We start from the raw sequence: 142,472 nt of genomic DNA on the forward strand, positions 1-142,472 counted from the left end.
GGCTCTGCTGAGTGTCCTGTGCAGTGTCTGTCACATTTATCTCGGCAGTTCCCGAGCAAGAGGCTGAGGAGACACTTCATGCCCTGTTTCTGTAGGGAGTGCACAGGGTGCTCCCTGTAAAATCACCTGTGAAATCCCCTGGCCAACCTGCAACTCGGTGTCACAGTAAGGTGTAAGTGTGCTGGCACAGCTAAAAAGGACACAAATCCGTGTTCGAACCAAACCCAGAGTACTGCTGGTTTGCTTTTGAACCTCTGCAGTGAAGACACTCTGAACACTCCCAATGGGAATCAGAAAAGCAGAACATGAAAATTATTTCAGCTCTGCTTTACTTACTAAGTTCAGTTTTTTAAAGCCCATTCCCATTTCTGTACAGCTCAGCCCATGGAAGTTGCCAGAGGAATGCTTTCCCTGACTACTTGCCAGCTGAGAAACAAACCCCAATTCTCTGAGTGATGCAAACCACTGCTGGGCTCTTGCTGTACATCGCTTACAACACTGCCTGCAACGTGACTTGTTTTGCTTACAAACTGCCACAGAGTGTTGCAATTCAGCTCTAAAAATAGAAAAGAGTTTTATTTATCCCACTATTTATCCCGAAGCTGTTGTTGTCCCAGCTCTCAGAGTCACAGCCAGCCCTGTTGTCTCCAAGTGCTGCTACTTGTCCCTTTGGCAAAGGATAATTGAACCACAGAGCAGGAGAAACACAGCAGTGGTTATCCACAGAAATAGGAACACATTTCTAGGAACCTGGTTGGAAGTCACAGATGTTTCTTAGCTTCGCATTTTGTTGCTGCAGAGAGTTGGGGGCTTTGGACTCAGGGAAAACCAGGTTTTTAAATGGAAAGTTCCAAATATTTAGGTACTGTTTAAAGGGGGGAAAAAAAACCCAGACCCTCCTTTCTGAAACTAAGACTGTGCTCCAGGGTGGGTTTCTGCTCCCCAGCCCTACAGTTGGATCACCTTGTCATTCCTGTCAGCAGTTCATGGACAGCACTGGGAATGGTTCCCAATCTTCTTCCCAGCCTTTCATGTTTCTTGTGTCAGGAAGACACAAAACCCCAAAAATAGGCCCCATATCTAGAGAATTTGTGGAGTGAGGCTGTTATAAGTATCTTGTACCCAAGTGCATTTATTTTATGTGCATTTATTGTTCATTTTTGATGGAAAGGGGAATTTCCAGTGTGCTGTGAATACTGACAATTGATATTTTCTTAATTATGACACAGCACAATGGGGATTACAGACCTGCTTTATGTCCACATGCTTTAGTCCTCAAATCCCACCTTACAGGGCCTTGGAATGACACTTGCCTTTTCCCGCCATATCACCATTTCCCACATAACTTCAGAGCATGGCATTACTCAGAAAAGCCATTCCTGTAAGAGATACTCTCCAATGTTTGGCCCTGCACTTGCACGGGTACAGATTTCCACGGAACATGGACCTGCTGGAGTGAGCCCAGAGGAGGCCACAGAGGTACTCCGAGGGCTGGAGCCCCTCTGCTCTGGAGATAGACTGGGAGAGCTGGGGGTGTTCACCTGGAGAAGAGAAGGCTCCAGGGAGACCTTAGAGCCCTTTCCCATGCCTAAAGGGGCTCCAAGAGAGCTAGAGAGGGACTTGGGACAAGGGATGGAGGGACAGGACAAGGGTGAGTGGCTTCCCACTGGCAGAGGGCAGGGATAGATGGGATATTGGGAAGAAATTCTTGGCTATGAGGGTGGTGAGGCCCTGGCACAGGTTGCCCAGAGAAGCTGTGGCTGCCCCATCCCTGGAAGTGTGCCAGACCAGGTTGGACAGGGCTTGGAGCAATCTGGGCTAGTGGAAGGTGTCCCTGCCCATGGCAGGGGGTGGAATGAGATAAGGTTTAAGGTCCCTCCATATCCAAACCAGTTTGTGATTCCATGATTTTATAACTTGATCCCATCCCCTTTTCTAGGATGAAGTGCAAAGGCTGGTATCTGTTTTTAAATCCAAATATCCTTCAGTCTCTCCCTACCCCTTTTTAGTAATTCAGCCCTGCTCCAGGAGCAGCTCCGTGCAGATTCCAGCCGTGCTGGATGCAAAGCTTTGGCTGCATAATTAAGCTGGAAATGCCAATCCTTGCGAGCTCATCCCGGTGCGCGGGGCCCTGAGCGGCGGAGGAGCGGGTTTCCCGCAGCATCCTCGGCTGGCTCCGGGAAGGGAGGGCTCTGGAGCCGGGAGCGGTGCTGACGTGCTGCCGGAGCTGCAGTGACTCCGCAATGGCTGAGGCTGCTGGCACGGAGCGCATCCCGCCGGCCCGGAGCGCCCGCACCGCGCAGCCTGCCCGGGAAACCTGCCCTTAGCTCCGCACTGCTCGGATCCGCGGCGGGTGAGCACACCTTACTCTGGGGTTGGTTGTTGTTTATTATTTTTTATTTTCTTTTCCTTCTCTGTCCTCTCAGTGCTTCCCCGGACCGATGGATGCATCACTCCTAATCCGAGCCCACTGTTCAGAGGACGGAGGGGGAAAATAGAGTCATATTCAGCAGGGATAGATTATTTTTTTTAGCCTTTTGCAGAGTGAATTGTAAAAATCCCTTTAAATGCGTCTGCTGAGAGCAACCTACAGGTTTTATCTGAAGTGCACTGCAGGCAGGGGCTGATGCTCCCTCTGTGCAGCAGGATGGAGCGACGTTAGATCCTACCTGTGCTCATTAATTAGCGCCTACCTGTGCTCATTAGTCAGTGCCTACCCGTGCTCATTAATTAATGCCTGTATGTGTTTATATGTGCCTACATGTGTTTATCAGTGCCTGTATGTGTTTATGCATCTATAGATATGGACATAATGTGTGTTATATAGAGAGAGATATATAGATATATAGACATATAGATGTGTTACATATGACCCATCTGCTGCCTAAAGGCTTTGTAGGACCCATTTTCAAATGTGCTGTTTTGCATTCTATATTTGGGGTTATTCCACCCCCTTCCCTTCGGTGTGGTTATAACCACGGCTCTGATTTGCAAAGCTTTGCCCTTGGATGCCAGGAAGGGGATGGCTCTGCCTGGCACTGGGTCTCCGCTGTACCTTCCTGCTCTGTTTATTCCTCAGAATCTCACAGCAGCTCTGTCGTGTGTGATGGAGTTGAAATGCCAGGGCCTGTGATTGCTGATAAATCTCCTCTGCAGCTGTAGATGTTGGTGTTTGGGGTAATACATGTGATGATGAATTGCTGTAACAAATAATCTGTCTCTGTGCTCACCAAGGAACTGATTTGAGTAGTTCCTGTTTGCTGAACTCCATCGACTGCGTGTCTCAGAACTGCTTCCCATTACAATCCTATACCTGTCAGGAAATCACTCTCCATCCCTGGAAGTGTTCCAGGCCAGGTTGGATGGGGCTTGGAGCAACCTGGTCTAGTGGGAGGTGTCCCTGCCCATGGCGGGGGGTGGTACAGGTTGAGCTTTAAGTTCCCTCACAACCAGTTCCCACAAAGAAGTCTGGGATTATGATTCTACTCTGTGCTGTTTAACCTGTTAGGTTAAAAAAAGAAACTTCTTTATTTTTCTTTCCCAGCTGCTCGCTCCCTCAGTGGATTTAGATGTCATTTATCTCATCCACATTCCTTTTCCTTGCAGTTCATGTGATGCCTCTACTGACGCTGTTTAAAATACAGACAGAAATTAGAAAGCACATTGGAGTGGGGTTGGCTTTTGCCTGTTATTTCTCACATTGTGATACTTCTAGAGAGATGCGTGTGGTACAAAATAATAATTTCCTGGCAGGAGACGCTCACAGCTTAAGCCTGTGCTCTCAGCTGACATGCAGCATCCTTGTCCTGCCCCCTTTGGCTCCTCTCTGTGCATGCAAGTGCTTGGTGGATGCTTAAAATATGCTCAGAAATTGAGAGTTTCATAGGGACTGTCTAAATACTTTACCTTTGCAGTGGAATTTCTGTCTGGTTTGTGCTGACTCTTGGCAGCTTTCTGACTTGTAACCAGCAAATATCAGACTTCAGGAATCTTAATGTTTGTAGTGGTGATTAAAGGCCAATGACACCAGTACAACGCCACAAGAATGCCCTGACCAGAGGAAGGTGCATTTGTCACCAGGGCCCTGATGGAGAGAATAAGACCCCATTTTAATAAGGCTTTAAAGAATGTGCTGAAGGCCCATTGGTTGTCTTGACAAATACCAGTCTGGGATATATTTGTGGCACTGTGTGCTTGTAAATCCTTCACTTATTACACGCTCAGTTGTCAACACCTCCCACATGGTGAAGTTTCACCAAGTTTCCCAGAGCACTGTCAGTTTACATGAAGAGTAAAACTTTGCTTCACTTTTTTTTTTCTCTTTTTGCTTCCAAAATGCATCTCTAAAATATTACTTTTTATTGCAGATGACTTGAATTCAAAGTAGCATCAGCAAATGAATGTTACCAAGTGAAGGCCTTTAAATAATAATCTGTGTTAACACTTGCCCTTAAAACATATGTTCTCATCTTGTCACCTTCTGCAGTGCAGCTCTTCATGTATGATCAGCAGCAGAGGTTCAGCTTAAATGGAAAAAATAATTAAAAAAGCAAGTTCTAAAAATTTTATATGTGCCAGTTGACTGTGATGTAGGATTTGAACCCATCCAGCTACTCTGGGAGTGAGCAATTTTAAGACACATAACAGCATTTGTACTAATGTATTCATGGCAAAAGCAGCCAAATATTAGCCAATACATCAGAATTCCAAATTAAATCACTCCTGTGATCCTGTCTTTATTTGCCCACGTGTATCTGCATGCAAAGGGAAAGGGAGCTTGCCCCTAGAGCATCAAGTGTTGGATACTATTAGTGGCAGAATACTCATTAAACCTGGAAAGGTAATTCCTGATTTTCCTTTGGCAATTACAGGCAAGTGTGCTGTAGTCAGATAAACCTCAAAAGATCTCAGGAATTTAATATAGTGCTGTAGAAATGATTCTAATGGAGAATGACATCCTGCTAGAATTTTTAAAATCAGTTCAGTGCAGATCCACAGATGGTTATTTCCAGGCACATGTGATCAGGGACTTGTTATTCACTGGTGGTGCAGAATCGAGAGGAGGGTTCAATACATTTTATTTGTGGAGCTTCCTATAATCCCCCAGAGGGACCCTCTGTAAAAGCAGAGGCAGTGCCTGAGAAAAGAGAGTTAGTGAAGGCTTGGGAGAATGTCTGGAGGACAAAATTAGTTTCTTCAAACACACATGCCAGCAGCAGGGTGTGAAGTGTTGGCTTCCCTTAAATCCCATGGATATCCGGGTTTGAGCTATTGCATTGGTGCTGTGGTCATTCAACCTTGACAAGGTCATGTGCAAATGGGGAAGCTTAAGAAGAGTCAGTTTAAGCTCAGAGAGTGTCTTTTCTATCCTTTGAACTAATGTTTCTGGTTCTAGTTTTCCCCTGTTGCTGGCTCCAGTTCAGCTTTCCCAGCCTGGAGCCCAGCTGGTTGGTGAGGGGCTGCAGGCTGGGATGGGAATGGGATGCAGCTCATTGGGATGGGAACAGAGAACCATAGAATCATGGAATGGTTTGGGTAGGAAGGGACCTTAAAGCCCATCCAATCCCACCCCCTGTCCCTGGGCAGGGACACCTTCCACTATCCCAGGTTGCTTCAAGCCCCATCCAACTTGGCCTTGGACACTTCCAGGGATGGGGCAGCCACAACTTCTCTGGGCAACCTGATGTCTCAGGACTAACTGAGAACTGCAGCTGGTCTGGAAAGCTACTGCCCAAGTGTTGGATGTTGTGCACTGGTTTAGTCATAGTCACAGCCAGAATTTATCCCCTGGGAGCAGCTTGGTGTGGATGTGAGCAGTGCGAGGCTGTGGGGTGGGAAGCTGCTCTGACTGGCCATCACTCTGTGGCCACCCTTGTTTCTCTGGTTGGGCCCTTTGAGAATCAGAACAGGGGTAATTGGTTCAACTCAGGCTTTTAGCACTAAAAACCATCTCCTCTTTTGGCTGACTGCTGTTATGTCTCCCATGACCCCTGGTTGTGTAATCCCTGTGTTCCCTGGCACATCCGGATGGTAGGGACAGAATTAATGGACTCCAGATGGCACAGACGATATTTACTGGATGTAAATCTGCACCAAACTCCTTATTAATGGGGTTTAATTAAACAGAAATTGCACACAAAGCCCTGATTCTGATGCCACTGAGACAGTGTCAGAAATCCTATTGCCCGCAGGGCCTCGGGATGTGCCCAAAGGGACAACTTTGCCAAATACCTGAAGCGGCTGAAGATTTACTGATTCACACCAACTTCTAGCAGGACTCTTACAGGAATATTCCCATGGCCCTCCTGACAAGGGTTTGCTGCATGTTAACTAATTCTTTACTAAAACAATGATTCTATTCACTTGATATTGGATTACTTTTCCAGCTACTTCCATAACAAATTAATTGCAGCCATGGTTTGTAACGAGAACGTGTCTGGTTTGGATGAGGATGGTGCTGTTAAAGCAAATCTCTTGAGGATGCCCATTTGCATTCTGGTTTGAGTGATGGTGTGGCCTCAGCATCCACAATCTGGATTCCTTTTGGATAAAACTGAACCAGAAGGTGTTTTCCAAACAGTAACTGGTGCTCACAGTGCAGGACAACACTAGACTTTGAAGTTCCATCAAAATGTTCCATAATGTTGTCTTTCTGTAGCAACAGGGTTCGTTCTCGGATATGAGATTTTCTTACTTTATCTGTAGAGCAATAATAGCAAAGAAAGGTAATAAGAAGCTTGAAGGCAGAGTAAAATCTAATATCCAGAGCACAGATTTTCTTTACCTCCAAGGCTGTTTCAGATTTTCACACAAATCAGAACAAAACATTCCCTACATATAGTTGATATGGTCGTGTTTGTGTGTTGAAGCAGACAGTCATTTAAAGCCCCAGCCTTGTCAATGTGGGGAACTGCAGAGATCTGTGTGCCACGATGTGATATCTGGATTTTATCCTGGTTCAAGGACAGAGCAGCAAGTCCTGAGGGCTTGGTCCATCACAGTAAATATCCAGTGATTTATGGGACACTTTTATCTTTACATGTTGCTTCTGTTGTTAGGAAAAGAAAATTATGAATCACCTTGCATTATTTCATTATTGCCTAATATCATAATTCCTTCTTGCCTGCTACTCAGGCCAGATTATCCTGACAGTGTTTCTTGGGAAACATTGGATGGGAAGGCCAGTTATGGTTCAGTTCAACAGAAACCATTAGAGTACTCAGTGATGTGTCAGGGAGAGGGAACAGGACACACAGTGCATGGCTGTGGACACACAGGTGACAACTCTCACTGCTCAGCTCTTCCACCCACTGTCCAAAGCCTGTCCCTGCCTGGAAAGTGGTAGGATACACCGAGCACTTTGGAGCTTGCTGACAGGAACATTGTGGGAGAGTGAGTCAGGTCCGGCTGCTGTGACTTGGGTGGTGGTCGCTGGAAGAGTCAGGATCTCTGGTTTGCATTCAGAGTCAGGGGAAACTGCAGGCAAAGGAAATGTTCACATGAAGTCAGTGAAGTGCCCTGGTTTGGGCTGGGACAGAGTTCATTTTGTGCCTGATAGCTGGTACAGGGCTGTGTTTGGATTTAGTGTGGGAATAATATGGATACTACACAGATGTTTTGGTTGTTGCTTAGCAGTGCTTACACTGGTCAAGGACTTCTCTGTATCCCTTGCTCTGCCAGCGAGGAGGGGCTCAAGGAACAGGATGGAGGCAAGGCCAGGACAGCTGATCCAAACTGGCCAGAGGGATATTCCACAGCATAGAACGGCATGTCCAGGTTATAAACTGGGGAGAGTGGGCCGGGAGCCACTGATTGCTGTTGGGGACAGGCTGGGCATGGGTTAGTGGGTGGCACTTGCCATTCTTGAGGTTTACTCCTCTTTCTCAGTTTCCTTCTCATCATCATTATTTTTACTCTTATTACTTTCTACTGTAATTGTTCGTAACCCACAGGTTTTACCTCTTCCTGATTCCCCTCCCCATCCCACAGAGCGAGTGAGCAAGGGCTGCATGGGACTGAGTTCCCAGCTGTAGTTAAACCACAACCAGCCTTTTGGTGCCCAAGGTGGGGTGCAAAGGGTTGAGATTCCTACAGATCTGAGCAGAGTGTGTTACAACAAGTTTGTTACAGCCATTCATTACATCAGTTCAGTAGTCGCTGGTCACAGAGTTGATTTATTTGCTCTCAGTGTTGTTGTGCCTGTTCCCACTGTTGCTGTCCATGTTCCCTGTTGTCACCTCTGAGCACTGGGCTTAGGGTGTCCTTGTGTTGCGGTTTGTAACACTGGTTTATGATATGATGGGATGGTCTTGAAGGGAAATTTATTTTCTTGACCTGTAGTAATAATAACAAATGGAAAACACACTGACTTAACTGTCAAGATCTATCCATTCTATCCCAATAATGCCTGCAGTAGTTAAAAGCCCTTTCTCTCCAATCAAAGCACTTTTGTGATTTCTGGTGTGGCTACTAATGGCTACTTAAAAACTTCCTGTACTGGTGGATCCCAACTTTTCCCTGCTTGAGCTCTATGTTACCAGCTGTCCTTGAGGGAAGCGTTATGGCTTTTGGTTTTGTAACCCAAGCCTTGCTGTTTTCCCAGAGCTGCTGGATGCCATGGCCAAAGCTTGGAGCACTGTTGGGACCCTTGGGAGCCTTCTCCTCGCCCAGCAGTGCCTGCAGGACTGGCCCTGGGGGGCTCAGGCAGCCCTGTGACACCAGGGCAATGATTTATTATTTATGCTGCTTGTGGGAGATTCGTTATACAGTTTGACACTTCCACAGTTTGCTTGTATATCCTTTTTCTCAGTGTTTCATGCAAGGCCCCTCCAGGTGCTGGTCAGGGGGCCCAGAGGTGGTGGAGGGGCCAGGGGTGGCTCATGGCACCTACAGCCTGGAGTCTTCTGCCCCTGTCCTTGCCACCTCCCAGGGAATGAGAGAGCTGGGGGGTCTCAGCCTGGAGAAAAGGAGGCTCAGGGGGGACCTTCTCACTCTCTGCAACTCCCTGATAGGAGGGGGGAGCTGGGGGGGAGGTCGGGCTCTGCTCCCAGGGAACAAGGGACAGGAGGAGAGGAAACAGCCTCAAATTGTGCCACGGGAGGTTCAAGTTGGACATTAGGGAAAAAAAATTTGTGGAAAGGGCTGTCCTACCCTGCACAGCTGCCAGGGGCAGTGGTGGATTCTCCATCCCTGGAAGTGTTCAAAAAAATTGTAGATGTGGCACTTGAGGATGTGGTTGGTGGTATCTGGGTTTGGACATTTGGACTCAGTGATCTCAGAGGTCTTTTCCAACTATAAAAATTCCACCATTCTATGATTTAGCAGCACAGCCAGAGACAAATCAAAACAAGCTTTTTGAACAAGGGGATATGTTTGGGTTTAGTTTTCTCTCCTTTTTCTGAGCTTTCCTGAACACGTGGCTGGTTCCTGGATTTTCACATGCAGAAACTCCAATTCTATATCTTGCCAGTCCCAGTTTACAGGGACAAAACCATCATTGCCAGAACTCTGGACTTTGCTGGTTTGCAGAGGTGCAGTGGAAGGGAATGTCATTATGTTTTACTCCCTTAGGACATGCTCAGGCTTAGCAGGAGTTAAAGGGGCAGAGTGCTGGCAGGTGCTCCTTGTTACCTGTCAGTCACCCAGCAGGCCCAGCAGCCTGACCTGCTTCCAGCCTGAGGGAGCTCTGCCAGGCAGCATTTTCTAAACAAAGGCAATTTTGTGCTTTATTTGGTCTGGGAATTGTTTTTTAATTCCCCTCTTACCAAATATCAGTGTGTCACCTGAGATTGGCTTATGGTTTTGGCCTGATAAGGTTTTATAACCACAAATTAAGCAATAAGCATAGTGGAGAAGCAAGCAACCCAGAAAGTGGGATATATCTCAGATGTGAAAAGGAATGGAAAGAAAAAGCATGCTTGATGCCCTCCTGGAGTTGTCCTGCAGGAGGTGAGAGGTGGGTACAGATGGCTAAGACTGGGAAAGCAGAGAGCACGGGGATGGGGATGGTCACTGAGGTTGGTGTCAGTTACCACAAGAAAAGTCAAATATAACTATGCTCTTTTTCCCTCAAAGTTGCTTTTTAGAGGTTTTTTGTTATTATTTTGTTTGTTCAAAGGGAAAAGCTGAAATGAGAGTGTGTGAAATGAGTTTCTTCAGCAGTGCCCAGTAACCAGCAGGTTCCCACACTGGTGTGGGTTGGAAGGAACCTTAAAGTTCATCCAGTCCCAACCCCTGCCATGGGCAGGGACATCTTCCACTAGACCAGGTCACTCCAAGCTCTGTCCAACCTGGCCTTAGATGGCAGGAGATGGTCAGACTGAATCTGGTATCAACAGAGAGGGCACATCCCAACCCACAGGAGGATGGGAAGGTGAATAAACCCCTTGGAACAACCACAGGGAGCTGCAGAGAGCTCTGCTGCTGTGTGGGTTTTTTCCCTTCCAAAGCTGAGCTGAGGTTTGGATGTGTTCTACTGTAAGAACAGTAACAGTTGTGTGAGGGGGAACAAGTTGTTGGTTAACTTGATGTTATGCACAAACATGTGAAAGTACAGAGAAATAGGTGCTCTGCTAAAAATATCATTGCTGTCACTTCAAAACAAGCCACTCAACAACTGCATTTGGCACTGAAGGTATTGTAGAGGCAGGAATGTTTGTTCTTCTGTTTGTATTTCCGTGTCAATCAGCACACTGGTATCAAGGAGTGTCAGTGAGCTCTGGAGCAGATGTAGCTCCTGGGAAGGGCTGTCTGCACAGACATGGATGTACATGTACATCCCCAAATCGGGAGTGAAAGGCAGGGAGCAAAGATCCAGGGGGTTGTTAGAACAACAGCTGCATCTTTAGGATGGAGTTTGAAGATGTTATTGTTCGCCAACATTAAATGACACCAGGTAACTGCATTACTAATGAACCCTGCCCTGGGAACAGTGGAATTGCTCCAGCCTCCAGCCAGCCCTCGGGCAATGCCTCAGCTTCCCCAGCATCCATTAGCTCTTCAGCACTTCTTGGAATTCCCTGTTTCTAGGAATGCTTGTAGTTACTCTGGGTGGGATTTAAGAGCACTGTGAGCACCTTCTGTCTGTTCAGCATCATTTTAACCCTCGTGTTGCAGCCTCTGTCTGTGCCCCAGCTCCAAGCACAGGGAGTCTCACCGGGACAGAGCAGTTCCAGAGCTTGGGCAGGTGTTGTCAGTGGCACTGTCTTGATTAACTCAGGGTAGGTAAACAAATACCAAAGGGCCAGCTCTTCGTCCACCCAGACCAGTAACTCCAGTGCCCCCAGTGCTGGCCTTTGCCTGTTTCACTGGTGCCACGGACTCCCTCAGTGACTGTGGTGAAGCTGCTGAGCAGCTGTTCAGCATCAGCTTCTTGGTTCTGCTCACCTGGGAAAGGGTCTGGAGCACCAGGAGCAGCTGAGGGAGCTGGGGGGTCTCAGCCTGGAGAAAAGGAGGCTCAGGAGGGACCTTCTTGCTCTCTCCAACTCCCTGACAAGGAGGGTGGAGCCAGGTGGGGGTTGAGCTCTGCTCCCAGGGAACAAGGGACAGGATGAGAGGAAACAGCCTCAAGCTGTGCCAGGGGAAGTTCAGGTTGGATACTGGGGACAGAATCCACTCCTGGGTGTGTAAACAAATGCAGAAGTAGCCTCAAAGCATCATTCCCTGGGGTATCTGGGAGGATTTTGCCCTTTGTGTATCTTGTGGAGATAACCTTTAGTGTTTGGATAGTGCACTGAGGTGGGTAGTACTGCCTGTGACTTGTGTGTGTCAGATTTACTAAGGAATGCTGTACTTGTGGCATTGGGAACATCATTTCATATTAATGAGACTCGGCTATTTAAAGTAACATGCATGCAAGCTCAGGTCCCTCCAGTTTCCCTGGAGTTCTGAATTCCAAGCCTGCTTGATTCACTTGGAATCAAAAATTTTCGTATGTTATTTCATGTTATTTGCAGGACAAATAGGTTTTATTACATCTAAACTTAGGCCATAACCATGCAGTGGGATTGGTAGGAGTCATTTGTTACACCAGTGTTGTTATTTCATTGCTGTTGGGTTTTCCTGGGAATCTCCAAACCCGTTTCTGGCTTTGGGTTGTGTCCTGCCCACTGCTGACTTAGAGATGTATTGAACATTAGAAATGTGAAGGGAAAGCCTGAATGGCACAAACTTTCCCCTGGGGATTAGAATACTGTTTCATTTCCTCTCCAGCTCCTAAGAGTTTTAGTTCACTGTTTCCAAAACGTGCCTTCGTGCAGTGAATCCTGAGCATTTGAGGGGAGCCTGCTCTCAGAAATGTGTCACTGTCTCAGTTGCTATCTCTGTGAGCAGAGGGCTGGGAGGGAGCTCACAGAGAAAAGCTGGTGTGAAATGTCACATTTGGCAGCCCTACAGCACCTCTTCAGAAAGTTTCATTTGGATCCTGAAATATTTGTAATATTCTCACTGGGATATAGGATTTGGGGTTTTTTTAAACATTGCACCACATCGACTTTGAAGATGAAGCATGAAAAATTATTTTTAGCACTTGCTGCTAAGTCATCAGAGATGATAAAGGACAAAGAAGAACAACATTTATAGCTCCCTTCTTTTTGGCAGTAGCAGAAAAACACCACCATGCTTCCTGGCTGAGTAAGGAACTTCCCTCAAAGTTGACCTTAAAACTCATCCAGTCCAAACCCCTGCCATGGGCAGGGACACCTTTCACTAGCCCAGGTTCCTCCAAGCCCTGTCCAACCTGGCCTTGAACACTTCCAGGGATGGGGCAGCCACAGCTTCTCTGGGCAACCTGTGCCAGGGGCCTCACCACCCTCACAGCCAAGAATTTCTTCCCAATATCCCATCTATCCCTGCCCTCTGGCATTGGGAAGCCATTCTCCTTTGTCATGTCACTCCATCCCTTGTCCCAAGTCCCTCTCCAGCTGTCTTGGAGCCCCTTTAGGCACTGGAAGGGGCTCTAAGGTCTCCCAGAGCCTTCTCTTCTCCAGTTGAACACCTCCAGCTCTCCCAGCCTGGCTCCAGAGCAGAGGGGCTCCAGTTTCAAAATAAGGCTTTAAAACTCTTGATTTTAACTAAGTATGAGCACTTCTAAAAATTCAAATGTCATTCTAAAACATTTCCATTTCATTTTTGACATAATCTCATATTTTTTATCTTAATATTTTGACTAAAATGGGGGAGAGAGAAATCCATCACAAAGATCCTTCAGGCAGCCAAGTTCCCTCAGTAGCTGCACGTGTCAGATATTGCCTTGTGCCTGTGGCCTGTGAGAGCTCCCTGTAAATCTGTGCTACTGATCTGCAGCAGTTACTGCCCTTTTTTTAATAGGAAAAAGAGAGGAAGAACAGTGGGCACGGCCTCCATGGCAACGGCAGCGGCTGCCAGTGCTGCCTGGGCTGCGGAGCTGCTGCGTGGAGAAGGTGCTCCTGAGGATATATTTGTTTTCAAAATCTGTCTGGCTACAAGCCCATTTGCCAGTGGAGAAAGTCATCTTCCTTAATCTAATTAGGAGAGGGGTGGTACTGAGCAAGTCCTGCTCGGATCCTGTCGGGGCTGCGGCTCCCAGAGAACCCACCCAGGAGGAGCCTCAGCCTGGGTGTGAAGAGAAGCAGGAAGGGGAGCAGGGTGAGATGAGGCCAACTTTGATCACAGAAAGTGTCTGTTTAGCTCAAACCAGGGTATTTTATTCCCGTTTTCTGAAGTTTATTTCCTGCTCTGGTGGAAGGTGTCCCTGCCCTTGACATGGGGTGGAAGTCTCCGAGGCCAGGTTGGATGGGGCTTGGAGCAACCTGGGATAGTGGAAGGTGTCCCTGCCCATGGCAGGGGGTGGAATGGGATGAGCTTTAAGGTCCCTCCCAACCCAAACCAGCCTGGGATTGTAAGGACGTTATAATTAAAACAAGACCCAGACTGCTTAGAGATGTTGCAGCCTTTCCTCTGGTCCATCTCCCCCTCCAAGAGACGTTGCCATGGCTGTCTGTAATTAGGGGGAATCTGGTGGGATTCTGCCCTTGGAGGGGGATCCAGGCTGGTGCATCCCTTCCCTTTGAAGACAGGTCAGGGTATTGAGCTGCTGTGGGCAGGAGCTCTGGCTGCGGGAGGACAGCCAGCCCTGCTCTCCCAGGGGGTTGGGAGGCTGGTTTAAATTGGGATTCTATAATGCTTCAGGCTAATATTGATTTTTTTTCATTTTTATTACTTTTTATTCAAGTATTCACCTCATGTCTCCTGTGTGCCATGAAAATTTCATTCTTCTGCTTTCTTACTCATTCACTCATTGAATCCATTCTAAAAGTCTCAACTGCACCTTGTATTTCTCATTTTACACAGGTGGCTGTTCACTGGTACCCACCTGGAAACTGCATCTGATGGTCTGTAGTATTTTAGTAGTTTAAACAGGTCTATGGCTGCAGAGAGATGTCAAAATTCTATATGGATCTCTTCTGCCACAATTTATGGCTGCTGCTGGAGCACCCTATATCTCAAAACCTGATGGTCAGGAGCTTTGTAACCCTGAGGACTTTAAAAAAACTCGTGGAAATTTGCAGGATGTGATTGGAATTCCGTTCTGCCAGCACTGGAAGGAAAACAAGACAATCCTTGTATGTAAATGGCATCTGCATTCTTGCTTCTAATTAAAAAATCAAAGGAAAAGGCTTTCTTAATTAAAGGATGTGTTTGCTGATTTGTCACAGGCTGAACTCTGGAGCACTTCTGGTTGGATGCATCTGGAAGTAACTTCCAGCTTTCCTTCTCCGTAGGAACGGGCTGGTCATTCCTCTGAATGGGTTTAAATCCCAAGGGCCAGAGTAGGGGATGGGTAGGGGAAGCAGAGCTGAGGCTGTAGCACCCCTGGCTCCTGGGGCCCTTCCCAGTCTCCCTGTGCTGAGCATCATTCCCAAAACCTGGCAGTGCCCCCTGCCCACTGTGCTCACCAGGCTGGGCCTGGAGCCTCTGCATTCCTGCTGGCTTTTGTGAGTGATTGGCCAATGGAGCTTGTGGTGGCAGTGACAGCATCTTCCTTATCTTTTTAAAGTGGGATAGTAACAAATTCATTAGAAAATAACTCTGGGGCAAAACCAATCAGTTCCCTGTCATCATGGAATCACAGAATCCCAGAATATTTTGCATTTGAAGAGACCTTAAAAATCATCCAGTCCCACCCCCTACCATGGGCAGGGACACTTTCTACTATCCCAGGTTGCTCCAAGCCCCATCCAACCTGGCCTGGGACACTTCCAGGGATGGGGCAGCCACAGCTTCTCTGGGCAACCTGTGCCAGTGGAATGGGGAACTGGGACATCTTGGATAAGGAAAATAACCATGTAGGGATGATACAGTGGTGCTAGGAGCACCCCAGATCCTGCCCAGGAGCTGCTGGGGGTCCATGGGCTCAGGAGAGCCCTGTGCATCCCTCTTGGCAAGGACACAGAGGATAAATAGGAGGTGGGTGGTTGCTGGGTATGTTCTGGACCCACTGAATGCTGGCACTGGGTGGGCCTGGAGCTGTGGGTTCACCTGAACACGTGTGGCCATGGGGTGGTGTAGGAGGTTTCGGTTTATGTTGGAACAGGCTTGGGATCTTATAGTGTGGATCAGCTTTTTGTTCCTCAGCTCCTGGAGTTTGGTTTCCCAACAGCAGGAGCCGCAGGTTGCCCAGCTGGGTTTGTGTCCCTGTACCTGTGGTTCTATCACTCCAGGTGGGCTCAGCCTGACAGAGAGGGATCCCAGCCCCCCACAACTCTCCTGAAATCCCACAGAGATTCCTGTTTCTCCGTGATTTGGGCAGTGCAGAGTGGAGGGAGGCAGTGGGGTCAGGCCTGTGACCCCAGGGGCTGTGGTTGGGGTGAGGAGCTCAACTGTATGTGCAGTTGTCCTGCCATGTGCCACAGGGTACAGGGGGATCCTCCGACCTGTGGAAAGGCCAGAGGGATTCTTCCAGAGACAGCAGGGCAGTTGCCTCCCTCCTGGGGCACTTCCCACTCCTGCCAGCCTGGGGGTCTTGGGGCAGGAGGCTCTCCATGCTAAGCTCCAGCTCATCACAGAGACTCAGATCCCAGGATACCTGACTAGGAGCAGCAGAACTCTCAGGCTAATAAGGAGACGTCACCTTTTCTTTTAAGTCCAGCATAGGTAGAGCTTGGGAATTTTTTCTTCCTCGCCCAGCCCGATTCCCAGGCAGGTTTGCATTTGATATTTTTCCCCCAAAGAAATCGTTTCCTGTTGTCGTACCGTAAGCAGATGGGGAGGGTTCAGTGGAATTACCTCGGGAGAGGCTGGCAGAGCAGCGGCTCCGGAAAGCAGATCCTCCCCGTAATATTGGCACGGTTTGGTAAGTTCCATCGGAAAAATAAAAAGCTGCTCCCTTTGCTGAGTCACAGCCCCCGGAGCTGGAGCCGTGACAAGCCGGGAGACGCCGCCGCCGGAGTTGAAGCAGAGGTGAGGAAAGGCTGGCCAGGATCCTTCTCGGCGCTTTTCTTGCCTGAAATGGTTTTTTAAATCTCCTTAAAGTGCACTGTAAGTTGAATTCAGCCTGGGGGAGGGTGCAGCTGCATCCCCGGCGTGCGGGGCGGGGGGTGCGTGGCTCTGCTGAGGCAAATCCCGGGCACATCCCGGGAGTAGCCCCGTCCGTCTCCGAGGGCAGGGAGCGGTCCTGCGGCGGGATGCGGGCTGCGGGACCTGCTCTGGATGCAGCGCTGCATCTCCCCGTGTCTCTGGCATGGCCAGGAGCCCCACGGGGCAGGGAAGCCGCTGCCACAGGATGGGGAGCGGGGGCAGCACATGGAGTGGGTCTGCTGGGAAGGGGGGGCCGGCGTGTCTGCAGAGCTGGTGCCTGGTGGGAAGGGAAGGGCAGTTCTGTTCCGGGCTCTGGGTCGCGTTTCCAGGTGTGGTGCTCCCTCCCTGCTTCCAGACCTGCAGTACCGCGGCCGATGCTCCGTCGGAGCCTTTCTCCCTGTTCCCAGCTTGTTCCGCTGTCCTTGCCCTTGTAAATCCCTCTGCAGCCATAGCCTGGGGCTGTTCCAGGCTCTCCACTGTGGAGTTAGCACCTTTCTTTGTACCTCTGCACCGTGTTTCAGTGGTTCAGGTTGTTTGCTTTCCAAAGCCTTCTCATCTCCTCAAGTCCACAGAACCGGGTGTCAAATCCAGAGGAGTTTATAGAGGGAGGAGGGATTTGGGATTGCTGAAGGAAAGCCAGGTGGGTTCCCTTACAGCAGGGAGGCTGCAGGTAGAACAGAGACAGGGGAGCATTTGCTGAGCACCATTAAAATGTAGCATCTGACACTTGAATGTAATTCTGGTTCTGTTGAAATGCTGCCAAGATGTGTATTATCTAGGCAGAAAAATGCTCTTGGGCTGCTATTTCAAATGTATCCATGGCCGCTTAAATTGCAGATTTGTTTTTTAAAGCAAATCTGAAGTTGCTATGACTGCATAAATGTTTTCCATGTACTTTTTAATAGGTTTTTAAAGTGTTAGAAAAACCCAGCAGTATCTTTAGGGGCTGTGATGTTGCTGATCTGTGGGTGATCAGCCCAACTCAGCCTGTCTGACCACTGCACAGGGCAATGTGGCCTGAGTTGCCATCCCTGAAGGATGGAGCAGAATCATGGAATCAAAATAACAGAGTTGTTAACGTTGGAAAAGGCCTTTCAAGGTCGCCAAGGCCAATCATCAACCCACATCACCACCATGTTCATCATAATCATGTCCCCAGGTGCCACATCCACATTTTTTGAACACTTCCAACGATGGAGACTCCAGCCTGTGCCAGGGCTGGACAACCCTTTCCATGAAGAAATTTTCTCTAATGTCCAACCTGAACCTCCCCTGATGCAACTTTGGGCTGTCTCCTCTCATCCTGAGGAATTCAGCTGGCACCTCTCCTCCTGACCCCTTGCCCTCATCCCAGGCTGTCTCACTGGGATGTCCCATTCCACTGGCTTTGCACAAAGCGAGGCGAGAGAAGAAACTGCAATTTCAATATAGAAATAAAAGAAGTAAACAAGAAGGGCAAATATTCTCCAGAAATGGAAGGGCCAAGATGCCTCAGTGTTTCAGTCCTAACACCTGCCCTCACCCTACCCATTCATGAAACCATGGAATGGTTTGGGTTGGGAGGGAAGTGCTGTGATGGTGGTATTGGGGCTGGATTGGCCCTGCCTCTGTCACCAGTACCTGGGGACTCACAGCACCAGCCTTTTCCCACCCTCTGTGGTGATTTGACCCTAGGAGCAGCAGAAAAATGGGGAAGTGCCCCCAGGGTTTGTCGTGTGTGATCCAAAGTGGAAGATTCATCTTTCCACTGAAAAATTCATTTCCTGCCAGTGCCCGCAGGGTGGTTTCTTGTTCTTGCATTAGTGTGAAAAGTAACTGAAACATCCTTTTTGCCTACACAATATCAATCATTTTACAACTGCCTGTGCAGTGTCTCTTCCAAAAAAATCACAGATCCTGAATCTTTTATTACCTGGTCACACCTATTATGTTTCTTTTAGATGAATTTGAGTGGATTAATGAGTACCTACCACTTATCTTTCTGCAGCATCATAATGCTTTTCACCCTGTTTCCAGTCTCGTGCCATTATAATACCTTATTTATCTCACTGTGGGCACAACAGATGTCCTCAGTGATGACTTGATCTTTCCTCCTAAATCTCTACGTGCAGGATATGTCAAATTGTATTTTTAAATATAGATTATCTTGTACTTTCCTGGATTGAATTTCGTGTTGCTTAGTTACGTATTTTTTCTAGTTCGAGGTTATTGGGTTTTTTTTCTCCCTTTTGCTTGCTTTGTAGTCCTCTCTCCTCTTGATTGACCTACATAATCCTCTGCTATCAGCAGGTTTTTGTGTCCTGCCCTTTACTCTTTAACAGGTTACCAGAATATCAAACTATGCCAACCCTGGGCCTTGGAGCTCACAGCTGGGAATCTCCTCCCTGTAGTAGTATCTCCTCCTTGTAGTAGTAACTCCTCCTTTGTTTTGATTTCCCATCTGTGACTAGTGTTTTTACACATCATATTATTCAATCTTCACGCAGGCACAGGGTGGGATTGTTGGGATGTCCTGAGCAGGGCCAGGGGTTGGACTCGGTGGTCCCTGTGGGTCCCTTCCAGCTCAGGATATTCTGTGATTCCATGATTCTTGAGCAGTTCACTGTGGACGTGTCCAACTCTAACTGTACCTGTGAAGCTGAGATCCCGATTTCTGGTCTCACATCCTTCACACATTTAAGTGCCAGGATACATTGAGGTCACTCTGCTGCCCCACACACAGCTCACATTTCCAGGCCTCTCTGCCTGATGGGTCACTCTCTGGGCAGGGGGGCACAGGAGCACCAGCAGGGTTTCCTGGGCATGGGCTTCTCTGGTGGCTTTAATGAGCTGTGTGAATTTGCATATTTTTATTGTTAAAACTCACAAACTCTGGTTGCCCCAGAGCAGAGCAGCCACAGCTATTGCTGTTCCTCATCCTGCCCCTCTCCAGACTCCCAGAGCTTCGCAGTCTCACAGTTCCCCCCTTGCTGCCCTGGAGAACATGCCTGGCTGTGATGGCAGTAGCTGGTGGGACGCAGATCCCAGCAGGAAGCATTTCTAGTGCCCTCGGGCATCCTGACTGCAGGCAGAGCCCGGTGTTCCTGCTCCAAGAGCAATGATCAGCCAGAAAGTCAGGAGCCAGATGGACACATCCTCTTAGCTGAGGATCAGCATCCTGCGACCCGTGTGAGAAGCTACTTTCCCTGAAGGAGTGAGTGCAGAAGGCTAAAAGATTGGAAAGTCTGGAACTCAAATCCCAGATTACCCAGCTGCCACACTAACCCAGTAGCTAGGAAAGAGCTCTTCTGGAGCTTCTCCTGCCTGTAATGGGGATGTTGGAGGAAATGTTTCCCCAGTTACTTTAAACAGCATATTTCATGATGAAAAGCAAGGCCAGCACTTTTCCTGATCATCTGCACAGGTCCTTGAGAGGGGGATACCTGCACGGGACGGGTTCTCCAGAGAGGAGACATCAGCCAGGACATGTGATTCAGGAATGAGGGACTTGGCCTCAGAGGTGAACTCCAGCAAGCCAATTTTGGTGAGTCAATAGAGAGCACAAGCAGAGGCAGCTGCTGAGGTTCCCCTTTCCCCCTTTCTTTTTATGTTTTTCCCTTTTTTCCCCTTCAATAGATAAATGAGAGACTTTTCCATACACTTACATATCCTGAGATTGCCCCAGTTTTGTCCCTTAGCAGAACCAGCAAACTGACCCAAAATTCAGCTCTGTGAGCACCAGCTGACCCTGGTATTGTCATTCTTGGCCCTGGTAGCAGGTGGCTCTAGAACATGGTGTAGCTTCTATTAAATTACTCCTCACATACACACACAGTTTGCATGGTCCATCTTCGGGTTGCTCATTGCAATTATTTGTATAGTTAAAAAAATTATTTCCATTATGTTTGTGTTCAAATATGGTGCTTATTGCATTTAGTGTAGCATTGGGAGGGTCAGTTCATGTAAGGTTTGTAAGTGACTGGAATATTCAGGGTATATCTTGAATGTGATGATGTGCACAAACTGAATGTAGTGCTCCATGGAAATCTTCTGGTTATTAGTCTTGCTTAGAAAAAAGTTATGGAACTCTTGTGTTGAAAAATAAAATTTTCTCAGAGGAATGGATCATGGAATCATAGAATCATGAAATGGTTTGGGTTGGAAGGGACCTTAAAGCCCATCCAGTCCCATCCCCTGCCATGGGCAGGGACACCTTCCACTAGACCAGGTTGCTCCAAGCCCTGTCCAGCCTGGCCTTGGAGACTTCCAGGGATGGGGCAGCCACAGCTTCTCTGGGCAACCTGTTGAACCTGGGATTGTTTGATTTCAAATGTTAAAGTGAGGTTGAAACAGCCCTTTCTCTTTTATTTCCCCTAAAGGCCTAAAATGTTCCCCTTGGCTGTGGGTTTGCCTTAAACCCTCTTACTGATCCATTCTGTGAAAGTGCAGGGAAATGGTATCCACATGCCAGGCAGATTGACTCTAAAGGTTGATGCAGCATCTCAAATGAAATCAGCTTATAAAATCAGATTATAGCTCTGAACTCCTGAGCTGTGCACATCTGGTCAGTGCTCACCTCGCCAAGGGCAGCAGCTCTGAGCCACCTTCCTGTGTCCCTGGCACAGCCCTGCCTCAGTCACCCCCTGGACACAGGGCCTGGCTCGTGTCACACCAGTCTTTCTTGCTCCTCAGGGACAGCTTTCCCATGTGCCTTCAGCCTTTTCTTTCCCACCTGTTGCTCTGCCTCTCCTTTGGGAAACACGAGCTTTGGTCAGGGTTTCTGGATCGTCGTCTGGGAAGGCAGTTTGCTTTGGGATTTTATTCAGTCATCTTCCAGGGACTGGGTTTTTTTTTTAAAAAGCATTTTTATAATGGATCTTTTCCTTGTAGTTGGAAATATTTACTTAACCAGTACCTGAAGGGGGCTTGCAAGAAGGCAGGGGAGGGACTTTCCACAAAGGCACAAAAATGGGACAAGGGGGAATGGCTTCCCACTGCCAGAGGGCAGGGTTAGGTGGGATATTGAAGGAAATCTTCTCTGTAAGGGTGAGGAGGCCCTGGCCCAGGTTGCCCAGAGAAACTGTGGCTGCCCCAGCATTTCTGTTCTGAACTCCTTTGCCATCTCTACTTTGGATCTGTCCCTTTACTTTCTCTAACAATGTTCCTGCCAGAAGCTGGACCAGGTGAAAGCAGCACATTGTGTCTCAGTTGTTCTAATGGAAAAGATCTCCCTGTCACCAGGATGTGACTAAAGCTCTCTTGGTCTTCCCCAGGGACCATTTTCCCAGCTGAGACCATGCTGCAGGGCTTAAGCCTGATTCCATGAGATTTTGGCCCTCCAGCCCCCCCCCCCCCCCCCGGACTGCCCTGGTCCAGCAGATGTCGGAGGGAGAGGAATGGTGTTAATCCCCAGCGCTGCCACCTCCGGTGGGTGCTGAGCCCACCCCCCTCACAACTGACCTCCAGCGAGTCTGGTACTCTGAGCATACTCTTGCTTTCTTTCTAAATCAGTATTTATGTTTATTTATGTTCATTATTATGCTTATTTACATTTATGAGACAAGGGGCATGTTTGCTATTCAATAACTGGGCAGAGACCGGCTGACATTAGGGAGGGGAGTCACAGCAACTGTCAAGAAAAGGTTATTTCAATTAGGATATTTACTAATGAAAAATCAGGTTTGAAATAATATGATCCTCAGTTTTGGGGGCCAAAGGAGCAGCTTTCCACCGGAGCTTGATGGGCATCTGACCATTAGCAGCTGTTTGCATTTGGGAGATTAATTGACTTTCCATTCAAAATCTTGTCTGTTGCTGTGAACTGTAAGTTTTTATCTTGGTTTAGAGCTGGTCACACACCTCCTGAGACATAAAACTCATTGTCAAATAGACAATTTTTGTATAACCATGGCCAGCCCAAAGAAAGGTTCCTCCTCCCAACACAGTCCTTCCCTTCTGCCCAGTTCCTCACAGCTGAATCTGATGATGATGAGTCAGTCTGGAAATTAATCTTAATTCTCAAATCTAAACCACAATGTTTTTGTTGCCACTGTCGAGTCTGTTATTTTCAAGCTCATTTATAAATTGAATAAATCTGAGAACTGAAAAACTTTTATAAGAGTGTAGCAGTTAAATACTGCCTTTTCCACCCTCAAATCCAGCTGTGTTGCGTGTTGGTGCCGAAGAGGGTTGGAGAGGTAGCATTAAATAGTTATTTAGGGATGTTAATAACATGCTTAAAATGTTTCCATCAAGTGCTTTTGGATGGTGCGATGCCATCTGTGTTACAGTTGATTTAGTTAATTATACAGGCATGAATTCCTTGGGAAAAGGGATGGCATTGCTCTAACAGTTTGTTTGAGAGCAAGATAACAGAGTGACACAATATTAAACTGATGGAATTAGTCTGAAATATATTCCTCGCTAATAATCCTCCCCAAAGCACTGGAATTATGCTGAGCTGCTCCATTTTAACAGAGAATTTGGATAGGTGTGCTATTGCAGTGTTATTACAATAACTCCAGTGGATTTTTGTACCTTAAATATTGGGGATTATCTGAGAAAAAAGAAAAATGAGCTTCCTACATACTCAACTCTGTTTTTAATTAATTATAGCTCTTTCTGGAAATTAGCCATAGGAGATGTAAAATTAAACAGGTGTCATGCTTTAAAATGTACCTGCTGGGATTTAGCAGCAATTGTGTCTGACAGTACTGGAATTCACAGAATCTCCTGAGTTGAAAGGGACCCACGAGGACCATCCAGTCCAACTCCTTGCCCTGCCTATGACACCCCAACAATCCCACCCTGTCCCTGAGAGCATTGTCCAAACATTCCTTGAGCTCTGGCAGCTTTGGGGCTGTGACCACTGCCCTGGGGAGCCTGTTCAGTGCCCGACCACCCTCTGGGGGAAGAACCTTTGCCTGACATCCAGTGTAACCCTCCCCTAGGACAGCTCCAGCTCTTCCCTATAAACTATTAACTAGTCACATGATTGACACCCAATTGTTATTTGCATAAAAACAAAAACCCCAAAACCAAACCAACAAACCCCACCAAACAAACAAACTCCAAAAAAACTCAGAGGATGGGATTTAGACCCCTGTGTGTGACCAAACAGAAAACTACAGACACAAGGTGTCTGCAGAGAGGAGACTGCGTGAACTACAAATGTAGAGGTTACAAAGGTCAGGGTGTTGCTAAGGGTTTGTAAACATGATCCACCCATCAATGAGTTAAAGCCAACAACGGTTGAAGGATTAATCTTTGAGGAAAAATTCAGGTCAGTCAGGATTTGACATGTGTCTGTTACAGCTGCTGCTGGAATTGATCTAATCCTCGGCAGAACTTTGGCTAGACTTCCATCTGCAGGGACTCAGTACTAGATATGGGGGTTTGGGGGGGAGAGGGGCATTGTTTTTGATATTATTTCATCAAGGATAGGTTTCAGAGCTTATTTCACACTGGGAAATGTTGGTTGGTTGGTTTTTTTCCTTACGGAAATGGAGATTTGCTTTAAAGCAGCTGACTGATGGTAATGGATTACGTTACCTTTGCAGTGTGGGGAGCCTAAACCTTTCTCAGCAAAAGCATGGACAAGTCAGATATGGCTCTTTGGAATCTGGGTTGAGTTACCAACATTGATTGTGTTTTTAAAAATAACCAGGATTTTATCAAACTAGTCTCAATTCAATCATTAAACAGCAGAAGCAAAAAATCCTTCTGGGATGTCCAGGGAAGGGAAACGAGCTGAGGAAGGATCTGGAGCACCAGGAGCAGCTGAGGGAGCTGGAGGGGCTCAGCCTGGAGAAAAGGAGGCTCAGGGGAGACCTTCTCACTCTCTGCAACTCCCTGACAGGAGGGGGGAGCCAGGGGTTAGACTCTGCTCCCAGGGAACAAGGGACAGGATGAGAGGAAATGGCCTCAGGCTGTGCCAGGGGAGGTTCAGGTTGGACATCAGGAGGAATTTCTTCCTGGAAAGGGTGTTCAGGCATTGGAAGGGGCTGCCCAGGGAGCTGGTGGAGTCTCCATCCCTGGAGGTGTCCCAGGAAGGACTGGAGGTGGCACTCAGTGCTCTGGGCTGGGTGACAAGGTGGGGATTGGGCACAGGTTGGACTGATGGGCTGGGAGTCCTTTTCCATCCTCAGTGATTCTGGGATTCTGGGATTCTCTGTATGCAGGAAATACACAGCATAACCCTGGGTACAGGACAATACAGGCCTTGGCAGTTGTTTCTTGATCTCAGCTACCAGTTTACTCTGTTTTCCATGTAATTTCCAACAGGTTTTCTTCTCGTGTTGCAGCTGAGCGAATGATACACTATTTGTGACAAATGTTTGTACAAAAAAACCCCAAGGTACAAATCCAGCACTGAATGTGATTGCATTGGCTTAGCATGAAATTCCGTTTCAGAGGAAAACTCATTTTCTTGCATTCGGATCTATAGGCTGCTGCAATCCTAAATGGAACATGGAGATTACTCATAGGAGGAAGCGGGAACTCACCCATAGACAATATTACATTTTCTTCCTATTATAATATTTTAAGGTTCACCAGAGGCTCAACAAGGTTTGTCTAAACTAATTAATTAGAACAATTTGTCAGAAATAGAAAACATCAGTGCTCAGGGGCTGTGGCAGACCTTGGAAATGTGCAGTATTTGTAAGAACAGCATGTTGCTTAAGCTATGTTTTGTTTAAAATATTGGTACCCTGGGTAGGGATTTATTCATTTATTGTTAAGTGCAGTGAAACATTGATTTCAGAAACTACTACCTAGAAAACACATTTTCCAATTAGCCTTGATGTTTGAATTACAAGTCAGGAGGCAAAGGGAACTCTGAGCCCAGCTCAAGGCAGCTCTGATGCATTATTGATGCTGTTTTCAATATCAAACACACCAGGAAGAAGATGCATAATCTATTCTACCAGAATCAAAAATATGAGGACCTTTCTGTTTTATTAAGGTGATGTGTCTGATAGATGCCCCTTCTATGTAACTCATTGGAAAAAATTGGGGAAAAATCCAAAGGCAGGTGACTTTTTCTAGGGAATGTCTCCTCTACCCAGTGCTGTGGTGAGGAGTCCCAGCCAGCTGCTCTGTTCCCTGTAGAGACTGGGCTTGTTGAGTGTCTGGGCTCAGTTTTGGCCCCTTGGCCTCCTGGACTCCCTGTGTGTCACCTGGAGCCAGCACAGAGCCTGAGCAACCAGGTTTGTGTTCCCTGATAAACCACCTCCTTGCTGCACACACGTATCAGCACAGCGATGGTGGCCCAGAAATGTTTTTGTGGCATGTTTTTCTCCCAGTATTTGGCAGAAATGTTGTTTCAAGCCTGGCATTTGTGCAGCAGTCTCAGATGGCTCTTCTACGCGGGGCCTCCCCGGCAGACACGGCTGCTCTGGGCCACAGGGCCAGCAGTGCTGGAGTACAAACAGTGACTGTCGTGGTGCCCAACAATGACACTTGTCCCACTGCACACACAGAAGGTCCTGGGTGTCACTAGAAGCTGTCTGACTCTGTCCAGTCCAATTTTGCATTATTCTCCCTGGCAATAACAACCCTGTGTGCATTAAATGGACCGACGACTCCAGACCATGTAAACTACAGAATCAGAGAATGTCCTGAGTTCTCTGGGGAAATCTCATTAAGGCTTCAGCATTCCAGCCTGGAAGATGTTTCCAGTGTTGGTTCCCGAGAGAAGCTGTGGCTGCCCCATCCCTGGAAGTCTCCAAGGCCAGGTTGGATGGGGCTTGGAGCAGCCTGGGATAGTGGAAAGTGTCCCTGCCCATGGCAGGGGATGGGACTGGATGAGCTTTATGGTCCCTTCCCACCCAAACCAGTCTGGGATCCTCTGACCTTCTTGATAATATTTCAGTTCTTCTTTAAAGGTTTTGGGACCTGCTTGGAGCAAACGGGGCTGTACAAACCTTTCTTCTTTGAAATAAGCCAATCCTTCTACATTTTGTCTTTCAGTAGAGGAGAATCAGGTTTAGGCAGCTGCTTGACATGAACTGTACCAAATCATACAATTAGGCCTTGGTAGCATTTAAACAAAATTAAAAAGCTTAAAAACTGGAAGCATGAGGACATGTGGTTCTACAAATCAACCTCAGACAGCATTCTCACCAAGTGAACTGTGCTCCACAGTATCAGTTCCTCAGTTTTATTCTCTGTAAGCAAGCAAGCAAAAATTCTCACAGCCCTTGTCTGTCAAAAGGAATCCTGATTGCAATTACTCTCACAAATCCCTGTACCATTCAAATTGTGATTTGTCTGCCATTCAAGTGGAAGCAGTTAAAGCTCGTAGTGCACTGCTCGTTTCCTCAGGTTGTGAGATAACCTGGCTCACCACTGCTTCTGCCATTACAGGAGATCACTGAAGAAAAGAATTGTAAAGTGCACAAAGGCCTCACTCATCGCAGCAGGTAGAGCCCTGTGCCTGTGGCTATAGGCTGCCCCATTTTTATATCAATAAAGAAAGAGGGTTTAAAGCTCCATTGTAGATCACTGGTGCGTTGTGTCTGCTTGCACAAAGCAACAAGAATATTAAATGCAAAGAACGTCTGCTCCTGTTACAGGTTTTTCAGGCAACATCTTTAAAATTTAATTTATTTCTATTTCTTTGCCCAACCAAACATGTTTCTTTTTATAGACACTTCTAGGCTACGAAGTCAACTATCAGCCTGAGAAGCAGCAGAACTGAGACTGTACCACTTTGATTTGGACAATTAGTATCAGAAATGTTATTTTATTCCTTTACTTGTTTCTCTTAAGTCTCAGCCTTCCCACTGTCCCTCTGACCCAGTACAGATGTATAGTAACTGTCTGTCCTACATGATTTTTCCAGTTCTCAGCAGCTTTGCCCTGTGCCTCCCAAAATCCACCCCCTCTCCCAGATGCTCTCAGGCTTCTCCCAGCTCTGTATCCCATTTATATATCCCTGGAGCAGCTGCCTTCCTTGGCTCTTTTCTCCTTAATAGATTCAGGATTTTGCTCTTAGAATTCAAATCAGAGTAGCGTTGTTGTTATTGTTGTTGTTATTATTATTATTATTATTCTATTATTCCATAGTTGCTATTTTACTATTATCATTAATTGTTATTTTCTCATTACAGCTGCCCTGACCTGTGAAGCCCCTTCACTCACGCTCCAACAGGGAACGGTGCTGCTCCATTGTGGTTTTGACCATGAGTCATGAGGAATAAACCAAAGCACTGAAGGTCATCGTCCAAGGAAATTGTTATCCACATTAACAAGATTAGAATAAAAAAGGTTGGAAACGTTCTCCCAAATTTGAGCTGCTTTTTCTGTGGAATTTTGTAATATAACGATCCTGTGATTCCATGATTTCATGATTCTATGAAAATAGTTTTCCCGGGGGGTTGCTGTCTCCAGGCCTTGACAGTGCCAGGGGATGGTGTGTGGACATCCCTCGTGAACATTCCATATCCTTTGCACTGTGTGACTTCCAGTGCAGATGAAGGGATGCAACACACCCTGACAGGAGGATGTAGGGGTTGGGCTCTTCTCTCACGTAACAAGTGACAGGACAAGAGGAAATGGCATCAAGTTGCACCAGGGCAGGTTTAGGTTGGATATTAGGGAAAATTCCATCACCAGAAGGTTTGTCCAGCCCTGGCACAGCTGCCCAGGGCTGTGGTGGAGTCCCCATCCCTGAAGGGATTTAAAAGCTGTGTGGATGTGGCACTTGGGAACACAGGTTAGGGTTAGGGTTATTATCCAAGGCTATTATCCATGGCCTTGGCAGAGCTGGGGCAGTGGTTGGACTCTAAGGGCTCAGAAGGCTTTTCCAGCCTGAACAAACCTGTGATTCCATACTGAATGCAGGGAGGAGCCCTTTCAGCTGGCTGCCCTGTCCCTCATGTGTGTGGAAGTGCCTCATGTATGTGGTGGTGTCCCATCCCTGCCCACCCCTCTCTCTGCCAGTGCTGTGTGACTGTGCTCTCCCTTTTCCAGGCCCAGGAAGATGTAGTGTTCCGGCGGGAGGCGCAGGAGCCGGAGCGAGTGCTGGGCCGGGGGCTCCAGGCGGGATTGCCCTCCCTGCCACGGCCTCACCATGTCCAAGAAGGGCTCCAGCAGCCGGGCCAGAGGGGACAAGCCGGACGCCTTGGCCGCCCTGCAGGCTGCCAATGAGGAGCTCAGGGCCAAGCTCACTGACATCCAGATAGAGCTCCAGCAGGAAAAGAGTAAGGTGTGCAGCTTCCCTTTCCTTCCCCCAGCAATCTCAGTGTAGTCTGTTATTTCTGACCACTCTCTGCCCCACTCATGGCTGCCTTATACATTTGCATCATCATGAGGCATTGTAAATTATGAATCCAACATATATATATATATGATATAAAAGTAGAAGATCTGTTAATCCTTTTGATGTGATGCAGCATTTGCAGTTTTAAGGCTGAGGACTCTCTTTTTCTTCTCTCTGTTCTCCCCCACCACTTCTGGTCATGGCTGCTTTAGAATTTATGTCATGGTTTTAAATTGAAACATCATCTGAGCCCTGTGTGCTCAGGTACAGTCAGTTATTTGCACTGAAAAACTCATTGCTTAGAAAGCATCTGGTAAAATGCAGCTGCTTGGGGTTTCACAGGAGCTTTGTGTGTCTTCCCTGTGCACATGTGCTCTGTGTGGGTTGGGTCTCTGTGCCTGACAAGCCAAAATGGTGACTTGGCATCTGATTTCTCATGTATTCCATTGGTGATGTGGTGTGAGAGCTTCTGCAGACTAAAGTAAGGACGCAGCCTTACTCACAAGATACTGCCTGGTTCCTAGATGTATTATCTCACACATTAATCTGTTTGTAGCACCTGGTATACCCATGTCAGCCCAGTTTCTGAGCATACACTTCCTCCAGTGTTTGGATGTGGGTGGTTTGGTCATGTGGGTTCTCTCCTTCTTGCATAAATTTGTGCTAATTATTTACATTGTGTACCACATGCTTTCTAGAGCACTAAATTGGGTGAATTAAAGAGTCCATAAGATTGCAAGGGATAATTTTTTAATTCTGAGGATAGAATAAGATGCTAAAATCAGTATTGATACCTGGGGTTTCAGCCTCAGTATCAATAATTTGCAAAATGATAATTATATATTTTTGTTTCTTTTTCTAAATATGCAGATATCTCTGTTTATACTGGTATCCAGTGAAAGGGCTTTGCTATGAATCTGTAGACACAGACATACAGCATTGAACTCTGATGTTGTAAAGTGACCTGTATAATTTTTAAATAATATAATGGTTTGTACTAATCATTTTTTTGATTGACAGTAGAGTACTTTCTGCTTTTCCTTGTAGGTCAGCAAGTTGGAAAGAGAGAAAAACCAGGAAGTGAAGCAGATCAAGGAGCACGAACAGCATAAAAGCACCGTGGTGGTCACAGAGCTCAAAGTCAAACTGCATGAGGACAAAATGAAGGAGCTCCAAGCTGTTCGAGAAGCACTTCTGAGACAGCACGAAGCTGAACTGCTCAGAGTAATAAAAATTAAGGACAATGAAATCCAGAGACTGCAGACCCTGCTCAATGCCGTGCGTGATGGGGGTCCCGACAAGGTGAAAACGGTGCTGCTCTCGGAGGCCAAGGAGGAGGCCAAGAGGGGCTTTGAGGTGGAGAAAATCAAAATGCAGCAGGAGATTTCTGAGCTGAAGGGGGCTAAGAAACAAGTGGAGGAGGCTCTAACCATGGTCATCCAAGCTGACAAAATCAAAGCAGCGGAGATCAGGAGTGTGTATCACCTGCACCAGGAGGAAATCACCAGGATCAAGAGGGAGTGCGAGAGAGAGATTCGTAGACTGGTACGTGTTGCTCTTTTCATCTGTGGTTCAACTTACGTTATTGATAGTCAGGAAATGATCAGTGCTGGACTCAGCTGAGGAGATAAGGATGGATGTTGAAAATTTGGAACTTGCTTCAAACCAGTTTTACATTTACTAGTAGAAATGTTGAACTGTTTTTTAAAACTATCAGGATGTTTTGTAAGGAACCTCTCTATCTGTGTCAGTGCCTGTTAATGTTGTTCACATTTCAGACATCAGGAAGAGCTCTCAGATTCCTGTCTACTTAGGGTAATGCTACAGAAGAGTTATGTTTCTGGGTCTAGGCCTTTATTTCCTAACCAAGTGTTGCTTGGTCCCTCCCTTTCCCTGCCTTTGCTAGTTCCCGTGAACATCCCATAATGAGCCCTACATAAACCCAAAATGCTCTTCTTCTGCGTCCCTGAGTCCTACATACCCAGCAAGGCATTCAGGGGGAATTCCTTTCCATACCCACCTTGGTGGCTTTCCCCTGGACAGGGGTTAGTTCTCCTGCCTGACTCCACGGGCTCCTGATCCCAGCAGGTCCCTGGGATCCTCATCTTCCCTGCTCCCCTGATCCTCACAGGTCCTTTGTGTGGGGCTGCTCAGCCTGCGCTCACCTAATCCAGCTTCGGAGCCTCAGGTGCAACAGCTCCTGTCTCAAAGGCAAGAGCTTCACTCTTGTGTTTTGGAGTGCTCCTCCAGCACGTTTGGAAACTGGCTGGGGAGATTGAAATGGATCATGGTCCTTGGAAAAGGGAGGAACTTCCTGCAGGAGGGAGCTCCCTCACAGGGAGCCTGTGCATGAGAGCCAGGCAGGCCACCAGCATCTCCTGGGGTTCAGGGTGGTTTATTCTCCACTGCTGTCTCAGACTCTTGCCTTGGGATTCCCATCTTGTGAGTGCACAGGGAGTGTATCCCTGAACTGCCTCTGCCTTTCCTAAGGACCTGGGAAGACAGCCATGCTCCCATCGTGTGTATTTTGGGTCTTGTCTCAGTATTTCTGTGATGTCACCATCGTTCTGTGTTTGCCACACAGTGTCCTGGTGCAAACTCATCCATGTTTCTCCTAAGCCATTGATCCTAGGCTATTATCCAAATCCTAAAAAACAATTAATAATGCTCAAATTGCTTGCAGCCTGGCCCCAAATCAAAGCCTGGCAGTGTGGCCTTGCTGCAGGGACCACCTGGAAGAACCTCCTACCCATCCCAGGGCTAGAACTGCGTCACCCGTGTCCTGATGACCCAAAGAGCCTGGCAGGGACTGACACACTAGTAGAGTGTTTCCTACCTTTATTTAGTTACCACGTCTCTCAGACTTTAGGTTGTTAAGTTTTTTTCATAGATTATTTTATTTTTATGGAGAGAGGATGTTAAAATAATTTGTAACCAACTGATCTGTTGATGCTGTTCAAATATCCTGCAGAGTAAGTCCCTTCCTCTAACCATTCATTGCTGGTGCATTGATTTCATACATCCCAGTGAAAGGGTGGCTAATGGGCATCCTAAATAAACTTGCTGCATCACATGGAAAGTCCCCACTAATGGCCCTTAATGGAGAAGCTGTTAAATAAATATGGTCTTAGTTATAAGGAATAGAGTGGTTTGGTGGTATGTTTTCTAAATTGCCTTTGAAAATCAAACTTTTTTTTTTTTAATTCCTGCTAGAAAGAATGAGATTAGTTAAACTGCACTAATGAAATTACCTGATGCCATGGTTTCACCAAGCCCTGAGTGCTTCCTGGATGGCTTCAAGTACTCTCAGCTCCATTGACTCAACCAGAAATAATTTTCAGTGTGGACTGGTGGCTCCTGGCACCTTGCAGGGAGGGCCCTGATGTTTGGGGGAAAGGCTGGTGCTGCCTCATGCGATAAAAGCTCTCTATGAAAATGAGGCAATTCCCAAAACACTTCAACTATCACTGGAAACCAGTGTTTCCTTCCTTTTCAGAGAGGACCCAGCCATAAAGTGCAGTCCTTGAGCCTTAGTGGGGTTGCAGTGAGGCAGAGACACACAGGGGAGCTGGAGCTGAGCAGGTCCATCCATCCCACAGAGCTCTGGAATCACACCTGCATCCCATGGCACTGGCAGCTGAGGGGCCAGCCCTGAGCTGCCCAAGGATTCAGCTCAGGGTTTAAAAGCATCATGGTTTGTGTACAATGCATTATTTAGTTGTTTTAATCAAGGAGGGAGTAGCCTTTGGGCGAATTTTAATTTCATACCTAGGAAAAGAGTTATTTTTTAGTTTAGTCAGAGTAGAGAAAAACGAGTTGTACTCGTCTGGGTTTGGCTTTGCAATGGTATGAAACCCTTTAGCACAAGGTTGTTTTTGAAGTGATTGATGTCTGATATGTTCAGTTCTTCATTTCCAAGTCACAGAATCACAGAATATTAAAGGCTGGAAAAGGCCTCCAAGATCACCGAGTCCAACCTGTGACCAATCAAAAAGACCTTCTTGCTCTCTGCAACTCCCTGACAGGAGAGGGGAGCCAGGTGAGGGTTGGGCTCTGCTCCCAGGGAACAAGGGACAGGACAAGAAGAAACAGCCTCAAGCTGTGCCAGAGATGGTTCAGGTTGGACATCAGGAGGAATTCCCTCCTGGAAAAGGTGGTCAGGCATTGGAAGGGGCTGCCCAGGGAGCTGGTGGAGTCCCCATCCCTGGAGGTGTCCAAGGACTGAACGTGGCACTCAGTGCTCTGGGCTGGGTGACAAGGTGGGGATTGGGCACAGGGTGGACTCAATGGGCTGGGAGGGCTTTTCCAGCCCAAATGATTCTGTGATTCTGAGTATTTACCAAATAAAAATCCCAGCTCTTTACTGTAGTTATTTTCAGGTTCAGGGTGACTGTTACTCCTGGATCCAACGGCTTTGGACCAGTCAGTCCCATGTGGGAGGGCTGAGCATCTTTCAGCACTGTGGACAGCACAGGAAAGGGAATAATGTGTTTCTCCAAAGTGTGTGTTCAGGCTGTTCTGGGCTCGTGTTGTGTGTTTGCACATATGGCTCGTGCTGTTTGTGTCTGCACAGTCTGAGCGTGAGGCTCCCCGGAGACGTTCAACTAACCCAGCTGAGCTGTCCCTGGCTCAGAACGTTCAGCAATGGTGCTGCAAGAGATGAAATTCCCTTGCAGATGGTAACGGGGACGTGTGGAATGGCCTCCTTTCGAGAGAATTTCTAATTTTAGTAAACCAGTTTTAAATTTCAATTTGTGCATTTTAAACCAGCCTAAAATACTACGTGGATGTATTTAATTACATTTGTATGCTCAGGAGCACTCCCTGAGTTAGTGTGTGCACAGCCAGGGGAGGCAGCTTTCAGTCAAGAGGGTTCCCTGTGATCAGTTGGCCTCGAAGTTTGCTTGATGGGAACCAAAATTCAATGTGGTGGAAAGCATTTAAATTTTAATTAGCTGAAGATTGGTCAGGAAGGAGAAGTTCTGCACAGCCATGGCCACTGCAGCCTCCTTCCTCCTGGCTCCTTTACCAGGGTACTGAGAAATCAGAAAAACTGAGTGAATTAGATTTATTAGAGGCTGAGTAGTGGTTATTTTCAATTTAGATAAACTTTAGCTGATGATGACTACAAAAAGCTTTAATAACTTTCTCCATTACCTCTGTAAGACCACTGTTCATTGAGATCTTCACGGGTTCCTCATGGCAGTGCCATCTCATAGCCAAAGAGAAGATGGAGGTTTTCTGCACCATTCTGAACCTCTGTGTTCTCAGAGAGAGACCCTGAGCTCCCTGTCAGACAGTGGTAAATTAGTGAAGATGTCTGATTTAAAGGGTGGGATCAGATGAAAGGGTAGGAAGCTGACTTTTTAAATATTAATTTTATCAGTGATTGATTTAGTCTTTATCTTCTCATTTTGATTCCCTCATGTGGTGAGAAATCCCCATATTTGGTATTATAAAGGTGGCTCAGCACTCACCTACACTGTAGGTGCACACAGCATTCAAGGGGAGCCATTCTTTCTGCCAGCTGGGTATTTTTCAGTCATTTGTGATTTGACCCTCGTTTCCAACAGTATTTTTTCCGACTAAAACCTGGACTGGAGCATTTTGTTGTATATTAAAAGCCAGACAACATTTCTCCTACACTTAACAAGGTCAATGAACCTCCTAGTTCTGAGTCATTCCTTTGGTGTCTCACAGGCCAGAGTTTAAAAAACATTTTTCTCTGGGATCCTCCTCTCTTCTGAGCTCTAGCTGTGGTGCTGTGCCACAACATACCTGACACAGGGCTTGGACTGGGGCCTCTGGAAGAGCTTGGAAGCTGCTGGCACTGGACGTGGGGTTTCTGCCTCCTGAGGGTCTGGGACACCCCACACTTCATTCATGGCAGTGACCAGTGGCACTGGATGGTTCCACTGGGGGTTGGACCAAGATGAGCTTTCGGGTCCCTCTAAACCCAAGCCAAGATTCTGAGTGAATCTGGCTGCTGCTGGGTGACAGGTCCCACCACGAGGCGGTGGGGTTTGTCTCTAGGGAGGGAAGGTGGACGAGCAGGACGTGTGTCCCCTGTGTCCCCTGTGCCTGAACACTCTCTCTCAGGGGTGTCACCCCCAAGAGCCACCCATCTCCTCTCACCTGGGCACCTCATCACCCAGCCACCAGTCCCATCTGGGGACCAGGCTGGGGACAGGTCTCCTCATGTGTCCTAGCTGCCAGCTCTGACACTGGGAATCGTGTCTGTCATGGAGCAGCTCCAGCTGGACAGGGATTCCCCTCTGCGTGTGCCCCCTGCCCGGTGGGACTGGCTTTGATCCCAGGCACTGGGAGCTTCAAAGGCCATTTCTGACAGCGTCTGTCAGTTTGCAAAGGCCCCAGGAACATTGCAAGGAGAAATTCCCCAAGCAGGAACTACATATTGGGTTTGAATCAGGATGGAAATGATACGTTTGAAAGAGCCACGGCCTAAAGCCATCTGAGAGTCGGGCTGTGCCGGGTGTGCACAGGGGAGCACGAGGAGGGAACAGCAGATTTCACCTTGCAGGGGCTGCATTTGTGTAATTGGCATCAGCTGTGCTCACGGCTGGGTATGAATTAGCATAGAGCATAAATATTCATCCCAGCCTCTGGAATAAAGTGGGAATGTCCGCGGCGCAGGGTGTCTCGCAGGTGGTTGGATGCTCCTGCATGCTGACGCCCCTTCCCAAGCCCTTCCCAAGCCCTTCCCAAGCACCCAAGCCATCAGGCAGGGGTGGGAGCAGGGAGAGGAGCCCCAGAGTGTCCCCGGTCCAGCACCAGCGCAGAATGAGGCCGGGCTGGGCGCCCACCCCGGGCAACCGACACCAATTCCAGTGAGTTCCGAGGGGTCTCTTGTCTGTACATGTCCTTAATTTTATTAATGGCTGGATACCATTTTCCAGGGAAATGCTTCCTTCCATTTGTGCTGTTTCTGCAACATTTGTGTTTAGTAACGGGCTGCAAACACCAAACTGTTGTGAATGTTTCACATATGGGAATTTAATGATATGAAGGAAAATGGGAATGCTGATGTTTCCTTGTGGTTTGTGATTTTGTTTAGGATTTGCTTTTTTTTTTTTCCTGGACAACAAACCATTAGTGAAATGCTGTGAAATGTTTTGTGTTTTCTCCAGTTTCTTTGTTCCTCCCAATTTCATGTGTTGCCTTTGTTGTAATGTGTCTTTGTTTTCATATAAATAGGGATCAACTAGCCAGTATTCTGCTTATTTCGGCAAATAATCATTTGATGATGTGTTCCCTTGTCATCTGTACATCTGTTTAGATTTCTCCCTGATTAGGCATTTAGCAGAAGGACCTCAGGTGCTCAGGAGACATCTCTTTGTTTCATTCAAAGTTAACGGGCACTGCCTTCATGGACATTGTTGAAAGTCTGTGATACCCAAAATACATTTCATCAGCTCCACTTGACTCTCCTGATACCTGTGTGACCTGCCAGCACCTGCTTTTCTCTTGGCTGGGCCATACTGGTATCCAAAAAGTCCTTGGAGTGACTATTGATCCCCAATGTAATTTTTTTCGAAGTTTACAGACAAAGCAGAGATAAAAGTATTAACACAATTCTCACAAGGCAAAGTGTGCTTATTTCAAGCAGGCCAGGTTTAAAAAGGGATCATTTAAATTAAATGTCTAAAGTCTCAAAAACTGATGCTAAAAATCTTTTGTTTATGGTGTCTGAAACCAGCTCACAGACACCTGAGGGGATGGATGTGATTTCTTTCTTTCCAAAGAATCAGTGTCTGTACCACATGTAGTGTGTGAGCATAATTAATGCTTTACATCCATGTTTAATGTATATGTCTGTGATCCAGCTGGGAAGAGCCACAGATCCTGCTGAAGTGGGTGCAGCAGCACAGGCACCCAAGGCAATTTGGGCTGGGATTAGGGATTTTCCATAATTAGGCAGGGCCCAACCACCCTTCACAAGGGTTGGATCCTGGCTGATCCCATGGGATGTGCACAGTCCCTCAGCACAGGCAAACAGGGAAAAAGAGAATTAGAGGTCACTGGACATTTGTCATTTAAGCACTTAATGATTTTGCATGTTTATTATGTATAAGCAAAACCTCTCATAAGAAGGGAATGATTAAATTGCTCACATGAGAGACTTCTGGGGAAAAAAATTAAAAAATTACATTTCTTCTCTATTTTGCAAATAAAAGGATATTCACATTTTAGTATTTTTCTTTTAAAATTATGAATTCAAAATTTCCAAAGGTGATGCCCAAGAAAAATGCTGCAAAATCATTAAAATGTTCGAGTGAGCCAATCAAACTGTGATGTGAATGTTAAGTTTTAATTTTTTTTTAAGGTATCCTGAAATGGTGATAAGAGCATGGGGTATTTCCGAATCATTTTAATGACAAAATTCCTGCCGAAAAAGAGATTTCCCTCTGGGTTGTCCCAGCAGAAGGGCGATGTTCCTGAAGTGATTGAGCCTGATGTTCACTGTCCAGTGTCCGTGTTCTGGCTCCCGGGAGCGGTGCTGTGTTTCCGTGGGCAGGGGTTCTCCGGGATGCTGTTGTCGAGCCGCTGCTCCTGTGTGATTGTGTTCTGTTCTCCTTGTAGATGGAGGAGATTAAGTTTAAGGACAGAGCAGTCTTCGTGCTGGAGAGAGAGTTAGGGGTGCGAGCCGGGCATGCTCAGAGACTGCAGCTCCAAAAGGAGGCTTTAGATGAACAACTGTCCCAGCTCAAAGAGTCTGACCGGCATCTGAGCAGCCCCAAGCGGGAACTTCCTTATGCAAGTGGTGCAGGAGACGCTTCAGATCATTCGGGAAGCCCCGTAAGCACTTTCACGTGGTTTCACCTAAACAGAGACCAAAGGGCACCAAGTGACAGAATCTTGATGAGTGCTCCCTGGAGCAAGAGCTTTCCCGTGGCCATGCCGGGGAGCCTGAGGCACCCGCTCCGTGCTCCTGCTTTATCCAAACCATTGATTTCAAATCAAACCCTGTCATGGGAGAGCCTTTGCTTTCTGTCGCTTTGTTTCCCGGTCGGTTTGGTTTGGTTGTGTCAGCAGGGGGAAATTTCTCTGTTCTTTCTCTCCTTCTCCTCACTGTACCATGCTCAGCCACCCACCTTAGTCTGACAGTTTGACACGATTCTGCCAACAAACGATGCAAATGCATTTCTCACCAAGTGATGTATGTGTGCAGCTCTGGAACTGCGAGCACGGGGCTCGGGGGGCAGATGGACGAGGCCAGTTATAGAGGGAATGGGGTGGTGAGAGCATGGAAACCCCACAGCCCCCTGGGATACCTGCCAAGTGCTCTCGCTGTCAGTGGGCCACAAAGTGAATCAAAGACTTCCTAACCTTCTCCTTCCTATTTATTTTCTGCAATATCCAAAACATTCAATTTTAGTCACCCTTCCACAATGCCTTTTTCAATGTACCTCTGGCCCCTTTCTGTTTTGGCCTTCCTTTGCTCAGATAAACCCCTCAAGTAACTGACCTCGTACCTCTGACGTGTGCAGGTTGTCCTCATTGCTGATCCTCATCAAGATTTCTTTTGCAAGAGCCTTGATTTTCTCAGTACAAGTGTAAAATTTATACATGAGCAAACCTATCTATTTCATTCTTTGGCCCAAGCCTCTCCTGCACCTGTTGAATGAGGAACCCTAGACCTCCCAAAAAGTGCCACCAGCACTGTGGGCGCTAATTTGCCTCTTTGAGTTGTATTCAACTTCTGCCAAAGACCAGAACAAGTCCTAGAGAAGGGGAAAAGTCTGTCACATTTGTCAACAGCTGTAACTTCTCTGAATGAGAACACATCTATCTATATCTCTATTCCTTTCTGATTTGATTTAAGCATTTTCACTCAAGTAAAGTGACAAGTGACCCTTTAGGACCCCATAAAGGTCACAGCTTTGTGGAAGAAGAGCTTTTGCAATGGCACAATTTCATGAACTTTCCCCATTTGTACTTCAGTAATTTTAATATCATTTTCTTATGGCCAAGACCTCAGTGAGCAATGTGTCTGAAGCTCTCAGTTCAACAGTGGCATCATTGGAACATGGCCTTCAGTTGGATATTTTCTGTTTCCAAGTTTACCATTTGTGACTTTGCATATGCATATACATATACATACTTCTGCATTTGCATTCTTTGTTACATTTCCACTCCTGACTTTCCGTTGGTCTCATCCTGCAGCTTTCCATGGTCACTTGGGTTCCATGGGTTACACTCTGCCCGATAATGTTTTGAGATGTTTGGATTTGGGATAAGAAAAAGTTTGAGCTTTGAAAACGTGCTCTGGCGTGTACACTTATGAACAGTTATTTGCAGTTGATCTTTGTTTTAGGAACAGCAGTTGGATGAAAAGGATGCCCGGCGCTTCCAACTGAAAATCGCGGAGCTGAGCGGCATCATCAGGAAGCTGGAGGACAGGAACGCCCTGCTGTCGGAGGAGAGGAACGAGCTGGTGAGGGCAGCAGGGATGGGAATGGGGGACGTGCTGCCGGGGCCATGCCTTGTCCCAGAAATACCGGGATATTTCTCCTGTGCTGTTTGAAAATCCTGGCTGCGCCTCCTTAGCTCTCTGTTCGGTGCTGTGCCGTGTCACACTCCTCTTGGCTTGTATGACAACGAATTTTTGAGGTGGCATTAGCTGGAATTATTTTTATTTCCTTTTAAAAATAAATGCATGCCCCATATGGAACCTTTGTTTCACAGATCGAATATCTCATAAAGGAGGAATGATCTCTTCCCATAGGAAAGCACCAAGAGTTTTTAATCAATTATGCTTTTCACGAGGAGGAAATACTGCTAGTGGGATTGTTAAAGAAAATTATTAATATATTCACTGAAAAAGCTCCAGAGGTGTTAACCCTCTCTTTATCTTTCAGTTAAAACGTCTCAGAGAAGCAGAAAGTCAGTATAAGCCCATTCTGGACAAGAACAAACGCCTTAGTAGGAAGAATGAGGAGTTGTCACATGCCTTACGCCGAATGGAAAATAAATTGAAATTCGTGACACAAGAAAATATCGCGATGGTGAGAGTCTGTGTGCTCCTGGGAGAACAGGGGGGCTGGAACTGATGAGGCTGAGGGGGTCAGGCATCATCCCAAACCTACTGGTTCCACAGGAAACTGTCCCCACTCCAGCACTTGCTGAGATGTGCTGTACTGTGGAATGGTTTCTGCCTTGGACATGTTTGGTTTTACATAAACATGTAAAATGTAAAATAACACAACATAGGATGTACTTTAGCCTCGAAGACAAATAGCTCTGAAGGAAAGGAATGGTGTGAGCTTTGCACATGTTGATTGGGTGACTGCTCCCTTGGGGGCTGCTCAGCCTCCACATGGGCACAGATCTCCCCATTTCATGCCCCATCCCTGGAAGTGTTCCAGGCCAGGTTGGACAGGGCTTAGAGCAACCTGATCTAGTGGAAGGTGTCCTGCCTGTGGCAGGGGGTAGGACTGGACTGTCTTTAAGGTCCCTTCCAATGCAAATCAGTCAGGGATTCTATGATTCAGGTTTGACTTTCCTGCCAGAATCACCTAGTAATGCCTGGGAAATCTGCACTTGTGACTCTGCCCTTTTTTCCAATCAGAGGAGCAGGACCAGCCAGCACATTTGCAACCTGGATGTGAGACTCAACAAAAGGAGAGCAGGAGAGCTGCCAGAACAGCCATTAGAGACATGCACCACTCACTGTACAGGGAAGAGTTAGACAAGTCCTTTGGCAAAGCCTCCTGATCATTTCCTCATCTGCCCTGTGGTTTTTGGTTTTAGAGGCAAAGAACTGGAGCAATAAGGAGACCAAGCTCCTTAAATGACCTTGACCACAGCCAGGAAGAAAGAGAAGTTGATTTCCTGAGACTACAAGTTGTTGAGCAGCAAAACATCATTGATGAACTCTCCAAGGTAAGATGGAACAGTGCTGCTCTCACAGGAGAGTGACCAAGGGCAGGGCAGAGGAAGCCTAAGCAAGGGGTACTCAGGGTCCTGGGAGCCCACAGGCACAGCAGTGGAACCTGGCAGGCATTTCTGTGCTTAGTGGTAATAAAAGTAATTGATCTGTGGTGTGATGTTTGGAAAAACCCTTTCCATCTGCATTGCACTGGCAGGACAGAACCATGTCTGGTGGCCAGATCCAGCACCTGTGAGGGAAAGTGTCTGAGCTCCTTCAGCTGGAGACATCACTGGGGCTAAAGATTCCTGTGTACAGAGGGTGGTCTGCAATGCTGGGTTAGAGGGTTTGCTTCTTTGTTAATACATTCTCAGTCTCTGGAAACAGAAAGCACCAAAATAATAATACTCCTCCAGAAAATAATTTTCTTTCCTTTCTTTTTAAGCCTGTCCACTTACTGACATTATTTCATTCTTTTTTATCAGACCCTGGAGACTGCTGGCTATGTGAAGAGTGTCATGGTAAGAATGGCATTAACTTCCTCCCCATGTTTGTACACTTTAAATTGCTGTCTGTGGAAAGGAGGCAGAGTATAACAGTATTTGTTATCCCTCCCATTTCTGTTCAGCAGAGAGCTGGCACACTGTTTTCTCAATGTAGATGTTATATCAGCAGTTGTTCACCAGAGAAAAACACAGTGATAGTGGAGAGGAAAGTTTTAATCCCACTACCTGCCCCAGTGGCCAAGAGCCATGTCCAGGACAGCTCTGCCACATGGAAATTGCATTTTTTAACTCAGGTTACCCCTGGCTTTGTGTCACCCACACTGGCCTGTGCTCAGCCCCTGCTCTTGCCCAAGTCATCCCTGTTATGACCAGCAGGGACTTTGTGGAGTTAAGCACTAATAGGTATTGATGGGATGTCCTGTTCCCCATTGCCAAGCAATGAGTGTTCGATTGTCCTCTGCCACTGCTGCTGACAGTGGGATTTGCCATCGGGCTCATGGCAGTGGCACATTGTCAGTGTCCCACAATGTCATCACATCCTTCTACCAGCTGGTTAAAATGAAAGATCTAAGGGTTTTCCCTTTAGAACTTCCCTTCTACAATTCTGGGCTTTGCCTGGATTTGCAGTCTAGAAAAGAGATTTTTTTCTCAGTGTTGTAAAAAGTTGACCTGACTCCACAAAGAGGAAGGAGTTCTTCCCAGTGAGGGTGGTGAGGCCCTGGCACAGGTTGCCCAGAGAAGCTGTGGCTGCCCCATCCCTGGAAGTGTCCAAGGCCAGGTTGGACAGGACTTGGAGCAACCTGTTCTAGTGGAAGGTGTCCCTGCCCATGGCAGGGAGTGGAAGAAGGTGATATTTAGGGTCCCTTCCAACCCAAACCAGTCTGGGATTTGATGGTTCCATGATTTCCTCTGATTGGAAAAAAATGCTGACAGCAGTAAGTTCTCAAACCTTTTCCCAGGGTCACTAGGAACCTGCAGATCCTTAGAGACGGAGCTGACTCTGAAAGTGCTGAGTTCAAACAGCCCCTGAATTTTGTGCAGTGGGGCTACTCTGTGTGTGCACCTTCCAGAGGCACCAATAGCCACCACAGCCAAGGGCAGGACCAGTCTCTGCTTCTCTTTCTTGGCAGAGAGAGCAGAGCCTGGGCGTGGGCTGGAGTGCTACAGTCACCCACGGAGCAGCCCAAGGTCTCACTGCATTGTGTTGCTTATAATCAGCTGTATTTTAGTTAGATTTTCATGGACATAAAGAGCAATAGCTACTTGTATATGCAAACCTGAAAGATGTTGGAGTAAACTAACCCATACCTGGTGACAGTGTCCAGCAGTGACATTCCTGTTTCTTGCTTGCCCAATGGCTCCCAACACTGATGTGGTTAATTTGAATAGCAGCTCTCTGCAAACAGCTAACACATGTCTCTGGTTCTTGCAGGAACGTGATAAGTTGTTAAGGTTCAGGAAGCAAAGGAAAAAAATGACAAGAATTCCTAAGGTAAAAAGAAAAAGCTTGTACAGTGACATGCTGATGGGCAGTGCTGGATCTGGGGTGCTCTGGGTACCTCAGGGCCACACGGAGGAATGTTCTCCTGAAGGGTATGCAAATGGGTCCTAAGCCTAAATTTGGGTGATGTAGTTCAAGGACATTCACTGACCGTTTTGGGATATTTAGGAAAAATCTGGGAGGGGCAGGGGACCCCTTTGCATTGCACATTCTGAGCCTTTCCATGCTCTAGACTTACCCTGTGGGACTTTGGTGGGATGTGGTTGTCCTAGGAGGAGACAGATTTTATGAATTAACACATCTCAAAATGATCTTCTAATGGCACTGCCTGAAAACATGTGTATGTTTTAAATAATTCATGGTGATGTTTAGTAACATGCAAAAATTGCCCGTTATGAGAAGCCGTAGTTGGAGCTCAGGGAAAAGGGAATGTTAGTTAATGAGAACTTGGCAGGGTGTTAATGTAAATATTAACACTGTAATGGCACAGAAAGGTTTAATGTCAGAGACTATGAGCACTCTGTGATCTACAGATGAAAATTAGGGTGGGGCTGGAGCTAATTAATCTATAAATAATTAATTGAGGTCGATGGGAGATAACTCCTGTCATCCTGCACATGTCAGGCAGGCCTTCCAGAGAGGGCCACATTCTGTCTCTCTCTGAAAGTTGGGTGGGATTTTGACCAGGGGCCTGGAGTGCCAGGACACAGGGAATGGCTTCCCACTGCCAGAGGGCAGGGTTAGATAGGAGATTGGGAAGGAATTTCTGGCTGTGGGAGTGGTGAGGCTCTGGCACAGGTTGCCCAGAGAAGCTGTGGCTGCCCCATCCCTGGAAGTGTCCAAGGCCAGGTTGGACAGGGCTTGGAGCAACCTGGGCTAGTGGAAGGTGTTCCTGCCCATGGCAGGTGGTTGGAACTAAATGATCTTTAAGATCCCTTCCAACCCAAACCAGTCTGGGATTTGATGATTCTCCTTCAAAAGTTACCCACTGCAAATTAAAACAAAAAGCCAAAATCTAGATATGTTTTTGTAAATCATCAATTAAAAATATTTTTTGATCTGTGAAATGTTGTCTTTGGCTTTCAAGCATTTATGGTAAATCTTCCTTTACCACCACTCCCTTCATTCTTTTAAACAAAAAGCAGCTTTGAATGGAAAACTGGATTTCTTCAAACCATAAACACACTGCTGTAGTGATTAAATTCACATTTTCAAATAGAATACTTGTTGAAGATCTTAAGTTTTCAAGTGACAGTTGTGATGGCAGGGGGGACATCGTGGTGATGATGATGGATTAAAAGGCATTTCAGTGCACAGGCCCCACCTTATGCTGAGGTGAACACTCGGTGAAAAGGGTGCTTGGCCTTAGAGAAACTGGGAGGAAAATACATTTAAAAAGACAAGGGCTGTGAGGTCACACACTGTGATACCTAATGACAAATATGGCAGTTCAGTGATTTAAATCATTTTAGCTGTTGTCACTGGCATGGGGTGAAAACACTTCTGTGTATTCATGTGTAAAGAGCTGTGCCAGTTCCCAAAGAGCAGCAGAGTGAGAATTCCCAACAGCCTGGCACTGAGGTTTCTCCCAGGTGCCCATGTTCAGATCCCACAGAGGCACAGTTTATCCAGGTGTCCAGGGCCAGTACTGTCCCCAGCTCAGGGGCTTGCAGGGCCCATGGCTTGGCCACATTCCCTGACCTCTGTCTCTGCCAGAAGCCGGTTGTGGAGACATTTTACGGCTACGACGACGAAGCTTCCCTGGAGTCAGATGGTTCCTCCATCTCCTACCAAACTGACCGGACAGACCAAACCCCCTGCACTCCTGAGGATGACTTAGAAGAGGTACTCATCACAAATCTGTGTTATTTTGGCTTGCAAACTCACTGCTAGTTTTTAATGGAATTCCTGGTCTGTTCTATCATTCCTCTCTCACCTCAGACCAAAAAATTAACCATTTGTATTAAATTTGATACTGTGCTTGTTGGTTGGTATCTCTGGAACTCAGGTCTTCAGTAATTTCACAGCTTGTAGCCAAGCTGGAAATGATATATCATAAGAATATTAAATTTACAGCAGGTTTATACGTCAGAGGTCTAAAAAGGCTGAGAAGTCAGACAATCCTCGGGAGGTCTGTTCACTCTGAGCTTGGCTGCAGGTTTGGGCACGTGTAGTTTGGGTCAGATCCTTCTGTTTGCCATTCTGACCTTGGCCCAGAGCAATGAGGTTTGTGTTTGGGGAAGGAGCTGGAAGCATTCCCCTAAAGCTCCAGGGTCCAGGGAAAGGCTGGTTCCTCATTGGATTATGGAGGTTGGGCTGTTCTGGAGCTCTCAGTGCAGAGTACACAAAGGTAATGCAAATCAAAGAGATTAATATTCCTGGTATTTTACAAGGCTTCCCTACAAATGTATTCCTCGGTGTGTGTCAGATCACTGGACCATTACACGGTTCAGGGTTTAACAAGAATCTTGTAACAGGCAGAAAATTGCCATTGATGAGGTGCAGCCTTTCCATGGTGCACTGGCTGCAGGTTCTCTGCTGCCTGTTCACCTGTGCCATGGGCTGTAATTAGATCTGTCAGAGGCAACCTGGACAATCCCTGTCTCCATCATAAGAGATCTGTGATGGTTACCAGGTGTGTGCTGCACTGCAGGAACCTGAATGCATTTGTGGATGCATGAGCCTGTTTGGTTTTCCTTCCTTTATGTTTTCCCCTGTTCAGCTGGTGGGGAGTTGGTGCCTGCACCCAGCAGCGTAATTTCATTTCATGTTGAGTGAAATATTCCGGCCAGCCTGACATGAAAGCATTTCATGCTGGATATTGTAAGGAGGGTGAAGAAGATGAAGGGCTCCTTTCATGTTGCTGTCACCACTCCTACAAGTATTAGCTCTGGATTCGTGTTTTAATAATTGAGTGAGCCTGTCAGGCTTGGCTTCCTCCCCAGATTAGAAACCTTTTGTTGTTCCAAGAAAGTTGTGTTTTCACCTTTAATGTGATGGTTTTCCCTGTTACAGTAAGAAAGGGTGATGCATCATTAGTGTGTTACATGGATGGCAAGTTTTTATCTTTTCAAGGCAGGGGATTATCTTTTTATTTCTGTATTGCATTTTCTGGAAGTGTTTAGGGGGAGAAGTAGTCTGAGGGCACATAAACAACATCCTTAGTGCTGTGCTTCCCAAATTGCATTTCAAAAGTGATCATTTTGGCACTTTTTAGAGAAAACATGCCTAATCCACTCTGTGTTTTGGTTGCAGGGCATGGCCAAGGAGGAGACAGAGCTGCGGTTCCGGCAGCTGACCATGGAATACCAGGCCCTGCAACGAGCCTATGCCCTGCTGCAGGAGCAGGTCGGAGGGACCCTGGATGCAGAACGAGAAGTTAAGGTCTACATGGCTTATATTAGATGAACATAAAGGGTTGGAATTGTAAGGGGGGGGGTGAGGGGTCCAATTGTACCTGCTCAGGTTGTTCTCAATCACACCTGCAGCAGCCAGGCTGGGAGTCAGCCAGGGGGGCTTGGCTGGGGGTCTCTGGAGTCTCTGACTCCAACCAGCCTCCCAAGGAAGGGTTTGCTGAGGATCCACCATTGCTACAGCTGAGTCTTTTCACCTCTGATAAGTTTAAGGGAAATCCAGAGAGAAATTTTTTTGGGAAATCCTTGAAATTAAGCTCTTTTTCTATAAAGAACTAGGACAGATAGCCTTAAATGTATAATGCGTGGTGTTTAATTCCTTCTGGGATCTGAGAGATTACATGATGCCTCATGAAATGTTTAGAAGGCTTATAGCTGAGATTTTTTTCTCTTAATTAAATTGCAAAATGCCCTGTGCTGCTCTGCCTGCCCATGTGCTTGTGCAGCCCCTGAGGCTCCTGACAGCTGGGCTAAAGTATTGCATTTGTTATGAGTTTGTTGTATGTTCCAAAGAGTTAGAAAGGAGTTCTTGGCTGTGAGGGTGGTGAGGCCCTGGCACAGGTTGCCCAGAGAAGCTGTGGCTGCCCCATCCCTGGAAATGTACAAGGCCAGGTTGGATGGTGCTTGAAGTAACCTGGGCTAGTGGAAGGTGTCCCTGCCCATGGCAAGGGGTTCAAACCAAACAGCTGATGTTTAACAAGAGAAAGGCACCTGCAGAGCCTTAATTTGATCCTACATCTGTTGTGTGAAGGTGTTTTCCAGGAACACTTACAGTAGATCAAGGTGAAATGCATGAAAACTGACGTTCCCAGACATATTCCCAGAACTGATGTCTGTTCTGACGTGTTAGGGATTGCACTTGGAATGAAAATCATAGTGAAGCAAGATATGCCCAACTAGAAAAGTGACTTGATTTTAATTTTTCCACAGTGAGCAAAAAGAGAGATTAGTGTAGGTCATGCAAACAAGATCATTTTCAGTGTAAATAACACAATAAAGAGCAGAGAAATGGTTTGAGGACAGAAAGTTCTATAAAACTATTTAATGAATTAAGCAGCTGATAATAACTGCATTTATTCTCCAAAAGTGTAGGAAGGTGTTGTCTATATGAGAAAGCAGGAAGATATAAGTATAGTAAACAACGACACACAGTACAGGAAGACCCTAAATAGGTACTAAACAGGTAAGGTAGTAAATCATAGATAAGGCAGTAAATCATAGATAAGACAGTAAATCGTAGATAAGGTGGTAACAGTCAATGGAATTTGCCATTCTCCAATGTTATATATGTGGGGTCTGCCCTGAGCTTTTTAACTTGCCCCAAACTTAAGGGAACCAGGTGTGCCCAGAACTGTGGCATACTAATTTTTATTTGTTTTCATAGAGAAATGGCTTTTTACACTCATTGTTCCAGAGCAGGGGGGTTGCTGGCTGCAGCCTGCCGTGACCAACCTCTGCTTCACTGTTTTGTTAATCTGGACTTAAATCTCAAAATCATTATCCCACCTCACAGACTTTATTTGATTCCTGGCTGATGCTGTGTGCTCAGGTTCATTCTGCCAAAGAACTTTAAAAATCACTTGTTGAAAATATTTGGTGGTTTGAGTATTTTCTGTACCTGCGTTAGCTTTGATCTTTTGGAGAAATTTGTATTATTTATTGATTCTTTGTTTTTTTTCTTTCTCCATTGTATCCCACAGACACGTGAGCAGCTCCAAGCAGAAATCCACCGGTCCCAGGCTCAGATAGAAGACCTGGAGAAGGCCCTGGCTGAGCAGGGACAGGTAACACCACAAATGACTCCAGCCCTTGTCCTGCCTCCCTGCTGGGGAACCAGAAATGTTCCCAGGTTGCTTCTAGCTTGTGTAGTACTTTTCCAGACAAAAACCAACCAACCAACCAAGCAAAACAAAAAGAAAAAATAAACAGAAAATTGTTTTGAGAACTTTAAAGTAATATTAAATCATTTCATAGTTGCCTTTCCAGTTTAACCTCCTATTGTTGTTGCCCTTGCTGATAAACAGTGTTCTGCCCCTCAGACTAAGAGATTAATTTCCAAATAAGGTTTATTTTGCCTGATCTTCAGAAATATGTCATTTGTATTTAGCAAACTAGAAATTTAATAGTAGACACATAGGTGGAAATATCCCCTTTAATGCAAATTTTTGATCTGAAAAAGTTTTTTAATCACTGGAATGTTTCCATTCTATTTGCGTACTACACTCCGTTAAAGTAAGTTGGCCAAGTTTAGCTTAGGAAATTATTTTAGGAAACAATGAAATTATAGTTTCATATGCAGTGTTGCTCTGTCCTTCTATATGTGAGATTTAGTGAAATACTTGCTGCTGTGTTGGTGCTAAACATCGCCAGCTTCACCTTCTGTGTTGGTCCTTTCCTTCCCAAGGACATGAAGTGGATTGAGGAGAAGCAAGCACTCTACAGAAGAAATCAGGAACTGGTAGAAAAGGTGTTCAATGCTTCTATTTGTATTATTCCGATAATATTTGTAGCTGAAGGGATGCAGAAAGGGCAGTATTTTAATCTGTGTTGCACAGCTCTGTAGCAATAATTTATGTGTAATACAGGATCCTTATAAACCTCTGGGGAGAAGTGTTTTCCAACATTCCCTGTTGGCCCACACGTGTCTGGTGTGAGGCCATGTGAGGATGGTGGCTCTGGGGGAGAGCCCTGTGTCCCCCCATGACTGGGGTCATGTGTCCCTGCTCATGATGATCCTGGGGTGGGTTGGGACCCCCAGTGCTCCCACTGCCCACGGGGGGGTGGGCTGAGCCCCCAGTGCCCCCAGCCCTGTCCCAGCAGGATCAGTGCACAGTGGATCAGGAGTGACTCTGCTAACAGTGCTAAGGACGAGTTGCTTTGTCTCTTTTGCAGATCAAACAGATGGAAGCCGAGGAAGCTCGTCTGAAACATGATGTCCAGGATGTGAAGGACCAAAATGAGCTTCTGGAGTTCAGGATCTTGGAGCTGGAAGTGAGCATGTGTGGCAGCCACGGTCCTGCCCTGGGCTTTGCAAACCAGGGCTGGAGGCACTGGTGGTTTGGGAACAGGGGTGTCTGGAGAGGGACACACTGCACTGAGTGAGGCCACAGGCCTTGGTACAAAGTGCTAATAAAAGGGGAAAACCCCAAGCAACCAGGAATCAACACTGATATTCACCATAGATTGTTCTGGCAGTGTTACTGCTTAAGTAGTTTTAAGATCCAGAAAATTGGCCCATGCTGTAAATGTGCATTTTACTGTTCTCCTTCTGTCCTGAAAAGGCAAAGAGGTAAAATCAGAATGGATCATCCCTGGGAGAGAAAAATAGAAAGAAATTATTTTCATTGCCAAAAACGATCACAGTGTTTCACCTCTTGCTAAATCTGCACAGGAGGAATCAGGTGGCCACTGCAGTTACTCCCCTGAGCCTTCTGTTTTCTGTATCCCTACCTGTACAGACAGAACCCGAGAGCTCTTGGAAACTGGTTCTGAAATTCTCCAAGGAGACATTAACAAAGCAGCCACTTACAAACAAAATTTCAATGCAATCTGTATTGTGTATTTATTATGGTATAGTTTTGTTGAAATCTATTGTTGCCCAGAGAAGCTGTGGCTGCCCTATCCCTGAAAGTGTTCAAGGCCAAGCTGGATGGGGCTTGGAGCAACTTGGGATAGTGGAAGGTGTCCCTGCCCATGGCACAGGGTGGGATGAGATGGTGTTTAAAGTCCCTTCCAACTGAAACACTTCCATGACTCTGTGATGTGACTGACACGCCAGAGGGGGTAACCAAGGAATTACTGTCCTTTCAGGAGAGGGAGAGACGGTCCCCTGCCATCAACTTCCTGCACGGCCCGTTCACAGAGGGGAAGAGCCCCCTCCAGGTGTACTGCGAGGCAGAAGGTGTAACAGTAAGGGATTCTCCTTTCCTATCCTCCTCTCCCTAAACAAAATCAGACACACTGTGCTGACTCCTGGTTCTCCATTTCTCTCTTGTCAGGACATAGTAGTAGCAGAGCTGATGAAAAAATTGGACATTTTAGGGGATAACGCCGTAAGTGTATGTTCCTTTAATAAATTGTGCATGCTTTGGGGAATACTTGTCCTCGTGTCAAGCGAGCAAGGCCGCCTGGGCTTGGTGCTGCACAGCCTGTCCTGCTCTGTTTGGGCTGCGAGCGAAGCATTTTCTGGCTTTTTAAGGTTTTGTTACCAGCCTGCTGAAGTGCCACACAGGGGCTCAACGTCACCATTTTGTTCTTAATATTTCTGTCATTTGGAAAATAACGTTGGTGTTTGGTGTTTTCTGGCCACTGGTCACATGGTTTCTTGATTTGCTTGCTCTGCGTTTGCTTTGCTTTTGCATTTCAGCAGCTGCATGTTTTAATTTTGTTTAATGACCTATAAACCCCTGATAGTAACCAGGATATTAAACAAAAGGTAAGCAAATAATAAGAAATTTGCAAGTGTTTTCCTTCAGCAAGTGGCAGTGACTAATCACACAAATGGTTGTGTGCATGGGAGATCCATGTGTCTTTCTGTATCTTCTCCTGCGCTCTCCTCTCTCAGCAGAGCACCTGGGGCTGTGAGGGGCTGAGGAAAGCAGAGCCCTCTCCAGCCCAGGGTCTTAGAGAGCCCTCATCCACTCTGGGGTCCTCCTGGGGGACCCCACCACCTTCACTGGGGCTGCAGAAAGATCTCCACCATTCTCACAGCTCTGCACCCGGGCTGCACCCCAGCTCTCCCTGTGCCTCTGGACAGGTTGGATAACAGGGAAACACCATTCCCAGGGCTGCAGGGCAGCCTGGAAGTAACAAAACTATAAGTACCTGAGGGAGGTGAGGCCCTGGCACAGGTTGCCCAGAGAAGCTGTGGCTGCCCCATCCCTGGAAGTGTCCAAAGCAACCTGGGCTAGTGGAAGATGTCCCTGCTCATGGCAGGGGAGTTGAAATGAGATGGGTTTTAGGTCCTTTCCAACCCAAACCAGTCTGGGATTCTACAGGTCTATCCCTGCTGGACAGCACTGTCACTGTTCCCAGGCTGTGCCTTGAATTGAAGCTCATCACAGTCACCCTGATCACCACCTTCCCCCAGCCCCGCGGGCTGATGCTGCTCTGGGTCCAGACACAAGCGAGGCCCAGGCGAGGGGATTCCCTTCTCCTGCTGTATCTGTGTCAGACTGAAGTTTGGGATGAAATGCAAACCCCAGTTTCACTACTTTGATTTTATTAAAAAGCAAAAGAAGATGGATGGAATAGCCAACATCTCAACAAATGCTTCCCAAAATCATGGCTTGGCTGGCAAAGTGAGGACTGTGCATGGGATGGACACTGTGTCTCTTCTCTCAGTGGCACTTTGTGCTGAGCTTGATCTTGTCCTGTGTAGCTGTGTGTTTACTCCCTTTTGGGTAAAAATAGATCCAGTGTCACCTTTTTTATTTGGTAAATATGAGAATTTTAGGACAATTAACTCTATGTATGACAAGGATTCGGTATGAATACTGACAATGGCTTTTACAACAATGTTGCATTACAATACTAATTTTCTCTGCCTTGGTTTATTGTTCCTTGAACATATTTAATTTCAGATTTATTTAATGCAGCAGTGGCCTAAGTAGTGGGTTAATAACAAGACACTGGGATTTGTTGTAATTGTATTTTGTTTTGATGCAGAACCTGACCAACGAAGAGCAAGTAGTCATCATACAAGCAAGGACTGTCCTCACATTGGCTGAAAAGGTAACAACCAGTGCATCACTCCTCAGTACACATGTGCCTCTCAGAATACACACTGGTGATGTAGATGATGGCTCCATCACAAAACACCACAATGCTTTATGTGGAATTACACTAGTTTTTGTCAAAGTAAAGGTAACATTATGGCAATGCAGACAGACACTGCCTAATTTAAAATAGTACTGAACTAACAAAGCAATGTCAGAAGGTAATGGCCAGGCTTTGAAATACACCATTTTTTCATCACCAATATATAGAATAGAAAAATATAATTGTATAGTTAATTTTGCTTTTGTTTGAGTACTTGCTGTGTGCTGACACACCCTGAGTCCCAGGGAAGCTGGGCTCACAGGCTGTGCCCTGCTCAGGCTTGGCTCTGCTCTCTGTCTGTGCAGTGGCTCCAGCAGATCGAGGTGACGGAGTCGGCGCTGCAGCAGAAAATGCTGGACCTGGAAAACGAGAAGGTACCGGGGAAGGAGCAGCAGGGGAGGGGCTGGAGGACCCCTGGTGGGGTGTGGTGGTCACTGACAGCCCCTTCCTTGGTCCCCAGGAGCTGTTCAGCAAGCAAAAGGGCTACCTGGACGATGAGCTGGACTTCAGGAAGCAGTCCCTGGACCAGGCTCACAAGGTGAGGGACATCAGTCTTGACTGAGTTATTACACCTCAATTAACTCACCTGCTGTGATGTGTGTGGTCTGTTCCCTGTGGACTCCCTGTGGAGTATGACAGGCTGAGTGTTAGCCAGATCCTCTACACCCTGAGCTGACAATGAGTTCCTCGTGAACAGAATTCCCTGGATTTGGGCGGCACTTGCAGGTTTAGGAAATACAAGTTTTAATTCACCAGAAGTGAATTAAGGACTGGTAAGGAAATTATGTTTTCAGTAACTTTTCTTTCCCAAATAGATATTTTAGCCTAGACATTTCCTGCTCCTAAATAGATCCAGAAATCTGTATGGAAACTCACAACAGCAGCAGAGTGGAAAAAGCATATGGCATAACTTGAAACACCTGGGAATGTCATGGAGTATGCGGGAGAGCTCAGACATGGAGCCATTGCTGTGAATTCAGGTGTCCCTCAGCACCCCTGCAGCTCACAGCCATGAGATGGATCTCCCAATCCAGGATCCCAAATTTACCAAAGGGCCCAACAACAGTTCAGCTCCTCAGCTCTGCTGCTCATGGGGAAGGAGTGAGTGCAATGACTCTGTGCAGCCCATGCAGAGGGGGCAGAGGGTTATTTAGTTTTCCTGTATTTTTTGAAGGCATCACACACATAACCCAGGCACAGCACTGGGCTTTGCTCCCAGGCACAAATGCAGCCTGAAAGCAACAGAAAGCTTTGTTCTGCCCCACAATTCGAGTGGCAAAAGCTCTTCTGCTTTATAAAATTTGCTTCACTTCCATGTTTCTTTTGTGCCCCTGGAGATGGGGAGCTGCTAATCACCATCCCTCCTGAACGGGAGCCAACAAGATTACCAGCCGGAACCGCTAATCTGTCTGCACGGTTCTCACTCCAGTGGCTGCTGGAGGGGATTCTGCTCCAGGAAGCACTTGGCTCACACTGCTGCTGCTCTGGAGACAGGGAATGTGCCCAGGCCCAGCAGTTTGGGGCCAAGAACAAACCCATGTCTCAAGTAACAGTGTTTTGTTAGGACAAGGTTAGTGAGGGTCTTGGGGTTGTTTTATAATGGGAAAGCAGAATCTTCTGCTGAGATCTGATGTGATCTTCCCCACGGAGGTGGGTTATCATCAGTGCTGTAACTTCTGCCAGGGTGTCACTGTCCCTGTGAGTGTGTTCTGCTGTCCTGGCTCTGCTAAGCCATAGTGAGGAAACACCACCAGCAGCCTTGGGTGGAGAAACATGATTTTGAGTTGAGCTGAATTATCACAACAGACCCTGGGGGGCTTTAAAAGCTGTGTCCCCAGTCTGGCACTTGAGGGCATGGGTTAGTGGTGGCCTTGACAGTGCTGAGGGAATGGTTGGACTTGATGGACCTTGAGGACTTTTCCAGCCACAAAAATTCTGTGATTCTATTGCAGTAGGGTTCTTCTGAGACCAGGGAAAGCTTTGCAAGACACCACCAGCTCTGCAGAGGGTGTGCAGAGGTGCCATCAGTTGCTGTCCTTTGTCTTGCTCTGTATCAAACTTGCTGAAAAAGACTGCAGCTTGCTTTTGGCTTGTCTGAGGGAATAGCATTTGTCTTGGATTCCAAAGCAGAAGACATTGTCTGGCAAGGCCGCCTGCCCTAGGAGGGTGCCAGGCTCAGTGACCCTGGGGAAACACTGCCAGCCCATTTCCCACACACTTCTCCATCTCAGTGAATCTGGAGGGCTCATCCGCCTGCATGAAGTGCCCTTTCTGACACAGTGGAGGCTCTGCAGCCTGAGACTGCAAGAGCAGAGCCCAGCTACCAGACAGGTTCATTTCCTTGAGCATGGAGCCTCTCAGAGCTGAGAGCTCTGCCAGAGGAAGGGCTGGGAATGCCTTCCCACAAAGCATTTCAGCTGGTTGGTACAAAATCTGCACACACACAGCAGGGAGTTGTTCCTTCCTGGCGGGAGCATGGACTGGTCCTGCCGTGTCCTCTGCTGCTGTGAACTGGAGAGATGGGAAAGGGGAACTGAGGGACTGAAAACTACGTGTAAAAAGTATCTGTAACTCACAAAATGAGTCTTCTTTGAATGTCCCTTCTCCCTTTTTCCTTCTCCCTATTCCCTTCTCCCTTTCCCCCTTCCTTTCTTTTTTTTTCCTTTTCCCTTCTCTCCCCACGGCCAGACTCCCACACATGTATGAGGGGCACACTGCACTGGGCCCAGAGCTGTTACAGTTCCAGTGCTACTCAGAACCCCATGGGGTAAAGGCAGCCTGAAGTATTTTCCCTTTGGATTGAGTTTTTACACGTTGTCCTGTGTGGGAGGCTCAGCACAGAAACCCCTCCACTGCTCCCACTGCCTTACCTGGATGTTCAGTTCCTCACAACCTCCTCACCCCACCAGGGACAAGTTCGAGCTGACAGCCTTATATTGTTTTTGATTAGCAAATTCTGGAATTAGAAGCCATGCTCTATGATGCCCTGCAGCAAGAAGCTGGAGCCAAAATTTCCGAACTTCTTTCAGAAGAGGAGAAGGAGAAGCTGAAGAGCGCCGTGGAGCAATGGAAGCGGCAGGTGATGAGTGAGCTCCGGGAGAGGGACGCCCAAATCCTGCGGGAAAGGATGGAGCTCATTCAACACGCACAGCAGGTGGGCACAGGGGCAGGACGTGGTGGGATCCAGGGTGGGATGGTCCCTGTGAGCACCAGCCTCTGCTCCTAGAGCTGTCCCACCACTGGCTGGTCCTGGGGCAGATGTTGGTTGGCCTTGGATAACCCTGCACACGGGGCATCTTGGTTTTCCTGACCTCGTCACACACAGTGACATTCACAGAGGACTCACCTGCAGCTTAATACCCAATGTATTTTTGGTAGAAGCACAGCACATCCAATTTATATCCCCCAAACTAATGCATCTTCTGGGTACATCTGTTATTTGGTTGGTTAATAAATATTTTTTTATTTGAAATCTGACAGAGAATTAAAGAGCTAGAAGAAAGAATTGAAGGCCAAAAAAGACAAATAAAAGAGTTAGAGGAAAAGGTAAGGTCATGCAGCTGGGACAGCTGCTGTATGTGCACATGACCATTATTCATTTCACCTGGGCTAAGGAAATGTCCTTAGAGAGCTCGTGTGTGCAGTGCAGAGAGAAAGTGGGAGAGCTCCAGGAAAACAGTTTGCACTTGGATCAGTCCCTCTGGGAAGGACAGGTTGACTGCTTAAATTGAATTGTTCCTTCTGCTGTCCTTCAGTGAAGTCCATAACACAGGACTTGGCAGAGATGGGGGTCCATCCACCCTGGGATGGGAGAGAGCGAGGGTTGAGGTCAGCAGGTGCTCTGGGGAAGGAGCCAGGATCTTTGCTCCCTCTCTCCCATCTCCAGCATCTTCCCGTGCAGCTGCATGGACCAGCCTTTCCCAGCAGGAATGAGGGGCCTCGCTCTTGTCCCCTCACCTGCAGCCACAGCTGTCACTGCCACCTCAGTTCCTGTCATCGGCCTTTCTCCAGTCAGAACTGATGTATTTGACCCCAAAATTTCCCTCAGCTGAACACACCCATTTCCAGTGACATGGCCATGGCACAGCTTGGTCAGGGCCAACAGGGCTGAGCTGGACTTGCACCTGAGACTGAACCCAAACCTCATCAGGGTTGGGTTTGGGGGGTTTTGAGGTGTCAGAAGAATTCAGATGATGTTTTCCCTGAGCCTGTGGCTGTGACTGGGCTGGATTCAGGAGGCAGGGGATGACTGTCACCAGTCCAAGGGACAAAGGGGCTCTGGTGAGCTGAGTTGAGCCCCGAGCCCTTGGACCCAACTTTACACTCCATATTTCCTCTCACCTGGGAGTTTTGTTGCACTCTGTCTGTAACCACAGCTTTATCTCAGCTAAACACACTGTAAACTCTTAATCTCTTTCTTCTCTTCCATTTTTTCCTCTCTTCCCTCCCCTTTTCAGTTTTTATTTTTGTTTTTATTTTTCTCTTTAGCTTTCATTCTTTGGTCATAGCCCTTCAGGCCACATGCACAAGGTAAGCCCTCGGGTCACCTCTGGTCTCTCCTCTTTTTCTCATAAAGCATCAGAGCCCTTCCCTTGCTGTATTGGCAGGATTGGAGAGTCTCCTGGGCACCCCAGAGAACCTAAAAATGGAAATCTCCAAAGCCTTTAAAAACCATGAAATCTGGGCACCAGCAGAAAAAAATCTTGTCAAATAGAATTTCCTTCTTTAGAGGGAAGGACAAGGAAAAGGAAAAATTCAGCAGGCTTAAAAGGGAAACAGGGAAAACAGCCATTCTATGCTTATTCGTGACTTCATCAGAGGTTGCTCCAGCTGATCCTTGCTGGAAATCCATGGAAGCCTCAGCCCCTCTCCTTGCATGGATGGGGTCTGACCTGCTCACAGCCAGGGAGCTTGTCCTGCCTCCAAGACAGCAACCAGAGGGGTCTGGGGAGAACATGGCATTTATAAGGGTGTGTTCCTCCAAGCATCGTGCCACAGGGCCCTGGGTACTCCTTGAATCCCCCTTTTCCCAATGTAAATAGGGGATAAGTTGCCCAACTTCTGTTTGTGCTGCCAGAAATGACCATGGCATAGATGGCATTGAGGAAAATGCTCCCCACGCAAATGGAATATAACACAAATCCTTTTTTATCAGTGCACAATTCAAGAGATAATTACAAATAGAACCTTACAGAAGTTTTGTGTGTGTTGTTTTTGCCCAGATGGGCTTTTCTTTGATCCATGTTTTTATATCTTGTTTCAGCCTACTGAAAGAGCTACAGCTGCTCCTGCTGTTATTCCCAGGAAGACAGCCCTGCTTCCTGAGACCGAAACAGAGACATTGCCCTTTCCACCCCCCCAGATCTCTCTCATACTTTGCTACTGGCAATGGAAGGTGCAATCCTTGTGACCCTTTCAGACTGGAGCTGGACCAGGGGGTGTGGAGATCCCTGCACAGGCCACATCCACACCACTGAAATCCCTGATGGAGCGTTTGGAAAAGGCAGAACTAAGCTGACAACGAAAGCCAAAAACTCTCCTCCTCCCTCTCCTACAGCCACAGGCTCCTTCCCCAAGTCCTGGCTCTGCTGCTTGAGCTAACCTCCAGTGGAATCCTGGCTCTGCTGCTGGACACAGCTCTTGGCTCTGTCAGGAGCAACAGAACTAATTCAGATACACTGAATTATTTTGGTTCCCTGCTAAGCAGGTGGCAAATTGCTTCTGTGTAGAAGTGCCCGTGTCCTGTTTGTATGTCACACGTTTATATTTGTTATCCATAGTTCTTTAAAAATCTCTTTTGAAAGAAGACTTTAGGAAGAGTTCCAGAGGAGTAGCTCGTGACAACATGAATAGGAGTGAAAATGAAGTGGTTTGTTCCAAGGTATTTCTTTGTAACACAGGGTTTGTCCCGTGGTTTGTTGAATATCCCAAGAGCCCAGTTTTAGGGAAAATCATGAAGCTACATTCAGGAAATCAAGCTGTAATTTTTTTTTTTTGAGTTTTCAGAAAAACGTGATGAGCAAAATGACACAATAATTTATAATTTGCTGTCCCTGAGTGATGATAAAAGGCTAAACACTGTCCCAGCAAAAAGTTCAACCTGGGAAAGAGTGAACTAAAACAATTATCCCTGATCCACATGTGCTGGGCTGGGGGAGGCAGCAAGAGGGAGCAGAAGATGTTGTCAACTGGAAGATGATGTCAGCTGGAAAACATCCTCACCTTGGGGAAAGGGAGCACAAATCCCACAGATCCCAAGCCCAGGAGGCTGGTGCAGGAACCAGAAGGGAAAAGGAATCCTCTAGAAAAACAGCTGAAGAGAGGAAATCCAGAAGAAATTCCAGACTGTCATAGACCACATGGGATCTGCAGCTGAGCACAGAAACCCGGGGCTGTGGGGCAAGGCCAGGAACAAGGTCCTGTTCACAGCCATGGCAAAGGTCCCATCCCTGGGAGCACAGGGCAGGAAGGAGACAGAGCTCTGGGCAGGTAAGACGGGCTGGAACCCCCTTATTCTGGGTTTCTGTGAGCTCTGGAACTCCCTCACCTGCTAGTCTCTCTCATTTGGGTTAAAATGCTTCAGATGATAACAGAGAAAACATTGAATTTGGTATTGAAATTACCAAAGCCCTTATTTAAACATCATTTATTTATCTCTATTTTACTTCTGTAATTTAGGTGTTGAATTTCAGTGTGATATAATCACAAATGCTGACTTTATGCTTTTAGATCGGTGGTAACTCAACACAAAATTACTGGGGGGTAATTAAATACACTGTCAGATTTGTGTGGACAGCAAGCAGTTGAGCTGCTTTTAAAAATACATGTTTTAAATGCAGGAGATGAAAATATTTTTCATTTTACATTGAAAAGACAAATAGCAACCAGAAAAGTGTTTAAATTCACAATTTCACTCACTTTTTTTCCTGATTTGTGCTGGTAATGAGTTACTGGTAACCACAATGGGGACAGGGGCAGCGGTCACCCTTGCACTGTCTGAGGGTCCTGTTTTTAGGATTATTGAAGGATCCAGGGATGTTTGAGGGGGAACTGAACCTGGCTAGGCAGCTGGCAGGTTTCAGAGCATGGTCCCAGTGCTCTGTGCCCTTTGGTGTCACACCAATCCCCCAGGGGTAGACTCTCCAGGGCAATGAGGTCAGTGAGATCTGTGAATTCAGAGGTGTTCGAGGTGACACAGGCACAGGAGGCCAGGCAGGGCTCAAAGTGCTTTTGGCTGGTTTAGTTTGCAACTGCTTAACTTCTCAACGTGCTTTTAATAATATTTTGATATAAGTATTTGTGCTTGTCTAGGTACAAAAATATTTGGGTTAGAATGATGCATAAATAGAAATATGAGCATTTGTATAAACACAGATACGTGCGGGCACTGAGAAAGCTGCTTTATAAAAGTGTTATTTACGCACCAAATTTATGTATTCATTAAGCACCAACTTTTAATTCCACTACAATTTTAATCTCTCCTGTGGGTTGAAGGGAACAGCAGCGGGGGGGGGACGGGGGGAGCAGGGTGTCCCCATGGCAGAGAACCTGTCAGCAGGGACCCCACTGGAGGGTGCTGCAGCCTAAGGAAACTGGGAATTGTGTGTCCTGCAGGATCATAAACTGCTGCTTTACAGGCTATTTCATTCTTCTAAGCAGTTCTAGGATATTATTTTATTTATTTTTAGTGTGTGTTTAAGTAATTTTGGAGACTCCCAGGGATGGGTAGCACTCGCCTATATCCAAGTAAATAAGTTGTCAGTACCTAAGAGAAATTTGTATAGGTATTAACTCTTACATTTATAGGAGAGGCTTGAGCATCCACATTTTTTTCCTTGATTATCTCAGTTTAATTAAAACCCCAATATTACTTATAACTCCATTCTATATTTGTTTATTCAAAGGAAATAACATCTGGGATGTGCTGGAGCCCAGGTCTGCATCAGGGAAATCTGTGCTTGATGCACCAGCTTGTATTGTGTACTGGAATACTTTAGGAATTCAGCTGCACATGCCCAAGCACACATTCCATCAATCCTAAATGAACTCTGGGGGTTGCATCCCAGCACTGATATATCTGGCCCAAAGGCTTTCTGGCTGGGGGTGCAAACCCCTGAGCCCCTGCAGGTCATCAGAAGGAGACCTGTCCCTCGGGCTGGAATTACCCAGGACATGATGCTGTTGGGTTTCAGATGATAGTTTTCCCTGTTCCCTGTTTTCTGTTGCCTACGATCCCCTGTCCTTTTGCACCCCCTGGGCTGCCCCAGCCCAGCCACTGCTCTGTGAGACATGGACACAGACCAGGCCATGCCCTTTACAGCTAAATGTGGTTACCAGATGTGATATTCTGTGTGTGCATGTGAGTGGGCCCACATTGGGAGGGTGGAGAGAACAGAACCTGGCCTCGAAAGTGTCTGTAGATGCTGCATCTGAGGGGAAGGAGTGTTTGCCCATCACTGCCACACAATATCTTCTGTAAATAAATTCCTTCTGATAAATGCACACAAAGTGCTGCCTCTTACCAACCTGGACTGACTGACACAGATAGAATTGGAAAGACCAAACTAGATCTTGTGCCCCCTCTTAAACACTCCCTCCCTGGAGAAGGGTCACACCTGAATGGGATCCATTTTGACTCGTGGCTGTAAAGGTTTCCTACTAGTAACAGAAGATGTTGCTATAATTACAGTTTAATTACTTCAATCTGAATTAAAGCGTTGAAAATATTAATATTAAATTATTATTTTCAATGTTTTCAGTGATAGAAGGATGGAAAGAAGAAAATGGCAGGGGGTTGGAATGAGATGATCTTTCAGGACCCTTCCAGCCCAAGCTAGTCTGTATTCCATGATTTTGACAAAAGATAGCAGGTGCAGTGGGATGGGGGGCATTTCCCCAGTGGGAGCCCACAGAGCTCCAGGGTGGCCACCTCCTTCAGCACTGGTTCAGGCTCTGTCCATGTGAGCTTCTGTTTTGTAGATAATTCCTTTCCTTTAAATCACATTATATATTGATCTGTCGAACAATAATCAAATTGTTCTGTGTTCCTGGTGTACTCCAGCTGTCAGCAGAGGTTGGGGTTTTTTCGAGGTCAGCAGCACATCCTTCCAGAGAGGATCCACAGGGGAGATGAGGAGCTACTGGAGCTGAAATTCCCTGTAAGGCTTCATCAGCAACCCCATGTGTGTGAGCTCCTGCATTCTGGAAGGGGCTGGAAATTACTTCCCTCACAGGAGCCCTAATGAGCTGCATCGTTAGAATGCTAATTGGCAAATCTTTGCTGTGCAGGGTGACCCCAAACATCTTTGTTTAAAGTGAAGTGTAGGGGAAATTCAGGCCATCAAGGAGACTCCCACTGAGCAAAGGCATTCCTGGGAAGGCACAGAGGAATTGGCTCAAAAGCTTTTACTCCCTTTTACTGTGCTGTAAATCCTGTGGATTTCTTGTTCTTGGTGAAGAGCAAGATTGGACTCAGCAATAATGAAGAGATTTCCAGTGGGTTAATAATTGTCAATTTATATAAAAGCTTAGAGTGTCTCCTTGCTTGGTGTTTCTGCTTCACTGTCTCAGGGACTGCTCCAGACTGAAATGCACAGAAATGACAATGTCAGTCTGAATTTATGGATGAGACGGGATGAGATGGAGGCCCTGGGGCAGGAGGAACATTGCTGGTGCTGAAGGACAGCTAAGCCAGGTCTGAGGCAGGGCTGGAGCTCATCCCAGAGCTCTGGGCTGTGTAGAGCCTGCTCCTTTCTGGTTTGCCAAACCCCACAGGAAAACACTTTGTCACCGACTTGCTAGGGTTTTGGTTCTAAGCCAAACATCTGGTTTATTGCAGCAGGAACTTTTGGTTGTGCTTCCTGGGCAGGTTCAGAGAGGGCAGGACCTGGAACCAGCCTTTCTTTTATCCTCTCTATGACCAAGCAGCCCCATTCCTGTGTTGTTTTAGGGATATCACACACAGCACGGAATCACAGACTGGTTTGGGTTGGAAAGGACCTTAAAGCTCATCTTGTTCCACCCCCTGCCATGGGCAGAGACACCTTCCACTAGACCAGATTGCTCCAAGCCCCATCCAACCTGGCCTTGAATGATTCACAGGGTATTCTTGTGTCTGTGGGAAGTAAAGAAGAGCTTTTTCAGAGTGCAAACATCCTGCAAATTTGTGCCCAGCAGCAGCAATTTGGTGTCCCGTCTGCCTCCCCTCAAGACACCAGTGCCTTCCATCCTTAGCTTTCTCTTAGAAAGAAAACTCAGCCTAACTCTATACAGAGCTGAGACTGGCAGGGTAAAAGCCTGGTCCTCAAAACTGGTTTAAAGATAATCATTCATTTTATCCTTCATTCCCCAAGCAGAGCAGGTTCAATTCTCATCACATCTGAAGAGTTCTCCCCCTTAATTTAGGTCTTGCTGAGTTCTCATAAATAATAAGGACATGTATTTTCGTAATGTACCAAACTCAGTGTTAGCCCGAAGAATTAATTAGCTGGAAAATCTATTATAAAGAGAGGTTTTTTAAAAAAAATTGCACTATGTTTGTAAATTCATGTGTTTGTGTACACCCCCCTATGTATTTATACAATTCCATTTTCACGTGCACAGTGTTCATTTGCCAGACATGCAGAGGTCAAAGCCTTTGGGGAAGTTGTTATACTGATATATAACATCAAAGGAATTAGAAATGTATCTTTCTGAGCATCCTGTAGCAAAAGTTACCAGGAACCTTTTCTTGGCTCCTGTCAGGGACCTCACCCTTTCACTTCTAATAAAGCCAAAATGCACAACAAAACACCTAAATTTTATCTGGAGGATCAAATTTTGAACAGAAATGCAAATTACCAGATTAAAAAAAATTTTTTATGAGTTCACAGTGCTGATGGTACAAATTTTTGTAAAGTCATGGTCTTTATTCCTAAAGATTTCATACAATAGTTCTAGAAAAGCAGTGCAGCTGTTTGATAGTGTCATGTGGATCAGCATCAACTCGATCACCCTTATGGTCCCTTCCAACTTGAGACATTCCGTGGTTCTGTGATCTCCTGGATATTATCTGTCCTCTCCAGTGCTGATGTAGGATCATATATAGAAGCATAAAAAACTATTGTGAAGATTTTTGGTTGAGATATATTGGGAAGAGTCCCAAATCTGAAGATTTTTGGTTGGATAATTACATGAGAATAAGAAATATTTTACTTACTCTTGAGCATTGTTAGTTATTGGGATTTTGTGTTGTCAAGTCTTAAACTTCTGTTTTTCTGAGTTTGGTCTGGTTTGATAAAGACACATAAAGGCAGGGTGGCTGCTGCCCAGCCCCACCCAAGTAACTGTGCCAAATCCTTCCAGTAAGTTACTAATTCCTGTGGAATGAAAAGGGACAGGTGGCAGAGGGACCATGTTCACCTGTGGTTCTCCTGGAGCCACTGTCCAAACGCAATAAAGTGTCAGACAGATGTTGTAGGTCAGACTGTGTCCTGGGGGGAAAACCTTGCAGCAGCTAATCCTGCTGGGTAGGGATCTGGAGCTCCTGGGGTGCCAGCTGGGTGGCAGGGAGGAGACAGCCCAGCTGTGAGGTGGACTGGGAGCAGGACAGCTCCATCCTGACCACACTGGAGAGGTTCATGCACAGGTGGCCGTGTCTGCCACAAACCTGTGCTGTGTGTAGGGTTTGGGTGTCTCTGTGTTCCACTAAAATCAATTTTTCTTCATGGAGCAGCTCTTCAGTGCAGACAAGGAGGGGGCTGGGGTGCCCAGTGATGTGCCTGCACTTCCAGGTCAGCAAAAATCCCAGAGAAACCTCCCCCAGGAAAGGAGAACATGTCCAAGTAACTAAGACTATCCTGATCTCATGCAGATCTGTAGAGGCAGACAGAAGAAATTCTGTTCTGTCAATGGCTTTCTGAAGATACATTGCCCCAGGGGGCACTTTCCTCCTTGTTATAAACAAGAATGTTATAAACAGCCCAGGGATACAGCAAATGGATAGAGGAGTGTCAGGACGGCTGTCACGGACAGAGCAGCCCGCGTTGGCAGTGCTGGGATGTCATGGAACTAAAGGGATTGTAAAATACTCACCCACCATCAAATCAAAGCCACTTTTCACCCTGTGTTGATTATACTGAGTGAGTGACTGTAGGATTCTGGGGGCTGTACATTTATAATGTATCAGATCTCTGAGAGTGTTAATTGCAGCTGTGTTTCCTAAACTCTCCATACTAAGGAAGGCAAGAGAAGGATGTTCCAGTGGGATTGAGCACTGCCATCACCCAGAGGCCCGGGGTTCCTGCTGGGGAACACTCTTGTGTGCCTTTTCCCCAGGAGCAGGTAATGGGGAGGCCGAGGTGTTATCCTGCTTTAGTGCTGCATTTTCAGCTTGCCCGCGTGCCCGTCCTGCTGAACTGTCCTGTGCCAGAGCTGCAGCTCCTCCCTCCCTGTGCCCAGGGGTCTGTGACAGGAATAATGCTGTCCATTCTCGACAGGGTGTGATGCTTTATTATTTCTCAGAGCTGTTTCTTTATTTGTTTCCACTGCCCTTCAGAGCTGATGTGCAGAACAGGTGAACCAGGGGGTGGTTTATTCCCTTCTGTGTTGTGTAGTTATGACTTCACGCTGTAGGGGAGACCTGGCCATGGATTTAGCATTGGAGCATATGTTTTGGAAGAGACCAGAAGTCATGAGAAAGGCAGCGGTTACGGCCCCAAGGCTGCCAGAGCTCAAAGAGCATTTGGACAACATTCTCAAGGACAGAGGGGGACTTTTGAGGTGTCCTGGGCAGGGCCAGGAGTTGGACTGGATGGTCCTTGTGAGTCTCTTCCAACTCAGGATATTCCATGATGCTGTGATTGTGTGACACCTGCACGTGAGCAGGTCTGGACAGGGAGGGCTGCTGGAGGTGAGCCCGGAGAGGAGCCATCCCACCACCCCACTCCCCCTGCCCCGGGAGCTCCAGCGGCGCCGGTTGCTGCCACCAACCTGCTCCTGTTCCTGCAGGTCCATTGGGAAAGGACAGAAAATCCATCCCCATCTGCCCAGGCTGAGTGGAGCTGAATGGCTGCTTTGTCTGCAGTTCTCCCGGGAGCCCCTCAAACACCACATTCCTGATCCCAGCTGCCCCTGGAGACACTCCCAGCCCAAGGATTTATGTCCTGAGGGTCGTTCCAGCCCTTCCAGCTGTGGCAGCAGATGGACGCAGGTGCCATAAGGGATTCCAGTCATGAATTCGCTGCCCAGGCCTTACAAACAGAGATTTCTCTAAGGCTTAACTGATAGTGACATTTATAAAATCCCCATTATTGCAAATATAGAAGACAAAAATTTTAAATTAGAATCCTAGAATGGTTTTTGTTGGAAGGGACCTTAAAACACATCTCATTCTACTCCTGGACATGGGCAGGGACACCTTCCACTGTCTCACAAGCCCCTGTCCAACCTGGCCTTGGACACTTCCAGGGATGGGGCAGCCACAGCTTCTCTTTCCTCTTCTCTTATTTTATTTAGTTGGAAAACAAATTGATGCTGTTTATGTGTGTAAAAAATAGGGATATTGCCCAGCATTTTATGTATTACACAACATGTAAATATATTTTATAGCTATTGTATGTGTTTTCCACCACCATAATGACTGTCTTCTAAGAGATTTGTCTTTTAAAAAAACATTTTAATATGATTTACAAATTATATGAAAAGTATATATGTGTATCACATTCACTCATACGCACCGTGTACCCAAATGAAATACCCCTGATAATTAGGGGATGATACCAGCAATTAACCTAAACCAGGTTTCTAAAGGACAAAACTAACAGTTTTCAGTGTAGAATCAGCCATTTTTGTGAAAGCAATGCAGAGTTAAAATAGATCTGTTTAACCTGTTCTGGTGGGAGCACAAGAACCAGGGCTGTGCTCACACATGCTGCTTTTTGGGTGGAGTAGGAGTCATTAAATAGTTTTAATTATAAATGTTCTGCCCATTCTTTGTTATACACTGCTTCGAAGTCCAACATGAAAAGAAAATGCCATAGGCTTCTGTGCACATATATTTGTGTGTGCAAAATGAGTAGTATCAAGATTTTATCACAAATAAATGATTTGTAATGGAAGGAAACAGCTTTTTAAAGCCCCGCTATCAAGCCTCAAGGGACCAGCACTATTTTATCCTGTAGCAGAAGCAGTTTATAGCGTGTCTGTGTGAGAATTCCTCCTGTCTTCATTGGGAAGGGACAGGTAAAGCCTGATTGTGGTGACAGAGCCCCCGGCATTCTGATTGCAGTGCAGGAGGGCGATGCCAGAAACCCAGCTCTGCCCTACCTGTGGGTTGCTTATGGCACAAAACTGTGTAGAAAAGTGACCAGAAATGGTTAAAACTCAGCTGTGCTGCTTGTTCCTGTTAGTCCCGACCTGGCAGAGCAGTGGTGGAGGTGAGGGGCACAGGCTCCACCAGTGCCTGACATCCTCAGCCCAGCTCCAGCCTCCCCCCAGACCCTGGAGGTGCTGGAAAGCTTCGGGGGCCCAGGAAGGGCATTTCAGATTCCAGGCCATAAATATTAATGAAGTGCTTTTATGCTTGTGGGCAGTTCCTGCTAAGCTCACAGGGTTTGTCAGCATAAATGGGTCGGGTCAGTAATTTTCCGTCCATTGGTAGATATGACAGTCTTAAGGCAGGAAAACCCCAGAATTTTCCAAGTCAGTATGGTCAGGAACAAAGCACAGCATTGGATATGTTCACTGGGATGTCCTGCAGAACAGTGCTCTTAGTTCTTAAGTAAAAATTAGGAATTTAGTAACCAAATGACAATGAAAGGCTGCTGATTGCTGAGATTCTCGGAGCCAGTAACCCTTCCTCCTGCCACAGAAGCCATGGGTGTGTGGTCTCAAATGCAGTCAGAATCTGACTTTTTGCAGAGACTAATTTTCACAGAGTAGATAATTACCTGAGTGGTCTTCACCTCCTCATCCTGCTCACACAGACAGGTGTTAGGAAAAATCACATCAGGTGCATTGAGTCCAAGCTGGGGTTGCAGGTGTAATTTCTGTAAGTATGGAAAGATCCATAACTATTACTACCCTGATCTTTATCTGCTGTAAACCCCCATAACTTCATAGGTCCCAAGCTGGATTCCAAACTGGGTTCCAAGCTCCACCACTGCCACCACTGGTGGGCTCAGCCACTGCCACCAGCCCCTCACTGGGGCACACGGATGGCAAGAGTGTGGAAATGGGATTTCCAGCTCAGGGTGATGTGTTTAAACAAACCCAGCAAATCCCCTTAGCACCAGTTATAAAGAAAGAAACATATATATGTATATTTATATACATATGTCTCCTTCCATTGCAGCCTTGCTAAGAGGCTGTGCTGATGAAGCTGATCATTCTCCATCGGGAAATGTAGTGACAGGACAAGGAGTAATGGGTTCAAACTGAAAGAGGGAAATTTAGGTTGGTTGTACAGAAGAAACTCTTCCCTGTGAGAGTGGTGAGGCCCTGGCACAGGTTGCCCAGAGAAGCTGTGGCTGCCCTTGGATCCCTAGAAGTGTTCAAAGCCAGGCTGGATGGGGCTTGGAGCAACCTGGGATAGTGGAAGATGTCCCAGCCCATGGCAGGGGGTGCAATGAGGTGAGTTTTAAGGTCCCTTCCAGCCCAACTCAGTCTGGGATTCTATGATTCCTCTCCCATATGAAATGTGACCCATAATCTTTGTGGAATTGCATTCCTGCACTGCTCTATCCAGCAAAGCTGCTGTTTTCCACAAGCTGTGAACGCTCAGATGCACAAATATTAGCGCTCCGTCCATTACCGTTTCTGAAAGGCTTTTGTCCCATTTGTACAGCTTTCTGTTAAAAAAAATCCCTCTTTGGCGGGAGATTGCGGGGTGAGGGAGTGGTAACTGTGCCTTTTATCTGAGGCACGGCCAGCCCCGGGCAGCCCCGGGCGCACTGAGTGACATTTGAAGTGGCAGCGCCGCGGTGCCAGCGCAGGCACCGCGTCTGCCTTCACCCAAACCCGTTGTGACGGCCCCGCCGTGCCCGGCGCTGCCACCCCGGTGCCACGAGCAGTGACAGAGCCGGGCATAAAGCAAAGTGGCATCTGGAAAAGCCGGTGTTAGTTACTCTTGGTTTCTCTTAAGTTCTGCGTCTTTTCAGGAATTGTTTCTGAGAATTCCTGGGGTGTTACTGTCCCCCTGTGAGCAGTGTGTCCCTGTCTAGGGCCTACTGGGGAGGGACGAAAGGGCCACCTGACCTCCAGGACCTGGTGTGGTGAAAGGTGTCCCTGCCCATGGCAGGAGGTGGAATGAGGTGTGCTTTAAGGTCCCTTCCAGCCCAACCCAGTCTGGGATTCTCTGACCTGCTGGCCGAGTGGGCAGGGAAGGGTTAATTCATTCCCTGCAGAGTGCGGGGGCTGTGCTGGGGAGGGGGGATTCAGCTGCTCGTGAGGTCTGGGGGGAGAAGAGACATGGAAAGGGGGATGGAGAAGGGTCAGGGAATAGGAGGTTCTCTCCTTTCTAGTCATTGGCTGAACTGTTCTGCTTCCCATGTGTCTGCCCCAGAAATTCCCCTTCCATCTGGCAATGGTCTTGTAGCTGAGTGTGAAATAGAGAACACAGAGATAGGTCCAAGGAGGTGCACAGGAAGGGTCAGGGCAGCTGCAGGACCACCCTCCCACCTATGGGTACCACGTCCTTTGTGTTATCTCTCCTCACCTGAGGAGGTGGAATTTGGCTCCATGATTATCAGCTCGTCCTGTCAGAGCTTGTCAGATGAGGCAAACTTTAAATTCTTCATTCATCACTATCATCACAATATTCTGAGTGTTACCCAAAACTGTTAGGGGAGTGTAGATTAAGGAACATGAATTATATGATATATATGGCACAGCCTAGAGAAAACAGTACATTTAACATTTAATAAATGACCTCTTTTTTTTTTCAGGGAAAATCTAGCAATTGGCTAAGCCTGTGCCAACTTAGACTTAACTGAGAACTGCATAACACAATGCAGCACAGCCCATGGAATGGAACTGAAAATCCCATGTGGGGGAGAGGAGCCCAGCTGTAGTTAATTCCTGTGTTTATTTTGTTCTGTAGGTACCTGCACTGCTTCCAAAGCTTGGCTGGAGTTTGTAAAGCTACGAAGAAAACCCCTTGATACTAAAATTCTAAACCCTCTCCCCACACTTGTACATTGACCACCTCTTTTAACCCAGCACAGGGAGCTCAGCTGTGGAAACGGAGTAAGTTGCTCAAATGTGATATTGGTACTGGATGGATGCAACGTTTTAAGGCAAAGGTTGTGGATTTTGATATCAGCAAATGATTATATTATGGAATTAATTTAACAAACTCCAATTCTACCAGATCCTGATACCAGTGCTGGGATTCCAGGATGAGCTGCATTTTCGCTTCTGCATTTCTCACCTAAAACAGGTCCATTTTGAATTCTACTGAAACACTTCATGTCTTAAAATATTGTATTTACTGGAAGCCCTGCAGGCGATGGTTGAGGTGTGTGTTAGGAAGTGACTTGGGTCCATCACATGGCTCTTCACTCAGGCTGTGCTCTTGCCTGTTGTGTGTTTCTGTCTCAAGTATCAGTTCTGTTTTCCCATTAACTTGACTTCCTTAATCCTGGGGGTTTTAATTACAAAGCCAACTGTACAGGACAGATCTGTGTGTAAATAAGGGATTGTGCTTATCTATGTGTCAATATAAATATGTAAGAAGATTTGTACATAGGAAAGAAAAAATGGCTCCAAGAATGTTTTCGGAACTGTTTGCTCTGTATAAATGCACAGAGGGGATTGACATCCATGTGCTCCCTGACTCCACAGGAAGGGATTCCGCTGGGTTCTTGGTCTCTGTCTGTGACCCCTCTGGGCTCTGTGTGATGAGTTTGTTTGATCAGTCCCTGGCCATGGCTTGGGGCCGAGCTGGAGCCAGTGCTGTCCATGAGATGAGCTGTGTCGGGTCTCAGCTGCTCCCTCGTCACCTCTGGCTCTGGTGCATCTTCTAAAACACGGTCTCCAAGCCACAGGACCACGGTGAGGGGACAGTGCCCTCACCTGGGGGGTTCCTGCAGCCCCTCGGTGCGGGTGTACAGCAGCAGGAGGAGGGGGGGCCACCCCTTCACCCCAAACCCACCGCCATGTGTGTGTCAGGCCTGGACTTCTTGTTCAAGCTGTTGGAGGATGTGGCTGTTATTTCCAGTATTCTGCTTTATAATATCTGTAGCCTTCAGTGATTCCTTGAGTGCCTTACACGGCTTGTGAACTGAATTCCTGACCAGGAAGAGACAATGCCCCTGGACCGGCGCCGGCTCCTTGGCCCCAGCAGCGTGTGTGTGCACAGGAACAGGTTTAGCTTCGACTCAGGAAATCGCCCTGTGAATACATGTATTAAACCCTGTATGATGTGTTGTACAGTTTATAAAAAGGGATTATTGTAAACTTATGCAAAACATTAACATGGAGAAAATGGAGTTTTTTGGTCCCCTGGCCGGTGTGACCTGTGTCCTCTAATCCAACCCCAAAATCATATCCAAAATACAGAACGTTGGGTTCAGTGCTGCAACAGCCCGAAACCAGGGGCTGGAGCGATTGAGTACAGAATTTTACACATATTTTTGTATCGTGATTCCTATGATATATATGGACAGACTTTCTATTCCTTTGTAAAATACATAAATTATTGTCAACTTTTAATAAAAAGATCTGTTTTAAACCTTCAAATCGGATGAACTGGTTTGGGGCTGAGTCGATGGGGAAGCTGGACTGTGACACTGGCAGCCCTGGGGCACCGGGAGATGGCCGGTGGGAGGGCCGGGGGGGCGTTCGGGGGGCCAACCGCGCTGTCTCTGCCGTCACTGGCGCTGGGAGATGTCACCTCCCGGTCGTTCGTGGGGATGGGCACGGGTGGATGGGCACCAGGAGGGGCGGGGGGGTCCCTGGGCGGCTCTTAACGCAGCACTGGGCTCTTCTCCCCAGGGCGAGCCGGCTGCGGGAGCGCAGTGGCACCGGCACCGGGGGAACGCGGGGGTCCCGGGCCCATGTCGGGGCGGCAGGAGGAGGCTCTGCCCGCCTGCTTTGCGGGGCTGGGTGCGGGCAGCCCGCGGCCGCGGCAGAAGCGCGGCGGGATGTTCTGCAGCGTGGAGGATGCGTTCGACAACAAGACTCTGAACTTCGCCTCGCTCGCTGCCTCCGGAACAGGGACTCCCGTCGGGGGCCACCGCCGCGACACCGACCCGAGACCCAGCCCGGACACGGGACCCAGCCCGGACACGGGACCCAGCCCGGACACTGACCCCCGCCCCGTCGCGGCCGCGCCGCTCCCGAGAGCCGCCGCCCCGGCGGAGCTGCGCGACGGCTGCCGGCAGGTACCGGGGCGGCGCCGGGACAGGGGCTGGGGCACCTCCCAGAGCCATCTCGGCCGAGACCCCGCAGGGAAGGCGAGCGGGAGCCCCATTCGGTCCCGCTTCCTCCTGTCCCGTTCAGCCCCGTCCCGTCTCTTCCCATCCCATCCCATCCCATTCCATCCCGTCCCATCCCGTCCCGTTCCAACCCCGCCGGTCCGTGGGAGCCTGGCGCCGGGACGAGGCGCTGGGACGAGCCCGGCGAGCGGGGTTTGTGCAGCGTTCGGTCCGAGGGCGCCGAGCGGCCGCTTCTCCCTCGGGGGACAGAAATGTCACCGGCCCCGCCAGCTCCGGGCCCGGCGGGGGCTGCGGGACCGGCCCGGCCCCGCTTAGTCCCGCTCGGCCCCCGCAATCCCCGGCTCCGTCCGCGGCTCCGGGAGCGCGGCCGGGGCGGGCGGTGGGCGCGCACGTAGGCGGGGACGCGCAGCCGCGGGCACGCGCAGGAGCCCCGCACACCCTCGGCGGCGGCGGCGGCGCGGAGATGTCGCACCAGGGCAAGAAGAGCGCGACCCGCACCACGGTGAGGGGCTCCCGTGCGGGGTGCGGGGTGCGGGACCCCCGAGGGCTGCGAGCCGGGGCCGGGGGCCGCGGGTCCCCCCGGCCGGCGGAGATGGAGCGGGGCGGGCGGTCCCCGCACCCCGGGCAGCGCCGGCGGTCCTGCTGCCCCCCAGGGTGGGCGCCCGGCGGTGCCGGCCCGTGCCCGGGGTGGTCGCGCCGTGCGGGTCCCCCGCCCCGCCGCTCCTTTGTTGCCGGCCCGGCCGGACCCGGCGCTTTGTCCCGGGGCCGCCCCGGGGGGACAAAGGCGGGCGCGCCCCTCGGTGCGGCCGCGGGGCTGCCCCGCCGCCGACACGGCTTCCCTTCGGCGCTGGGGAGGGAAATGTGCTTGGAAATGCTTTTATCGCGGAACGGGCTTGGGGAGCGTGAGCATCTTTCCGCCGTGTCCCTGCTCCCCGCACGGATCCCGCCGCCCCAGCCCGGGGGTCCCCGCCCGCACCCCCCGGTCTTCCCGCGGCTCTCCCGGCGCTGCCGCTCGTTCGGAGCCGCGGGCGCTCCCCGGCCGGGCTGTGTGGGAGGGATTTCCCTCCTCCCGGCGCCAGCACTTCCCAGCAGGAGTCGGGAAAAATCCCTCGATAGCGATGCCTTGTTTTGTTTTTTCCACTCCTTGTGCTGGCTCGTGGCAGAGCTCCCTTGGGAACATCCCGGTGGGTACGGGAGCCGGGGACCAGCCGCGTTACTGGGCTGGGGGAGCAGATCCTGTGTGTGGGGGGCTGTTGTGGGGGTGAAGATGGGATGAGTGTGAGGATGGGGATGGGGGGAGGTTGAGGATGTGAATAAGATGAGAATGGGGTGAGGATGAGGATGGGGGGAGGATGAGGATGGAGTGAAAATGGGGATGGGGGAGAGGATGAGGGACGGAGTGAGGATAGGGGTGGGCATAGGGTGAAGATGAGCCCCACAAGGGGAGGGAGGGGCCGTCAGGCTCTCTGTGGGGCAGCAACACTGAGGCTTCTTTGATTGATGTTATGGGACAAGGGAAAACAATAAAGACACGATAAATCTTTGATAGTTCAAAAAACACAACATAATTCTTTAATTTATTTTTTTAAGACAGCAGTGCTTTTTTAAACAACCCCCAAATGTTTCCAGGCAGTTTTTCATCTGCTGTGTGGTGCAGCATCTCCAGACTGCTGCCACGTGCTCGGGATTCCCTCGGCTGGTTTTGTGCCCAGGCCATGCTCTTTGTGTTGCTTATTTCAGCCTTGTTGATAGCTTTTTTAGCAACACCAGAGAGCAGGAAAGGAATCCTCTGAAATTAGGTTGCAGCTCCACATTGACATCAGCGCTGCTGCTTCCTAAATTTTCTAGTTAAAGATTCTGGGTAAAGATTCTGCAAATCTGACAACTGTGCCAGTGTCTGGCTTTGAAGTGAGGCAAGTCCTCGAGGCTTTATCTGCATCCAACGAGACTGTGAAAACTAATGAATGGCAATAAATTACCAGGTTAATGAAATGCACTGAGAAGTCTCTGTACCCAGAGCTGAGAGAGGAGGCAGGAACACAGCTAAGAGATGTGGCTCAGCCCTTGGAGCTGGGGGTACTGGTGCTCCCTCTGCTCCCCTGGCTCCTTGAGGGATCTGTGCTCCTCCAAATGACAAATTTATGTGTTTCCCTTTGCAAATGCAGTTGTAGAATAGTCTGTATAGTCACTAAACTGGTGTGATTGCAGGGAAAATATTAAGTCCTAGACTTAATAAAGGTCAGAATGAGTAAAGTGGCATCTAAATAAAGGAATCTTTAAAATAATATGTTTTTTTCCCATTAGAGTGACCAGCTTCTAATCAAAGGAGGAAAAATTGTCAACGATGATCAGTCATTTTATGCAGACATTTACGTGGAGGACGGTTTAATAAAGTAAGTTAAAAATTTATATTCGGTAATGTAATTTCTTAGAATGATACGGTGCTGTGAGATTTGAACAAGGTTCCTTCCCATCATTTTTCTCTTGGAAATCTGTTCCCTTTTCAAAAAAAAAAGGCAGCTTTTTAGAGTAGTACCAAGAAAGAGCTACACTGGTGTAGTTCTGCAGCTGGAAAGACTTCCAAAGCACCGGCAGCCTGGGGAGAACCCGGCCTTGCAGACGGAAGTTTTTTTGGCATCTTTACTTCAAAGTTGTTGCCAGTTAACAGGAGATCTTGATTTCCTTTTCAGGCAAATCGGAGAAAACCTGATTGTCCCTGGTGGCACCAGGACGGTGGATGCCTATGGGCAGCTGGTGATGCCGGGGGGCATCGACGCCCACACGCGGCTGCAGGCGCCGGTGCTGGGGCTGAGCTCGGCCGACGGCTTCTCCCAGGGCACCAAGGCAGCGCTGGCAGGAGGCACCACCATGATCAGTAAGGGGGAGCACATTCCAACAAGGCTTCTAAGCAGAACGTTGTCTAGCAAAATACACCAGGCCTGGAACCACTGCAGAGATATTTACCCTCGTAGCACAGAAATGTTAATTTCTGCTGGAGAAATCAAAGCGCTACGAACCCAATTAAAGGTGTTATGTGCCTTCCAGAACCTGCTTCCCTTGCTGCACACATGTATTAAAAATACATGGCCACTCCTGGCTCACCTCATCAGAGAACAGAACAGAAGAACACTTTAAACACCTTTTAATATGTTTTGAACAGCTTTGCAAGTGTGTTTTTTGAGTTTCTCAGCTCTGAGCGTGGGTTCCTTTTTTGTGTTAATGTAAAATAATTTTGACCTCTGTTTTGTTCCTGTTCTGGTCCCAGGAACCACTGTAGTATGTGACTGCAGGGCCAGTCTCGACAGTCCTGGCATAGCTCCCTACTGACCCCACAGCCAGTGCTGCAGGAAATAGGAGGAGAGCTGAGGGATGTGATGGGCAGTGGGCGCTACCCTTGGGAAATGCCCCAGAGCACAAGTGTGTGAGGACATGGGTTGGTCACCAGCCACTCCCACTGCTGTGCTGGGTGAAAAGAAGGCAGAGTAGCCATAACATGGAGTTTGCTTGTTCCATTTATATCACTTTTTCTGGGAAATTCATTACCCATCGTGTTTAACCAGCGCTATAAAATGAACTGGTGTTGCAGTGGCCCCTTCTCACAGCAGCAGGTCTCCCACAGGGACCTGTGGTGCCCCTGGGTGCCCCCTGCCCCTCCCTAACGCTGTGCAGTGTCTCCCCAGTTGACCACGTGTGCCTGGACACCGGGACCAGCCTCGTGGCCGCCTTCGAGCAGTGGCGCGGCCACGCCGACGGCCAGGCCTGCTGCGACTACGGCCTGCACGTGGACATCCCGCGCTGGCACGAGAGCCTGAGGGAGGAGCTGGAGGCCCTGGTGAAGGACAAGGGTAAGGGCAGGGGGAGCCGTGGGCAGCAGTAACCTCCAAACCCACAGTGGGGTCACCGCAGGGCCATGGGGTGAGTGGTGATGTCACTGCTGCTCCACCTGGTCCCAGGAGTGGGGGGGACATGGAGGGAATCATCCTTCCTGCGGAGCTGGGACCGCCCCGTCCTTGGCCATCTTGGCACCAGGTTCCTGCTGTAACATCTGGGTTGTGTGCCCTCACCTTCGGGCAGTTGGCAGCCTGGTCATGGAAAGGGATTTTGGAAACTAAAGGGATGGATGGGGTCAGGCACCCCAGTCTGGACTGCCTGACGTACAAAAAAAATGTTTAAATAAAAACCTCCAGGATGGGACTTGGTGAACAAAACTCAGCTTTAGGCATTCCATAGAGGCTCCGTTTTGCCTGTGATTCCTGCACATCCTGAAGAATCCACAGGACGTGGTTTGCTGGAAAGCAGGCCACACAGCAGGGATTCATGCATTCATTAATACACATTGCCATGTTTGGGACTACATTTTCCTTCAGATATGCTAATGTGGGGCTAAATGACTTCAGTGTAATTTGTAGTCTTGCAAGCAAGGGTTTAATTGGCCAATTACCATAGAAATTCGGAGTGAATTTCCTATTAAAATGCAGAGTGGCTGAAGTAATGGAGCTATTCCGAGCTTGGAATACACATGAAATACATTTTATTTGTCATCTGATCATAGTTTTGTATTAGTTCTTGCCTCAATATAAAATATAGCAGCAATTCATAGAATCAAAGGATGATTTAGGCTGGAAGGGACCTTAAATCTCATCTCATTGCACCCCCTGCCATGGGCAGGGACATTTTCCACTATCCCAGGTTACTCCAAGCCCCATCCAACGTGGCCTTAAACACTTCCAGGGATGGGGCAGCCACAGCTTCTCTGGGCAACCTGGGCCAGAGCCTCACCACCCTCAGAGGGAAGGATTTCTTCCTAATATCCTGTTCAGCCCTGCCCTTTGGCTGTGGGAAGCCATTCCCTGTGTCCTGTCACTGCAGGCCCTTGCCCAAAGTTGAGAATAAATCATAGGCTGAAGCCACCACTGGAGGAAAACCCAGCCTGGGAGCAAGGCAGCTGACTGCGCATTTGGATACGGTCACAGAGGGCACCTGAACCTAGACAGGGACCATGGGGTTTTCTTTTTTTTTGGTTCAGATGCACCCAAAGATGGGGGTTTATTGTCTTTCACAGCTCCCAAGCTTTGGGGTCAGTTCTTGTGGGGACATTTCTCACTTCAGCCCTTGATCTTGGTTTGCTTCCAGTCTAACCCTCTCCAGCACAACCCCTCAGTTCAACCACCCCTGCTCAGCCCATACCAGGTCAATGAGTTCTCAGTGGGACCACAACCACGTGTCATTTTCTTTTCTCAAGGTGTGAACTCCTTCCTGGTGTTCATGGCTTACAAGGACAAGCTGCAGTGCACTGATGCCCAGGTAGGACAGCAGCATCCAGGGAAAGTCACTGCCCTCACCCTGAGCATGGGTAGGGATGGATCTGACGTTGGGAACTCGCTGTGTCTTGGCAGATGTACGAGATCTTCTGCATCATTCGAGACCTGGGGGCCATTGCCCAAGTGCATGCGGAGAACGGAGACATCATCGAGGAGGTACCGTGTTTGTGTCCACTGAGACTGCAGGGGCACCAGGGCACCACAGCCAGGGCACCACAGCCAGGGCACCAGGCAGGGGAATCCCTGACCCTGACCCTGCAGTGTGAGCTGGTGCCCCAAAGCCTTGGAGGGAAGGGGCTGGTGGGACCCTGCGTGGAAATGTGTGCAGGCAGAGGAATGTGCAGGAGGATCGGGGTCTCCTGTGGAATCATCAGCATCCTCATGGATGCTCACATGCACGTGGGTTCCAGCACAGGAATCTGTACGGTTCCCAGCAGGCGGTTTGGGGGTTCCTAAGGGATGACTGACTGCCTTAAGTGATGCTTTATCATATTATCTGTGTTGTTTAGAAATCTGGGGCACTTGGGAAGCTCAGGAGGTTTGAATATTTTGCTATAACACTCATGACACTTGTCAGTGCTTAAATCCACCCCTGGCACTTGGGAACTCCTTAGTGTCCGAGCCTCTGCTCATGGGCATTATTTTTTTTTTTTACCCATAGAAAAGACAATCCTGGCTCCAACCTGCAGTCAGATACACAAGGAGGAGTTAGACTGGCAATTCCTTCAGATCACAGTCACACCAGTGTTCAGTCTGGTGTGGGAGGAAGGTTAAACTGAAAGCCGAATCCAATCCTTCAAAGGGGCTTATTTGAACAAACAGGATAGAGGCTAATTCCCATCTCCCGGGATTTTATCTGAGAAACCTGTTCCTCATCTCACTGTGGAGCATAAAATGACCCCAGGCAGTTCAGTAACTGCAGCAGAATTTCTGTAAACTACCAGCCAGTGTGGTGACACTGGAGCCCTGGGGACAAATTCAGAGATCTGTGACCAGAATACAGAGAAATAAACATCCTCTAAGAGGGTCCTTTAGAGGATCCTGTGGGATCTGCTCCGTGGTGTTGGATAATGTCCTTGCATTAGTGCCAGCTGAGTGGGAGGTTACATGATACACAACAGCACAGAGGGACAGGGTGAGGGGTGGGCTGGACATCTGCGTTCAGGTGCCACGTGAGTGACCTGGGGCATCCAGAGCTCATCCCAGCATCTGTCACCACAGGTGCCCTTTCCTCTGTGCCATGTGGTGAAGTGCACAGGGACAGGGAATGCTCGGGAGAGGTAGCACTTGCTGCACCCCACTGACAGGCTCTGTGCCCATCTCTGTCCCCTCAGTGGGCTCCTGAGCTGCTCCAGGCAGGCCCAGGTGTGCAGGAAGCCCCTCTCCCTTTGCTGTAGCTGTACATCAGAGCTCTGACAGCCTCGAGGTTAGCAGTGATGGGTGTGAATCCTCCTCCTCCAGAACTGTGGGTTTGAGGGGTGGAAAGGTCCAGAGGTGCTGTTGGGACACAGCAGTTCCCATCCAGGAATGTTTCCCCAGCACAGGAACGGTCTCTGGGAGTGGTATGTGGGGTGTTCCAAGAACATGGTGCCACCTGGGCAGGTTCATGAATGTCCCTCAGCCCCTCAGGTGCCTCTGTGTCCCGTGGTGTTCTGGATGGGCTGTGCCCATCACTGACTGCTCTTTCCTTCCTCCTCACCCATCCAGGAGCAGAAGAGGCTGCTGGAGCTGGGGATTACGGGGCCAGAGGGGCACGTCCTGAGCCGCCCCGAGGAGGTAACACTGCTAGCCCTCCCACTGAGCTCCCGGTCCCACCGTGCAGAGGCCCTGAGACACCTGTGCCACGTTCTTGTCCCCACAGGTGGAGGCAGAGGCCGTGTACCGAGCCATCACCATCGCCAGGCAGGCCAACTGCCCCCTCTACATCACCAAAGTCATGAGCAGGGGCGCCGCTGATGTCCTGGCCCAGGCAAAGAGGAAAGGTAAAGCTGGTCTGTGTTAGCTAATTGAGCCTCTAAATCCAGCCAGGAATCTCACTGTAACTTGGAGGGCTGATCACTGTTATCACCCAAGCTCTCTCGTGCCCTGGGGGCTGAATCTCAGGAGCTGGTTTCCCTGGAAGGATATACCAGAGTTAATTGCTTGGAGCTGGGAAGATTGGAGGGGATGTGCTCCAAACTGTGACACATGAGAAACAGGGAGTAATTCACTTGTGAGCATTTGTCATGAACTTAATGAAAAGGAGATCTGGAGCAAGATCCAAATTCTGACTAGGGAGGGAGTGGGAAGAGCTGGGAGTGATCCTGTGGGGAGCAGGGTGGAAGAGGGGGCACAGCCACCTCTGCTTCCAGCCTGGCAGCTGCCAGAAGGATGTGGGTTTAGTTTAAAGGAAGGCTTGTAGGAACATGTGTCTAGTATAAGGAGAGAACAGACACATCCAGAACTTGCTTTGACAGCATTTCCCAGTCATCTGAGATAATCTAAAGGATTAATGTGATTCTGAAATACTGGGAATGCTGAAATAAGTGGAACTGTCGTGTGTCGTTATCGTGTCCATGTCTGTGCTGTGTGAGAGGCCCGTGGGATGTGGTGTGATTGCCCTCATTCCCGATTGCTCCACAGGCACAGTGGTGTTCGGGGAGCCCATCACTGCCAGCCTGGGCACTGATGGATCTCACTACTGGAGCAAAAACTGGGCCAAAGCTGCCGCCTTTGTCACGTCCCCCCCCATCAGCCCCGACCCCTCCACACCAGATCACCTCACCACTCTCCTGTCCAGGTGAGTCCCGTGTCACGGGTGCCTGAGCATACCTGCCCTGACTGCTTCCAACCTGGATCCATCCTGATGCCATTTACAGCAGTGGCATTGCCCATGGAGCCCAAAAAGCCGTGGGTGCCCTTCCCAGTCTGCTGGGAGAGGGGGGGATATCCTGGCCAGGGAGGTGACCTTGGCACCAACAGTGCCCCCCGTGACCCTGCCCTGTCCTTCCCCCAGCGGGGACCTGCAGGTCACTGGCAGTGCCCACTGCACCTTCACCACTGCACAGAAGGCCGTGGGCAAGGACAACTTCACCCTCATCCCCGAGGGCACCAACGGCATCGAGGAGCGGATGTCGATCATCTGGGAGAAGTGTGTGGTAGGTGCTGGAAGAGCGAAGGTGGGGTGTGAACATACGTGAGCTGTGCCTGTGCTCGGGGCTGTCACAGCCTCCTGAATTCAGACCAGCTGGGAGGGTGACACCATCTAGACACAGCTTCAGAGAGCTGCTGCTGAGAGACTGTGGCACACAAATCCTTCACAGTGTCTACCTTAAATTTCAAGAAAAATAAAACATGTCTCCTGTATCCTTTAGCCCACAGGGACAAGGCTCAGCTTCCCCCTTTCCCCTGTAACCACACCCTGAGGCAGTGCAGACTCTCACACCACATGGGCACGTGGGTGGGTCCAGCAGTTCCTCCAGTCATGTGGGCACAGGGCCATCTCCATCTGTGATCCTTCCTCCCTGCTCCTTCCCAGGTCCCTGGGAAGATGGATGAGAATGATTTCGTAGCAGTGACCAGCACCAACGCTGCCAAGATCTTCAACTGCTACCCTAGGAAGGGGCGCATCGCTGTGGGCGCTGATGCAGACTTGGTCGTGTGGAATCCCAAGGCTACTAAAATCATCTCAGCAAAAACCCACAATTTGGTAAAATATTTTTAAAATTATTTCCTGGAGCTGGGTTTAGAATCAGAAGAGAGCTGGACAGCAATGCATGTCCTCAGAAAGGTCAGATCGTTCAGCAAGCGAGGAGCTCTCTGTGTGAGTAAAGTGATGAAGGACCTTGCATTTGCTTTTAACATACAAGGAAAATATCCTTTGGTTGCTGTAGAGGGTGGCATTGGTACTGAGCGACCACTCTGAGGTAGGGAAATCTTAAGGTCAGTGTATTCTCTGTGGATTAGAAAAAGGTAAGCGCTGAACTTGGTTTAAGTATTGAACTATTGTTATAGTTTGAGTGGTTTTAGGGTTTAGTTTCTCCATTCCAATTTGCTTCAGCTCATCCCATTGGAACTTTTTATTTGGAATATGAAGGCTTAGTTAGTTCTGACTGATGGTGCATGAGGAGCCGTGTACAGAAATGGGGGGATTGTTGTCTGTCACCTCCTCCTCTTAAATCCTACCAGGACTGAACATCGGGTTTTGGGTTTTCCAGAACGTGGAGTACAACATATTTGAGGGCACCGAGTGCCACGGGGTCCCGACCGTGGTCATCAGCCAGGGAAGAGTTGTCCTTGAAGATGGAAACCTGTGTGTCACCCAGGGGTTGGGTCGCTTCATTCCTAGAAAGACGTTCCCAGATTTTGTTTATAAAAGGATAAAGGCAAGAAACAGGGTAAGGAGAGTTTTATTTGCCATAATCCTGTATTTTCACCACAGTGTCTTTACATTAGTGTGTTCAGGTCACTGTGATGGCAAACCTGCAACAGCAATAGGAATATTATTAATGTTATTTCTTTCTAGGCCTTGGAAGTCTGTGTGTTGTCATGTAACTGCTGTGGTGTGGGGCCTGGCACCTCAATCAGTAATTCCTAGTGCAGTATTAGAGCTCATAATGCCAGTTTTATTAGTATCCTTTGCTCTGGGGTGCCTGAGGGTGCCTGGGGGTGTCCAGGGTGCCTGGAGTCAGGGCAGGATGGGGATGGGGCTGTGCCAGCTCCCTGCAGGACGGGAATGGGACCCAGAGACGCCCCATCCCTGGAAGTGTCCAAGGCCAGGTTGAAAGCCTCTTTAAGACCATCCAGTCCAACCATCCCTCAGCACTCCCAAGACCAGACTAACCCACGTCCCCAAGTGCCACATCCACACGGCTTTTAAATCCCTCCAGGGATGGGGACTCTACCCCTGCCCTGGGCAGCTGAACAGCCCTTTCCATCAAGAAATTTTCCCTGTTATCCAACAGGACCTTCCCCTGGCACAGCGTCAGGCCATTCCCTCTTGCCCTGTACCTGTCCCTACTCGTGCCTGACCCCTGTGCTCACTCTCCCCCCACAGCTGGCCGAGGTCCATGGCGTTCCCAGAGGGATGTATGACGGGCCGGTCCATGAGGTGCCAGCGAGTGTCAGGGCCGCAGCGCCCACGGCCACGTCGCGCCTCACGCCTGGCGCTGGCAAAGCCCCGGCTGTCCCTGTGCGCAACCTGCACCAGTCGGGGTTCAGCCTCTCGGGTAGGTGGGGGCCCGGGGACTGGTTTGGGTGGATGTGAGCGGCCAGGCAAGGCTGGGAAATAGAAACTGCGTTTCTGCTCAGTGAAAAGCAATTTGTCCTGTGGCAGCAGCCGAGGGCCCGAGTGCAGCACCGATAGATCTGGAATATTTTACAGTACTTGTGTCAAGGCACAAAGCCCGGCAGGGGCTGCGAGGCTGCTCCATGGAGAGTGGAAGCTGCAACCATGGGCAGGGGGAGGATGAGGCTGGAGGTGATGGAGTCACCACAGCCCTGCCTGGGTCCATGGGATGCTGCCATGGCTATTGGTGGGTTGGGACTTCAGCCCCAGCTGCAACTCAGGGGTTGGAAGTGGCTGGGTTTGTAAAGATTGGCCAAATAACTCCATCTCCAGGAATCAGAATAGTAATCCCCCTGGTCTTTCCTCGTGAGCAGGCAGTGACTCAGCATCGTTCATCCTGCAGAAACCTGCCCAGCAGCTGTCAGGCAGGAGCTTGGAAAGCCAATGCTCTGCCCTAAAATGACTTCCATATTATTTTTTTAGCTGACTGGATCAGGTGGATCCCATGTTGTTTGGTAAATGTACATATTCCCACATTTTATTATATACAAACTTAACTTACAAGAAAGCCATTTATAACATTTTACAGAAAGACACAATACAGAATTAAGAAGTTCAGTCAAATACAGCCATTCCTAAGGGTACTATGATAGCAGAGTGTCCAAAATGATATATGGTGAAATTGCTGGTATTTCCCACTGAGGAAACACTGTGTGGTGTGTGCATTTAAAGTGGGACTCCCCCTCTTTGCTGTCCCCCAGGGTCGCAGGCAGATGACCACATTGCCCGGCGCACGGCACAGAAGATCATGGCCCCGCCGGGCGGGAGGTCCAACATCACCTCGCTGTCCTGATGCTGTCCCTGTGCCACCGTCGTGCCAGTCCCTGCCACTGCCACCACCGGGGTCCCACCGGGGCCAGGCCAGCCGGGAAGGGGACGGTGGGTGCCCTCTGTGCAGGGTGACAATGAGCAAGTGCTTGTCAGCTGTCCCAGCCCTTCCCTCGTAGGTAGAAAGTAGAGTGACCCCCGAGGTAGCACTCCCAGCCTGGATTGTCCCATCAGTATTCCTTCAGTAGCTGCTTGGAAAGCCCTTCCCCGTGCATGTGGCACCATGATGTCCCCAGGGCAGCGGGCTCAGCCCTGCTGGGCTGGCTGGGGGCCGGGGCAGAAATGAAGGCGCATCCTGGCTGGATCACGCTCCTTTCCAGCAGCATCCACTGCCCGTTCTCATCGAAGAACTTCCAACCGATGAGCACTTCCAAGGTTTCCATACAGTCAGTCACAACCTGCCTGTCCACAGTGCTCCAGAGCAGCCTTGGCCATACTCCTGGAGCCACTGTCACCACACCTGTGAGCCACTCTCGTCCGTCTGTCTGTCTCTCCCTCGCTGATCACAGCTCCAGGGGCAGGTGCAGGCCCCATGTCCCAGGGCAGAGCAGTGCTGGCTCTCTGGGACCCGGCCATGCCGTGGGCCTGTGTCCTTCTGTCAGCCTTGTTTTTACAGATTATTTATACAGTTTCTCAAGAACCGAGTGTGGGTCCAGTACCCAATACCAGGGCTCGTTTGGAGGTTGGGTGCATATGGCACACTCTTTATAAAGGCTATTATAACCTGCTTATTATATTTAAAGGTGTGTACATAGAGTGAACCTCTGGTCACAGAGCCATGCATGTACCTCCAGGAACAGCTTGCCGTTCCTGTCTGCTCCTTGCTTGGAATAAAGTTGGTTGGAAACCGTAAAATGGTGGTAGTGGTTGATCCTCCCGAGTCTATTTTTGTGTTTTCTTCCTTTGGGTTTTTCTGTGTGGGGATTGTACGATCCAGTCCTGACTTGCAGGTTACTGTGCTCCCCTCGGACAAAGGGAGAGGCTCCTCATCCGCTGTGTGGGCCCCAGGCAGAATCCCACCCTTCTCCTCAGCCATTCCGCTCGCCCAGGGTGAGCTCAGCCGGGCTCGGGGCCGCACAGCCGCCTGACCCCAAACCCCTCTGGTTTGCAGATGAACCCACAGGACTGGGAGTGGGGGCTGGTTTGTCCCACTAAGTCAACTCTGCTCCCTGTGCCGGTGAGACACCGGCTCAGTGAGATTCCGTGACATGTCTGTGAGATGCCAATTTCCCTCAGGCAGTGTCAGGCTTTGGTCTCCAGCTCTGTCAGAGCAGGGAACAAGAAAGGGAAGAGGGCTGTGGAAGCACAAGCAAACATCTACTCCATGGGTTGGAGCTGGAATCGCACGTATGGTGGCTCCGGATACAAGAATCCATGAGTTCTGTAGGAATTAATGTATTATTATCTGAACCCACAAATGTAAACCAGGGAGCGATTTATTTTTTGGTGGGGTTTTTTTGATTATCTGATCTGATCTACATCTCAGAGCTTAATGCTGCAGTAGGTTCTGCAGTAAACACATGGGAATGCATTTATTCGTATGTTTTATATTTAGTTTTAACTTATTTGATTTCATTTGTTTGTTTTCTGATTTCTCCTGCAATTGCACCAAGACAATTAACATCTAGTGGAAGATATCCCTGTCTGTGGCAGGGGGCGGGACTAGATGAGCTTTAAAGTCCCTTTCAACCCAAATGATTTATGACTCCATGATCTATTTTCTTTCTAAATAGAGCTTAAAATTATGGCAGTAGGAACTCTATAAGGAATAGGAAAGATAGAAGTTACAGTCTGCTGGCAGTGACCTCCCCAGCACCTCAATATGCAGGGGGTGAAAGGGACATCCCAGCACTCTCAGCTTGGTAGCACTTAACAAAAGTTCTGTGGTCTCTGTCCTGGAAATATCCACAGAATTTTCCCACAGTTGGGCTGGTTAGTGCCAGGTCCCAGAGATGCCATTGCCTCTCCCACCATCACCTGGTTTTGTTCCCTCCACCCACTGCACCAGTGCAGGGCCCAAATCCCACCATCCCTTCCCTTCGGAGGGAGCATTTGCATTTATTCCCTCTGTCAGGGAGCTGTTGGAGCTGGCACAGCTGCCCCAGCCTACTCCTAATGCAGGGGTTGGAGCCAGGAGCATCTCTGCAGCTCTCCCAGTGCCAGGAGATGCTGAGCAGAGCTCCACAGCCGCCTGCTAATGGAACCAGAGCCTCCAGGAAACAAACCCCTCCATGGCACCAACAGTCTGGCCCTAATTCCTTTGGACAGCTTTCCTGCAGGCTCTAGGTCAGGGACGCTGGGGAGACGCTCCGTGCCCTTGACCAGGGCACATCTCCAGCTCTGCGGCACCGCGGCTGCGACAGAGGAGCCCTAAATTTCTGCACTTGTGCCTGGAGTGGGGATGGATCTCTGGATTCCCTGCAGGACAACAGTGCTCCTAAGGGACAGAATCAGCTGGCAGAGGCACTAAACTATTCCTACATTTATCCCAAATTATCCCTGCCTGTCCATGTCCCTGCAGATTTTTTTTTTTATTTATTTTAATTTTGCATGGAGTGTTAGGACAAGGGGGCAGGGTAAGTTGGGATATTGGGAAGGAAATCTTTGCTGTGAGGGTGGTGAGGCCCTGGCACAGATTGTCCAGAGAAGCTGTGGCTGCCCCTGGATCCCTGGAAGTGTTCAAGGCCAGGTTGGATGGGACTTGGAGCAACCTGGGCTAGTGGAAGGTGTCCCTACCCATGGCAGAGGGTGGGACAAGATGCTTGTCCCTGGAAAAGCTGGTTCCCACAGTTCAGGCACAGAGATAATGGCACAGGGCAGGCAGACACTGAGCACTCCTGGCTGCCATGGAGGTTTGAATCCATCAGTTTTCACCCACTGTATTTCAGTGTGGGAAGCTGCCCTCACCCTGTGCCCTTCACCTTTTCCCCCCTGTAGTGAATGACCTGGCTTGACGGGTGCCCTTAGTCCTTGGGGACACCCATAGACAGCTGGGAATGCCGTCCCAGAGGCATCAAAGCAGAGGCATCGGGCTCTGCAGAGAGGGACGAGCTCAGACTCAGACATCAATTCGTCTCGTTCCTTCACGGCTCCTTTGAAGTCAGGAGGAGCCTTCATAGCTGCTGCCTGCACTGTGACCCAGCAGCAGCACATCACTGCCGAGCGAGAGAACTGATTCCTGCACTCAGGAGGGATGAGAGGGGAAAAGCAGAAATCTCCTGGCACTCCCAGGGCTGCTTTTACCAAGTTTAAGATACAAAATCCAGGGCTGTGTAAGGGGAAATACCAAATCACTGTGAGCCACAGCTATCGTGTCCTCCCTGCTGCAGCAATGCTGGGGTCCTACCACCATCTCCTCCCACCTCCAGCCCCATCCTGCTGCTCCCAAACCACCCACCTGCCCCCCACCCTAACCTCTGTCCTCTGAGTACCCCCAGCCCCATCATGCTGCTCCCAAAACACCTGCCAGCCCCAGTGCTGACAGCAGCAGGGCCAGTTTGGACAGCGCTGGCTCAGGCCCATGGCCATGCCCAGGACTCTACTCAACCTCACTGAGACCTTCCACCCACCATGGACAGGGCCCTCAGCCCCCCTGTGTGCACCCCCAGCCTCCCTAGGGAATTACAAACACCTTCTGGCTGACACTGGAAAGTGGGACACTGGAAAGCCTGGATCCAGCTGTTCCTCTTTCAGCACCTGTTTTTGAGGTGTCTCATGGCCATGTTCCTGCAGCTCTCATCCCACCTGGCTCCACACCAGCAGGGTGTCCCAGCAGCCCTGGGTCTGGCTGGGCTCCAGAATTCCAACATTCAGGTGTTTCCATGGTTTCATGGATCTACAGCTCAAAACCCTGGAAATGACACCAAATCCTTGGCAATGTTAAAAATACACATTTATTACTCCACATGTGCAATGGCTTCCGGCAGTATCTGCAAAAACACAAACTTGTCGTAACTTAAATGTTCCGTGACGTGGTAAAATTGTCATGCAAGAAAATTACAGGAATGTATTAACATAAAATACAAAGATATATTTACATATATATGCACTGCAATAATTTTAAAAAAATACCCTACCAAGGCAACAGGATTTCAGCACTGTCCAGGGTCAAGTCCATATTATTGGCATTTTTGCTATTATTTTATTACTCTTAGTCTCTTTTTGGCAAGCTCTGGAGTAATAAAGAATTGGCAACAGAAGAAACATCAGGATCTGACCTGACATTTGTCTTCTGCACAAATTCCCAGTGAAGGCTGTGGAATTCAATGGAAACACTTAAAAATAAGCAACTTTGCAAAACTTTGTAACACAACAGAGATAAGAAAACAATCTCATGGCAAGTGATTAAAGGAGAATAATTTATAGGTGCTGTAGACGTTTCACAGCGGATAATGGCACACGCTGTATAAATCTGTCATAAAAAAAATACAGGTATTTAAATATTTATATCCAGAAAATTCCTGTGTTCCGGTTGTAGTGGAGGTGTAACCCAGAGCTGCTAGTGATGCCTTCCAGGCTGGGATTTGGGACCAGGGCTATGTCACAACTTCACTGCGAGGTTTGCTCAACATCCGGCATCAGCCAGGGCTCATCCAACACCGACGGCAACAGCGGCACCGGCACAAGCAATGGTGGGAAACCCCAGCACATCCCCAGGAATCCATTGTGGAGGGGGTGAGCTGGACATGGGACACCCTGGAAGGAGCCACAAAGACGTGGGGCCAGCAGGACCACACTTGGCTCAATCAGCACCAGCTCCTTACTGGGACACAGCGATGGGGACACGACACAACAGGGGCCCAGAGCAGGGACGGGAGGGCACGAGCACTGAAACCCAGCACGGGGGTTCTGACAATGAAGCAAACACTGATCTGTTTCCCATCACTTTTCCCTTTTCTAATTGCTCTTTCCTTACCATTTCTCCTCCAGGGACTGGGTAGAAACAGGCGTCAATGGAACCTGGCCCCGACGGGCTCTGGTGAGGTTATGTCCAAGCATCACTTTGGACCAACACTGAGCACTTCAGGGACATGTTCACAGTGTCTCTCCCACTCAGCACAATGATCCCAGAGCTCTGTGTCCTGGTATTGTTCTCGGGGATTCAGGTTCAGCAATGACTGAGGCAGAAGTAATGCGTCCCCAGCACATTCCTGGGGATGCACTGCTGGATTCCAGGGACGTTTCCTGGGAAGGAGCTGTTCCCTAGCTTTTCCCAAGAAGCTCTCCCTGTTTCTGCCAAGTGCTGCTGAAATGTTTTGCACAATTCACCCAGGAAGAGGTGTGCTGCAAAGGTGTGCTGTCAGATGACTGACACAGAGAGGGTTTGGGCTGAGAAGCCTCCATTTCAGAAGCGAGTCAGCTCCTCCCCACACACATCAACCCCACCTCAGGGGTCCTTGTCCTAAGGAAAGTGATGCAAATATCAATTAGACATGTCATGTAACTGCCAATAGCTCTCCTGGCCTGAGAGCTTCTGGTTGAATAGGATCTATCTGCACCTCTCATATACAGGATGTTTTGGTCAAAAAATCAGTGACTCTTCTCATCATTCTGATAGTCCAAACTTTTGTTGTTATTTACAGAAAGTTGCTAAATAGTGCAACGGAATTCACTGAAACTATCCATGCCAGTGGAGCTAATCACCTGTAATTCATAACCTCTGAATAAATACATGGTTTGATCCTCATCTGCTGCACTAGGATAGGACCGGGTGCTCCGGCTGAGGGATGTGGGATGGAGGACACGAGGTGTGTGCAGAGAGACACAGGGTGAGGAACAGGCTCCCCACAAGGAGAGCAGGGGCTGCTCAGCACAGAATGGGCCAGAGCACATGGCCTACCTGCACACACAGGTGTGCTCTGATGGGCAGGAGAAGGTAATTAGGCCACCCTGGTATCCAGTAAACAGACTGGAAGTTACCAGGGGTGGAAAGGGTAGGTCCCCTCAGCATAGCCCAGGATCAGAACGGGGGTAGGTGCCCTCCTACAGCTGGGAAAAGGAGCAGAACACATTTATTTCAGCCCTCGCTCACTGAACAGCCCAGCCCTCCTGAGCTGTCATTAACACAGCTCCTAACGAGGCACAGGGTGTGCAAGGACCTGTGGGTGACACGAGGGCCTCCCAATGTGGCCCTGGTCCCTCACCAGGCACAGCAAGGGTGGGATGTTCATCCCCCCAGGTCTGACAGCACCTGCCTTGCTCTGTCCTGAAAATAACCACACAACTGGACCCAGCGCTCCGACTCCCCTCCTCCTGCACACCTCTAAAGACTGCCCCGAAAATGTGCTTCTGCACAATTTTAGCCACGCAGTAATTCCCACATAAAACTGTGGAAGATGCACGGGCCGTGTCACTGCTCATATCAGATGGTTTCGTACCATTTAACACCTTTCTGGTTTATTTGTGGAAACAAAAACTGCAACAAAACTTGTCCTGAAAGAATCTGCATTTGTTAAAAACTTTTCCCATCCATTTTTGCATTAGGAATATCCAGTAAGGATGCAAACACTGCAACCTCCCACTGTCTGGCAGCAAAGAGCTGTTGATGGTTTGATGGTTTGGTGGTGCCTGCAGTCCCACCACACCTCTGGGTGCCACAACAGCTGCAGGGCTCAGTTTTAGCAACAGTAACCAAAAGCCACTCTATAGCAGATTAAACAACATATGAAGGCTCCTAAAACAAGAAAGGCAACACATCCAGAGCTGGAGCAGGGGAAGGAGACCTCCCATCTTATTACGCATTTAAGACAGGTAGTGGTAAATTATATACAGTACCTGTATTTTACATTGAAAATAAAGTAAATTGAAGGGTACAATAAGATATTCCTGTCTTTCATAACCGAGCAGCCTTGCTAGGCCACTCATTCTGCCTCCAGCTAAACCTGAGCCTGTGATAAACTGTGTCCTCCAAACCCAGGCAGAGCCAGACCCTCCAGTCCATCCCTCGGCTCCCCGCTGCCTGCAGCAGCCACATGGAGAAAGCAAATATTTTAAATACATTCTGCATCTCAAATACACATTGAACCCATTACACTTTACCCAGTCCCTGAAGAATCCATGGAGTGCACAAAAAACATTTATTTGCCCAGAGTCAGGAAAGGAACTGACAGGCGACGCAAGGACAAGGAGGTGCCTGGGACGTCCTCATGCTGCAGGACTCAAACAGCTGGAGGCTCCCAGGAGCTGGTGCCACCCACCACAGACTGGAGAGGCCTCAGGGCTGCTACAGCTTGCACAGGGATTGCTTGTCCCCCTGCAACCTTTGTGAACAGGGAACAGAGAAAAGTCAAACTCCAACTACCTCTTCAGCCTTCCTCCCTGCTCCGTGTCTTCCCCCGTGGGACCCAAGGATGCGGCTTCTTTCCTTGTCCACTCACTGCATTTGAAAACGTGCATTCAGCAACCTGGCATTAAAACAAGTAAAGAAGTTGATCTCCCTTTGGCAAGTTGCATAGGCAGTGTCTTCCCCCACGACGTGCCGGGCTGGCGTTCCATAACCCAGGAGGGCAGTTCTGTGTGAACTCTCTGTCTCCAGCTCTGCAGGACGAGCTGTCGGTGCTCTCGGGGGGCAGCGGGGTCAGCTCGGGTGCTCAGCGCACCTGAGGCAGGTGAGCGGCGCGGGCGGAGACCCTCGCCCGGGGCTCCAGCCTAACTGCTGCCCGAGGAGCACACGGAGCTGCACATGTGCAGGTTGGAGGGCTCGGACTCAGCCTCCGCCTCGGCTTCGTCAGTGGTCTCGGAGGCAGACACGGACTCAATCGGCTGCTCTTGGCTCTTCTTTAGTCTGCAGGAGCAGAGGAACCAGGAGTTATCAGGCACCCTCAAACCAAAAACCCCCAGAAGGAGTGGGGTGAGGGTGGTCTGCAGCCATGAGCGCACCCCAGGCTGCCCTCCCACTGCTCAACAGGGGCCTACTGCAGACCCACGGTGAACAAGAGGAGGCTTCCCAGGGCACGCAAAGAGGTGATGACAGAAGCCAGTGTATCAGCAAACCACACTGAACTGCTCTGAAAACATCCCAAAATGGCTTGAGAGGATTCAGCCTACCCAGACCTCGGCCACAAGCACCTGCACTGCAGCCAGACTCTCACCCCCATCTCCTCCATGGAGCCTCCTGCTATGCTTATGGACCAAACATTCCCAAACTCAGGGAAGCAGCAGTTTTAATCCAGCACTTTCACTGCCTGCTCATGCCCACCAGAGACTTTAACACCTTCATAAAACCATTCAGGTTCAATATCATCAAGTCTAACTTTCCCTGCCTTCATTTCCCAAAACATCATCTTCTAAAAGCAGGATGGGCAAGGAGATGCCATGGGGAAACTGAAGCAGTATCACATACATATGTTAAATCTCAGAAGTCTCTCTGCAGCATATTTCATTTAATGGCAGTGATTAATAATCCCTGATCTTGTCTCCCTTTGTGGGAGGTCAGAGCCATTTTTCACACACAGGCAGCACCTGAGCTCCTCAGCTGACAACAGTCACCTGGGGCTAAGCCCGCAGCAAGGTGCTACAAGCTGTCAGGCACTGAACTCTGATTCCTAAGGGAAGTCAGGAAAAAGAGTATTTTTCCCTAAAAAAACCACCCAACATACTCACTTCTCTCTGTTGAAGATGACAAAGTCCTGCTGGATAGCTTCAAGGCATTCCTGAAGATAGTCATTTTCCTGTTGAAGAAAAACATGACATGCATAAGCTGCCCTATTTGCATCTCACTGCTGCCTGCAGCACCCCAACACTCCCAGCTGTGTGCAGAAGCCTCCAGATGTGTGCAGGAGATGCCCCCCACCCCAAACCTCAGCACAACAGCTGGAGGCAGCAGGGCTGGTTGCTGTGTGGCTTTCACCAGGGGCTTGTGCCATCCACAGCAGCAGTTTTCCATAAAACACAGATCACACCATTCCCCACATAAACACAACACATTTATCCATGTATCCTGTATTTTGGGAGTGCTGTCAGCCCAAAGGAAGGACAGCCAGCGTGGGGAGAGCCCAGCACACAGCCCACATGTGTGAATCCCTGTAAACACACACAGGGAGCTGCTGCCTTGTCCCCAGGCACACGTGGGTCTGGGGCCGTGTGGGGACACGGGAACACCTCAGTGCCCAGACCTCTGCTGCTCATTTAATTTTCCAAAGTACAGACTACTGTGAAAGACTTTGATCAAACTTCCATAAAAAGAATGCTTGGTTGGCAGAAAGACTCCAACGGGGAAATGTTTTTACCAAACTAAACCTACAGCTCCTGCAGGGCAGCAGGACCGGCTGTGACACCCCCCCCAAATCCAGCCACTCAGCCTTTTGCCAGCTGGATGCTACCCCACAGAGCACATACAGACTGGGAGCTGTCTTTGCTGTTATCTCTCGACTTGTTCTTTGCAAGCCTCTTCTTCTTTTTGTGCAGGGGCCTCGACTCCAGAATCATCTCCTCCAGCTCAAAGGTGGGGTCACAGTGCAGGCGGCCCTTCTGCAACACAACGTGATACGCGTGTCAGGCACAGCAGAGGCTCAGAAACCACCCCCCCATGGGAAACCCTCTGCTGTCACAGTGGTTCCTTTAATAGGAGAAGTGGTCCTGATACAGATCACTCCTACTCACGTTGGGGACGAAGCCTGGCTCCACACGCTTCCCACAGACATCGCTCCAGACCACACCAGACAGGTACGTCGAGGCCTGGATATCGCCCAGGCAGGAGAAGCGATGCTCAGGGTTCACTGTCAGCAGCTGGAGAGGGAAAAACATCAGAGAGAAAAGCATTGGAGGGAAAAAGCACTGGAGGGAAAAGCACTGGAGGGAAAAGCACTGGAGGGAAAAGCACTGGAGGGAAAAGCACTCGTGTCAGAGGAAAAAGACAAAGCACCCAGCACCATCCTGCCTGGGACAACTCAGATAGTTCAGACATGCAGGAGCATTTCTGTTATGGGAAATACATAACTTAGTACAGAAAAAAACTTTAGAAAACGTTCTGGAGGTTGTGAAACCAGGTACTATGAGCTCCTGGACAGAGTGGGTTTGCTCCCCTCACGCATTCCAGGATGCACGACCCTTTCCTGCAGCACTCAGCACTCTCCAGGAGCCCCATGTCTCTCTGGACCAGTTCTTGCCATTTTCCCAGAGCACCTAGAATTTGAGACCTGACCCCTTGGTTTGGGCATCTTCAACTGACCATGTCTGGTCTTCCAGCTGACAGGCACCTACAGTGGGACCTCCATAAAATGCCCATCTGGGACTGTTTTCCTTAAGAAACTGGACAGTCCTAGGCACACTGATTCTAGGTGGTTACAATGTTTTTCCAGAAAATAAAGCCAGCACGGGGTGTTTCTCCAATGCTGAAGGTGACGGTGCATGGGAAGGTGATGGTGGCTGTACTTGCAGCTCCCCAAGCCCAGGGATGCTGTGAAGGCTGAGTGAGCAGGATGAAGGGCTGGGGCACCCCAGCGCTTTGGGGGGACATGGGAGTCCTTCTCGGCTTCCCGGTGAGAGGATTCCCTGGATGCCCAGCAGATGGCAATGCGAACCTGCCGAAGGCGCCGCCGCTGCCTCCGCTGGAAACGCTGCTCCTCGTTAAACCGAAGCCAATTCTACAAATTGCCCGTCCAGCATTAACTCACATCAGAGGCGCTTATTTGCTGCCAGCACGGGGTGTATCTTTCCTACAGCAAATTCACCAGCTACTTTTCTGAGTTCTCAAGCAAGCCGGAGCTAAACCAACTTTCCCACCTCATCACCAGCTTCCTCCAGCTGCAGCACGAGGGGAGCACCAGGACATTCCATAGGCCTGCAACCCCCCAACAGCTCTCACAACCCCACCAGGCCCTTCAGCCCTGAAAAACTGGCGAAAAAGAGCAGCCAATGTCATATGCCACCCCAGCCATCACTGCTGACTTTATAGGTTACAGAGCTCATGGAGAGGATGGGATGCTGGAAGACACAGTTCTAGCCCAGCTGGGAATCTGACTGTCACATCAAGAAAAGCCATTTTGCTTCCCTTGCTGTCAAACATAGTGCATATTATCACACGGATAATAAACACAGAACACACATCATTAATTGTGGAACCCCAGGATGGTTTGGGTTGGAAGGGACCTTAAAAATCATCTAGTTTTAACCCTCTGCCCTGGGCAGGGACACCTTCCATTAGCCCAGGTTGCTCCAAACCCCATCCAACCTGGCCTGGAACACTTCCAGGAATGGGGCAGCCACAGCTTCTCTGGGCAACCTGTGCCAGGGCCTCCCCACCCTCACAGCCAGGAATTCCTTCCCAATATCCCATATAACTCTGCCTTCTGGCAGTGGGAAGCCATTCCCCCTTGTCCTGTCCTTCCAGGCCGTTGCCCCAAGTCCCTCTCCAGCTCTCTCGGAGCACCTTTAGGCACTGGAAGGGGCTCTAAGGTCTCTCCTAACCCTTCTCCAGGATGAACATCCCCAGCTCTCCCAGCCTATCTTTTTTGAAATTAGTAGTAGTAGTAGTTGGTTAATATGCTGATAATTTTCCAGCTAGTCCCATCCACACAGCAACTAACACCCCACACAGCCCCCCAGCAGGACGACGTACCTTCCGCAGCAGCGCAACCATCTCTTTGGACCAGGCCGAGGAGTACTGAACACTGACAGTGCTGAAGAGCTGCACCAGGGACTCCACGGGGTTGTTGGAGTGGATGTCATACGGCCTCTGGGGAGAGAGCAGAGAGATGAGAAGGAATCCCCTCTCCCGCTGTGTCAAGTCAGACACGCATTCCAAGGGCCAGATGGCCAGAGCCCTACCCAGCCCCGCAGCAGCTCGTAAGCCATCACTCCAAGAGACCACCAGTCCACCTCGAAGGAATAGCCTGTCCCACCGTTCAGGAAGGAATGGAAAATCTCTGGGGCTGAACAGAAGGGGTAAAATGCGACAGGTCATTCATTGCTTCTATTTCAGTATTTCATGTAAGTCAGTGAAAAAGCTTATGGTGATTTTTATTCACAACTGCCCAAGGGGAGGTGTGTGAGGCAGGGAGAGCAGTGGCAGCAGCAGTGTGCCTGCCCTCCATGGGAACTGGGCTATTGGGTACACACAGGGAGAGCCCTCCCAGTCCAGGCACGGCAGAAAACTGGAGCCCGTTGGGGTGTAGCAAGTCCAAGGGTGGGGCCAGTGGAAAGAGAAGGAAGGGATGGGGATGGCAGGGTGGAATGGGGGAGACATGATAGGATGGGGATGGCAGGACTGGTTGGGGAGGGTAGGGCAGGATGGGATGGGAGGGGGAGGCAGGGCACACCAGCAGTGATGCCTTCACCCCAGGAGTTTCACTTTTCAAACAATCAGGCTCTGCTGAATGACTTGGGCATGTGCATTAATGCCCTAAATTAATCCACTGCCTCTGCCCCAGCCAGGGCCCCTTGGGTAGAGCAAAGGGGTAAGAGCAGTGATTGTTTCTTACCCATGTAGGGTTTTGTCCCAGCCAACGCAGTCGCTCTTTCACCATCCCTAATTATTGTTGCAATATTAAAATCTGTTAAATGGGCATGACCTTAAATAAAGACACATTTTAAGAAGGAATTAATGGCAATGCAGTGGCAATGCAGAGTCAGAATACATTTGTTTCATAAGCTTCTGCCCTCAGACAGGGTAGCGCAGGCAGGGGCAGATCAAGGTCAGACCCCATGGAACAGCCATATCAGATCCCAAAGCTTTCCCAGGATCTGGGCTGGCCAGGTGATTAAAGGGTAATGAGCTTTGGATCTTGATTTTAAAAGCTTGGAACAAACCAGTAGCCCCCAGCAGCTCCAGCACTGGGCCAAATTGCTCTGGCCAGAAGCTCTAGGAATGAAGAGGACAACAGGGAAACACTATCATAGAACCACAGAATGGTTTGGGTTAGAAGAGACCTTAAAGACATCTAGTTCCAACCCCCTGCCATGCCCCTGTCTCTTCCACCAGCAAGGGAAGAGGCCAGGTGTGGGTAACCAGGAGAGGGGCTGCCCTTGGGGGATCCTCCCTGGCATTACAATGCACAACGTTCAAGTAAAAGAAGGGGTGCTTTTCCCACACTTTCCCCAGGTTAAAAGATGCCCAGTACTCAGGACTGTAAAGGATATGTTCCTGGAATGAATAAGGGAGCAAAGAGGGGCAGAGTGATCCTACCTTGTTCATCAAGGAGGATGTTGTCTGGCTTTACATCTCTGGGAAAAGAAGGAAGGTTACAGCAGGTGGAATCTCAGTCAGACCAAAGATGTAATTCAACAAAATCCTGTAACTTTTTATCTATCAAAAATTAGGAACAAATGAAACAAAAATACCCTAACATGAGGTAAGTCCCTTTACGGTGGACTAGAAATATGCTTTTTCTAGGTAACCGGGTGAAAAAGTGGGAACATGGGACTGGTTCAGGCATCATTCCCAAGGAAAATTAATAACACAATACCAGGGATATTTGTGTGAAGCCCTGGATGGCTTTGACACGTGCCCTGGAAGGTTCAAACCCCAGTGAAGCATCAGGCTCCCTCTGAGTGATGGGGCAGGACCAGCAGACAGAGGGTGCCCAGGACCAGCAAAGACAGTGTCACCCACCCCAACCCCACCACAGGCAGGTCCCACCAGCTCCCACCTGCCAGCAGGGCCTGCAGGGTTACCTGTGGATGATGTGCTGGCTCCGCAGGTAGTCGAGAGCCAGAGCCATCTCACAGATGTAGAGTTTCACCGTCTCCTCAGTAAACTGAACATTCTGCTGCAGGTGATAGCGCAGATCACCACCCAGAAGCAGGTCCACCACCATGAACATGTCCTCCTCATCCTGGAAGGAGTACCTGTGGGACCAGCAGTGGGTGAGCAGGGCTTACAAACCAAGTCAGGCTTTTCCCCTCTCCTAATTATTCAGCACCTCCCCGAGAGTCCCACCACACGCACAGAATTAGAGAACCACAGAGTTGTTCAGGTTGGAAAAGCCTCTGAGACCATCGAGTCCAACCATTCCCCCATGACTGCCAAGGCTGCAACTAACCCACGTCCCCAAGTGCCACATCCACACACTTTTTAAATCACTCCAGGGATGGGAACTCCACCACTGCCCTGGGCAGCCTGTGCAGGGCTGGACAAACCTTTCCATGAAGAAATTTTTTCCTAATATCCAATGTGAATGTCCACTGGTGCAACTTGTGGCCATTTCTGCTCATCCTGTCCCTTGTTCCCTGGGAGCAGAGCCCAACCCCCATCTGGCTCCCCCCTCCTGTCAGGGAGTTGCAGGGAGTGAGAAGGTCCCCCTTGAGCTTCCTTTTCCCCAGGTTGAGCCCCACCAGCTCCCTCAGCCACTCCTGGTGCTCCAAACCCTTCCCCAGCTCCATTCCCTTCCCTGGACACGCTCCAGCTCTTCAATGTCTCTCTTGCCATGAGGGGCCAGAACTGAATATGCTACTTCATATTTGAATATTTGCACCTTCCCAACTAATCAAGCCCAGCACAAGACACAGGTCTGGTTTTTAACCCATTGCTACACTAAGCAACACTTCCTTGGAAGAGGGAAGTATCCCAGCCAATGTTCCCCCTCTCTCCCTGTCACTGTCCTCTCCTGAGTGAGCAGTGCTGTGTCACCCCACCAGCACAGATCTCAGGCTTTGCCAGCCAGACACTTCGGAGAAACTTCACATTCTCAATTGCAAATAATCTCATAAACCTACTTAAAATATCTCTGCCTATCCTGAAGATGAAATGGAAAACACAACTGCTAATTTAACCAGAAAAACCAGAAAGAGATTTATATTTACTGTGGAGTAAACCGCCTCTCTAAATCTGCTGTGGGTCCCACGGGAGACTGACAGCAGGGGGATACACCAAAACAACGCTCATTGTTATATTTGGTGACTGCAGTTCCAAGGAAAGAGTATGTGGGATTGTATAATACTTATGAATCACTCACTTCTACTCCCATCTTAATGTTGGTTTATTCTGAAAGTATGAGCCAAAAGGGAAAGATTTGCTAAGTGAGCAAGTTCTCTCCAGAATTTCATTACTTTTTGGAAAAAACATTTGTAATTCCTAAAATGCTGAAAACAATCAGTATTAATTGGCTATTCTGGAGCAATGGATCAACAAAAGAAATGTGAAGCACTACCCACTTCCATTACTTTGGGTACAAAACTTCCTGAATTTTTGGAAGTCTCACATCTGACCAGCCTGCTGTGCATCTGGCACCACTGGAGCAGAGGGGATAGCAGGGGATGCCCTAGGCTCAGCAGGTCCAGCCACATGAGTGTGCAGCTCCCCAGGAGAAACTGCTGCTCCTGCCCCTCCCTGTGGAATCAGGCACTGATTCCAGCCTTCACAACACATCCCAGTAGAAATGGGATATCAGAGGTTTTCCGTCACCTCTCACTGCTGTCACTCTTCCTGTGCCCTGGGAACAGAAACTATGGAATCCTTGTGTCCATCACTATGGCCCATGCCCTTTGCTCATGCCCCAGCTCTGTCCCAGCACAGGATCAGCTTGTGTTGTGCCAGTGGACCATGGGTGAAGAGGACGGATTTACTGATCCCTGCCCAGTGTTGGGTACTCCTTCACTGGGCAGGAAGGCAAGAAAGGACAGATCACATGGAGCACCCAGCAGTGGGTCCCAAGGCTGACTGCCACAGACTCATCCCAAACTAACCAACAACTCAAGGATATATTGCTCTACATTCTAAAACTTGTAAATTAATTTTTCCTACAAAATTTGATAATTACTTATCTGAACTCTAAAGGAATACATTTTTATGTATTCTGCAGTGAATGTGGTGCAGAGCACAGTGAGGGTGCTGGTGGGGTGAGGGGTCAATGGGACTGTAGGGAAGCCAAGGAGACAGACTGCATGTTCTTTTGTACTGGAACTACCTGGACAGAATGCATTTCACAAGTATTACCAACTCAAGCTATTTGTTAGATTTCAGCCTGATTTGAAGAGGTTTTTTTAAAATTAGACCCTAAAACATTGCTCAGTAACAAGGATACTTCTGCCAGTGCACACACACTCAAGTCATTACTGAGCAACTGGAAACATCACTATTTGTAGTGATGCTGAAAAAGAGTTATGAAATCCTCTCAAATTATCAGGTGTGTAGCTCCACAAGGATGGATGGCCCCCGAGGCTGAGGGGAAGGAGCTGCTCACCAGAGGTTCACCAGGAACACGTGCTCGATCTCCTGCAGGATCTCCAGCTCTCTGAACACGTTGCGCACCTCGTCCCTCTCGATGCACTGCTGCTTGTTCATGTACTTCATGGCATACATCTTCTCTGTGTCTCTCTTCTGCACGATGCACACCTGGAAAAGGAAAGTTAGCAACAAATTCCATATCCTCATTTGCTGCTTATTGGGCTGAGACCCACGTGGTCAGCACCTCACCCCTTATCAAATCTCCCTGATCCCTGAGCTGTGACCTGGGACCTATGGACAGCAGCATCCCTGCTCCCAGTGCCACATCCAAACTGGGAGAGCATGGGCTCTGCTCCAGTTACCCACTGGCACTGGGTAACTGCAGCTGCTCCAGAGAGCTTTCCAAAGGGAGTGATGTCTGGGAGAGCTTTGGCCTTGCTGCCTGTGGATGGAGACCAGCTTTGGACAACCACGAGGCTCCCTCCCAGCCTCACCTCCCCTCTGCTCTCACCCCCTGCTGCCCAGCTCAGCAGGTTGGGTTTAACCTGCTGCACATATCACTGTGCTCTGAAAGGGCGAAATAATCCCGTTGGGGTTGGCAGAAAGCTATTAAAATGCAAATTTTTTACAACAACAACAAACACCTGGCCCAGAGGAATAACCCGGCACCTGTCCCCCCGACGGGCACAGAGCCCGCTGGGCTGGCACAGCTTCCCACAGCATGGCCTTCGGTGCCTCCCTCGGCTCCTCTAATGACACTTTAATTACCCAGGTGCCTGTTTTTAAAAGAGCTAATTAGCTATCAACATAACTATTTTTAAATGAACTAATGGAATGTCTACATCTGCTATAATTGTGTCTGCCCTCTTTTAATTATCAGACACGTTCGTAATTAGGATGAGCTGGATATAATTCCTCTGGCATTTGGGCATTTGGTCGGGAGCAGGCTGACCCGGGCTGGCTCCAGGCAGAGAGCAGGTCATGCTTACACCGTGTGGGAGCAAGTAAAGGGAATTTCCGTGGATGGCAGGAAACCGCAGACAGGTGGGAGCCGGGGAACTCTGCGCACCTCTAAAACGCTGCCATTAATAATCATTTGCGAGTGCTAATGGTGCTCAGTGTAATATCACTAAGGACACACTGCAGGGAGGAGGTGGCAAAATAATAGGTGGTTATCGTTTGCCTGATAAACCCTCAATTAGCAATGCACAGGAATTAACGGGATTATTTTGCCATTGTCATAACAATTACAGTAAGAGCTGGAAATCAGGTGTTGCAATAACTCTGTGCACACCTCAGACCTCACATTAGGGGCACTTTGCAGGCAGAGTGACCTGAGCTTTTCCTCTGGTGCCTGTGGGCGAGCAGCGCTCATCAGCTCCAGCTGACAGGGACCGTTCAGGTAAAAAACTTAAGGAAAAACCTCCTTTGTGCGAACTTAATAACAATAATGAACAACCTACCACAATGCACACCACTAGCAAGATCCAGCCCCTGCCTAGAGCGGGCCGAGCTGTTTGTACATTCAATAAACCAGTGAAACATATATTTTATATTTTATAAATTCTTAAAGCAGCAAAGCCCTAACAATACCTCTTTAAAACCTGGTCGTTGCTGTAGAACTGCTCTGAAAACAAACCTCTGGATAATAGCCACCCAGGCACTGAGCAACATTCTCTCCTGAAGGCAGTTTATGCCACATTATGGCTGGAGACTCTTTAGTTTCTGGGTACTTTGTTTTTTAGGTTATGACTTGCTGTATCTTAACAAGTATAGCACGTTATATTGCTGTCATTTGCCTCTTGTTTTTCCGCAGGGCAAATGAGAGCTCAGTATAATAAATGAGAAAATGGTGAAAACTTCTTTTACTCTGTAATCATAACAAATAGTTTTCTGCAATGCAACAGCGTCACTTCCACACAAAACAACACCAGTTCCAGCCCCTCTGGAAATTTTTGTTCTCTGATTTCTGGAAAGAAACATCATTAATGGTTCATGATCACACATACTGCTCTTGGTAGGGATCTAACTCAGGGCAAACCAACACCAGGTGTCAGTGCTGCCCTGGCTGGGCTCCGTCACTTGGGTCCCCTGCCACAGGCAGGGACCCTTTGTAAGGTGCCTCTGCTCATAGAAATGCACCAATGTGTTTGTGTCCCCCCAAAAACATCAGTGCCACAACACCTATCTTTTCCTTTATGTGCTTCTCCATTCATGCATCTGCTCCTGGGTAAGGAATAAACACCTCCTTGGTCACAAACCAAGAGTATTTTTTTAATTAATCCATTTTCATGCAGGTCTACAATGCAGAGAGTCTACAATGCAAGAAGTAGAAATTACTCTGCCCTTGTTCTGCACAATGGCCCCTTGTCACACACAGGGAATGTTCAGTGGTTAAATACAGCCATTAGGAAAACATGCCAGCCCTGCCAGGCAGAAGGCAGGCATCAGCTGGGAGTGGATTGCTCAAGATGTGGCACATGAAAGCTTTCATAGAGTCCCAGATACCCCGAACATTCAGCCACTGCCAAAGGGTTTGTGTGCTGCTGCCCCTAACAGCAGAGAAGAGGGCTGGAGCCCACACCCGGGATTCCAGCCAGGAGAGGGGACTGTAACATCTCCCAGGCCCACCTCACTCCACAGGGCCCCAGACAGTGAGAAGTCCTGTACTGTCACCTGAGTTGGCAGTTCCCCTGAATCCAGGACATCCTTCACTCAGCAGCACCACCTGCCTCATTAATTCACCAGTGACCTCGGTGATAACAAAAAAATGCCATATGGGGAAAACTGACTCTGGGCTCTGAAATATCCTCCTTAAGGTAAGAGCTCCACACATGAACACAGTACTCAGAGCTGCCTCTGCTTCCTGCACAGGCTTTGTTTTATCACCACAAGCAGCCACAGAGCTGGAGTCAGCCTGGCTTCAATCATAGAATCGTGGAATGGTTTGGGCTGGAAGGCACCTTAAAACTCATCCAGTCCCATGCCCTGCCATGAGCAGGGACACCTTCCACTAGCTGGGAAACCAAGAGGAACCCCCATGGCAGGAGTTGGGCATCTCACAGGCATCCTGCAGGATGTCAGGCACGGGCAGCAGGGCTGCACCCCCCTCATTGCACTTGGGGGATCCCTCCCTGTGGTGCTCCAGCAATGCTCCCTCTGGGCACTGGAACAGGCACGGCACAGAAACCCAGCATAGCACCCAAAGCTCACCTGATTGTCCCATGGCATCTGAAAATCAGAGATGGGGACAAAGGGACCAGCTTTAATTTGAAAAACACAAATGAACAGCAGCCTGTGGAGTGGGAACAGCCAGCACGGCTCCAAATGGCTGTCCTGGAGTCAGTTTGGTGGGGGCTCTTCAGCAGCTTCCAACTCAGCCAGGGAAAACATTAAGAATTTCAAATATCAGACCACAATTTAAAGTTTAAAAACCAGAACAAACAAAAACCCCCCACTGGGACTAAATAAGAACAGATCTGAGGGACTCACCCTTTTGACTGGTTCATCTTCTACCCCCACCCACATCACAACTGTCACTCGCAGGGGTGCACCTCACTCCTTCAGTGGGACATACACACCACTTACACAAACCAGACCTTGGGCTAAAGCCTCAGGATAAAGCTCAGTCCATAAGACCAAAGCACTCACTGTCACATCACAAACTGTGCACCAAAAGCAGGAAGAGTTCATAATCCACCAGGAATTATCCGGCTCCTCCCATCACTCCTTGGACATCACTTACCGAGCTGCTGCTTACAGGAGTTATTGCTACTTTCAACCCAGCCATGGTGTAAGGTGCCACAGAAATAGAAAACAGGGATTTGGGGGCTAACTGATGTTCAGGGGACTTGGGAGTTATGTTCTTTTGGGAAGTTTTTTCATTCTAGTGTATTTAGAACACTTTCCCCCATCACCTCAGCTTTTGCTGCTCTGTACATTTCCCTGTCCAGCTCCCTCTCTTTAGTCAGGCTTTGCCTTTTCTCTTTTAGAAATCCAATAACTTTTTTCCTGCTGATTCTGAAGGAATTCAGCAGGCTGAAATCGCCACTCAGATGAGAGATCACCTAATCACTTAATAGCATGTTCTGACTTCTCTCAAACTCATTATGAAGCGGCAGCACCATTTGCCTGGGCTCAAACAAAAGCCAGCCGTTTTCGTTCTGGGCAGCATCCACAGAGCTAATAGATACTGGGGATCGATCTCAATCTCAGCTGCACAAAGACATTTTTCTTTCTGCATATGCAGACCTGAAATGACCCTGTCCTCTGAGGGACGTCACCGTCACAGCCGATGCACAAACCCACAGCTGACTCAGGGACCTGCCCTCGGGGTCCAAAGTGGGAGCAGTGGTTTTTCTTCTTGAATTTCTCCTTCTTTGGCTTCTGCCTTTGGAAGACAATGCCCTGTAATCCTTCCACACACAGACACTCTATTGACTTTAGCTCAGAGACACCAGGACGTTTCAGTGTACAAAGCTGGATCGCACTTATTTTGATTTTAGAGCAGAGTCAAGGCTTAGTGTCAGCCAGCACTACACACCCACACCAAACACCTTAATCCTGCCCACTTCTGAACTGCAGCCGAACGCTGCTCTAAAGATGCTTACTTGCAGTGGTTGCACCTTGCCCATTTATATTGATTTCTCCTCCACTTCTGCTGATTTCCCTTGGGTATTTAACCCCCCCTGTTTTCCCCAACACCTATAGAGCCACCATTTTACCAGAAAGGTTGAAACTTGAAATGTGAAGCATAAACATACAATTGCCTGTGGCAACCAAAACCATCTGTAGGCTTCGGGGCCACTTGGGGAAAAGAGTCTCTGCTCTGGGGGAAGCACAGCAGCAGCCTCAAGAAGGATGTTGAGGAAATGGGAGTTTTGCAGCCTCTGGAGCAGGAACTAAGTCCTTCATTCTGAAGGGCCACAAGCAGTGAGGAGGCATTTGCCATGACATATAAAGAGCTCAAGCTTTTTTGAGAACCGAGTTCAGTTTTGAACACTAAATTTTACAGCAGAAATGAAAAGAAAAAAAAAAACAGTAACTTGTGACAGAGCCACGTAAGCACATGAATACTGCACCTCTCCGGACACCAGCCTGTCTGCTGGGCTCATGGAGAACGTCTGGGGTAAATACCAGTCACCCCAGTACAGCTGGAGACCACCTCAGCAAGGTTCTGAGACACTGGAGACAGACTGCAAAGACAGGGACAGGCAGCTCTTCCTTGCAGGGAAAGGCAGGAAGATTGTGATCACTGGTTTCCTGAGCTTCTTGAGCAAAAACAGGTAAGAAACGCTTTACTGTACCGTGCACTGTTGAAAGAATAACCTCAATATTGACCTTTAACAATCCATCTCCTTCAGCCAAGCTCTCCTTGGATGGCTCAGCTCTTGCACCAAGACATCGCCCACTTCTCCCAGAGTTTTCATCCTTTGGAAAGTGGCTGTAGGGAAATCCCTATCACCCAGTATCCCCAGGACCCCTCTGCTTCGCTCTTGTACCAAGAGCTACAGCCAGAATCTTGCCAATTATATAAATACAAAAAAAATTAAATCATTTAAATTCCCAGCTGCTGTCAGGAAAGCAGCAAACAGGGATCAGGATGTTCTGGACATGGCCATGGTGTCACAGCTGCACAGGACACTGAGCCACTTCCCCTGTCATTTAAAAGCATCTTTGTATCCATCCTGTATTATGATGGCGTGGATGGCAACTGAAACACAATCCTTCCCTGGTAATTAACATCTGTGTAATACTGGTAATTAAAAAGTTCATAATAACTTGTTCTACAGTTCTCACAAACACTAAAGATAAAACCAGCTAATTTTTTTTTTTTCTAAACATAGCCAAGACAGCAAAGCTTAAAGCTGCCTCCCGGGTGTACGTGCAGTGATACAATTACTGTATCAGGGATTCATTAAGCACATGAACCACGGGGAGCAGCTGGATGAAGCTCTGCTGGAAGCATCTCCCACAGAAACCCCCTGAGAGCAGCTCCCCTACAAGAGCAGGCCCAGGAGGATGCTGGTCCCTTGAAGGGGCTCCCTCTTCATGGATTCTGACCCAGAGCTTGGTGCCATAAGCCCAAGGGGCTGGAAACACTAAAGGCAGCCAGCACCTGCAGGAGCCTGTGCAGCCCCTCACCGCCCCTTCAGGGATTGTCCTGGGGGAGGGAGTTCTGGGCAAGGCAGACCATTTTTATCCTTAGGGGGCAACGAGTCTGGTGGAATTCAGAAGGACCTCATGGAACCACAAAACGTCCTGGGGCAGGGCTGTAGCTGCACACAACCTACCGCTGACACTCACCAGGGACATGCTCAGCAGGGACACGTAACTGTAACTCTGTCTGATCCTGAATAAAAAAATACTCTGAAACAATCAAAACCCTTCATTGCTTGACTGTGCAGCTCATTTAACCAGGACTCTGTCCTGGGAACAGTTCTGACAGAGTGTCTCTGGCAGTGTTTCTCCCAACCATTATCTCCAGCACACAAAGAACCATTTGAAAGAACAGCACATCTGCTGTGCTGGTCCCCGTGCGGTTCCCACGGCCACCTTCCTGTTGTGCCATGGGGATGGACCAGCCCGGGTGACACAAATATGTGACAGCTGCTGGCCATGATGACAGTGCTTCTCGGCCTTTCCACAGCTCATAAAATCATGGAATCCCAGACTGGTTTAGGTTGGAAGCTACCTTAAAGCCCATCTAGTTCCAACACCCTGCCATGGTTGCAACCCACTATCCCGGGTTGCTCCAAGCCCCATCCAACGTGGCCTTAAACACTTCCAGGGATGGGGCAGCCACAGCTTCTCTGGGCAACCTGCGCCAGGGCCTCACCACCCTCACAGGGAAGGATTTCTTCCCAATATCCAGTCTCAGCCTCTAAAACTGCAGTGACTGGCAAACAAGTGCAACTCTCAGGAGCCATGCTCTAAATACAAGGTTATCAGCTCAACAAATCCGCCTTCACATCTTTAAGTACTGATTTTGTTTCCTATTCTAAATACCTTGCCACATTTCACTCCTTAAGATATTTTTCATGAAGTCTTGCAACTTTACTTTTTCCCTGCTGAAAAGCTGTGCTTTTCTGCAAGATTGATGGACTGGCTTGTCAGAACACCATAAATCATTAAAATCTCTTTTATGCACACTGCTGTTTGCTGCAGCCAAGTTGTAACAGCAGTTGATGAAACTTTTATTCACAGCAAGGCTGTTGGTGTTTCCAGGTCGTGTCAACACTTCCATTAAAAATCCCTTTTTCAGTTGCTTATGCTAGAGCCAAAATTCTCTCCTGACCCAAAATAACACCTGCTGTTCACAGTAGCACCTCAGTGTGCCATATATCAGAGAATCACAGAATCCCAGACTGGTTTGGGTTGGAAAAGACCTTAAAGCCCACACAGTTCCACTCCCTGCCATGGTCAAGGACACTTTCCACTAGACCAGGTTGCTTCAAGCCCCATCCAACCTGGCCATGGACACTTCCAGGGATGGAGCAGCCACAGCTTTTCTGGGAAACATCAATAGCTTCAATCTGGAGTCTTAAGAATATGTTCACTTCCTTGAAGCTCAAAAGACCCCCAGATCTATATCACCTACAGGTGTGGCCAACCCTCTGTGTACCAGCAGAGGAAACGTGCAGATACAGCTGGGAGCAGCTCAAAACACAGGCAAAACAAGGCTTCCTCATATTTTATATTTTTTTCCAGAAAGAATCTTATTTCTATCTCACTGTTGACATGAATAGCACAACCAGCACACTGAAACTATGTCAACAAAAGTTCTTCTCATTGGCACCAGTATACAGCAAACAGGGAGCTGAGATCTCCCAGTTGGTGTCTATTGGGGAATATTTCCTAATTTCCCTGCAAGAAATCATGGGAGGGGGATGCAGAATGTTATCTACCAGCTCTGAATCCTGTGATTTAATACAACTTTAGGTGGCTCAGAGTAAGCATTTCCCTTTAATGTCACACTGAGAAAATAAGGTTCCATTAGACATTAAGCAGATGTTTCTGTAATTGAGTTTGGATATGGGGGATTATTTGACTTGCAGCTCCAAAAGAGGTGTAGACTTTTTTATCTCAGGAAAGACATTAATCCAAATAAACAAGGAGAAACTGAAGAAGTGACAGCAGAGAAAAACCTAAGGAATAAAAAGGAAATAAGAGCATTTTTCTTTGCTTTTGCTTGTCCTGGTTTTCCACGTGTGCCCCCTCACACGTCGGCTGTACGACCTCTTTGCCAATCCCGACACCCCAAACCTGACGTCTTTACTTCATGTTAAAATAAAAACTGCTTGCATTTTGGATCATTCTTTGGCCACAGCCTGGAGCACATGTCCCCAGTGGGGATTTTCTGACCTCAAGGATATGGAGCAGCAGACACCCCTGGGGAGGGTCCGAAGGGGACGGAATCTGAGCTTCCCACAGTGTGGACTGCTCTGCTGAGAGCAGGGAGGAGGGCAACCCGGGAGATGTGTTCTGGAGCTGTCACACTTCCTACGGAAAGGCTGTTAGGCATCTACATTTTTGTCTGGTTTTAATCACATGCTCAGAGATCTCTGCTGGGCTTTTTCAATAATTAAAGAAGAATGAGGAAAACTCAGACCAACCTGCAGAGGTCCCTGAAGACACCATGACCCATCTTCTTTTTGCGTTTTGGACAGATCCAAACCTGGATTCACCATTTACTCCAGTCCAGCAGCACTCAACACATTTACACAAGGATCTGGGCCCCTGTGCACAACCACAGCTAACAAGTGTTTTCTGAATAAATTGTGCAATATCCTCCTGTGGGTGACACACATTCTGAGTTACATCTTGCATTTGGAGCCATCTCTCCTTATGGCCACGACTACATTCTGTGATGGTTTATACATTGGTCAAAGAGGCAGAATGATTTTTTTAGCTGTATATTTGATAAAACTCAGGAACAGAGAGAAATCTAATTACTTCCAATGAAGAATGGAAGGTTTTATTTAATATCTGAACGTAAATTGATGTTGAAGCCTTCCCTGATCCCAAGACAAGAACTCGCTGTGCTATTTTAAAAAGGCTCACCACTCATCACGATCTGGTGCCGCTGGGCAATGGCACTGAGACCCAAGTGGCCCCAATGTCCTCGTTTGTGCTGCTGCCACAACCCACCCCCAGGCCCCAAAATTTCTCCTTTGTGCTGAAGGAAATAAGCACAGGTCTGACTTTTCAGCCAAGAAAGGAGATACTTGTGTTTCACAGTGCAAAACCTTGAGGAGGAATTAATGCCAGTTACAGCCAAATGCTGAATTTTCCCTTGGTGGAAGCTTACTCCATTGAGCTGGTGTTTACCACCAAATTGTACATAGGGACAGACCCTGGAAGAGCAGCTGTAGAGGGTGGGGAGATGAAGATCCCTTCCAGAGTGGGGCACAGGTGCTCTGATAAGCCTGGACACAGACAACCCCCCACTCCTCCAGGCTGGTCCATTCCTCCATCCCTGTGTCCGCCTCAAGCCTGAGCAGATACAAGCACCATCAGACAGGGGCTGCCTCCACCCTGTCCCCAGGGAGCCTTCACAAGCTTCACAAGCCCTTCTGTCAAACCTACCAAACAGCACTTAATAATATCATATCGCCAAGGTGAAGAAATATGCTTCCTATTTCTCCAGGGATGGGACTCCCACTGGAAGGCTCTGTCCAGGAACACCCTGCAAATCATAGAATCATGGAATGGTTTGCACTGGGAGAGAACTTACAGATCATCTCGTTCTACCCCCTGTCATGGGCAGGGACACCTTCCATTATGCTGGGGTGCTTCAAGCCCCGTCCAACTTGGCCTTGAACACTTCCAGGGGTGGGGTAGCCACAGCTTCTCTGGGCAACAATCTTAATCTCTCTGACAAGCCTAAGAATAGCAGGGGTTAAAACTGAATTTTAGAACAGGGCAGACCTGAGAGCCTGGGAATGCAGCAGGGACCCAGACCTCTAAGAGGGGCACACATGGGGCACTATCTCATCATGGGGTAAGTGGTGGCCAGAGCTCCTGCATCCTGGCAAAAAGCATTGTCCAACTGCAGCTGGGAAGAACGAGTTGGTGTTAGTTCATCTTCAGTGTGGTTTGGTTTAACTGCACCACTTGCTGAGTATGAACAGATAAGTATTTTATACTGCATTGCCCTTTATTGAGAGGAATTTTTAGCACTTACTTTTAAAAAGAATTTTTAGATCAAAAGTAATAACGTGGCACAACAATCTTACTGCAACTCCGTGAGCGAACGACAGGAACAGAAGGATTCTCGATGGATTTTGGACATAAATAGTAACTAAACGGGAGGTGAGAGTGGAAAGCAGAGACACAAAAGGCTTCTGTTTAATAAACACTGTTCCCTTTCATGCCTTTCTTTCTTTAAAAAAAAATCCCATTTACTTACAGTCCAGAGTGTGTTCCAAAGGGAGGTACAATTTCTGATCATACAGATAAAATACAGTTCATCACAGCTGTGATGGGTCAGTAAGAGTAAAATAGTATAGAACATTAGAAAAGAAAAATGTGCAAATGTCAAGGCAATCCTGTAGTTGCAGCTTTATTTCAGAGAACAAAATGGCCAGTTGGTATGAAAATGGAAAGCACTAAATTTAGAGTTCATCAACATTTCTCTCCTAATATTTTAATTTTATGGAACTATCGAAACTATTATGGATTTTGCTATCCACATCACACAAATGACCATGTCCAGCACCTTTCAGCAGGTGACCCATACCAGGTCACACCTGAGGGCCCCTCACCCCATACCCTGGGCTCGGCCAACAGCCTCAGTGACGGAAAGGCTCAGAGGAAAGAGACCCAAACCCACCAAAAATCCCACCCTAATACCTCTGCTGCTCCCAAACCCTGTTCTGTATTTCCTGGCTGTTTTCTCAGGAGCCCTTTGCAGTGACAGCCTGAGCAGCTCAACCTTTCCATCAGCCTGTTCTCCACTGCCCTGTTTCCACAGTGCCAACAGCAGTGTTGAGCAGAGAGACACATCAACAGAGACAAAAAAGAGCAGGTACCATGAGAATTAGTCATTTCTGTCTCTTCTCCCCCCAAACCCATCAATCTTGGGCAGAGAACGCAGTGCAGAGCAGAGCAGTCCCAGGGCACAGCTCAGAGCATTAGGGAGCAGTTCCTGGTTCTGAGGAGCAGGGAGTCTCCAGGCTGCCCTGCCCTGCTCCCAAACAAGGCCTCTCCCAGTGCATGGCCAAGCCCCATAGTGGGGGGCTCCATGTAATGGACCCCAGCTGGATGAAACACCTAAACCTCCACACAACCTTTCTGATACACCTCTAAAGGTCTACACCACAACGACTTTTCCCACATCCTCTTTTTGCCTGTCTCCAGAGTCCACCAACATTGTTCATCCGGGAAAACAAGGCAAACCACCATGTTATTCTTAGAAGACAGGAAAAAGAGGCAACTTCAAAGGAGAAAGGCAGGAAAAGTGGGAGGAATAATAGCACATCACATGCTCATCACTGGGAAGGACACTTCCTAGCAAGCCTGGCTCACACAGAGGTTCTGTCCCGTGGCTGCCACTGACTCCAGGTGCCCAGCACAGGCTGTGGGTACCTCTGACTGTGGTAAAGTTACCTCAAATCCATCATCACAACACTTGTTTCTATTGTTAGTTTTGCACCAGTTGCATCAGTTTCTATTTGTATTTCTCATGTTCCATCTTTAATTCATTGCTGAGACACAGGAAATCCCAATGGCCTTGTAGTGGCTTGTGGGCAGCTCCTGCCTTCACCACAGAAAAACCAGAGCAGGACTGTATCCAGCCACATGGAGTTGTGTCCGTACAACTCCCATGAGATTCAAATCTGTTTCTAAGCAGGGCACAGACACTTCAATAGGAAGTCACATAAATGAATAGGAAGACCCATGAGAAAAAATACATCCTGTGAAGAAAAGGAAAAAGTCTCCTTCCAGAAACACCACTGATCGATGGTGCTGCCCAGAGTGACAACAGGGGTACACCCCATAATGCTCTGGTGAAATGCAGGCAGTATTTACCTTAATAAACTCTATTTGCTGTATCATGCTGATGTATTCATAATTTCATAAGAACAGCAGACGTTGTTCCTTGTCATTTATGACATTAAGTGGTTTGTAATTGTATTGTCCAACCATGAGCATTAACAGAACATCCCAAACTCACAAGCTGCAGCTTCCAAGGACCTGTAGATGACCTCGATGTCCAACACAGCTTCAATTTTATTGTTGCCAGAAGCTGCATCTGATGCTGGAACCTCCCATCTCTCTGTTCCATTATCCAGCTGGTGGGGGGGTGTGCTATGATGGCTTGTCAGAACAACACCAAGATCCAAATGCTGGTCACATTTCAGCCACTGAGAAGTTTATAATTATCATTAGTGATGAAGGGAGCTTTTTTTCCCTTTAAAAGTGAGACTGCTAATGTTGTCCCCGTGAGAGCTGCAGGTTGGCACCGAGGACAGGACAAGACCCTGCCCGTGACAGGGACAAAAAAGGAGGTTCTCCTAAGGGCAGTGCTAACAGAACAATAATCAGATTTCCAATTATTAATCTGATCCATGCCAAAATATTCTGCTCTTTGTCCTCAAGACAGATGATCTTTTATGGAATTCAGTAATGCATTTAGGGTGGGTTTGTTCTCATCCAGGCCACCTGACCCAGCTGTGTCCTCTCCTGCTCCCACTGCAACTCCTCCTCCTCCAACACCTGCACCTCTCTGTCCCCTTGCCCCACTCCGAGGCTGGCCCTTCCAACATAAGGGTCAGGGTTGGATTCAGAGACATCTGCCACTCGACAGGCAGCATATGTTGATCCATAAAAAGGTCTCCTTAATCAAAGACCTTGAAATGAGATCGCATTTGGGCTCAGGCAGGGAGGGGGAGTGGGGATGGTGTGGGAGGATTTTGTTGTAGAATCTAATATTGAAAAAACTCCCATGTTAGAGCCAGTAGCCAACAGCTACTGAGTCTTGATGCACAAACAGGAATTCATGTGAGAAAACATTCCTGCTGCCACTAGCCACAGTAAGTTCTCACTGTGCCGACGGCAGGAGCCGTCTTGTGGTCCAGCTCCAGACGTCGCTTGTGCTTCCAGACTGAGTGGAGCCGCTTTCTGGATGCTGAGGATGCGCCCTGCCAAGCCAGACACCACAGGAACATCGACCAGTGTGCCACGGGCAAAGCCAGCCATGGCAGGAACACCAATCAGTGTGCCACAGGCAAAGGCAGGCATTGCAGGGCCGTGGACTGCATGTACCACGGGCAAAGCCAGCCACCACAGGGCCACCAACCACCCCTTCCCCTCCTACACCAAGCACTGTGGCCATGCTCCACCTGCCCCGCTCCTGGCAGTGCCAGCCCCCACACAGAGACCTGCAGGGGTGGCCCAGGACCATCTGTGGGTTTTCGGGTGGAGGATGATGCTTCTGCCCTTTACTCTCTTACCCCTCTTTCCTGTCCACAGGCCCCCAGCTGCTGGCACAAGGGTCCATCCCACCTCCCATCCCACCTCCTGTCCCACGCCGGTGTGACTCACCCACAGGGAATGATGGGGGCTGAAACAAACCCCAGGCAGTATCTAATGCAAATGTTAATAAGGTACCGGGTGTATAATAATAACAAAAGTGGGCAGCTTGTACGATAAATCACTGCCTTATGAAGTCTGATCCTTCAGAAACCACAAACAGGTCCCCAGTGGGGACATGCAGGATCGTGTCCCAGGCTCCTTCCAGCTGAAGTCACTGCTCACTCTGTCTCTCCAGACGATTCAGTGGCACTTTCCACTGTAATTTTCCTGCTGCTGCCCCCACAACAGAAGACAGTGAGGTGGTGCTGGACCCCACTGCCGCTGCGGCTTTCCATGCTCTGCCATTCTCTCTCCTGTGGCTTTTACCGATGGACAGACTCTCAGCTTGGCAACATCCAAGAACAAAAATCACTTGGTATTACCTGGGAGTATCGGAGGGAAGATCTCCCTCCGTGTGCTCTGTGCTTTCTCGCACGTCCCTGTGCAGCCTCAGGGGCCAAGTGGGACAATACCTGACCAGCACCGGATGGTCCAGCACCAGATGCTCTCCAGTACCCCAGGACCCACAGACAGCCCTCACCTGGCTGTCCCCTCCCAGCAACCATGCTGCCCATTGGCAAAGCCAAGGCATCCTCACCTCTGGAGCCTCCCAATGACACGGCATGCAATCCAGTGACAGGGACAATGTCCAGCAGGGATGTGTGTCCCCAGTCCCTGCCAACAGCTCTGGCAAACCCTAAGCCTCGTGTGAGCTCCAGGACAGCAAAGGAAAAATCAAGGGCAAAAAAATATCTGTGGCAGTTTAGTACCAATGGATTAAACTTCCAGTCTTTCTTTTGGGGGAAAAAATTCAACATTTATAAAGCTGAAAAAAAGGAAAATGGATCAAGCTTGCGTTGATGTCAAAGAGAGATTCAGTTGAGAACAGACTTGAAGGGAATTTTATTTATGATGCAGCTACTGGGTGGGCATTTGTGACCTTTAGAAAATGGAATAAAGCCTTTCTATTCCCAGCTCTGGGCTGTGTGAATTATTAAAGCAACAAAATCATGAAGTTGAAGTACCTGTGCAAAGCAACCCACGGCACAGCCAGCCCTCCTTGGGAGGGTCAGTGCGGAGCTGGGCACAAGGAGCAGGACACCCAGCCCTCTCTAGAGAAAACCAAAAGCCAGGCCTCCAGCCCCTATGGGCCACTGGCACCCATCCCAGGCATATGGTTCCCCTGGAAGATTCCATTTCCTGCTGCTGCTGCTCATTCCATCCCCATCCCTGGTTTAATCCTCTATTTCCAAAGGCACACAAAGACATAAATCGGTGCTGAAAAACTTCAGATGTGTTCTTATTTCTTCACAGCAGTGAAGTGGATATAATGAATTCCCACAACCCCATCCAGCTTTTTATCCCTTGAAAAAGGCAGTTGGGGCTGATCTGCTGGTGAATTGAGAGGTAAGCCCAGGCAGGAGAAGGAGTTCAGGAATGAACACCCTCAGCTCCCTCATGGTTCAAACAGATGGGGACTGAAGCCAGGAGAGGCCAATTTTTACTTAGGGAGGTATCAGGATACTGCAACACCACCAACGCCTTCAGAGATTTCTGGGTCTCATCACATCTTTTATGAAGCACAGTGAACTTCAGAGCACGTTCCCCATTAAAACAGGGTCACAAACTGCATCTTATTCTGGAAATCCAGACCTGGCTGCTGCTACTTGGGAAATGGCACCAGAGCAGCCAAAACCTGAGCAACTGCTGCTGCTTGGAAAGGAGGCTGTGCTACAGGAGGAACACCATGCTGCTATGAAATCACTAAAAATCAAATCATATCACCTCTAATATGCGTGGAAAATATTACGCACTTGCTAATTGGAGTAAACATGGAATTGAACATGACCTTGATTGGATTAATGGCATCTTAAAGCTGATTAAACCCACCTTTAGCAAACAGAAATTGGCCGTTTACTGCAGATACACCAGAGCCACAGCTCAAGGTCTCTCAGGCTCTTCAAAAGGGATTTGTGACTTCCTTTTCCCTTCTTTTCCTATAGTTCCTGTACTGATGACCACACAAGTCTGTCCTGAGGGGTGCACAAAATGAGCGTGAAGGAAATGCTGAGCCCAAAGTCCCCACGGGTGCTGGTCCTCGGTCCCGTCACCACGGGATCACACAGCATCAGATTCCACAGGTCATTCATGCACACTGAGGGTCTACACCCCTACTTTGAGATGGATGGGACACCGGCTCCTAAATATCCTCCTGAACGTGGGCAGAGAGTGGTTAAATCAACCAAAGCAACTAAACCACTCCTAAATTTCAAATACCACTTTCCAGGTAGGTAGTTCCATGTTTTCTGTAATTAAATGCGAGTTGTAAATGACTTGGTAAATGCAAAAAGCTTTTCTCAGTGTCAGAGGAAATTCAGCATATTGACATAATTATCCAGAAAGATGACAGATGAATCATTTCAGCATTTTGTTGAAAGTGTATGTACAGTTCTGATGCCTGATAGACTGCTACGTGCTAGACTTAACCTTTCTGCAGCATAAACAGAGGAGTGAGCAGCCACAAGGAGCAGCCACGAGGAACAGAGCAGCCTTGGGGAGCAGCTCTCTTCAAAGTCTTCTTATCCTGCCCTGGGATAATCACTTTTTTTTTCTTCATTTCATGTTCTCAGCAGAATTAATTTTCCAAGTGCTGCTGCTCAAAAGAATAAAACTCCCTTCTCTGGAAAGTTACTTTTAGAAATATGAATTTTCTTAAATCAGCTTGAAAAAAAAAAAAAGTGAGCTGCTCTTTTTGAGATTTTGAGTTAGTCCTTGGTCTTTGACAGTGAGATGAAGTGACAAGACCCTGAGAGTTTCCATTCTCACCAGGAGTGTCTGGGGAGACTTTCCTCTGCTCTTTGCCTTATCCTCACAGTGCTGCCCCACGGAAGGATCTGAGCTGGTATTTAATAATTCACCATCATTTAACAGAAGTCCAGAAATTTGACAGAGCTCTGCTGCCAGCTTTTGCCTCTCCTTGCTGAAGGGACGTGGCTGCAAACACCGGTGACTATTTCAAACCACCCCCTCAGTGACTTACACACTGCTGGCAATCCATTTTCATTAGCCCTGGAAGTCCCATGCAGACTTACATCGAAGCCCAGCAGGAATTCACGGGGGTGGATTGTGCCAGAGCAGTCTAATAGATACCTCAGTGTTCATCAGTTCACTGAGGCTGTAACGAAACGACTTCATTAGCAAGCAGCACTAATGGCAGCACTGTGACTAACACTGTCCTCGCTCCTGACTCTCAGAAAAGCTGGACTCTACCCACCCAGACTGTGGTTGGATTTTGTGCTGCTGCTGTTACTCAACACTGACACTACTTCGTGCATTTTGAGTATTTAAAAAGAGATTTCCAGTAATCAGTAAAAATTTGGGCTCTTCTTCAGCCAAACAGGTCTCAGATCTGCTGAGAAATTTCTGCCTTTGCAAAGTCTCCAGTTTCCAGCCATCCGAGTACAGCAGGTCAGGCTGCTCCTGAGGCCATGGCCTGGTCAGACATTGCCTCATCAGGTTGCACCAGGCAGAGGGAGAAGGCAAAGGACAGGGCAGGTCACCTCCAGAGCCAGGTTCAGATTTTCTCATCCTCATGGCATCAGCTTTTGAACAAAGCACAGTGAGAGAAACCAGCCAAGATGACGCAACCAGCAGGAAGCATGAGCACGTACAGCTTTCCCTGACGGCTCAGCTTGTCCTCAGTTTCTCTTACCAGTGTCTGGGGACACTTGTGTCCCTCTCTGAGCTGGGCTGGGCTATTCCATAGGTTTGATATCGCACGTTTCACACAATTTTCAAGGCCATTTCCCTGCCTGAAGCCCCAGTCCTGCACACAACCCTGCACCACACAACCATCCCATGAGAAGGTGACAAGCCGATTCAGTGTGTTCAGGGATCATCACTGGGGCTGTCACTCCCACAGCTCCTGTCCATTGGCACAGGTGACTCAGCTACAGAGGGACACAACCACTGCTGGCTCACAGTAAAACATGGGATAAAACGAATGCAATGAAGCCTTGCGTGCACCCAAGGACACACATACACACACTCAAGGTTGTGCTGGCAGTGCAAACTCGGGTTGGAAATGCCATGAGAGATGCAGCAAAGTCACCTACACAGGCATCAAGTGAGAGTCAGTGAAAAAGAGAATGAAAAAGGACTAACACTAGGAAACCAACCAGTAACTGATTTCCAGAGCTATCCAGCTTTTTGATCATCACCTCCCACCTCTTCCCACATGCTTGGCAAAAAAAACTTGTTAAAAATAAACAATAAAACCTCTTCAGCATAACTCATTTCTGACTGGGAAAAAAGCCCAGGACTTCGGAGAACCCCCTTGACCACAGTGTGCCAGCTCAGTCCATCACCCAGGACAACTTCCAGCACCTTCCTGACTTACTACCCCCTCACAGTCCAGACACCCCCACAGGAAACAAACCATAACGAACATTTGCTGTGAAATGGTCACAACTGTGCTGGTAGTTTAAAACACACCTGTTTCACCAAGATGCCAAGAAATAAAGCAGCGCCAAATGGCAACAAGGTATTTTCCTGAACATTTTTCCTGTGTTCACTGAGCAGCCATCACAAAAAATATAAAAATAGCCTATTTCAGTCCTGTTACTGTTTCAATACCCCATAAGTACATAACAGCAGACACCTGATAAACCCCACAAGACCGAGCGCTCAGGCCTACCTTGCCAAAGCTTCCCTTCCCAATCGCCCGGAGAATCTGGAAGTGGTCAAAGTTCACTACAAGGTAAAGAAAAAAGAATTTAAATTTGTAAATGCTTTACTGCAATGAGCTTGCATTTAAAAGAAGGCAGGGAGACAACTAAGAACATTGGCTAAGCTTTTATTAAAACTGCTGCAGGACAGCAGTTGTTCTGTCAAGTCTCTTTTCATCTGCTTGAGGGAGCTGGCAGAGGGTTCAATGAGGTTACTATATTAGTGGTTTAGCACAAGTTAAAATACAGCTTGGACCTGTGTGGATAAAGGAGGGGTCTCAGAGCTCACGGACAAACTCCGAGCGTGGCAGAGCAGGGAACACAACGAGCCCCTGCCCCACGCCCCACACAGGACACTGCTCCGCTCCACACGACCGCGCTGAGCCACCCATGCATGTTCAACACAGGGTGGGCTGGTGGTGGTGCTGCCCAAGGGCAGCATTTAGAGGACAGGGATGGCCTTCCACTCCCTTCATGTGCAAGCCCACCTGGGCCAGACCCATTCTTTTTTCCAGAGCCAGGGTGAGAAGCAATGGCAAGAAAGGACTATGCAGCTATAACACCTCACCACTGCCTCGATCGGCAGCTGCTGCAAACAAAATTATTTTTATACTGAAGTACTGCTGTGATCTAATTTAGTGCCACTTTTAGATAAAGAAGACAAGATAAGGAGGAGCTCGCTGGTGGACTGAGCTGCACTGTCTCTGGTACATCTGTCAGCCCTTGACAGTTCCACCATGAGAGCCCAATCCTGTGGGGGACCGTCAGCATTCCACGCCAGTTTTCTAGAGGAAAAGAAATGCTTGGCATGGGCTTGGGGATTTGCAGTGTGAATGATGCATGAGATGGTCAACAATGAGCACTGACCCAGTGTTTGACCAACAGTGGAGACCAAAATCGCATAGGAAGAGTGGGAGCAAAGCATTCACTATAAATATTACCAGTCCCACTCCCAGATCTTAAATAAATGCACATCTGCCATCTCTGAGGATGAATCAAGAGCCCACGCATGCCCATGGAGTTCCTATTACCCTTTTGTGCTAGGCTTATATCCAAAATATTGTTATTGTCACTTTTGTGGGACATTTTCTACAGGAGAGCTCAGAAAACTTTGCCAAATGAAATTGAAAACAGAATCTGGGCCAGCTCCTACTACTTATCTCCCCACACTCCCACTCCACTCTACCAGCGACGCTGAAGGGCAGATGCACAACCAATTGGTGCATGTTTAGTTGTCTTAGTTGACATCGTGGTGATCGGTCAAAGGTTGGACTCAATGACCTTGCAGGTTTTTTCCAACCTTAATGATTCTATTGATCTCCCACAGATTGCTCCAGGAGTCTCCATGAAAAAACCCCACGGGGACACCAGTGCCCCCCCCATCCTTCTGATGGCCTCCCACGGCTCTGGAGGAAAGGCTCAGCTGCACGGGTGCTGTGTGAGCTCCTCATCACATCCCTTCTCCCTGGAGCTTTTTATTTAAGCAGTGGTTTACTGAGGATTTACCTACCACCCCTATTAGAGAGGCTGCAGTGAGCAATGCAGAACTGCAGCTACAGCTTCTTCATAAATATTCTGTTTGAAATCTTCTGGCTGAAGCATTTGGGGTAACAGATCAAATGTTTTCCACGTGCGATCAAATCCATTGATTGACCTTCTGTCTCTAAGAAGCACTCCAAGAGGACACTCAGCTACAGGGAGCTCCTTTGAAGGACAGCATTTCCTTGGCAATTAAACCACATCCAAGCGCTCACGATCTGCCATCGCTCCAGGATAGCTTTTGACAATTCTTTATTATAATGTTTGGAATATTGTGTATAAAAGCATTGCCACTGAGAAAACAAACCCCAAAGTGTCATTTCCATGTATCCATGACTACAACAGCTCTGGGAAGCCTGCTCAAGTCAGCAAGCAGGAAACAAACCTAGATATGAATATTCACCAGGCCCTTGAACCTATCAGAAGAGATGTCACTTTTAATAAATTAATACACAGTTCTGCTGATGGGAAGTTCAGATGATGTTAGTGAACAGGCACTGACTGGTTTTCCAGTTCCAGTATTTTCTGCAGGATTCAGTCAGCAATCTGACAACTCTGTGTAAGTGAGCAATTCTACAATTCCATGATCCCTTTAAAGGAAAAGCAAACCTTAACATTTGAGGAAGAAAATCATAGTAGCAGTGTGTTGCTTTTTGTGCACAACACACTGAATTTCTAAAAATGACAACTTATCACTACAGAATATGTGATTATCCCTAAAATAGAAATCCTGAACCTGCCTGGAACAGTTGCGTGTGCTCCAGAGGCTCCACTCTGAGCTGACAGGAGAAAGCTGTCGCTCACCCGCAGCCAGAAGTGCTGATGATTTGGGGGTGACTGGTACGGGCCTGAGTCACAGATGCCAGTGGAGGCTTTCGTGGCAGCGAGCAGGAGGTGACAGCTGTTGCCTGTTCACAGGCCCTGCTCACCCGCTGCTGTGACTTCACATGGCATGGCTCTGACAGCCACAATCTGGAGGTACAGAAATGGATTTGGCTTGAGGACGAACTGGAGGAACTCACAAGAGTGGGAAAGGGACCTGAAAACCTGGGATGCTTTAGGAAGCGTTTCTTTACTGAGAGGGTGTCCAAACCCTGGAACAGGCCTCCCAGAGACATGGTTGTGCCCCAATCCTGTCAGTGTTCAGGAGGCATTTGGACAATGCCCCTAACAGTGTGCCTCGGCTTTTGGGAAGCCCTGAAGCATCAGGCACCGAGACTAGATGACCCCTGTAAGTTCCTTATAACTGAAAATATTCTACTATTCCATTCTGTTCCAAATCCACCTGCAATGTGCAAATCCGAGGTGCCCCGGTGCCAGGACACTCACTCACACCCCAGCCCAATGCCATCTGCTGAGCTGTGATGTCCCCGGGGTATTGCCTGAGCTCCTCACGAGAACAGGAAACTAATTGTTCCCAAATTGTTCCCATTGACTCCTCCAGCGGCTCATTATCAATGTAGCACCTTCGCAGAAGAGCGGAACTGTGGGACATAAGAACAAGAGACACACGTGCCTCTTCCTGGCTCTCCCTGGCACCAAGTGACAAACTGTGAATCACAAATAAAGATAAATACCATGACCTGGCTTTGCTCAGTGTGGTGTGGCTTTGTTCTCCAGCTCCAGGAACACATGACAAGCAGGATGGCAGCGTTCCATGTGCCCAAGGGACCTCCTCAAACCTCACACAGCCCGGCCCTGCCCACAGCACACAACAGAGTGCCAGGTGCTGCACTGACATCTCTGTAATTAAGATCTCACTGTAGTCACAAGATGTACTGTGGGATAAAGCAGTTCCATTTGCCAGTGAAATAAAGAGAATGAAGAGTACGTTTCTCTTTATATAGAAGGATGAGAGATGAAAAAAAAATAGGGTTTTGTCTTTACTATTTTAAAGTGGTGAATTTTTTTCATTATTTTTGCTGTTAATTCTTCATTTATTTAGAAGATATCTAAAACTATAGCAAGATAAAACTACCATAAAACTTAAGATACACAGTGGACACCCAGTGAGAGTTCATCAGGACCTGATATTAATGTCCAGCAGCAGAAGCACAATGTAGTGGGATGCAGCTAATAAACCCAGTCTCCAATACCCTCAAATCTGGGGAAACCAGCAAACTAAAAATCATGTTTTAAGGATCAAGTCAGCCTTTCACTCTTTATGTGAATGTTTTCCAGCCTCATCAGTAACAGGGACATTTACCTCCGAGACTGATTCTCTTCAATATTAAAGACCTAAGAAATTACTTTTTGAGTTTTGTAACAGCAAATGTGTCAGTGTAGTATGACATGATCTACTTTCTATCAATGTATTTCTGTATGTTGGCATAATTAATAGCATTTGTCTACCTATTGTATTGCTGCAACATATCTTGGAGGAAGCACCCCAGTAATTGATGTAGAAACATTAAATTGCGGCCACAGAACCACAAGTTTGTGGCCACAAAATGCCAAGAGTTTCATCTGGCAGGAAGGAGAGTTCCAGCTTTGATCCAAAGCCACTGCACCCATGGAGTGATGCAGGAAGGTGAGGCCACCCCTGTGAGCCTCCAGGAGGAGATGGAGGGAGAAGGTGTGCAGCCCTGCAGCACAGGAGGAAGGGTGGGGAAAGACAAAGGACAACAAAAAGGAACCCAGCAGGATGAATAGAATAGGAGCAGCTTTAGAGCCACAGGGAGGGCCTGAAAAGGGAGATGGGGCAGAGAAGGGAAGGATGGCAGAGAGTCCATAGGGGAAACGGCGGCACCGCTACGAACGGAGACCTCCGAACGTTCCCAAAGAAGGGGTGAGCCTGCCAGAAACAGCATGGGAGAGAAGGGGAGGACAACAGGAGGGATAAGGGGGACTCAGTATGAAAAGTTTCCAAACTGGAGGATGAACCTGCGAAGACCAAAAGTGAGATTTGTGGTTGGAGGTGAGGTAAAGCACAGGGGGGAAGGGCAATGAGGTGTGATGTCAGTAGTCCTTCACGAGCCTGAAACCCTTAGAACACAAGGCATCCCATTTTCTCTAACTGGAGGGCTCAATGTGGTGCAGGAAACCACTGCTTTCCTTTCTGTTCCTGGAGAAAGCCCAAGCAGTAGGTTCGGTCTCCAACGTCTGGGGCTGATCTGTTTTGCCTATTCATATCCACAGAGAAGATTATATGGGTGAGAAAAATGGAAATACAGTGTAATATGACTGTCAGGAACCTCAAGTGAGCATTAACTACCCAGGAATCCAGGGAATGCTGGTAGATAATGAAAGAAATTAAAGGTACAATACCAGCCCAGTGCTACAAATGAACCCCTTCGAAACCACGTATTCAAACATACTATTAGGAAACAACTATGAAGTCATGTAAAAACGGCGAGTTATTGTACAATTAAAAATTAATCCCTGTGACTCCTCAAGGAATCAAATGCACCATGCAAAGCAACTGCTAAGTCAGGTTAGGTATAGTGGGTTATTGATATTGGGTACAAAAATGTTTGGATTGGCCAGAAACCATTCCTAATTAGTGAAAAAATACCACGTTGGCCAGGAGCCCTTCCAAAGGAGTATGAACACGTTGTGTTCATCTGATCTCCATCAGCGAGCTCAGGAGGCAGTAGAGAAGGAAACTCCAGCACCCCATTCGTTGTGCTCTGTGTGCTCCACAAGTTAGAAAAATACATGTTACTGTGCAACAACAACCCAGGGAGGCCAACAGGTCGCTCATTAACCACTCAGCTGAGCCCTCACTGGTGCAGATTAACGAGCACTAAATGAGTTCCTGGTGGTCCTGGTCAAAAGCACAAGAGACGGGGCTGTGCTTCACACACACAGGTTGCTGTACAGCCAGGGCTGTTCCCCACACACAGCTCTCACAGCAGTCAGCCTCCCAGAGCTCGGGGTGAGGCGTGTTTTCAGGGCTGGCTATGGGGCAGCCCCACAAACAGTCACCAGAGACGCCAACCACCCAGCACGAGTAACCAAATGCTCCAGGGCCAACTCCAAAGACGGTTCTGTTCCTCTGTGCTCCCACGTGTCCAGCTGTTATTGCCAGAAGGGCACTGCCTCTCAGCACAGCTCCCTGGTAAATGGTCCATTTTATGGTGGTACTGCGTGTTAAACAGCTTCCCAGGAAATTACAGACTGGTGGTGTTGGAAAAGTAAAGGTGACACGGACATTCAACCCCACTCACATCAACACTCCCATGTAACCCTGGGGGGGCGGCCACGTGGCTCCACCGGGGTCAGGGCCCTCTCCAGCAGATTCTGTGCTGGCAGGTGACAGAGACACCCACCATTAAACCTTCCTGCCCCAGGAATGCTCCAGGAGCCACTGCCAAACACCAGCACACAGCACACCTGGGCACACGTTCACCTGCTCCATGAGCGGCTTCCTGGGGCAGAACCAGCACCAACCTGGGATGGAAAACTTCATATGCAGCTGGAATAAAACCTCTCTGGCAAACAGTCAAACTCCTCCAGCTCCCCAAGTCTGAAGCAGAGCTGAAGCCGTTTGATCACAGAATCGTGTGATCTGGGCTGAAAGGATTGATAATTAGAGCCCTACCAGGAGCGACAGGAACGCACCAGCTTGATCCCAGTTCCTTGGATGTGCCTCTGTGACAAACCCCAGGCTGTTTCCCAGGGCAGATCCACACCAAGGTGCTGGTGCTGCCACAGGAGGACTCACAAGGAAGGATTGATTCGACAGGAAAATCAGCTTCTGCCTCACAGCAGCAATCCCAGGGCCAGCCTTTACTTGGTTTTTTTGCCTTTTTTCCCCACTTCTACGGCTTAGAAAATTTTATTTCAAGGAACTAAAATTGATTTACAAAAAAAAAAAGCCTTTATAGCATATGTTTATAGTAGCACAACGTTAGCAATAAACAGCCGCTGGATGTTACTTACTGTGTCTGCAGCATATGTTAGAAATGATAAATGGGTGAGTTCAGGTGCCTCATGAAAGATTGAGGCTGTACCGTGTTCAGGGCTTGGCTGGGACTGCTAAAACCCCCAAAGTGAACAGAAAACACCTTGGTAAAGCTAAGTAGTTTTAGACAAATTGATTCCAACCAGGATTGTAAAGCAGGCTGGACCAGGACACTGAAGAAATTTTCCCCATTCATTTGTTTACAACATATAAAAGTGTCTCTTTTGGAATGTTTTCAAAACTGGTCTTGCCAGCACTTTTTGGCACAATAAGGCCTCTTTGTAGTTTAATTTTAAAAGGTAAAAAGAATAAATAGTTACACCAAATTAAATGTTAGACCCCAGATGAAGTTTTCATTTCTCCTCTGAAATATCTGAATTTCAGGTAAAACACCCCAATGGAAATCATCTGTGTGTGTTGGAAAGCAGCTTATAAACTTCTGGGGATTGTGAAATACCCTAATTAGAAAAACACCTAATTTTCAATTTGAATTGTTTATTATTGTTTTATAAAATCAGAAGTTCTCAATGTTTCATAGAATTACAGAATTGGCTCAGAAGGCACCTTAAAGCTCATCTCATTGCAACCCCTGCCATGGGCAGGGACACCTTCCACTGTCCCAGGTTGCTTCAAGACCCCTCCAACCTGGTCTTGAACACTTCCAGGGATGGGGCAGCCACAGCTTCTCTGGGCAACCTATGTCAGGGCTTCACCACCCTCACAGCCAAGAATTCCTGCCCAATATCTAATCTAAATCTAACCTCTGTCAGTTTAGTCTTTTAAAATCAAAGAAAGTTATTTAATTAGAAATCCTCCTGGTGACCTTTTTTCCCCCCCTTTATGGGGTGCGTGCGGATCCTCATGGGGCCCCAGTTCAAGAGCTCATGTCCTTAAACATAACTCCAATAAATGCTTTTTAGTGAGAGGGTTAATGTTACCACAGCCCCTTCACAGAAGTCCTCCCTTAACTACAACCAGTACATCTTTGTATTTTGGTGTCAGCCTTAACACCCATAATGGGTGGGAAGGGAAGGTGCTGAGTGCTTATGCTCCCCTTCCAGCAGGGCCTCTGTGGAGCCACCCCTGCCGCAGAGGCTGCTCCTTCAAACCAGTTGTCCTCATCAGACCTGCTGCCTCATAAAAAATGGATACTGCAGCATTCCTCAGCCTCCCCACCGGAGAAGGAAACCTGCCCTGCACCCTCAAGCTGCAGCTGAACTGTAAAACATTGAAGCCCATCCAGTGATGCTGGATGAATTCTGGAAGCGGGACGCCAGCAGGGCTGGCAGCTAAGCTTATGCAAACCCAGATTTAAGTGGAAGGAGGATGTGTCTGAAGGCCTGTTGGAGAGCCAGAGCCTCTGGATTCTCATCCAGGACACCACCACCGCCTTTCTCCTGCCAACACGCAAGAGAAGTCCTACAGCCAGGAGGACCAGCAGAGGCTGGTCTTACAGTAGCCTCTCCAACAGTCATTTTCCTGTTTGGCTTTTCCCATGGCAGCCACTCCAGTGTGATGTGGGAGGGATTCCCCAGGAGAGAAGGGAAAGATCAGCATCTCGCAGCCCCTGGTGCAGGGGCAAAACCTACAACAGGGAGCTGCCAGGCAGCAGGCTCAGCTTACCCTGGGTACACATAGCAGGGAGCTCTGCTGGCTTCTCTTACAAAGACAAGGAAGGAAATAATTAATGGCAGGTTTTACAGCTCTGTGGGGAAGCAGTTCCACCAACCAAACTTAATTGTCTCGTTTGAAGTTTCCAGAAGGCAGAGCACTGGAAGGCAGTGGCACAGGCCCCTCTGTCTGTGCGAGCCACTAGGCTCTGTGCTGCCCTGGGGCAGGTAAAGCTCTGCTTTAGTATTTTATATAAGCTTTAGTACTGTCTGTGACAATGAAACACACATCACCTGGGCAAGGAGCAGGCTGAGCTGTGCCTTTCTGGCTCCATTTTAAAGCATTAACCACAGTTCAGTCCTGTCTAATACAACAAGGACAGATTCTTTTCACATTTATGCCACAGTAATAGTTCCATTGAGTGTCACCAACTTGCAGTGCAAGAAATACAGGTTTTAGATCAGAAATAATGATCTTGGCTCACCCTGTGGTCCTGACTGTACACTGGGAAACCATGAAACAAGATGTTAATTCTTTAAATCGTTTCAATTCAAAATTTAAACAAAAGTTGATCTGTGACAAGGCCACCTCTGAGGATCTGACACTACAAAGTGCTCCCCATTGCCAGGTCTTCAGTTCACCTGTGCCCTGAGGATGAGACAAGCCTGAATCTTGGATTTTCTCTCAGTAGGAGCCTTCTTTGAGTGAATTCCCAGGACTTAAAGGATGTCAAGGCTTTGTGTTGCCGTCCTGCCCAGGAGCATGTTTCGCTCCAAAAGCACAGTACCTTCCCATGCTCCAGCCTCTCCTCTATGTTAATCACTTCAAAGTTGCTAAATTATTCACTGTTCAGAAAATACATTTTCATTTCTTAGAGCTGGCAGCCGAGGATGACTTACAGAAATAGGTCATGTTCATCCCATAGAAGAATTACCATACACTTCATGTGCTCCCCTCCCCAGTTTCCATTTTTAAGCTCTGCTCCACGTGAGGACGGGCCAAATTTAAACCGTCTGCATTTTTCATGCTGCTCCCACAGTCTCCACCATGTGCCCTGACTTTCCATTTTTAATAAATTGCACCCAGTGACAAAATTAACAGACCGACTTCTGTCTGGTGTTCCCACAGACCTGAGCAAACCACCACTACCTTGGCTTGGGAAAACTCTGTCCAGCCTGGAGCTCAACCTCCACCACCCTTGGCCTTGAAGGTTTGCACCTGCCTTGAAGGGGGAAGCAGGTTGTAGTTTTCCTTCTTTTAATTTTTTTTTACCTCAATATCTCCAAAATAAACAGATTTTAACGTGACATTAAAAAAAAAAAAAAAAGTGACATTTTTTGCTGGCACATTTAATTTTCTGTTTTTCCACATTCCCAAATGAAATACAATTTGCCGAGGTTTTTTCCCAGCAAGCTGTCAGCCAGAATATAGAATATGCTCAGGCTGCTGTTGTCTGTTGGGTCCACGGCAAGCTTTCCTCACTGGGAACCACAAGGAACAAGGACTGTGCTTCTGCCATGTTTTGCACTGGTAGAGGTGGCACGTGCCAGTGTTGGATTACACAGAGACCACACTGGAGCCTCCAGCCTCCGGGAACAGGATTCAACCAAGGGGAAACAAGTGGCACATGAAACCAAAGGACAAAGCAAGAGACCTTTAATAGAATCATAGAATCCCAGACTGCTTTGGGTTGGGCGAGACCTTAAAGTTCATCTCATTCCACCCTCTGCCATGGGCAGGGACACCTTCCACTAGCCCAGGTTGATCCAATCCCTGTCCAAACCTGCCTTGGAACACTTCCAGGGATTGGAATGTTCAATATCATCACCAAAACTGATGAAGAAGAGCAAAATCAAGATCTAAGCCCAGTGTTCAGGCAGAGGAGTGAAGGGGCACGGCAGATGGGTAAGGGAGGATGGAGGGGACCACAGCACCTCGGCGATGTCACCGAGGACACGGTGCTCTATTCCGGGCAACCATCTCTGACCCAGAGAGAGTTGCACTGACTGTCTCTTCAGGCTGCTTGTTGAACAGCACATTCTGCAGCCCCAAGCGTCCTCATGCTGTGCCACCCACGGGAGCAGCACAAGGGCTCTTGTTTCCCATGGAAACCGTGCAAAGGTGTCATCCCCAGGCTGGAGAGCTTGCTGCTCGTGGGGCAGCACCTGCAGCTCCCAGGGAAAGAAAGAGCAGGAACAATGAGGGGAAAAAAAGGTCCAGGAACCATTGCTTGGGAATTCTAAGGTCCAAATTCAACTGTGCACAATGGCAGTGGCAGAGCTTGGGGATATTTTGGCAGAATCCACAGGAGGTTTTTCCGACTGACTCTAATGAGACAAAGATTCTCTCAGTAAGGATCTGAGAGGTGCCACTCCACTGCACCGGCCAGGTACTCAGTTTGCTTAAGCACTGGGGACCTGCCTTAAGCCAGGCCCAGTGACACAGCTCAGCACACCTCCAGCAGGGTCCACAGCCCCCCGATGGCAGAGTCCCTGGCAAACCCCGGTCCCTCCGTCGTGACTCCGCACTCCGGGATCCTGTTTGTTTGTGATTCACGCCAAGTGAGAGGGATGCTGCTCACGGAATGCAGCTGCCCTGCCATATGCAGCGGATTAATTACCGCATCGTTTGTTCCCATGGCAGGTCGAAGCGATCATTACCAACTCAGGAACACAAGTGCTAATAATAGTATTGCTCCCAATTGTATTCTGGCATTCAGCTCGTTCCAATTGTTCGGCTCAATAACAGCTTACACTAATTCCTACCAACTTTTAACACCCATATACCGAGAAATACAGAGTTCACACTGAAATGGCACAAATTCTAATTCACAGCAGGATTAACTCTTCATGCTTTAAACTTAATTCCGTGTAGTCAGGTGGCTTGCGATGTTCCTCCTCCTTAGCTAAACTCAACCACACACATTTAATGATTCCAGTGCACATTCACTGACAGAGTTAATTAGGACTCCTGGGGGGCCAAGTGCAACTTTTTCAGTGTTTCTAAACTGAAAACAAAATGTTCCAGAAGCCACGCTGTGCAGCACAGGCTCTGCAAGACAATCGGCTCCTGTGAGCCTGCAACAACCCCATAATGTTTGCTGGGGAAAAGGAAAGTAGCTCAGAAAAGTATTGCTCACAGAATCACAGAGTATGTAAGGTTGGAAAAGCCCCCTGAGACGATCGAGTCCAACTGTTCCCCAGCACTGCCAAGGTCACCACTAACCCACATCCCCAAGTGCCACATCCACACAGCTTTTAAATGGTTGGGGACTCCACCTCTGCCCTGGGTAGCTGTGCCAGGGCTGCACAGCCCTTTCTGTGAATAAATTTTCCCTGATACACAATCTAAAATCCTCATACTGATGTTAACACCCCACCCAGTCCAGACTGCAAAAGCTCATGCCTGTTCAGGAGGCATCAGCCTTCTCTTTCTGAAAAACCTCCATTCTGTGTTTCTGTCATTTCTCAAAGCAGAGAATTCACATCATGCAAAATCATCAGATGACATGACCACAGAATCATGCACAAAAGGAGAATACAGGTTATGCCAGATCTCAAAGTTAAACTCTCCCTCCTCATCCCCTACCTGTATTTACTCCTCCTCTCCTGTTTTGTTTCACTTACAAATTCACATTTCTTTCCTCCCACTCAACTACTGTAACAAACTGGCACTCAGTTCCTGCTGGAAACATCCTGATTGAGACGTATTAATCCACGTAAACCCCTTTCCACTATTCTACACCAGCAAGGCAAAGTTGGAAAAGATCCTTTTGCAGTTGGACATAAGTTACTACAGTGTTCTTACAGAAACAGCTCTGCCACAGCAGATGCCACATTACTGCAAAGAGCCAGACAAACTATTCATTATTAAATTAGCCCCTTTCTTGTCTAATAATTATTTAAGGCTCACTCCTGCTTCCCACAAAGGTGTTGGCCCCTGCCAGTGACAGTTGGTCTGACACGGAATGTGCCCAGAGCTGCTGCCATCACCGCTGGGTGTTACAGGGAAAACCAAGCTGGGGGTATTTGAGAACAAGTCTGGTATAATGAAATGCCCTGGGAATAACAGTCAACTGGAAAATAGGGATCCTCTTAATGCTCAGAATGTATATGCGAATATATATAATATTACCTAATACAGGCATGAATATTAACATTAAATCATCATTGTCTCTTCTGAAAATGTGACTCCAGTAAGGACAAGTACACCTACTATATTCTATAGATTCTGTAGCTGACTTAGACCTTAACCCCAATAAATACTGGTGCAATGATGCTGGACCATGTCTGAGGCCTAAGGAAACATGCCTGTCCACCAACAGACACATGCATATTCTTGACTGAAATTCATCCAACAAATCTTAGTAAATAAGAGTTATGCAATTTTATTTTCGGGGGGGGGGGGGGGGAAAGGAACTGCCTCTATGTCCAGGATGGCTGTGTCCAGGTAGGAGCACTGCCACTGGACACCACAACTCAACGCAGCAGAGCCTGGTGCCAGCAGAGCACAGCAGGGAGGCTGTTGCCCACTGGAACCCTCTTCCCAGCCCCATGGCAGGGAGGCCATGGCACAGCTGAAGTGTGGATGTATTGGGAAAATCCCACGATGGGTGTAACAATGACAGACGAGCAGATCGTGCCATCTGGAGCTGATGGGCTCCCGGCTACATGTCACCACGATTTATCTTCCAGATTATGTGTCTGCTGATGCGCTGGATTTACAGCAGCTCCTCACATGACAATATCCCCGTGTGGCAGCTGCACACTAACAACCTGCACATTGTAATTTAAAGATACTCACAGAAGCCAAGGGCAGCCCAGGCAGGGGAAGCCTTACAGCTGGGGACTGCTCGGGGCTGTGCCGGGCACTGATGTCCCTCTCCCAGAACAGGCTGTCCCATCCTCACTTTAAGCAAACCAGACTGATTAAACACAACAACACTGTAAACTCACAGGTTCTCACTATCACCCAGCAGTCTCCCCAGCCCTTGCCATGGAGGCAGAAACCATGTTTGGCTGCCAGGAGAGTGCACAGTGCAGCCGCATTGAGACTCACACCCAAAAACAGGAAAAACCCCAAACCCAGCATCTAACTGATGCCAGAAGCACCCAAGTAGACAGACAAAGGACTAATCTCCCATGAAGTGTCATAAACATAACTTTGAAATACCCCAAATGCCAACAAAGTCCTGCCTTTGTTCAAACTAGTGCAATTCCCTCCAAGAAAAAAAAGGAGAGGGGAAGATAATCTCAACAAGCAGGTGGAGGCAACACTGAGGGCTATTCCTACTATTAAGATCATCTTCACTGAGGAGAGGTGATGCACCATCCAATCTTCTCACCTGTCCGTGACACTGCCACAAATCCCTCCTCCAACTCCTCGTACTCCCTCTGGTTTCCTTACAGTTTGGCCACATCTGTCATGCATCTTACTGTGAACAGCACTGAGAATTGTCAAATTCAGCATATTTCTGATAAACTGTACAGTCAATTGAATAAAATCAAAACCTTTCCCTTCTCTCAGCCTCTGTTTTCACATTTGACATGTCGAGCACTTTCCAGTTAGATTTAATGAACAGAAAGTGTTCTCTCCTTATTCCCTAAAGGCAAATACTACTTTTCTATCTCCTGGGGAAAAAAAATTGCTCAATATCTGCTTCCTTTTGATCAAGAAACAGAGAGAGAAAGACTAAATGTTTCCTAAATTAGCTTAGTAGTATCCAGGAATAGTCAAAAAGTCACTATAATGGATATATATATCTCTCCATACAATGAAGAATATGTACCTTCTCACCATAATTGATCACTGGGAGGAAGGGATTTGTTTCCAGGGGAGAGGCCAAATTTCCTGCTCATGATAATGGAGATTCAGTGTCTGACAGGCACGTAGATACACCTTACTGGAAAAGCTGTGAGGACACAACTTGCTTTGTCCCTTCCAGCTTTAAATCAGTGTCCTACCACAGCCTCATCCAAGCACAAATGATACTCATGGGGCCACGGGAGGAAAGTGGGGGAAAAAAAGTTCTGCATTTCCAAAAATTCCCTGCTTTTTCTTGGCTTTTCCTCCTCTTCATGAGCTGCTTTTCCAGAAGGTATTTAAGCTGTTATCCCTCGAGCTGTGCTTATCCCAGCACAGGATGAAGCCTGTCAGTGCCCAGCGCTGGGGATCACAACAACCCGCAGAGTGCTGAGTGAATTATGGTTCTCCCTCCCATCCCTCCCTGTGCTGCACCATTCATCATCCAGCTGCACCACTACACGGCTCAAAAAGTGAGGAAAAATTCCAAAAGAAACAAAAACACTCTATGAAATCAGAGTCTGATCTCAGCATTGCTCCGAGCAGAGGAGAATCTCGGCACCCTGAGTGCTTCCTCCTCTTCTCAGAGACAGCCAAGCACTGCCTGTGCTGCCTCCTGACCGCACACCTGCCCAGCAAAGAGCTGGCTTATCTACGCCAGAGAGGCCCAAATGCCATCCAGCATCCCAGCAAAGCAACATTTCAGCCTTTTTCTGTAAACAGTGTGGATGTCTCAGCTACCTGCTTGGAATTCCTACAGAGCATCTCCAAGGGTAACAGAACCAAGTGCTGACACTGAATCATCCCCAGACAGGAACCTCTCCCCAAAAGGCCCTTCCCAGCTGCTCTAAGCAAACCAAGGCTGACTTTGCATATACGTAGGCATTTGTTTTTCCTTTTAAAATTGCCGTGTTAATTGCTGGCTGACTCCACTGGCTCCAGCAGGAGTGGGGGAGCCCAGATGCAGCTGCTGCCATATCCCTGGTGTAGGAGGAGATGCTGGTCCAGTCAGTGCTTGGTTTTTTGGGTTTTTTTAATAAATATGTAATTTACAATATCGAACAAAATATGGAATAAATACCACTTGTCACTATCCAATGCTACAACTTCCCTTAAGCCTGTAATTACTTACAAAAGCCTTTCAGTGCTGCACAGATCTCCCACAGATTTTCACTCAGTAAATTCAGGCTGAAGCTGATGACTGTCAGCTGCGAGACAGGAGTTGATTTCAGCCTATTTATCCTCCAGTTTGATCTATCCCACGGATGAGGAGAGAAAATGAATTACATGTTACGTATGTTTACTGAAGTCCTCCAGGAGCTCCAGCCGTGGCATGGCTGTGCAGGTCACACTGACCATGGTCCCCTCTGGCAATGGCTCTGCACGGGATGCCAGTGGCCAATGAGGAGAAGGGGATGAAAAGGGTACAGCTCATCTCCCAGGCGAAAAATAGGGAATGGTACCGGAGCCCCAACCTGCCCAGCCCTGGGGACCCTGTCCCCAGGTGTCCCTGAGAGTCCCCAGCCAAATACAACTCACAGCATCAGGAATCTCCACTCTGGTGGCCCAGTCACTGCCTAAAACACACCCTACATTTAACTGATCACTGCCCAAGGTGTGCAAAGCCCAGATGACACCAGGGGGGGTTTCCAGCACCCTGTTCCAGCAGTGCACACCCACACCCCATGTGCCACCAGCTGCGGAGCCTCACGGTGGGACACCAGCTCTGCCACTGCTTAGAACAGGTTCCAGTTTGCATCTTTAGACACAAGGTGTTTTTTCATGTCTTTTGGGCAAGAAGTACTCAAAACACATTAATGTCTTGCTCTGTTAACAAAGAAACTATGGCAACACACGCAGAGCTGCCAAGAGAATTAGTGAAACAAGGTTTAGTAGTTAATAAGCAGCCAGATGATGTCAGACTCATCTATTAAGACCAGTTTATATCTGCCTATTAGAACTTAATGTCCCAGAAAGTTGGGTTGGCCAGGATTAAACAGTCTTCCTTTAAGCCCAATTATCAGTAATAAAACCAATTTTCTAAAGAATGGGGTAGAATTATCCAAAATGTGGCCAGACCAAGCCTGCATTTCATAGCAGGACTATAATGTTCCTTTTGTTAAGGAGCAATTTTCTAGATGTCAGAGACGTGAATCAAAATTTAATGTGTGTGTGTGTGTTATGGAAATGGCAATTGCAGCAGTTGCTTGCAGCACACGTCCTGCCAGGCAGCACACGCAGAGGAAACCAAAGGCTTTTATTCCCATTTATGCCAGTGCATTTCTGAGTGCACCGAAATTGTTTTTCTTTCTAATTGAGCTGATCAAGAATTTTTAAGAAATATTTTTTTCAGTAAAATTAGTTTCTAAAATGGAATAATAGTTATTTTATAGAAAAGCGCTGAGTTGCAGATATACCTGCAGAGGGTTCTGTTTACCTAGCTGGGCATGTCCACCATGAGGAGACCCTGTGGTCCTCACAGCTCTGCATGGCCAGAAACCCTACTAATTACAGTTCAGGGGGAATTAGGGACTGTTGGTGATGTCTCTTGAGCCTGAAGGGAAGCACACTGACATGGGGAGTCTGTAACCCAACACTATGGAAGACCTGGAGACTCGAAGCAACACACGTCTCACCATCAGCCTAATCCAAGGGCTTTGGCCAGCATCAACTCAAAACCAGTATAGAATAGTAATGTTTGTATGGAAAGAATGTGGCATACAGTGAACACAAACTAACTGAAAAAATATTAGGAGCTTGCCAGTCAGTGCAAGCTCCAAAACTACCGTAAATCTATGTCAGTGTATCCCTTGACTCTATTACCAGGGTATTAGAATAATGGTTATTGGAGTTTCAAAACCAGATAAGGTTTCTACCAAGCCAGAGATGAAAGGGGTTGAGGCTTAGGAGCAAGCTCAGACCCCCCCACAGGGGCAGCTGTTCCTCCATGTCCTCCCTGGCACAACAGGGCAGGCACTGTGAGCACCACTCCCCACCCCAGTGGGTCAGCACCACGCTCTCCAGAGTGCCCAAACTCGTCCCCCAGATAGAAAAGGTGTTCCCTCCCTCCCTCTGGCACTGTCCCCTGGTCTCAGATCAAAGGTCAAGCTTCATGGGTCAGAGGTCCTGGGCACCGGCCGGGGTCCACCTCAGTCCCTCCCCAAGCAGCCACCATGTCAAGGCTTCTTCACTATGCATCCAACCCCTCCCCAGTTCCAGGCAGAACTTCTATTCTTGCAGAGCTGCTCCCTAAGCAGTTTCCTCCCAGTCCCTGCTGTTCCTCCCAGTTTCCCCTCTGCCGCTGCTGCCATCACCGGATACGCCACATGGGCAGGAGCACCCCCCAGACTGCCTGACACTCCACTCTGTCTCTGTCTCACTCTATTCTTAGCAACTCCTTTAAACCATCTCATCTCTGACCTACTGCATCTTCTGCACCTTCCCTTCGTTTCAGTCTCCAGTGCTGCTTCCCCTGCAATCAATCAGAAGCTCTCAATGCTTTAAGAGGGAAAGACAGGATGTTATTTCTGGACAGTTCCCGTCTCTCTCCTGAGTGTGTCTGACTCCTTCTGCTCCCCTTACGCTCAATGCAGAATTAAAGTCTCTGGCAACAAACTCCTCCTCCGCTTCCTAAAGCTTTTTGTGCCATCCATCTCTAACCACGGTGTCCGAACTTCAGCTGAGCCCAGAGGAGCTGCCAGGTATTCAGAGCATGGTACAGCCAGACAGGGGGACACCAGGGAACAGGAACTGGATCTCCTGGCATTGACTGGGATCAGCCACTGCCTTCCCAGAGCTGGCACCCACAAGTGGCTGCCTCCACAGCCACCCTGAGCCTGACTGTGCTCACAACATGATGGTCTGCCCAATTTTGCCCAATTTCAAGACACCTGGCAACTTCCCACTACAACGTGGTGACTGGAAGAGAGGTGTGCTCCTGGTGGTCCTGCCGGAGCTGGCTGGTCACGAGCAGTGGGAGAGAGAGCTCCTCTAAGCCACCACAGCCCACAGACAGCACAGGCAGCTGTATGTGAGCCCTGGTCAGACCCCGTCACCCTGACACAGCTTGGCAGTCCTGGTGTTTCAGGAACACAGAGCACAAGATTTAATGGAATTTCTCATGTGTACGCAACCCCTCCGCAAAGAAAAACATTAAACAGCTTTAAAAGCTCAGCTCTTTATGTGAACATCACGGGAAAGATACGGAAACGTTCTCTTCTCTGTGAAGTGAACAGCTGAGTAACTCGTACCAGATGGACCATATTTGGATCTCTCTCTCATAAATACAATATTCACCATTTGGAATAAGACGAGTGGAGCAGCTGTCCATTGTCCCCACTTGGAGGGGGTTTGTTCATTAAATAAGCAGAAGCCAAGTAGCTGTGGAAGGAGAATCACAGAATCATTTAGGCTGGAAAAGACCTCCAAGATCATCGAGTCCAACCTGTGACTGATCCCCACCTTGTCAACTAGACCAGAGCACTGAGTGCCACATCCAGTCATTCCTTGAATCCCTCCAGGAATAGGGACTCCACTACCTCCTTGGGCAGCCCCTTCCAATGCCTGACCACCCTTTCCATGAAGAAATTCTTCTAATGTTCAACCTGAACCTCTCCTGGCACAGGTTGAGGCTGTATCCTCTTGTCCTGTCAGACATTACCAGTCAATGCAAGCACAAAAAATGCCATAAATCTGTGTCAATGAATCCCTCTCTATCGCCAGAGTATTGGAATGACGATTACTGGAATTTCAAAATCAGATAAGGTTCCTACTAAGACAAGAGTCCTCTAATTTCCTCCTATGAGCAGTGCCACTGCAGGGGGTACAGCTGTTCCCCTAATCCACTGCACAAAGGAAAGGTGGGAATTTATGGAAGGTTGCTTTTCCTGTCTGTATTTTTCTACACAAACCCCACAACAGCTACAAAAATAAGCAATAATTAAATTGTAACCTAATCTATTGTCTTATTCATGATAAATTATGAATTACCGTATTATGGACACTCATTAAATGCAGAAGGCTGCTAAATAAAATATATCAATATTCATAACTCCTCGACCCAGTGCCCATATAACTTAATGCCAGACTTGCATGACTCCAGCGAGGCCGACAGCAGGCTGTGCCGGGAGGATTTGGGTCCTGCTGGAGTAGGCGTAGAAGGAGCATAAATCTAAACTAGGGATGAGATGACTCAGCTGAGACCGTTCGAATGAGGCAGATGATAAAAATACCCAAAAGACGTAAGGCAAATCTCAAAAACACTCCTTTGGTTCTAAACCGGCAAGACTGGGCCATCTTTTCTCACTCATTGCCAAACCAAGCTCTGCAGCGAGGTGGGATTAAGGCTGGGATGAGCCATGGACCGGCTGCTGGGGCTCAAACCCGCACAGCTCCCCCAGCTCAGCTCTGCATCCTCCCACCATCACCCTCCTCGCACCGCTCTGGTGACACAGCTCGTTTCAAGGCTGATTGGAAAACGTTGGGAAATGCTCTGAATGGCTGGAGATGAACAGCAAACCCACAGCAAGGTCTGGAGCACTGGCATCCCCAGAGCACTGACAGGTCCATCAGCTCCACGCCACAGAGGAGAGAAGCTCCTACAGCACAGTGTGGGAGAAAGACAATGCCAGTGCCCTTCTCTTGCCAAATTAAATCTCTCCAAGGACAGACATTCATTTCTTTCAGGTTTCAGTTCTGGAGCAGAATAAGCCATCTTTATCTTATTATTTTAAAAGGCAAATTTTCCTTAGGAAAGTGGAGCTTTGCCTCTCTCAGAAGTAAGGATTTTCTCTCCATAATTGCCATTAAGTAATGGACACTCATTTAATTAAAGGCTCACTGTAATTTGACAAGAATCTCTAGAAATAATTTCTCCCTCGAATTACCTCCTTGAGACATTTTCTGACAAGACTTAATTGAGGGAACAACCTTAACCAGGAGTGGGGGAAGCTCCCAGAGCCCCAGCCAGGAGCCTTAGGGATGAGGATTGGTGGATCTCAAACACAGTCAGTGGGTTCTTATGCCCCTCTGAATCACCCTGGAGTCCCAAAGCATTTTTCAGGAAGGAATTTGAACCCTTGCCTTAATCCATCCTTGTTCCTATCAATGGCCCAGCAGAGTGAGGGGAAAAGGGAACTGTCATAGAAGAGTATTTGATGTTCCTATTTTTAATTAATAATGTCAAACGTGTTCTGCACATTTCAGTGGGGTTTGAGAGACGTGTGCATTGTAAGCGACTCCTTGTTAACTAATTATGAAATGCAAAGTCATTGCCAATTTACCATCACCAGACAATGCTACAGCTGCTTTCACATGACACAATAGGCTTAGGTTTTAAGACAGATCCTTCAAAGGCAGCAAGTGATGAGGAGGAAAATCGGGCCCTTTTCATGGTGACAATTGAGGATCCCCACTGTTTTGAACAGAGAACTCACTCTGAGACTGAAATATTGTATTCCTGCTATGATACCTGAAGCTGTTACCTCAAAATAATTGAAGACACAGGGGTGGTTTTCTCTCTTATTTTTCCATTTCCTTATTCACTTCCCCACAGTTCACCCAGTCGCTCTCAGTGACGTGTTTGCTCAGCATCTGCCACATCCTTGCAGGCAGCACATGAACACGAGAATACAGATGCTGGAAGCTGGGCTCCAGCTGACTCTGGTTTCAGAGACGAGGCTGCAGCCTGACAGTGTGTCTTTAATAACCATATCTCACATTAGCAGAACATCTTTGTTTACGCCGAACACACCACATGACATTCAGCAGTATACGAGGAAGAAGGAGCGTAATTAAATCTGTACTGTAATTGTCAAAACAAACAAGCAACATTTATTTTGCTCATTTGCTGATATAGATTCGCAGTGGAAACAGAAAAATGAAAGTGGTGGGTGGTGGATGTGGTGGTTGGAGGGACGGTGGAGGAGGGTGGAGAGGTTGGGTGATGAATGGCCAGGCACTGGGAGCGGTTGCCGGCATTCCATCGGGGATGGGAGAGCCATGGTGCAGAGAGCAGGGTTACAGACAGAAAAGGCAACAAGAGCAACAGAGCAAGCCGCCCCACACCCTCATTTGCATCCCTCAGAGTTCTCCTCTTAATTGCTTTTTAATTAACTGCCAGTAATTAGTGTCACCCAAGCAGACTCGGCAAAGCGCCTCTTAATGGCATCTCCCTGCCCTACAAAAGCAGTGTGTTTTAATTAGGGGCAGATCTTGGCCAGGTCATCAGGTCTGTGTGTACCTCCCACCAAACCCACCTCCCTGGTGCTGACTCACTGGTCACACTGCACCAGGGTGGCCACTGGGCTCCCAGAGGAATTAAAAAAAAAAAAACAGGAGGATTTCCATGTGTCACCCAGCTCGGGGCACACTGACCCCATAACACCACCCAAGGCAACTCTGACTGCAACACAGTCTAAGCAAGAGCATCACTACTGGTTGGTGCTGGGACCACCTGGGCAAACACCGCCACGTGCTCAGAGCCAACAAATCCATTAAGAGTTTACCTGCAGGCAGGTGTGTACCACATCCTGATGTACCACACATCCCACTCAGAAGCACCTGTAGGAAGGAACCCAGGTAGGTAGGACATGGATCTGACCATTCTGTACAGCTCTGCTTGAGCTCAACGCCTGCAAACAGAGCTGCATTGAGACTGCTTTGCAGCAAACCTTATGCCGAAATTGCATTGTGTTAGGACACAAAGAACTTGCAAGCACTGAGGCTTCCCAGAAAGGCTTTAAAACAATCCTGAGCTGCCATTTAGGTCACACATGGGAAGTCTGAACTTGGGTCTGTCAGAACAACCTTAATCACACTCCCAACAGCAGGTCCACATGAGGAACACTGGCTGCAATAAGCTGGGGGCTACCTGAGGGTTGTAAGGAGAAGCTGTCCAGAGAGGTTACATCCATGTTACATCCATATCCTACTGGGAAGAATTACTTTTTTTTTTAATAAATGTGCCTATAATTATGGCATCATAGATAATTTCTTACATTTAATGATTATTCTTGACGGCAGTTACAGATCTGACCTTTCCCTGCCCCATCAGAAGGTTATTGTTGGTGGCAGAGAAGAGGCTCTCTGACAGCACTGGTCAGACAGACAGACAGCTCCAGGCAGAACGACGCCTATATCCAGATTTTGCCAAGGCTTGCAAACTGCTCACAGGAGACTGCTAATGAAACCTAGGGGAGGCCTCCCTGAAACCAGGAAGGGGCTTTCAGCACCCACTCTGGCTCCAATCCCACCTGCCCATGGAAAGGCCACATCCCGACCCCATTGCAAGCTCACTGTGCTGCTCTGCTCCCCTTCTTGTTCCTGTGACAAGGTCAGAGCCTGAGTTGGCTGCCAGGTGCCCAGAGCAGGGGTACCTGGGGTGCAGACAGCCACACACATACGTGTCCTGACAGCCTTGGGCAGTTAAACAGAGAGAGGAGTAAACACAGAGCACCAGCCAGCCAGGCACGGCCACCATGGCATCACTCCTGCACCACTCCCTGCCCAAAATGACAGTTTATTGTTGCTATTTTTCTTTATGCTCTGTGACATTAACAGGGTAAATTTAGAAACAACAGTCTATTTCTTTATATAGCAACAGCCAACCTGTGGAAAGCAGCGTCCCGAGACTGCGGGAGAACAGATTCCCCAGTCAGGTTTTTTTAAGGGTTGTCAGGTTGTGTTACCACTCACAGGCTGACGAGCTCAGAGAGCAATAGGGACACTCACACTTTGCCAAGGCGTGCACTGACAGGCAGGAGATGCTCCTGCCCAGCTGCACTGGGCTGCCTGGCTCCCATCAGTACCTGCTGGCACAACAACACCTGGAGACAGGGGCTGGGATGGCTCAGGGATCTCATTTGTAGTAGGTGTAGTACAGAAAGTTAAGGAGTGCTGGCTAGGGAAAACGAGAACAAAATGAGTCAGTAGATTTTCACAAGATGGGCAGAGTTTCTGCTAAGGGAGAGACCAGCCCTGCCCCCCGTTCAGAGCAGCCCTGGTGCCAGGGCTCTGGTGGCAGAGGAGACCCTGCCCTCGCCCCCAAGCCAGCACCACACACAGCAGCCCCAGGTCCATGACCAGACCTTCCCGTTGCCATGGAAATACAGATAATAACGAGCAGCAAGAGTAATTGTAGAGATGGACCAGTTGCTACCATGAAATCCAATGCACTTTATCACACTGTAAGAGTATCCCATCCTCCTGTAACCGCACAACCGCATCCTGGAGAGATGGAGTCACTTGAGAGAAGGAAAAACAACAAGGCTTTGTATTTAAAAGATAGGGGGAATGGCTTACAAGGACATTCAAAGTAGACAGACCATGGCTAACCTCAGTACCATATCACTTGGAAAGGCCCTCACATGGTATTTGGAGGATTTTAAATGTTAATTAATAGGAAAGTTAGCAATGCTAATAATTACCAATGCTTTTACAAGAAAGAGCCACATGAAATCCAATCACCACAGGTAACTGAAGTCCTCAGATTTGGCGTATTTTTTCTGTGCACCTAAAGAGAGCCACAAAGGCTGTTCAGGGCATAGAGGAGAAGGACCTGCCCACTTCTTGTTTAACTTCGTGTTCTATGCTGCAACAAACACGGAGGTATTGTGACAAAATTACTGGGCTCACAGTGGCAACTGGCGTGTGATGATCACACATGAGCATTTTTAAGCAAGAACCTAAAAACAGCTGAAAACAAGACAGAATTCAGCACTTCTATTTTTTTTTTTAAATTACATGAGAGCCTTTAAGAGGTCTGAGTCTGAAAAATAGGTCTTTTGTGGAAACAACCTTCCTCATTCTATTCAATCACACATTCTATCATTTATTTTATGTCTCCTGATTATCCCAGTTTTTCCCAAATCAGTCCAGAAGCACTGGAGCTTCCTGCAGGCTCAGTGTGTAACAGCCCCGGGACAAGAACTCTTTGTAACATCGAAGCCTCAGGAATACTTTTTACAATCAGCTGCTTCTGGTTTTCAATCAAAAGGGGCTTTTACTACTTGCCACACCAGCAAATCCATTGTGGGGCATGAAAGACAGTCTTGTTCCTCCTGCTGTGTCAGTGGGGCTGGTGACGACTATCAGAACATTGGGAAAATACACCAAAAGAAGTCAGTTGTGCACCGGCCAGATCAGTCTGACAACTGTTCTATTGCATCAGTGAATCCATAGAGAGCAGATCATGGCAGGGGCGTTGGAAATAGATAATCCTCAAGGTCCCTTCCAATCCAAACCAGTCTGGGATTCTGTGAGCACAAACCATTTGGATTCTACACAAAGGGAAGCCAATACTAACTCAGCAGTAGCTCAGCAGAAGCACTTCTGTCCCTGCTTCTCATCTGTGGGTGTCGCTTTTCTAACACTCCACAATTACGCTGCTGCACAGACACAATTACAGCAGTGAAGGGTGGTCTCTGCTGCAGCGTTTCACCCCACTGGAGCACCACAAAGAAAATCAAAAAGAATAGAAAAATAATCTCCTGAAAAAGGGCTGGACTGGCAGCTATGCTCATTTCTTGGCAACTGGATGGATCAGCACCACGGAAATACAGTGATGTCTGGTTTGGGGTTGGGGTTTTTTTAACACATGCATATTAATGAACACACAGGCTTTCACCACGAACTCCTCCATGGCTCAGGAGCAGAGCAGTGGTGCTCTCCCCACAGGGAAGGTCCCTTCAGCACGGCCCCCCCAAGCACATCCACTGCCACCGGAGCATCCACAGCCGTGACCAATGCTCTCACACACAGGGGTCCAAAGGAGCCCCCTCAGCCAACAGCTCTAAAAGGGGGTTGGCACTGAATCACAACAGAAGAACCTCATCTCCCCCAACAGGCAGTGGAGGTAGCTCCACAGCTTTTCTCCCTCAACAAGGCTGCACCTGGGGAGGTTCAGGTTGGACATCAGGAAGAATTTCTTCACGGAAAGGGTGGTCAGGCATTGGAAGGGGCTGCCCAAGGAGGTGGTGGAGTAACTGTCCCTGGAGGTATCCAAGAAACAACTGGACGTGGTACTCAGTGCTCTGGGCTGGGTGACAAGTGGGGATCTTGCATAGGTTGGACTCGGTGACCTTGGAGGTCTTTTCCACAACCAGTGATTCTGTGTGATATATCTGTTCAAAAGGCCAACAAGTCCTTTGTTCACTTGCACTGGGTGGTGAGCAGTGAGCACTGTCTGCATGTGCGTACACCGCTCTTGGAGTTAATTCAGATATTCCCAGTTGAGATCGTTTTCCCTGCGACAGCCTTGTCAACACAGCGATGATGCCTTGAAAACAAACTCTGGATTTCCCTCTCAAGAGCAGCCACTGGTGGGGTGTGCAGGCTCCAGGGCGCTATTTTGGGCGCATGGTCCTATCTTTGTCCTGAAGGCTCATGAGCA

General features: G+C 48.3%; 3 protein-coding genes across 25 annotated transcripts in view; 2 read left to right on the forward strand and 1 right to left on the reverse strand.

The window, feature by feature from the left end:
- Nucleotides 1-2,237: 2,237 nt before the first annotated feature.
- JAKMIP3 (Janus kinase and microtubule interacting protein 3) lies at nt 2,238-70,601 on the forward strand. Of its 21 annotated transcripts, none has more exons than XM_051801073.1 (25): nt 2,238-2,353; nt 27,648-27,804; nt 28,510-28,744; nt 29,846-30,343; nt 37,400-37,615; nt 39,135-39,254; nt 39,679-39,825; nt 40,571-40,702; nt 41,174-41,209; nt 42,627-42,686; nt 44,412-44,540; nt 45,951-46,079; nt 47,809-47,892; nt 48,513-48,575; nt 49,001-49,099; nt 49,919-50,017; nt 50,107-50,166; nt 51,776-51,841; nt 52,234-52,302; nt 52,389-52,466; nt 54,879-55,082; nt 55,409-55,474; nt 56,417-56,458; nt 57,192-58,417; nt 69,006-70,601. In XM_051801073.1, exons 3-24 carry the CDS (start codon nt 28,610-28,612, stop codon nt 57,336-57,338), a joined length of 2,679 nt encoding a protein of 892 aa, XP_051657033.1. In that variant the 5' UTR covers nt 2,238-2,353; nt 27,648-27,804; nt 28,510-28,609; the 3' UTR covers nt 57,339-58,417; nt 69,006-70,601. The 21 variants fall into 21 exon arrangements, with proteins under 21 accessions (XP_051657033.1, XP_051657034.1, XP_051657040.1 ...); XM_051801074.1 differs by lacking the exon at nt 2,238-2,353 and adding an exon at nt 16,384-16,437; XM_051801080.1 differs by lacking the exon at nt 2,238-2,353 and having other exon boundaries at nt 27,700-27,804; nt 54,921-55,082.
- A 352-nt stretch (nt 70,602-70,953) lies between these two features.
- Nucleotides 70,954-83,739, forward strand: DPYSL4 (dihydropyrimidinase like 4). Of its 2 annotated transcripts, none has more exons than XM_051801164.1 (14): nt 70,954-71,289; nt 73,648-73,736; nt 74,034-74,218; nt 75,024-75,188; nt 76,586-76,647; nt 76,740-76,820; nt 78,372-78,440; nt 78,526-78,646; nt 79,287-79,443; nt 79,660-79,801; nt 80,182-80,352; nt 80,861-81,040; nt 81,700-81,871; nt 82,692-83,739. In XM_051801164.1, exons 1-14 carry the CDS (start codon nt 70,963-70,965, stop codon nt 82,781-82,783), a joined length of 2,013 nt encoding a protein of 670 aa, XP_051657124.1. In that variant the 5' UTR covers nt 70,954-70,962; the 3' UTR covers nt 82,784-83,739. The 2 variants fall into 2 exon arrangements, with proteins under 2 accessions (XP_051657124.1, XP_051657123.1); XM_051801163.1 differs by lacking the exon at nt 70,954-71,289 and adding an exon at nt 71,620-71,845.
- Nucleotides 83,740-86,688: 2,949 nt separating this feature from the next.
- The window catches only part of STK32C (serine/threonine kinase 32C), a 66,841-nt gene continuing 11,057 nt past the window's right edge, over nt 86,689-142,472 (reverse strand). Inside the window, exons 2-12 of one of the 2 annotated variants that reach the window (XM_051801193.1) lie at nt 117,195-117,250; nt 98,937-99,088; nt 96,430-96,603; nt 95,942-95,979; nt 95,238-95,327; nt 94,585-94,688; nt 94,376-94,492; nt 92,419-92,544; nt 92,155-92,286; nt 91,420-91,487; nt 86,689-90,601 (exon numbers count right to left, since the gene is read on the reverse strand). In XM_051801193.1, coding sequence (XP_051657153.1) covers nt 90,466-90,601; nt 91,420-91,487; nt 92,155-92,286; nt 92,419-92,544; nt 94,376-94,492; nt 94,585-94,688; nt 95,238-95,327; nt 95,942-95,979; nt 96,430-96,603; nt 98,937-99,088; nt 117,195-117,250 — 1,193 coding nt within the window. In that variant the 3' untranslated portion in view covers nt 86,689-90,465. The remainder of the gene's footprint in view (nt 90,602-91,419; nt 91,488-92,154; nt 92,287-92,418; nt 92,545-94,375; nt 94,493-94,584; nt 94,689-95,237; nt 95,328-95,941; nt 95,980-96,429; nt 96,604-98,936; nt 99,089-117,194; nt 117,251-142,472) is intronic. The other variant, XM_051801194.1, reaches the window with a different exon arrangement.

Source organism: Manacus candei, unplaced genomic scaffold (assembly GCF_025592945.1).
Source record: "Manacus candei isolate 608988 ecotype Guabito, Panama unplaced genomic scaffold, ASM2559294v1 h1tg000050l, whole genome shotgun sequence".
In the NCBI taxonomy this organism is placed as follows: domain Eukaryota; kingdom Metazoa; phylum Chordata; class Aves; order Passeriformes; family Pipridae; genus Manacus; species Manacus candei.

Bases quoted from the DNA above. Each gene is read 5' to 3' on its own strand.
- JAKMIP3 (XM_051801073.1), top strand. From the start codon at position 28,610: ATGTCCAAGAAGGGCTCCAGCAGCCGGGCCAGAGGGGACAAGCCGGAC. The intron at 39,826-40,570 runs GTGAGAGTCTGT...TTTTGGTTTTAG, and splicing joins CACAAGAAAATATCGCGATG to AGGCAAAGAACTGGAGCAAT. The intron at 55,083-55,408 runs GTGGGCACAGGG...GAAATCTGACAG, and splicing joins TCATTCAACACGCACAGCAG to AGAATTAAAGAGCTAGAAGA.
- DPYSL4 (XM_051801164.1), top strand. From the start codon at position 70,963: ATGTCGGGGCGGCAGGAGGAGGCTCTGCCCGCCTGCTTTGCGGGGCTG. The intron at 74,219-75,023 runs GTAAGGGGGAGC...GTGTCTCCCCAG, and splicing joins AGGAGGCACCACCATGATCA to TTGACCACGTGTGCCTGGAC. The intron at 76,821-78,371 runs GTACCGTGTTTG...TCACCCATCCAG, and splicing joins ACGGAGACATCATCGAGGAG to GAGCAGAAGAGGCTGCTGGA.